Below are 141774 nucleotides of genomic sequence, written 5' to 3' on the forward strand. Positions count from 1 at the left end.
AACTTGATCCAGGGTGGGACTCCTCTCTGTCTTGCAGCTGTGATAGAGAACCATCAAGAATAAGCTCCCCCTCTCGAAATTTAGCTTTTATACTTAGGTTATATGGTAAAAATCACCATTTTACCCCCATTTAGTACTTAATATTTATCTATCAATGTAGGCTGGATCTGAATGATCCAACCGTACAGATAGAAAGAGGGGATCAAGACGAACAAATCCATAAAAAATCATCTCCATCGGACTTCAGGATCAAAAGTTATTAATACATCAATTTTAAACCAATTTAATCCATTGGATTTAAAATTGATTTATTTATTAATTTCATTTTTAAACATGCAATGACGTGTCGCTCTCTCATTGGCTGGCACATTTTGAATCCTCCTTTTTGCAGAAAAGTCCTTAAAAAGCCTGGAATTGCTTTTGGACGCCGCCCAAAAGTAATTGCGAATATGCCCCTGGCGCACTCTCTCTCCTCCGATTTCTCCTAAAAACATTAAAAATATATATTAAAAATTGCAATAAAACCCTGTAAAATTTTAAATTGGATCTTTACGCCTGCAGTGGCGACCGAGAGCTATTTTCAGGGTCTTTTTGCAACGAAAGTTTGCAAAAAAGGCCCTTGAAAGTTTGAAAATAATAAAAATACTTTTTTTCTATTATAAATATACGTTTTTTCCTTGAAATAAATACATTTCCTCTTCAAATAAATCTCAGAAAAATCCTAAAAATTTGTAAAAAATTTTAAAAAATTCTAGAAAATTCACTTATTCATTCCCATGCTGATAAATCTCAAAATAAAATATTAAATATGCCATTTTCATTCAAAAATAATTATTTTGAGCTTCAATAAATCCTTTAAAATTCATAGAATTAACAGAAAATTAGGGAAAAATCAGAAATCACTTGAAAACACTATTTTCATGTAAATATATGATAACAACCCCATTTTAAGCTCTTTAAATGCATAAAATTATGCTAATAACATGAAATAAAGACAGAAATTAGGGTGTTATCACCCTATTTATACTAAGTGGGTATTTTTCATAGAAAGCCCCAAAATTTAAGTATATCTTCCAACGTCCAAAAGACCATTTGCGTGTGACCCTCTAGGCTCATGTATCAGTCTAGTTAACGACTCCAACGACCCAATAACCTTTATTGACCTTCCAAATTAATTAACTATATCATCATATAGATTAATTAACGTCGGATCGATTTAACCCAATCGCTAGGTTGAGACTCCAACACGTGGGGTGCCAAGCTACACCTCGTGTCCTAGAAGATACAAAGGACTGTGTATCGACTCACTCATGGCACCTGTTCATCATCAGTTACCGTGTATGTATAATCCCTCATCCACTTGACGCTCCTTGGACGACTTAGGGTATGGTCAACTGTCAAACCCTAATCGGTCATCCGAGTTAGTACTGATGAATTCGGAAATCATCGGAGAACTCTTCTATGATATTTCACTGCCTTGGCCAAGGACTTCATTGCATAGTCTTCCTTGAGCTGTCACCTCTTATACCGAGGGTAGACGATCCCATCTTGACCACTCAATTGCCTTCATGTACTTCTTGATGCACCCGAACTAAGACCGTTTAGAATCCCATGATTAGAGACTCGTTGGCCATAGCCAAAGTATAACCGTCCATCCACAAGACGTCTTTGGTGTCTCAGGTCTAAGGATCACATATACAACCGTGACGTGAATCAACCTGATTGACAGTTCGGTATAATACCATTCAGGGATTCGTACGGATCAATTCAGTGAACTCTTTCCACTAAAGAGCACCCATTATCTATCCTTAGTGTCGCCACACTAATGGTTACGGGACCGGCCATACTCATCATATGAGTGAGGCTAGATAGTGCTATTCTATCCGGATACTTTGATGTCCTTCTCGCGTATCCTTCGTATAGGAATGTTTAGAACACATGCTTAAAGACTAGTGATCTCCGTATTACGATCTCATCATAATTCACTAAGTCTGATCATGTATTCATGGACTTCATTATAAGCATCACACGTGCACTATAATGAATATGTTCTATTAATGAATATGGAACGAGATGCGGAATGTGTGATTGGCTTGCCGGCCACATATATTTCCATCAGTAGCCCCTTCAGATAGTGGTAGACCTGATCACGTAATACATATTCCCTGTCGGGGGAGTTATTTGGACAGGGTCGGTATAAGTCGATTTCTTTCCATAAGGCTTCAAGGTCTTTGGCATATTCCGATGCCATCTGCTGATCTTGAAGGAGACGCATGGATCTGTCCACTAAATCAGGAATTTTGGATTCATCTTCACGTTTAAAAAAACACTTTTGTACAATACTCGATACCACTTTAACCGTGTCAAGATCCATGTAAGCTTGGTTTATTTCTGGAAGCATTGAATCTGAGATCCAAATAAACAAAACATCATCCTCACAGTGCCATTTCATGTATGATGTGGTTGTAGGATCAGATGCATTTTCTGTCAAGTGATAGAATTGGCCCTGACTGTGAAAAATATTCTGAACATAATGTGTCCATTGGTAAAGGTTATGTCCCATAAAAAGGTTGGGAGGTAGTATTTGGGGAAGATGTGAATACCATTTGTCCCCCAAATGCATAACATTGCCTGTTGGGCCAAGGTTTGCACCACTCATTTTTTTCCTCCTTGGCCATTAAAAATCCCGTTTCTCACCAATATAGGAAAGTCATGTGACTTTTTCTAGAAGCCAATAAATGAGAATCTAGTGGAAAATAAGAGAAGACGACAAAGAAGGATACAAAGGTTGCAACCAAGAGAAAGATCAAGAGCAAATCGCTCTAGGTTGAAAGCAAGGGCAAATCGCTCCAGGTTCGAGCAGGAACAAGATACAATGAGCTACAATGCAAATAAACAAAACGGCCACACCTGGACCATGGATCTGTGGAAAATCAGCTGCAGATCAAGAGCTTAATTCCTGCTCACGTGGAAAAACGTCGACCCTGAGAGATGGTGTTATTCCCGTTGATTCACGGGCTTTGATACTATGTAAGAGCGGAAGCTTTTGGTAGATAAAAATGATCTTAGTTATTCTCATTTCTTAGGGTTGTTATATACATAGACATTACCAAACATGGAAGACATTCTTGTTTAACAAGAAGATACAAAACAATGGGAAATATGGCAACAACCATATTTTCTCAACATGTGTGCCCACGTGGGTAGAACGTGCAGGCCTTCATTGAAACATTCATTAGCAAAGGAAGAAATAAGAAAGAGAAAGTGACATGGCACCACTATTTGTTGCCACATCACGATTAAATTAGAGTTAAAAAAGAATTGTCTTTTTTTCCTATAGGTACATGTGGTGTTCTTAAAGTGTGCGATCACGAAAGACGAGGCAATTGCACCAATCAGTAATAAATGATGATTTGACATCTTACCTGCTGAAAAAAAATGAGGAAGCATAAACACCATTGAAGAGGAAGGATAAAATTGATGGCTATGATTGCTCCAACTTCAATGCTTGATATCTGACGATCCACAATTCCAGTTAAGCTAAAATTTTCAGGGAGGCTTTGTCGTCGACCCCTCTTTCAATCCATACCCTCCGATCTATAAATAGAGGCGTGGATGACTAGCAAAATCATCGTTAAATTTTATTCTTACTCATGTGTATTGATTGAAAGATAATGAGTTTTTGAGTTTTTGGTGTTCTAGGTGTGAGGGAAGAAGCAACAGAGAAGAGGGAGAGCTGACATGCACTCGCAAATTGCCTTGATCCTAGAAAAACTGAAGGATCTACAGAAAGTATCACTGCCTTATGTTGTTCTTTTTCAACATCGTTGTTTGCTTAGATAAATTTCACTACAACATCTCACCTTTATCTCACTCCCATACACTCTCTAAGCACATCTTAACACCTTCACATCACCATTGTGTCATTAATCATATAAAACTTGTTATCCACCGTGCTACCCCATTCTTAGCATTATCTTCATTTCTTTCTCGCATTCACTCGATCTTCTTCAATCATAATTTTCACAATGTACTAACTATTATCATCTTAATTACATTACGAATTATCACTATATCGCCTCACATTTCCTCGCCACTCATCTCCATATTATTATGTATCTCATCTCACCACAATAATCACATTTCTAAGAATATTGAATCCTTACTGACCGTTCTGTGTGGAGAGATTTGTACTCATCACTATCTATATTTTTGTTGAATAATCTCAAAAAGTGCCAACAACAAATTAAAACCCAATTTTTTTAGTTTTTTATGTTTATATCATTTAATATTTAATATATCAAATGGCTTTTTTACCTAAATTATTTGAATGAAGTTGGAACCTTTTTAGACAACCATCAGTGAGCAGCATAATCATGTTGAATCGTTGATAGACACATGCAAGAGCATATAACTACGGACGTCATGAATGGATTGATGTGGAGACCACTTCTTAATGACCTTGGGTTCCTTAGGGTCTGCAAACACCTTTGTAAGAGATGATAAAATCCTTTGGTACTGACGCTCGTGTGCCTTCAGATCTGCAGCCCTTTGTGCACCCGCACAGGCACCGCCTCTACTTGCATGCCTTCGAGTCAAGTGTCATGCGTGTATGGCTCATGGCCCTTGGTACGTCCAATGATTAGTCATACCACATGCCTTGACATCCACCCGCAACACCCTAGTGCTCGGTGCCCAAGTTTGATGCTCCATGCATCACCATTGCCTGAGTTGACATCTCTACTACTTTGGACCACATCGGTGATGTCGAGCTTGGCACCCCAAGCCTTGGTGCATGTGCACCGCAGCACTACCTGCAGGGTTGCTCCGCACCTTACAGACGTCTCTGCACCCCATAGGCCACGTCTTGATTTCCTGGTGGGACTTGGTCCCACCCCTATGTGCAGGGAGTACCTGCGGCCTACGCGCGCAGCTTGCGCGGCCCTCGTGCACATGCCAAGTAGCCCATGCACCCGCGCATCCTTGGCAGCTTGTGCATGCACCCAAGACCTATCCTGATCCATCATGCTTGCACACCAACGAGCACAAGCACCATGTTCGTATTGGTTGTAAATATTACGGAAGGGGGTCACCACTCGTGATGCATGTGGTGTCCAAATTACGAACTCGGCCTCCTATCCTAAGTCCAAAAGTATGCAGGCATATTCTGAATAGTTAGCCTGCAGGCCTCTACGCATGAATGATGCCTACTATGGGGCCTTACACCTAAGGATATGACCAGTTAGACCTTGAAAGGTACTAAGGGGCATTGGATGGCCCAAAAGGCATTATAGTTTACTCATATCATCACTTTTTAAATCATAAATATTGTCTTCCACTTGTCTCACTGGTTCATCACTGGTTTTAAGGTCAATTTTGGAGATAGTATTACCAGCCGTCATGTTGAGAATATCAACTCTAGAGGTGGGGAATTGATATTTGATTGTGATGTTGTTAATATTTGTACTATTGCCACTCAAACATAATTATCCTTCTCTTTTTGGTGTTATAAGTGCTTGGACAGTAGACGGGCTAAGACTCTCTTAAACAAACCTTTTTAATAGCTCATGCACTTGAGTTATTAGCTAGATGGGATATATGCAATAATGGTGTAAAGTATGTAGGATTGGTGTTGTGTACTAGGTTGATGATATGTTGGATATCACACATAGGATGAAAGCTGGTTAGTGAGATCTTTACAAAACTTATCCACTAATTAATTTTCTAAATTAGAAAACTCTTTAGGATATCTAGGGATCCTGTGATTTGGGACTCGGTATTCCAAACATGATTGTCCATCCAGAAGATATCCACTTACATAAGCATTACATGAATCAAACTGTTTTAAATTTAGGTATAAACCATCTAGGATACATAAAAATAAAGTAAACGAACTATTTCTTGAGGAGAATTTTGTCTCCACACAAATGGTGAGAAGTTCAACCATTTTCACCACGCAAGCAGTAGTAGATAGTGATATTTTAGGATTTTTAGATATCGCCTTCTATATCATTAACACATTATCATTTCTTTTGTGTGTTATGCTTATTTATTCATAGATTTTATTTACTTATTTCTGACTAATGGATATCAAGTTTTTGCCCACACACATTCAAATTTCTAAGATTATGTATTTACTATTCTTTGAATATACATTATGATTCAATTTAATTTTATTTCAATCACAAAAACCCTTATCCATAAATGTGAAAGTATCAGTATGTTTCGGCTAATCCCTCTAATTGAATAGGAAACTTTGGATTGGTCACACAAGGTAAGTTATCAAAAAAATAGATCTCTTAAAAACCCATCATATCTTTTAAAGGATGACCAGGCTTTGTCATTGCCTCTGTACCCTCCCATAAAAGTAGGGATATGTAAAAAAAATCAGACATATTCTGTACTGTCTCTTTTAGAGCATCTCAAAATCTCAATACTTATGATCACTATAGATTTCACTCCTGCTTATTCTATACAAAGGAAATTATAACTGCATCATAAGAAATACATCATCCAATGGTTATAGAATAACCCTTAATTTTGTTTCGAGGAAGGTAATGAGAACCTTTTAATTACATGAACTGGGATAGTCATATCATATCACATCAAAGTTCAACTCATATTTATCACATGAATCACTTTGAATCTCATTAATTCACATTCTTCACTAATAATGGAATTAAAAAGACTCAAATGAGTTTGACATGACAGCTTGTATTGTTTTATAAGTGGCATTTTAAAGATTCAATGAATAAATATGTATTTATATGTGGCCATCAATTAAATCACACTTCTATATCATGTTAAATTTAGTTAAATAAATATTTATTTGATATTACTCTCACGTGATGTTTATAATGAAGAACTTGAATACTTGAAATAGCTTAGATAATTATGATGTGATAATAAAAGAATGATCACAAGTGATGTAATACGAAGGTGCCAGGATCGACGGCTCGTATTACAACACAATAGTTGCAATGATTTTGAGATAATCCTAATTAAGAGGATGTGTTAATAGTTGAGAAAACTCTCAGATGAGCAATAAAAGACACGACTGATTAAGGTGAACAATCTCTTAAGTTCTCGAAAGGAGAGATCGGTCACGATAGACTCTCAATGACCCTCGAGATTTCTAGAACACCTAAGTCGAGAGGGGCATTTCATGGCCCGAAATTGTTCACACTCCAAAATCAGAGAAGTAATCGTCTACCACAATAGTATCCTATCACTCAACAAAGGTGGCTATCCTATTCAATCAGCTTCCAAGTAAGAGGGAAGAGGAAATGATAGGTGACGACGGCACTGCAAAAGGCAATGATACTGAAAAAATAAGGGGTACGAGAAGATACCTTGCGGATGCACTTATAGAAAATGTGCTGAGCTCAACAGGGACAAACGTTTGGCCAAGTGCATCAAGCAACAAGGCGGTGAGCGGGGTCGCAATGCTCAGCAGGTGTGGCGCACACGAGGAGTGCAGTGTGGTACCGGTGGGCGGGAGCGCGGTCCCTCCAGCACTGATGAGCGAGGGCTGGGTCCGAATGAGGACACGCAGAGCCTCGGCATACGGGGCCGCGGGCAAGTGGGGCGCGGGCAAGCGGAGTCCCACATGAGCGAGGCGCGGGCAAGCAGAGTCCCGCACGAGCGGTCGCAGGTGCGGGCACACAATCACACACGATGAGGACGCACGCACAGATGCGGAAGCACGGGCACGTACGTGCTGATGCGGCGTGCGGAAGCGCTGATGCGAGGCCGGGGCATGAACGTGCGGGCGTGGGTGCGCGAGCACGAACGCATGGACGAATGGCGGTGAAGGACGACAGTGCCTGCAGGCGATGACGCAAGCACGGAACGTGGCAGCGGCGATCTTGATCATAACCCTCAAGATGAAGGGAGTTGATCAAATCTTGACGACTCTTGATGAACAACAGAACGATATCGGTCTTCTTGAATCAAGATTCTTCAAGAAAACTGCGATGCGGGGAGATCAATCGGCGTCAAGGCGAGCCACAAAGTGATCTCAACGTGGGAGGCGAGGATGACGAGGAACCCACGATCTCCTTGATCCAAATCTCTAACTGCTATCTACCTCTCTCTAAGAAAAGTAAAGAAAAGAAACTTTCAAACTTTCAATTGTTCAAATACTACCTACACTTGGGCATGCTATCCCCATATATAGGGAGGATAGGTGACAAGTGAACGACTCTAGAGGAAGAAACAGTCGTGAGACGAGGTCCTTTCTCTAGACAACAAGAAAATAGAAATTACATGGACAAGGCCCAAAAACGCTGGCCCGATCCATAAATTTAGTAGGACAAAATACAACAAAATAACATGCAAAATAAAGAGATCATTTATGCTGGATACTTGAACGTGGGATCGCGAGCGTCGACGCAAGCGGCTCGAAGTGGTTGGACTCGTTCTGCGTTGGTGTCGCCTCGATGGTCCCCCATCAACAAGTCTTTGAACATGTATTATAAATATTGCTATTTTAGTCATACTTGGGAGGAATGTGAAAGTACCTAGAAAGAATAACAATATATGATCTTACATTTATGATAAGTATAGTTTAGCCTATGGCCAGTTAGAGAACTTTAAAAAAATGTTTACTTTGACATTTATGAAAAGCTCCCACATAGTGTAATAATAACCATGAAAGCCTTTCTTGAGTGCCCCCCTTCTCATCATCCCCTTTGTAAGTGTTTCTCCTCTAGTCTGAAGGCGTAATTTTTTGGCATAACAGTTCAAGGGAGCAAGAGGAGATCCAGAGTTCTGAATTACGCCTTTAGACTAGACATATGAACGGTGTGAAGAGGCTTACTCAAGGAACCAAAACATAATCAATTCAATCTGTATGAAGGTGCTTTGATCTATTTTTTTATACTAAGATCGAGCTTCTAAACTATATGTATCAGATTAGAATGATCGATAAAGGTTTGACACTTGATCATAAATCCAATAAATCAGTTACAACTAGGATGCCCAATCAATGATTTACAAGTAATCATGCCCTAGGTCATTCAAGAAGTATTATACAGATAAGGGATTATACATAAACAAAAATTGATGACAGATTAGTTCCATGAAATATTTGGCTCACTCATGTATGCCTTTTAGAAAACGCAATGTATGTTGGCGTCTAAATTTTTGGTGAGTTGAACTATCAATGGGGTTAAGTGATCAATGCTTGACTAATATGTGATAGATACAGGTCAATAATTAGCTTAGCCGATAAGGATTTATTGGTATTCTGAAGTCATTAGATGTATTTTATATGCATGTTTTCATTTAAATGATCATATATCCATGTTATTGTACTTTAAAATGATTTATTACATCATTAGGATGAGGTTCTGGATTTTTTATTTTATGGTATTTTAAAATAATTTTTTAACTTTAGTTCATATGTTATCAAGGGTGTTTAACATTTTTATAATGAAATTGTGAGATTTATTATTTTTTGACAGTCCATAGAATTTTTTGACATAAATTCATTAAAATTTTGTTTTAAAGGTCATCACATATTAACGGATTTAAATATATTTAGGGGTTTATCCTATTTTCAGAATGATATATTATGGGATTTTTACATTAATTTTAAAAGGGAAAATCCTTAGAAGTACAGAATATCCTTTTTAGTTTACCTGAATACTTTTTTTAGTTCTTGACTTTTTGAATTCTTCCAAAAATTGCATACCACATTGGAAATCCATCCCACTGATCAGAGGAGAGGGAAAATTGGATGCCTCATATAGCTCAATTTTGAAACCATGAGATTATGTTATTCTATACTAGAAAATAACGCCTCATCTCACTAAAAAAATAAAATAATCCAAAAACTTATTTTATAAATTATGTTAATTAGGTTAAATATTTTCCCTAATATATTTAATTATCTTTAATTAATGTTTACTAATTTTATTTTTTTTAATTATATTTAACTCCTGAAATAAATATAAACATTACAAGAAATAGAAATTAAAACTGGAATTCACTTGTTTAATAATGGTTTCCCATTTTATCTGAGCCAAGAAAATTCAATCAATGAACTTTTCTGGTTTCATTTGAAAGCTATGATTCGAATCCTATAATCCTAATTGTGTAAATTTCATCTCAGATTGGCAATTGCGGCCTAGTTAATTATCTACACCCATTTATGGTATCCTTTCAAGGCAATTTCGAAAATATATACATATGTATATTTAAAAACCCTTTTTTATCATCCATGTAACCACATTTAACAATCTTCATACTTTATCTAGCTCTTTTGTATCTTTTTAAGTTTAAATTATTGAATTTTCTACCTAGTTGAGAATCGGGGAAATTATCCAAGGATGCGTATAAAAGACCAAAGGGTGACGTAGAGAGAGAAAGGTGAAAAGCAGGGCCGTTATCATCCTGAACTGAAAGTCTTGATGTTTGACAGGGCTCGTTGCGGAGATGAACTGAAGATGGGAAATTGATTTAGGAAAACATTTTGTGCTGCTGAGGTGATATGTAGTCCAGTAGATGCTGCTGAGTAATGGTCTTGGCATGCTGTGCTGAGCAATGTATTGTAGGCCCCAGTAGAGTGTAACGGAAAGCTGTCGCATTTAAATGATGAAAGAGAACTCCCTCAGCCTGACCTTCCACCTGAAAGGAAGGAAAGAACAAATAATTATGTGGATTGAGTTGGATGGAAATTGTTGAGTTGGCTTTGAGAGGAAGACATGATTGAAAGAAGGAACCAAAGATCAGGGAAAATTTTGACTTGATTTTGGCTCGATTATAAATTGTAAATTTTGCCCTGTTTTCGACAGCGAAAAGTGAGATGACCCAACTGAGTAGACTGAATTGGGAGAACTCATGATTTCCGAGAGGGAAAAGAGAAAGTGCAAGATGACATTGAGTTAGATAAATGTGTACTTGAAGACGCATGTTGTTTAAAACAGCGAGGATAATTTATATCCTCCAACAAAGGAAATTCGTGGAGGATAATTTATATCTCCAAATGTGGTCTCCGACTGATCATTGAAGAACATATTTAGAGAAGAAACGACCAAAAAATCTAAACAGGTTATATTTGGAATATTATCCTCCACAATTTTACCGTTTATATCTCGCAATGTGGTAACAGCCTGATCACTAAGGACATATTAGAGCACTTGCAATCCCCAAAGTTCCACAGCCGCAGCCAAAATCCGCCACGATTTTACTGATTATACCTCGAGATGTGCTCTCCGCCTGATCATTAAAGAACACATATTAGGAGAACAGACCACCAAAAAACCTGATTTTTATTTATTTGTTGACAGAATTTTTCTCGTCCAGAATGCAAACGGGCATGAGAAAATCCACAGGGTTCATGACAAAACTAATCAAATAGCCAAAAACCAGGATTTTTTCGGAATTAACAGATCAAATCTTTAAGACTTTTAACAGAAAAATTGAAGAACACATATTAGGAGAACAGACCGCCAAAAAACTTGATTTTTATTTATTTGTTGACTGAATTTTTCTCGTCCAGAATTTGCTGACAGAATTTTTCTCGTCCAGAATTTGCTGACAGAATTTTTCTCGTCCAGAATGCAAACGGGCATGAGAAAATCCATAGGGTTCATGACAAAACTAATCGAATAGCCAAAAACCAGGATTTTTTCGGAATTAACCTTATCCTTTCACGTTCTAACGGCCATGAAAACACCACTTGACAAACAGATCCAGAGATAAGATCAAAAAATCAACCGTAAATAAAGGAAACAATCAGTCGATAGTCAAAATGGAAGGAACTCATGATAAGCGAGACATTACGGTGATGATCATTCTCGAAGCTATGATTCTGGCCAATACAGACATGCTTTGATTTGATCGGCATGAAATTATTTTTCTAGGATTTGCCTCCAATCAATTTTCTAGGATCGGCATGAAATCATTTTTCTGGCCATTACCGACACCTGGTCAATACCGACATGCTAGGATTAGACTCCAATTCCGCATAAAGGGTCATTTTTCTGGAGATTTGATCGGCATGAAACGGAAAATTTTCAATCGTAACAGAAAAATTGCGAGAGAGGAAGAGATAGCAGAGAGAGGGGGGTAGAGGTCAGGCGAGAGGGAAAGGAACTTGCTTGCACGATGAATGCAGATAAATCCAAAACAGTAAGTCCCAAAAAAAAAGTAACTTCTTGCACGCTTGATTATGACTCTTCTCAGGCCAAAAATCAGCTCCACTTGATCCCGGACAGATAAAATTCTGAAAGATTTGATCGGCATGAAACGGCATGAAACAAAATGAAACGAAAAATTTTCAATCCTAACAGAAAAATTGACCAGGTGGATCGTCAAAATAGAGAAACATGAATCTTACTCTCACAAAAAAAGAAAGTAACGTTGCACTGAATACGCAGAAACCTGGATTCGACTGGCCTCCAAATCCGCAGAAAGGGTCCTTTTTCTAACGATTTAACCGGCGTGAAATGGAAATTTTTCACTCGTTGTTGTAAAATCGACAGGAGGATCGTCGAAATGGGAAAACATGAATTATACACTCAGGAAAAAAGAAAATAACGTCGCCTTGAATACCCAAAAACCATAATTTGTCTGGCATCAAATTCCGAACAAAGGGTCATCTTTCTACCGATTGAAATGCTCACAATTTAAAAAAAAATTAAATTCAAAATTATTCGAAATTTCGAACAAAATTCGAAATTTCTCGCTGTTTTCTTGCTCATTTCAGCGATCTGTGAGGATTTGAATCGTTTCTTGCTCTAAACGAACGTTCCCGCTGATTTCTAGGTCATTTCGATCTATATTCCATCGCGGAAGAGGAAATGAAGAGCGTGCATTTTGAATATTCTTACTCCTCTTTAGCTCATCTTAAGGAGCGTTGGATTCAAAATCTCTTCTCAATAATCGCAGATTTAATCGGATTTGCCAATTCAGACATTCTTGTTGGTTTCTAGCGACTGAAATATCTCCTTGACAGGATTGGTGGATCAGGAATCGACGTCCGCAGCAAATCGAGGGCGAGGAACAAAGCCTAAGATCGTTAAACTTGATCTATCTAAGATCAAGATCATCGATTTTTTACTGAAACTCGTTCTCAAATTCGGAACAAAGGGTCATCTTTCTAGCGATTTAACCGGCATAAAACAGAAACATTTAGCTCGGAACAGTGAAATCGGCCAGGCTTGACAAACAAAGAGACTGATGATAAGCGACTGATGACAAACAAAGAAACATATAGGAAGAAAGTGATGATAAGCGAGACAATACCCTTTCACATTCACGTTCATTCTCGAAGCTATGATTCTGGCCAATACCCTTTCACGTTCAATGACATGCTTTGAATTTGGCCAATACCGTTCGTGATTTGAGAACGCAGCGGGAGAACGGGGCAGGAGACCGCGGCTGGGAGCGAGAGATGTGGAGATGTAAACGCTCAATGCTTTCATATTCCACAAAGCTGATGTAGATCCTTACAGTTAAGTTGAAGCAGAAAACCGTTCAGATTACCAGAAAACCGTTCAGGCGATCAGGGACGAAGTGGTGAAGCAGTCGCCCTACGCTCGGGCGATCAGGGACGTGGAGGACGAAGAAATCCGGAGCTTCTTCTACGGCATGTTCCCATGGCAGGTGATCTTCTTCCGCAGTTTCTGCTGATCGTATCCGCGAGCTTGGTCGGGGAGGGGCTGTTCTACCGCGCCGCGATCCAGGTCAGAAATCAAATCAAAAAAAAAACCCGGAAAATTGGATTAGAATTGCGTTTAGGAAGCGATCGAAAACCCAAAGAGAACCAGAACGAAAAACATCGAGAAAACCCAAAGAGACCCAGAAAACCCAAAGCGAATGAATGAAAAACCCAAAGGGAATACCGTTCGAGATTTGAAGAAGACCGAGGAGAAGAGGCTGATGGTCTCTGTCATGCGAGAGATGGGAGGTCGATCGAGAAATGCTGTTTTTCGTTACGAGGAGAAGCTTGATCCGAGTAGAAGAGGCTGGGAGCGGGAGAAGAGGAGATTTGGAGATTTGGGGAGCGGGAGAAGCGAATGGAAAACCCAAAGCGAATTGCTGTTTTCTCTCTCTTCTCTCTCCCTCTCTTTCTCTCTTCTCTCTCCAACTCTTCTCAGCCAATCAGAGGCCAGAAGGGTACACGAATTTCCTTTATATATATAGAGATAGAGATATGTTCATTTATTTTTTTTTTTAATATAATTCTGTATTATATCAAAATATAAATTTATGCTTAACTTCCACGTGTACAAGAGAGGTAGAAACAGAGAGACAATAGAAACTAAGGCAGAGGACTGCAACGTTTTGTCATTGTCTGTCAAACTCAGCACTCGCCAAGTTTCCCTCAAACTCACCATGCTCACTCTTTAAAACCCCGCATCATCAGATTTCCCCCCCACCTCTCTATCTCTCTCTCCCTATCATCTCTTTCATCTCTATCTCTATCTCTATCTCTATCTCTGTCGCTGTCTATCTTTCTATCTGTCTATCTCACTAGAGAAGACTTGAGCAGCGGAAGATGGCGGCCAGAGAGCAGGCTTTTCCTCCGCAGAGGCAAGAGAAACAGCCCGGCAAAGAACATATACTGGAGCCCCGCCCTCAGCCCACCATGGGGGATTACACTCCATCCAACAAGCTCCGGGTAAAAACTCAAACTAACTCTTAAACCAATCCTATACTTACTTTTTTTGGAATTTTCCTTTCTTTGATCTCGGATACATGTTATTCTTTTATGTTCTTCGGAAACGGAACAAAGTCATCTTTTTTCATGAGAATATCTTCGTTTCATTAATCTTCCGTTCTTGCTCTTTTATTTTTTCTTCGGAGGCAAAAAAGGTTGTACGTTTATCGTCTTTTGTTCTCATTCTATGATAAAGTTAATTGAACAGACTAAAATACGAAAAAATATTTGTTTTAATGGCAACCAAAAGAAAGTCTTCGTTTCGCCCTTACATTCTCTTTTAAGTTCTTCTTCGGAACCAAAGAAAGTTACTTGTTCGTCAGCTTTTCTTCCTTTTTTTAGGGTTAGAATTTTTTTTCATAAAATTCTCTTTCCCAAAATGAATCATTTATCATGGAAGTATCTTCTTTTTCTTCGCGATCAACGCAAAATCGTCGTCCCATTAATCTTTCATGCATGCCCTTTTATTTTTTCCTTCTTAACCCTATCAATCTGTCCATTTCATTTCATCATGCAAAAATATCTTCTTTTTCTTGCCCATTAATCTTCCATACATGCCTCGTTTATTCTGTCTACGTAACCAAAACAAAGTTTTATGTTAAGAAAATTTTTCCCAAAAAAACCAAAAATAATTGCTCACAAAATCGTTTATCATGGAAATATCTTATTTTTCTTCGCAATCAAAACAAAATCGTCGTTCCCTTATTCTTTCGTGCACTCTATTTTATTTATTTCTTCCTAACCCTGCTAATCTGTCCATTGCTCACCCATGAAGTAAAAATAGCTTATCTTTCTTGGCAACCAAAACAAAATCCTCATTCCATTAATCTTCCATACATACCCTTTTATTCTGTCTACGTAACCAGAACAAATTAACTTCTCTTAAACAACCAAAACAAAGTTTTAGAGTAAGAAATCTTTTTCAGAAAAAAACTTAAGAACGAAAAAATACCCAAAAAATCATTTATCGTGGAAACATCTTCGTTCTCTTCGCAACCAAAGCAGAATCGTCGTCCCATTAATCTTTCGTAAATTCCCTGTTACTTATTTCTTCCTAACCCTGCTAATCTGCCCATTACTCTCCCATCAAGCAAAAATATCTTCTTTTCCGTGGCAACCAAAACATACCCTTTAATTCTATTTAACAGCCAAAACAAAGTTTCACGGTAACAAAAAATTTCCAGGAAAACTTAAAAACAAAAAATAGCCAAAATAAGTTATTCATCAGGGAGATAATCTTCGTTTCCTTCGCAACTGAATCAAAATCGTAGTCCCATTAATCTTTTCATACGTTCCCTGTTAGTCTGTCCATTTCCCACGGAATAACCAAGACGAACTAATTCATCCAGACAAACAGATTGAATGTTGTTTTGGTTGCCAAGAAAACGAATTAGTAACACATCTGATCTTTCTGGGGACGAATTATTACTTCGTCCAAACAAAGAGAAATTGAACGTAATTTTTTTTATTTTTTGGGGGCAGGGGAAGGTGGCGCTGGTGACGGGGGGGGACTCGGGGATAGGGAGAGCGGTGTGCCACGTGTTCGCACTAGAAGGGGCCACGGTGGCCTTCACGTACGTGAAGGGGGAGGAGGAGAGGGACGCGGAGGAGACGTTGGAGATGCTGCGGGGGGCGAAGACGGGGGAGGCGAAGGAGGCGATGGCCATAGCCGCGGACCTCGGCTACGAGTACGCGTGCAAGAAGGTCGTGGATGACGTGGTGACGGCATGGGGACGGATCGACGTCCTCGTCAACAACGCCGCGGAGCAGCACGTCGCCCCCGACCTGGAGCACATCGACGAGGCCCGCCTCGAGCGCGTCCTCCGCACCAACCTCTTCTCCTACTTCTTCATGTCCAAGTGCGTGTCTCTCTCTCTCTCTCTCTCTCTCTCTCTCTCTCTCTCTCTCTCTCTCTCTCTCTCTCTCTCTCTCTCTCTTACTCATTCTCTCCTTCTCTCTTATTCTCTCTCTCTATCTCTCTCTATCTCTCTCTTACTCATTCTCTCCTTCTCTCTTATTCTCTCTCTCTCTCTGTCAATCTTCCTCTCTATCTCTCTCTGCCGGTCTCTCTCCCTCCCGCCCTCTCTCTCTGTCTCTCTCTTTCTCACACACACACTCTCTGTGTCCCCTTATGTGTCTGTCTCTCTCTCTCAATCATTCTCTATGTGTCTATCTCTCTCTCTCACTCAATTCTCTCCATGTCTGTCTTTTTCTCACTCACTCATTCTCTCTGTGTCTGTCTCTCTCTCTCACTCATTCTCTCCATGTCTGTCTTTCTCTCACTCACTCATTCTCTCTGTGTCTGTCTCTCTCTCTCACTCATTCTCTCCATGTCTGTCTTTCTCTCACTCACTCATTCTCTCTGTGTCAGTCTCTTTCCTTCTCTCTATCTATCTCTCTCTCTCACTCTCTCTGTGTCTGTCTCTCTTCCTCTCTCTGTCTCTACCTCTTCCTCTCTCTGTCTCTCTCTCACTCTCTCTGTATCTGTCTCTCTTCCTCTCTCTATATGTCTCTCTCTCTCACTCACTCTCTCTGTGTCTGTCTCTCTCCCTCTCTCTCACTCACTCTCTCTCTGTCTCACTCTCTCTCTCTCTTCTCTCTCTCACACTCTGTCTCTCTGTCTGCCTCTCTCACTCACTCTGTCTCTCTGTCTCTCTCTCTCTCTCTCATTCTTCCTCTCTGTCTCTTACTCTTTCTCTCTGTCTGTCTGTCTCTCTCTCATTCTGTCTCTCTGTCTCTCTCATTTTCTCTATCTCTCTCTCTCACTCTGTCTCTCTGTCTCTCTCATTTTCTCTATCTCTCTCTCTCACTCTGTCTCTCTGTCTCTCTCTCTATCTCACTCACTCTCTCTGTGTCTCACTCTGTCTGTCTCACTCTCTCTCTCTGTCTTCTCTCTCACTCTCATTCTTTCTATCTCTCTCTCTCTTTCTCTGTCTCATTCTCCCTCTCTGTATGTTCTGTCTGTCTCACTCTTCCTCTCTCTGTATCTCTCTCTCTATCTCTCCCTTTCTGTCTCTGTCTCTCTCTCACTCTCCCTCTCTGTCTCTCTCTCACTCTCCCTCTCTGTCTCTCTCTCTCTCTTTCTCTGTCTCTCTCTCTCTCTTTCTCTGTCTCTCTCCCGCTCTCTCACTCTCACTCTCTCTAAATATCTCTCTCTATCTCTCTCTAAAGATCTCTCTCTCTATCTCTCTCTAAAGATGTCTAGTTTGAGCGCAGGCACTGTCTCCCACACATGAGGGCGGGCTCGGCGATCATCAACACGACCTCCGTGAACGCGTACAAGGGCCACCCGACGCTGCTTGACTACACGGCCAGCAAGGGGGGTGTCGTGGCCTTCACCAGGGCCCTCCACGTGCAGGTCATCGGCCGGGGCATCCGGGTCAACGCCGTGGCTCCTGGGCCGGTCTGGACCCCCCTTATCCCCGCGTCCTTCCCCGAAGACAAGGTGGCCCAGTTCGGCAAAGACGTCCCAATGGGCCGTGCGGCCCAGCCCAGTGAAATCGCCCCTTCCTTTCTCTTCCTCGCCTGCGACCGCGACTCCTCCTACGTCGCCGGCCAAGTCCTCCACCCCAACGGTATTTTTTTCCCACCATTTTTCCATTTTTCTTTTTCCTTTTCCTTTTTAATTTGAGTTTTTTTTTGTTATTGGGCCGCCAGGTGGCGTCGTTGTGAACGGCTGATAATAAGAGTTTTACTGTCGTTTCTCTGTAAATGAGCTGTTTTATAAACAATAAGAGTTTTACTGGGCTTTTTTGTTAAATTTAGTGGGCCCACTGTCCATGCCGACGGAGACGTGACCTGGGATAGAGATATTTATCAAACGGATAAATATCTCCGTCTGTCCCTACTCCTAGCTCTGTCTCTATCTCTGTCTCTATCTATCTCTATCTATTTTTCTCTGTATCTCTTTTCATCTGAGTCTCTATCTATATATCCATCTCTATCTCTATCTCTATCTCTACTTATATATTTATCTATTGCTATCTCTATTTCTACCCTTGTTAATTTCTATCTCTGTCTCTATCTCCATCTGTGTGCAATATCCATCTCTACCTTTAATTTTACCTCATTCTGTCTCTATCTCTATCAATATTTCCGTATTTACCCGTAATAGTATCTCTATCGTTATCTCTATGTCTGCATCCATCTTTATCTCTCTCTCTATATCTCTTCCTCGAAAGCCATCTCTGCATCTATTCGAGAAACCGCCCATTCGCTCCGCCCCAGGCGCGGGCGGATCGAAGCCGCGAACCGCACCGCGCAGCGCCCGCGGTCGGACCATTCCTAAGCATCTCTGACGCATCATCGGTCTGGAGATTCGGTTAGGAGAGAAGAGGTGGGGCCCACGGTCCACGTAGGCAGTAGACGTTACCGGGGGGTGGGCCCGGGTTTCGAATTGGTGGACGCGCTTCTTGCCAGAGGATAACGGAGACTAGAAAAGCTTCACTCTCGGAGGAAGCGGGAGAGTTTGTTGGTCGTCTTCAACCTCCGGACCTTCGCCGCAGCGAAGGGTTACCTTCGAATCGGATCGGCTATGGCGGTTTGTATGGACGGGAGGATGGCGACGACGTTGACGGCGGCTCGGCTCGAGACGGCGCGCTTGGGGAGCTTCTCGCGAGCGGAAATGATGGGGGAGAAGGTCAGACGCGTCGGTTTCTTAGGGCGGACCGGAGGGAGAATTCAGCGCCGGAGATCGACGCGCATGTCCATCGCCACCGAATTGCCGGAGGAGATCTCGGTTCGTTGCTCATCTTCTCCTCCATTGTCGTCTGATTCTTTTTTTTAATTTTAATTTTTTTGCTAGTACTGTTCTGTTTCTTTGTTTGAGTCGGATCTTGGATCTGTCCTCCTAGAATCTGATCTCAGATCTCTAACAGAGTGAATGTAGATTATAGTATGAAGCTCTGTTCGCCATCGTGATTGTGTAAATGGCGGTTTCTTGTGTCCTCTGTTTTTATGACTTCATCGTCGTCGCTTATTTGCTTAAACTTGATTTGAAGACGAGAGTAGAATCTTAGATTCTGGAATGCCTTTCCCATTGCTGTTTCAAACGTACTTTTTTAACTAACTGTCTTTCCCGCCATTTTCCTTGCGTCCGAACCTTGCGTGTTTACATCGAAGTAGGAATGTTTCAAATTATTTGAAAAACAGTGCAATGTGTCGAGTAAGTTTACTTGCGAATCACAGATTTCATAGTTTGTGTCGAGTATAATCTCGATCGAGACACGGATTTCACTCCTCCCAACAATGCGCGTTAGTAACGTTGGATAAAAGCGCACCATCTAGATCTCTAGAAAAAATTGAAAAAATAGAGAAAGATTTAAGTATATTTACACTGCGAATCATAGATTTCACTACTGTTCCTCTTTATAATCTCCATCGAGTCATAGATTTCACTAGTCTTCCACCGATGTGTGTTTACAACGAAATAGGATAAAAGAGCCTAATGGGGATCTTTAGAAACATTTCATAAACAGTTAAATAAGTATATTTACGCTGTGAATCACAGATTTCACTGATGTTTTCTCTATATAATTTCGATCGAGTCATATATTTCTCTAGAAACATTTGAAAAAAAGTGAAATTGGTCGAGTATAAATTCACACTGAAAATCATAAATTTGACAGACTGTGCCAATTATAATCTCAATCGACGGATCGAAATAATGGAGTTACTGTGGAAGATGTGCAGTTCAAGGATGTGGAATTTGAGAGGAGGAATCCACGATCAGTTGTGGCGGTCATTCTCGGTGGCGGCGCTGGAACCCGCCTCTCCCCTCTCACCAAGCAGAGGGCCAAGCCTGCTGTAAGTAACTTCCTCATCAATTAAACTCTGGAAATTTGGAAAAATATTGAATAACTTGATTTGTGATTTTATTTCTTATTATAATTTGGGCTCTTCTCATCTTTGTTTAGGTGCCCATTGGCGGGGCTTACAGGTTGATCGATGTGCCTATGAGTAACTGCATCAACAGTGGTCTCAACAAAGTTTACATCCTCACCCAGTTCAACTCTGCGTCACTCAATCGGCATCTTGCCAGAACTTATAACTTGGGCAACGGAGTGAACTTCGGAGACGGCTTTGTGGAGGTCAGCGCCAAAATTCTGAGCCAGTCTCTTTTATTCAAGTCCTTATTTATTTTTGTAAAACGAGTTTTTTTTTTTTTTTCTCAGTCTAGTTTCCGTTGTCTCCATAGGTTCTAGCAGCAACGCAGACCCCAGGAGACGCAGGACAGAGGTGGTTCCAAGGAACTGCGGATGCAGTTCGTCAGTTTCACTGGCTCTTCGAGGTAGTTGGGCATTAGCTTTTTCTCTCTTATATGCCCTTTAATAATCGTTTTCATAATTTAAATTTCAAGCAAGCACGGTTTATTTACGATGGTTTTAGCTTTCTATAGGATGCGAGATTGAAAGATATTGACGATATCTTGATCCTGAGCGGTGATCATCTCTACCGCATGGACTACATGGACTTTGTTCAGGTGATTCATCTCTTATCTGATATTGTTTCGTTGTGCCAATGGAAACTAAATGGCATTTTATCCTTCAGAGACATCGACAAAGCGGGGCGGATATCACCATTTCTTGCCTTCCCATGGATGATAGGTATTTGAATTTTTTTTCTTATGATGTTTGGAGGTTTGATCAAATTAGATGGTTTTATGATTTGATGGGTCCACTGAGCCGTATGAAAATCAGGCCCATGTTCACGATCGAATCGTTTCATCCATCACTATCAGGGCCGTCTGATCAATCGAATTTTCCGATCAGCATCGATTCTTTTTATCTGATCCTATCTGATCGTGTCTACTTCCCCGGAGTGCTCCATCTGATCCATGAGACCATGACTGATCACGGGAGGGGCCAACGGATCGGATCTACCCATTGGGCCTGATCACTATACAGTCGATGGGATCTATCAAATATTTTGACCAACTGCAATCAGGGCTATCTATTCAATCGAATCTTTCGATCAGTTTTTTGGGTCTAATTTTTTCTGCCTTTTCATGACAGCCGTGCTTCAGATTTCGGTTTAATGAAGATTGATAATAAAGGCAGAGTGTTATCCTTCTCCGAAAAACCCAAGGGAGATGATTTGAAGGCGATGGTTAGTCTTTTTTTTGTTTTCTTCTCATCCTTATGTCCTGTTATTCATTCGAAGGCGTGTTATCATGTCATATTTAGGAGGTGGATACAACAGTACTGGGACTTTCCAGAGATGAGGCCAAAAAGAAACCGTATATAGCATCTATGGGCATCTATGTTTTCAAGAAGGAATTACTTTTGAACCTGCTGAGGTGTGTATCCAACTCCCATATATTCATCTGCATTTTATAATGCGGGTATCATTCCACGTCCTGTGAGCATTTGCTGCTTATTTTTTGAACTCGTTATCTTTTTCCTCTTTATATCATGTTTTTTCTTGGGAAACTTTTCCCTCTCATCTTTGTCCCTTTTTTCCCTTATTGTCACTGTTGGGTTTCTTGTAATTGCCAATTGATCAGATGTTTCGCGTGTTCAGTTAAATTTTGGTCATCTGTATAAAACTCGTTCCATGAAAATTTCGTGAGATCAGAGTGATTTTATTAGAATCTGTAAACAAGAAAAGAACAATTCTTCATAGCAAATGAAAGAGATTACAGGGTTTTATAGGAAGCCCTAATGGGCTGACTAGAGAGGGCCCTTAATGGGCTAACAAGAGAGAGAAAATAAAGACATGTAATACTCAGATCAACACTCCCCCTCAAGCTGGAGTGTGGATGTTATCCACACCCAGCAAGGAACAGAGCTCCTCAAACCTAGGGGCATGAAGCCCTTTGGTGAAGATATCTGCAAGCTGTTCAGCGGACGGAACATAAGGCGTGCAAAAATCTCCTGATTCAAGCTTCTCTTTGATGAAATGGCGATCGATCTCGATGTGCTTTGTACGGTCATGCTGAACGGGGTCATGAGCAATGCTAATCGCCGATTTGTTGTCGCAGAACAGCTGGACAGGAGAGGGAACTGGACACCGTAGCTCACGAAGAAGCTGGGTAATCCAAAGTGCTTCACACAGACCATGCGCAAGGGCACGGAACTCCGCTTCAGCACTCGATCGAGAGACCACTTTCTGCTTCTTGCTCCTCCAAGTAATCAGATTGCCGCCCAAGAAGGTGCAATACCCAGATGTGGACCGACGATCAACCACAGAGCCGGCATAATCTGCATCGGTGTAGACTTCAAGACGCAGGCCGGTATGGCGACGAAACAATAATCCACGGCCAATGGTGCCCTTCAGGAAACAGAGGAGACGATGAGCAGCATGAAAATGGCTCATGCGAGGAGTCTGCATGAACTGACTCAGAACACCCACTGAATATGCAATGTCCGGGCGAGTGTGGGTGAGATAAAGCAGTTTTCCCACAAGTCTTCTATATGGGCCAGGCTCAGCAAGCTCCTCATCCGCATCGGCACCAAGTCGATGGTTCGCATCAATCGGTGTCGAAGCAGGCTTGGCGTTTTCCTTTCCAAGCTCACAGAGAAGGTCCACCGTATACTTTCTCTGACAAATAAAGATCCCGCTAGAAGAATAGGCCACCTCTATGCCAAGAAAGTACCTCAACGGGCCAAGATGGCGAATAGCAAATTCCGACGAGAGATACATAGCCAGCTCAGTAATGGTCGTCGTATCATCACCCGTAATAATGATGTCATCCACGTACACAAGAAGAATAGCGACTCCCCCTGACGTGGAATGGCGGTAGAAAAGGGTGAGATCACCATTACACTGACGGTATCCACGACGCTGCATGGCCATCGTGAAACGACCAAACCAGGCACGAGGAGATTGCTTCAAGCCATATAATGCTTTCTTCAGGCGACAAACAACAGACTGCGGAGACGATGGCACTAAGGAAGTGTAACCAGGAGGTAATGCCATGTAGATCTCCTCAGTCAACTCTCCATGCAGAAAAGCATTCTTCACATCATATTGTTGCAAAATCCAGCCCCGATCCGCAGCAAGGGCCAATAAGATCCGCACAGTATTCAGCTTGGCGACGGGAGCAAAGGTCTCCTGATAATCAATGCCATGTTTCTGAGTGAACCCTTGTGCCACAACCCGGGCTTTGTGGCGCTCAATAGAACCGTCAGAATTATGCTTCACAGCATACACCCAACGGCTACCCACGAGATGCTTCGGCCGGTAGAGGAACCAGATCCACGTTTCATTGTGAGCAAGAGCCTGAAGTTCTTCCGCCATGGCCTGACGCCAATGCGGAAATGAAAGGGCAATGTCCACCGTCTTGGGAAGGAAGTGGCATCAAGGGAGGTGAGAAGGGCATGATAAGAGGGTGAGAGGCGATGAGAGGAGATAGATTCCGCCAACGGATAGAGGAGGCAGGGAAGAGGCAGCACGGCTAATGAGGAGGTGGCAGGAGGGTGGAGGTTGAGGTAGACGGGGCAGCAGGAGGCGAAGAAGGAAGCCGAGGCTTGCGGCGAGCAAGGGTAATACCATAGCGTTTTCAGGCGGGCAGCGACGGATAGGAGCGGAGGAATCGAAGAAGGTGCAGCAGAAGGGTCGGCGCAGGAGCAGATACTGGAGGAGGCTCCACAGGAGGGACTGAGACGGCGCCCGGAGGCGGGTCGGGAGGCACAATTGCTGGAGGAGCAACAGGCGGAGACACGTCGGGCGAGGCCGGTGAAGAGGGACGAGGGACGAGGATGAGGAATTGAGTGGATCGGAGGGAGATGGGGCGATGAGGGTTCAGGAGAGGAGGAGGAATAGTAGGGAACCAATTCATCAAGCGTGGCATCTTTGGTGACGGCGAACCGGCGAGAGGGTGGATGATAGCATAAATAGCCTTTTGGGTGGAAGAATAGCCAACAAACACACACTTGATAGCACGGGGATCTAGTTTATCACGACCAAGTTGGTGGTTGGGCGCATAGCATACACATCCAAATACACGAGGAGTAAGATGAGTTCGAGAGAGAGAGTTGGAAAGGAATGCTGAAGACGGTCAATGGGAGTGGAGTAGTCAAGCACTCGAGATGGAAGGCGATTAAGAAGATGGATGGCGGTGGAGACGGCTTCCCCCAAAAATACTTGGGCACATGCATATGGAAGAGAAGGCTCGAGTCATTTCAAAGATGTGACGGAATTTTCTTTCGCAACGCCATTTTGCTGTGGTGTATAGGGACAAGAAGTTTCATGGATAATGCCTTTGTCTTGGAAGAAGGTGCTTAACGTGGTGTTAACGTAGTCTTTAGCATTGTCGGAGCGAGCGGCGAATGGATATAGAGAATTGAGTTTGGATAAGGGAGTAAAATTGAGGAATGACACGAGATATCTCCGATTTGTTCTTCAAGAAATATGCCACGTGAATCGAGTAGCGTCAATAAAGATGCATAACCACCGAGAACCGGAAGTACTATGAATAGGGGAAGGCCCTCACACATCGGTGTGAATAAGGGAGAATGGGGTCGAAGAATGAGAAGACGAGATAGGATACGTGGTACGATGATGTTTGGCAATTCGACAAGCAGTACAAACAAAACGGTCCACAGAATGGCCTTGAAAGAGTTTAGGAAAGAGACGATAAAGAGTAGCAAAAGAAGGATGGCCGAGACGTCGATGAAGAAGCCACAAACGCTCGTGGGAAGCCGAAAGGGAAACTGCCGCAGCAGCAAAAGCAAGAGAACTCGAACAAGGACGAACAAGATAGAGCCCCTCATGCTCCTCAGCAATGGAAATCATCCTCCCCGACACCTGCGTGGGCCAAGGAGCATGAGCCCACGACTGGAGGATCAAGCAAGCGGCGTAGACGCTCCATCTCTTCCGGAGTGAAGCTAGCGGGCGAGGCACTAGTCGGGAGAAGACCGTACAGCATAGGCACTTGACCCGGGGGGGGCACGGACGAGGCGGCTTCAGCAAGGTTGCTCGGTTGTGCGCGTTTCCATTGAAGCTTGTAGCACGTCTCCTTAGAGTGACCTCGCTTCTTGCAGTAATTGCAAAACAGCGAAGGATCACCCTTTGGAGAATCCTCCGTCCGAGCCGTCAGACCACGTGGCAAAGAGTCGGGTGGTGGAGTCGACGATGGGCGTGCAGACGAAGAGGAATGAGCTACAAGTGCCGAAGCCGAGTTCTGGGCCTGCTGAAAGCGGGATTCTTCAACCCGCACACTGTGGAGCGCATCCTTGAAGGTAGGACCAGTCTCCTGATGAATAAGCTGAGCCATACAACTTCATATTCGGGTTCAGTCCCATAAGAAACTGGAAAACCCGGTTGAAGAGTATATTGGCGGTCCACGAATGGGGTCGGGCGGCATGTAGTAGTCAATTTCATTCCACAACGAAATGAGCTCCGTGCTGTACTCCATGATAGACCGGTCCCTTGACGCAGGTTAGCGGCCCGATGTACCAATTCGTACAGAGTCGCAATGTTGTGCTTCTTGGAGTGGCTCTCAAGTGCTGCTTCCCAGACCGCCCGAGCCGACTCTAGAGACATGAATTCACCTTTAACACTAGGTGAAATACTGTCCAAGAGCCAACGATGAACTACCCCCTCAACGTCCAGCCAGTCATAATACTTGGGATCGGTCCGGGAAGGTCCGTCTTCTAGAAGATGGCGCATGAGACGCCCTTTTAAAGTTATCTGGACGTACTGGCGCCATTGCAGGAGATTGAATCCAGTAAACATACCATCCGGAGGCATCCGAGGCAAAGAGGATGGTCCAGAGGAGGACGACCAATTCCCGGGCTCGAGAGGCACCGCAGATGCATGTAGCGTAGATACCGGCGTCGAGTCTGGTGTAACAGTAGAGGTCTGGGCTTCAACCGGGTTCGTCATGATGAAAGCAGAGTAGACCACAGTCAGAAGGCGCCGGAACGACGAGAAGCCGGGACTGCAGGCGCCGAGACGTCGGGCGCCGGGACGGTGGGAGCCGGGACGGCGGGTGCCGGGACGTCGGGCGCCGGGACGGCGGGCGCTGGGACGGCGGGAGCCGGGACGACGGTCGCCGGGACGTCGGTCGCCAGGGCGGCGCGCGAGCCACGGCGCGAGCCGGCGCGCGAGCCGGGAGGGCGCGAGCCGGGGCGGCGCGAGCCAGGAGGGCGCGAGCCGAGGCGGCGCGGGCCGGGACGGCGGGCGCCGGAGCGGAAGACGCTGGGACGGCGGATGTCAGAACGGCGAGCGCCTGGGAGGCCCGGAGCGAGACGGCGAGAGACCGGAGCGCGAGATCAGGCGGTCGTGAGAACCGCCGAAGATCGAAGCGCAAGGTCGAGCCCAGGAAACCCAGATTAGGGTTAGGGTTAGGGCTCTGATACCATGTAAACAAGAAAAGAACAATTCTTCATAGCAAATGAAAGAGATTACAGGGTTTTATAGGAAGCCCTAATGGGCTGACTAGAGAGGGCCCTTAATGGGCTAACAAGAGAGAGAAAATAAAGACATGTAATACTCAGATCAACAGAATCAAATAATATTAAATTCAATATTTTATGAAAATATATTTTAATATTTAACGTCAAAGATTTTGCCTGCCCATTTCTCCCATGAATCTGACCTGGCAGTAACGATATTTCGTCTCAGAGTTATTTGTTTCAAAAGGGTTTTTATTTGGGTCGTCTTCAGCTTTTTCCATTTTTTTGCTGATTAGATGGCGTTTTCCTACTGCAAACGACTTCGGGTCAGAAATAATCCCCGCATCTGCAAAGGAATACTTTATTAAGGTGCGCTCAGTGTTGATTTCAGAAATTATTTGTGCTGTTCGACACATTTTTATTCTATCAAATGAAAAATATAGTCAGAACTGATGCTTTAACTAATGTAAATCGTGAAATTTTCATCTGCAAGCGTGCTGTACACACAATACCTGAATGGTGAATTGCATTCAACATGTTTTTCAATTTTAATTTTTTTAAGTGAGACTAAGTCAAAAATGTTTTTCTCTGAATCTTACTCTGCTCTTCAACCTGTGGTACATGTTTCAGGCTTACTTATTTAATGATTACTGGGAAGACATTGGAACCATCAAATCCTTCTATGAAGCAAACCTCGCTCTAACTGCTCACGTAAGATTCCTTAGACTTCACATGTTCTTCTAAGCTTTTTATGTCTATTCTTCATAATTTTATGTAAATTATAGAGTAAATTGAACCATCTTCAAATTATGGAGTAAACTGAAGGATTTTTCTGTTCATGTGTTGGTATGTACTCAATCAAATAGGTGTGAAATCAGCAGTACACTGAACCATTTTCAAAAGGGGTAATTATGATGTACCAAATAAAAAACATAGTAATTAGTCACAAAGGAGACACAAGTACCAGAGATGCAGTGATCTGATACTCTCATGGAAAAGATATTTTAAATCTATACTGCATTTGCCATGGTATAGGTCATCTACCTTTTGAATAAAACTTGTTGGATTCAAGCACTAACCAACTGTGATAAAAGCTATAGCTGATAGCAAAACCGCTACTTTTCATCTTTAAGCAGGATGTTGTTCTTCAAACCCCCCCCCACAATACCTGTCACTGGCCTATTTATGGCCCAAGTGTGCAGTGTGTTGTTGCTGGGATTTGAATCTGCAACCTGGCTCTAATATCATGTTGGAGGATTCAAGTGCTTACCAACTGTGCTAAAATTCAAACTGATAGCGAGGATGCTATGCTTCAACAAAACTAATGGGGCATTATTTTATACATCTGTCTCAGTAAAGCATTTAACTTGTGTCATGTTTTTCAGCCACCGCGCTTCAGCTTTTATGATGCTGCAAAGCCAATTTATACATCGAGGAGGAATCTCCCACCATCTAAGTTCGACAATAGTAAGGTTGGTTACTGATATTTTCTCATTACGGGGATTTTTGTCAGTACGCACCCAAAGAGTTCACATAGAGCCAAAGGACCTCCAGAAAAATATTGTTTTTTAAGAGAAAAATGGAAAATTTTCTCATTTACCCAAATTAGAAATGCCAAATTTGAGTTTCAGGCTCTTTTGAGTTTGACTTAAGAATGACCTTTAGTTACTCTTGAAGCTGATAATGAAGAATGAAGTTTTTTTCTTGTTTTTCTGTGGACGAATTCGTGAGACAGGAGATTTGTAGAATAATTCTCCAGGAATTTATTTCCTTGATATAGGATAATTATTTTAATAAATGAGTGGCTTGTTTTATTGGGGGTTGTTCTGAAGATTGTGGACTCGATCGTCTCCCACGGAAGCTTCCTGGACAACTGCTTAGTAGAGCACAGCGTCGTCGGCATCCGTTCACGTATCAACAGAAACGTTCACTTGAAGGTTCGGCATAAATCTTGATTTATTTTTTATTTTTAAAAATAAAACCTTTTATTGGGTTCTTTGTTAAGAACAGAAGATTTCCACTATTTTCACTGATACAGGATAAATACTTTTTTTATTCATAATAAATAATCTTCTGAAAAAAGTTTAGGTAAAACAATGCATATAGAATAATTTTTAGTCCGATGTGACAAAATAAGTGGAGATTAACGTGCACCTAAACGTTTGGTCTATGGTATTGATGTATCCTTTTCTAAAAAAGAAAAACTCATTCTTTGGTTTTACTCTTATGATCCAAAAATTCCATCATATCCGTCGCACAAGAACAAGTAGTGTCGAAAATCAGGGAAATAGAAGTTGGGTGAAAGAAAAGAAAAGAGACAAATGAGATGGATAAAAACCATCCATATTTATGGCGAAGAGGAGAAAATCCAAGTCCAGTACAGAACCATTAAGTCGAAAAATATGATAACCCATTAATCCCAACAAATAGTAATCTTAATAACCAGTAGATAATATTCTAAAAGGTGAAGCTCACACCATAAACACAAACTGCGTGCCAAAAGTCTATTTATGTTTGCGTTTTCTTTGGAGGGTCACCCGATTTGGGTGATTCTAATTTCTTCCAGAAAACGTGTTCTATTCTTGTCCAAGAAATGTCTATTTATGTTTGATTTTGGCTTGGGAATGTGTTCATGCTGCGAGCATGCTTATTCTAACTAAGGCTCGTGGACTGATGTCATCAATCATCTCTCCTAACCTCATATTGGGACTGGAGTGATGGTTTTCATTCCGTTCGTTATCGTTCCCTCATCAATGTCGATGATATAAATTAAATTTACATCCGTCCTCTGTCCATTCAGTCATCCATTCCGTACAAAACTGCAGACTCTGTGACTGATGACTGACCAAAATGCCATTCCATCCCGTTCACAAACGTTAATTCTAACTTAAATCTTACTCGATTCTAATTGTGGCTCAGGACGTGGTCATGATGGGGGCAGACTACTATGAGACAGAGGGTGAAGTTGCCTCCTTGATCGCTGAAGGCAAGGTTCCCATCGGAATAGGAGAAAACTCCAAGATCAGGTACAGGATTAGGGTGCTTCTCCTATTCTCTGTTCTTGAAATTTTTTCATCTGCTTGTAGAAAATTAATTCTTGTTTTTATTTTATGGCGGGCAGCAACTGCATCATCGACAAGAACGCGAGGATCGGGAGGAACGTCCACATCTCCAACTCAGAGGTTCAGCTCAGCTTCCCCTCTACTTTTCTTTATCTTCAGATTTTTTTAAAAAAAGTATCCGTTTTGTTGTGTTTTTTCTTCGTGTGTCAATTTGTGTTTTTTGCTTTATGTTTTCTTGTTATATCATTTTTCAGATTTCCAGCGGTTGTACTTTTTTTTCCTTTGTTAGATTACAAATTTGGTTTTTATTTTCTGATTAATTTTTTCTCTGGGGCAAGGAAACTATTCCATGCTTATGGGTTTGCCTTAGGCTTGGATTTTCTATTTCGTTTTGTGATTTTATTTCTTCTCTTATTCGATGATCTTCAGTCAATTTTTTGAAGAGAAATGTGCAATATTGTCGTATTATAAAGGTGTTCCTCCCAATAAAGATGACTTCATTTCACTCATAAAATTTTCAGTCTTTCGTTGACTCCAAAATGATGCACTATTCCTCAACAAATTCAATAGATATAAAATATAATTTAGAGGTTTCGAATTCTACTTCACCTTTATCTAATTTACTTAATGAAAATTTAAAATATACATATTTCTAGGTTGTTGATGCAGTTTAGTAATATTGGTTGTTTTTTTAAGAATACTAATGAAATTTGGTTTTCGGTTGGGTAAATTCCACTTCCTTCAGTTTAATTAGTAATATGTTGTTTTGTAAAGAAAAGGCAGTAATTATGAAGAATAATGAAATTTGGTTTTTTGTTGAGAAAATTCCTCTTCCTTTCAGTTTAGTTAGTAATATTGGTTGTCTTTCAAAGAAAAAAAAGAATTATGAAGACTGTTTCAATTGGTTGAAAAGATTACTCTTCCCCTCAGTTTAGGAATTTGCTTTTTTTAAGAAATTAGTTATTATGAAGAGTAATGAAATTTGGTTTTGGTTGAGCAAATTACTCTTTCCTACAGTTTAGTTTACTATTATTCGTTGTTTCGTAAGAAATGACAGTAATTATGGACTTTACTGCATTTTAGAGATATTTTTAGACTTTATATAAATCAGTTGTGTTCTTGATGCTTTTTTCTTGGGGGGATGGGAATTAATAAAAACAGGGAATTCAAGAGGCAGACAGATCATCAGAGGGTTTCCACATCCGGTCCGGCATCACCGTCGTTCTGAGGAACTCCACCATCAAAGACGGTCTGGTCATTTGAAGACGATGCGAGGTATGATCCAGTGTATGATTCAATGCCCATGTTTGTTTTAATTTTTTGTGTAGAGGAGTAAATATCCAGTAATTTTCATGTATTTTATTGGCATCTCTCATCTACAAAGAACGCCATTTAAGTTAAAATGGAAAATCGGTAGCAAAATAATTTTAATTTTGGTAGGAAGAAGTAAAGAACTACATCCGTGGAGCTTATTTGTTTTATTTTTTTACGTAGATAAATAAATAATTTAAACTACACCGGAGAATTGGAGACGACATTTTTTATTTTTTTAATAGGAAAGCATTAAAGAACATGGTTTAAAAAGCTTGGTTGTCTTCTTTCTTCTACGTAAAAACATGGTTTAAATTTTTATGTTGACGAGTACTTGACTGGCTTCTCTCTTCTACAAAGAACGCCATTTAAATTAAAACGGGTCATTGCAACAAATTAGTATGTTTATTTTTAATTAACAGATTACATTGTTAGAGGCCTTTGTTTATTTAAATTATTTACTTTCAGGAATAAATATCCGGTAATTTATTGGTATTTTAATGGCTTCTCTCTTCTACAAAAAAAAAAACGCCATTTAAGCTGAAACGGAAAATTGGCAATATTGTTAGCCCCTCCCAAGCCCGATATCGGAACGGATGCTGAACTGGATATCGGAAATGGGCTTATCCAATATCCGTCTACGATGGATATCGGTATCAGAAGAGTTAAAAAAATACATCATTCAAGCTGAAATGGTAAATTGGCGACAAAATAAACTTCTTTAAGAAAGTAATAACTAAAAAATTAACCACTAACGATGATTTGGTCATCTGAAAGCAGTGGAAGATGCGCTTGAACATATGATTCAAAACCTTTGTTTGATTTTATATTTACGTTGACGAACAAATATCCAGTAAATAAGAAGTATTTTGACGGCTTCTCTCTTCTACGACCACAAACTGACAACAAAATAACATCATTCTTTAAAAAGAAAGAATCAAAAATCCGGTCCACTGTATGATTCAATGCCCTTGTTTTTAATTATTTATGTAGAGGAAATTCTGAAGTAATTTGGTACCAAAAATGGCAACAAATAATTTCTTTTTCTTAAGGACGACATGATTCCCATGGTCGGGATTGCTTTAACTATTTATGCAGAGGAATAAATAACCGGTAATTTTAGGATAATTGTTGTGGCTAAAATAGCAATAATTATTTTCTGGGAAAAAAGAGAGAAAAATGCTAGCCTTTGAATCTGATACTGCGGCTGACTCGAGTATTGATGCCAGAAGTCTCTCCGCCGTACGGACCCGACGGCTTCCGAATGTCCCGAACTTGCCCTTTCCGTCTGACCACGGCTTTCGCGTGCTTGAGCTGTTAATTAAAAAAATATGGCATGCATAAGTATAGATAAAGAGAGAGATAGTAGATAAATGGTGTATTTTTTACTTATGCCTAAGTTAAAATTAAGACAGCAGATAGATAGAGGAAGGGTACTTTTTTTCGAAGAAAAAAAGTAATTAGATAAATAGATAAAGAGAGAGATAGTAGATAAACGGTGTGTTTTTTACTTATGCCTAAGTGAAAATTAAGACAGCAGATAGATAGAGGAAGGGTACTTTTTTTCGAAGAAAAGAGTAATTAGATAAATAGATAAAGAGAGAGAGAGAAGTAATTGGATATTGATGGAGAGACGGATTAGATAGATAGATGGAAAGAGAGATAGAAGACATGTAGAGATGGATTGAGTAAGACATTGGCACATGGAACGATAGGTAGATAGCTAGATTGACTGAGAAATAAATTGACCGACAAAAGAGTGATCGACAGGAAGATAGATAGAGATTCATTTATAGGAAGACAAATGAAAAAATTCATTTGTTCTTAGATAGAAAGATGTAAATAGATAGATAACTGCCCATAGAGATAGAGAGAGTGAGAGGGAGAGAGATGGATGGATGGATGGAATGACAGTTGGATGGATAGATAGAAAGATGGATAGATAGATAACAATGAATGCACACAAAAATATATATTTTTAGAGAGAGAGAGAGAGGGAAAGAAAGATACCTTATATTTCTTCCTTGGGATCTTGGTGAGCTTCTTCCGGTGGCGGGTAAGTCCTTTGTTCTTCTCCATCTAGAGGAACCGACGAACACAGATTAAAACCCGAAAATTATTCAAAGTGCTCTATTACTGAACCAAGGCAGCGTCATAAACCAAATATTATTCAAATAGACAAACCTGATAAGTAATATGCCGCTTGCCATCAGCTTCAGCCTCTGCGGCTCTCGGACCACTCGAATCCCTGCAAGCAAAACCCAAGAGTTGAGGAAAAAATGGGGGTTGAGAGCTGAAAAAAAATTAGAAAATAATAAATGGGGGCATGCCTCGTGTATAGCGCAGCCTTTGCCGAAAGCTTCGTCAATCTCTGCTTCTTCACCTCCTTGTAAAACTCATCCTCCGATTCCAGGTCTCGGCTGCCGGCCTCAGCATCTTTGTTGGGGCCGTCGTCATCATCCGTATCGCCGCCAGCTTCTCCGTCAATGGCAACAGCTCGAAGATCAAACTTCTTCCGCTTCTCTCCGATGCTCTCCCGCTTGGGCAGGTCATCATCACCCGATGCCAACTGGACAAAGACCAACACGAGCCATTCAATGTAGGGACAAAGACGGGACGGTTTGTTCATCCCAGGATGAAAATTTTATGAACGATCTCTTTTGAGCCATCAATTCCACACAAATTACAGAAAAGTCTGTTGGCATGGGACAAGCTTTGACAGAACGAAAAAACAAGGACCAACTGTCTAACCATCCTGTCTGGGACATTAGCACACTACAGGAATTGGTGGTCAAAATCCAACAGCACGTAAGGAATTGGTAATTGTGTTATTTTTAAAAAGCAATCGTGTTTTAATTTAGGTGGAAATATTAATCCCTAAATGAAAATTAAAATGTTGAGTACCTTTTGCTTCTTGACCTTCGCAGGAGGAACCAAACTGCACTTAGTGTTCTTCCCGCTGTCGGTTACGTCGTCTTCGAAGACGGCTAATGCCTCCGTTTGCCTGACCATTTTGTAGATACAAATGATCATCTACTGGAAAGGAAGGCATGAATGAGTTTGATCGAATGCAATACGTACCTGCTCCCGCTTCTTAGAACATCGTTCTTAGTCTTGGTAGGATTTTGGGTAACAGAATCAAAGATACCCTTTTGCTTCAGCTTTTCTTCCAACAGAGCCCTCACTTTGAGCATCTGAGATCTCACTTGATCATCCTGCCAAAAAATATAGACGAGTTTCTGGTTAACCGCTTGAAGGGAGAGATCTGAAGTAGATGCCTTTTTTGTCATCCATTACAAGGTTGGCGTAGGATGATGAATTCATCATCACCATCGTCATCCAATTTATCTTCATTGTCATCATCAATGGGTGGTGCAGAAGAATGACACAAAATAGTCATCGTCACCCCCAAATCTCAGCTTCCATGTTTGTGCACGGCAAATGACAATGACAATTCATCATCAACTGATGGATGACGATGAGGACGATGATGATTTGTCATCATTATCATCCAATCGCTGTTGTCATTATTTAAGCCAAACCCTATTTGGTGGATGTAGATGACTTCTTGTCAACCATGACAAGTAGGGTTGCCGTAGGATGACGCATACGTCATTGTTACCCATAAATTCTCCCATCATCATCATCATCATCCTCAGGTGGCTACTATGAATGATGATGAAGATCACAAAATTATCACAAACGGCTTGATGATGACGACGATGGTGAAGGCCTCTTCGTGGTTAAAGGGGCTGCGTGCAGAGGGTGTGGGGGGCCTTCAGATCTCATGTGAACTCATTGGTCATATATATCTATCACGAAGGGAGGCTCATCATTTTCAGGTGATCTTCCTCTCCTTTGAACAATGGAACTACACTGTCTACTCATCTTCATTGCTGACGCCAAACTAGGGTTGACAGAGGATCAGGAATCTGTCACCGTCATTGTCCGTCCCCAAATCATATCATCATCATTATCATCCATGTTTGAACTTAGACAAAACCTCGTCAACTGATGGATGATGACGACGAGGATGATGATGATTCCTCAATGTCATCATTGACGCCAAACCTTATTGACAAGTAACAAACCTGTTTAGGACCAGAGGAGCTCTTGACTCTTGGTAAGTCACTCTCGGTAAGCTTACGTACTCCCGTCGCCTTCAGTATTCAGAGATGAATCAGTATCCCTTATTACTCACAGGTCAATAATCATCAGTAAAAAATGATACACCTTAGCAGGGGCAGTTACAGCTTCCGTGTCTAACTCTGGGCTCAGTTTTTCTTCCTCTCTTTGTACAGCTGACACTTTCTCATTATCATGGGTTGAAATCGTTTCAACCAAGGGCAAAATTGAGGTATCCATGTTTTTGACCTGAAATTATCAAATGTTCAGAAGATGACCATACAATTGATGAGAGACTTCATAAACACCCTTCATGAAAAGGGGAATAAGAAAAGATTCAAGCATAGAACCTTATCGCACAAATTCTTCAGCTCTACTAGTTGAGCAATGACGGGGTGGTCGCGAACAGGATGCCCTTCAGCCTTGAGAAGTAGATAAAAGGTAATAGCTTGAATGTAGGCCAAGAGAAGTTTCTGTTTTGTCTCGAAATAGTTCAGCCCTTTCGTCCTCCTCACCTTGAAAATCAAAGAAAAAATAGGTAGCTTGCATGTGATGGGCTTTCTCGCAGAAAAATCTTGATTGATGGGTAATTTCTTGCATATGGCCTGGACGAGGGGCTCAGGGATCGGTATAAAATTTTTGATCATATTGATTTTGATCGATTAAAAATTTTGTTCCACAACTTTTATTCAACAAAAATATCAGAATGATAAATATATTGAGAGTGGAACATAAAGCAGGTTGCTCAGTTAGACATCAACAGAAAACCGCACATTCTCCTATAAAGGATGAGAGTCGAATGATTTTAAGGAAAAAACAATTTCTTAAGTTTCCATTTCGTCGGATTCCGACTTATTTAAATTATAGCAATAAAAATATATACCTTGTGTAAGACCGATTTCAGGCCGTGAAGTTGATCAATGGCTTCATTCAATTCTGATAGCAGACCAACCAATTCCGGAGCAGAACTGACGAGAAGAATTGTATGAAATGGTATCAAAGAGAGAATACCAGAAATTTCTGGAAAAAAGAGAATGTGATAGCAGAAAATATCAATTCAGTGGGATTCAGACAATTCGCAGGTCAACTTTTTTGATAGAAGAGTATCTTAGGTGACTGATCATAATGCTGAAAATTTTTAAGCAGCCCGGGATATAATAAACTAATGCTGAAAATTTTGAGGTTTCTTCATCTGTCTGCTATTTAAGTAGTATCGTGAAGTTTCTCAGCATTCAGGACCACTCTCTAATCTAGTTAAGACAAGTTCCTGTACAACAATGGCCGTCCGTAAATGAGAAATCCACAAAACAGGTTCCACATGATCTTTAACTGAAACGACTGAACGCTTATTTTGAGAAACAAGAAAAAAAACAAACAGCGGCAAGGCAATACTAGAAAGGCTACATTCCACAACTTGTAAAGATCGATCATAGCAAGAAAGGTGGCTTTTTCTCGAGAATTTCAAAGTTCATATCTCTGGCATACTGGACTGAAAAGGCATTAGCGACTGCAGTACCTGTCATCAGAATAAATGATATGCCATGGCAAATGTGCAACAATTTCATTAAAACTAATGTAATCTGAAATCGCTGATCACAGCAAGGCTTTTGACAGAAAAGGTTTCCATAAATGGAGTTCAAGATTGAAAAAGAAGTTATAGAAGAATAAGTGTTGGCACAAGTAGTGAGTATCTCGACACCAGGACGTTTTGCGAAAATTGATGAGACCTTTCAGGATTAAGTTTGGAAGAATATGCCAACATTGCGACTTTCGTACCAGATATATGACCAAAAATACTGTTAAGTTTTTTATGGGTGAAATTTATGATGAGATGCACCTGTAGACAATATTCATTTGTTCCTCCTTCGTCAGTGTACTAATATCTTTCTTTATCTCTTCGTGTAGCTCAAAAGCTTCAGCATATAGTGAACCGAAATTCTGTGCTTTCTTGGCATCCCCGCCAAAAGCATCCTGCAGGGATGCAAAAAATAGATGGAACTATAAGTCTGCAGAATAAAGACGGCCATGAAAGCAATTCACAACAAATAATTTTTTCCAAAAAATAAGAATTATGATTTACTAGTATGGTTGATTTAAGCTGCGAGCATTAACTTTTCAGGAAGATGGTCACGTGTGAATAGAATAAAACTTTGATTGGACAAAACACGGTATATTAGAAGCATTACCATCGAGAGGTTTTAAGGATGTGATCATAAGTCTTTCGGTATATATATGTCTGATATTTCATAGGAGAAAATCAAGTTAAATTGATTTCGGTGCGTTATTGTATCAGGTTTAATTTCCCACGGGGATTATTCTTCGCTAGGTTATCATTAAAAAAACCAAAACGGAATATTCGCACCCAAGAAGCAAGTCCTCGAAAGAGACATCTGCCTCTTTATTCAGTCATTGAAATCACGAAAGCGACGCACCTGAAATGATTTTCTCTCTTCATATTCGTCATTTTCTTCTGCTTCAACATTTTCCAGCCCAAAGTCTTCCATCGAAAGAGACTTAGCCTTCTCCTTTTGAGACATCAGAGCGATGGCTTCCTCTTCAGCGAGGTCCTCCTCATCTGATTGGATCTTCAAATTTATGAAAAAAAGGCCGAAGTTAGGGAAGCATGATAAAAATAGATCTGTGAACATAGATGACGTCGATGGAGCAGTAAAGTACCTCAAAATCAACGTTATCAGCCCCATATAAGAATTGTTTTCCCCGGGTAAATGAAGCCTTTGGCTTTCCCTCCTTATCAGAATCTTCGGAAAAATCCTCCTCAACTCCTCCATATTTTCTCTGCAGAATTCTTTGCTGTTTTACCACTGGAAAGGAGAAGAGCAGCTGGTCAAAAATCTCAGAGATTTCAAAAGGCAGATAGTTGTGATGTAATCGTAATAACTCACGTAACGTTTGTAAATTCAAAAAAATATGTGGAAAAGAAAAGAAAAAACAAGTGCATTGCCCCCTCTTCACGTAGAATTCGTCCAAATTCACCCGTGAATTGACAAAACTTGCGCCCCATCTACAAGCTTCCATGATGATAGAACTGTAAATAATGCATATTAACACAAAAACATTATGCATAAACGAATTAAACGAGTCACGAAATGGCTGTGATCGTAGTGGGGTCAACCGTAGGAAACTGGTGGTGTGCCATTTCCTATGGGTAGAATTTTCTCCCTTGAAATATAAAGCAATAATTCAATCAAAGGAATAGTAAGGCCACCGTTAATATGAAGGGCTTATAGACTTTAAGTTTCCACAATTAACGGAGTTTAAAAGCCTGACATCACTGAAAGTCAATATTTGATGAAAACAAACGCAATTTGGTCGCAGTTTCCTTTATATTTTAAACTTCTTTTGAATAAATCAAGTAAAAAACCACAATTAGGCGGTCTCACTTTTATCATGATCTCCGTCATGTTTAGCCATCATATCGTCAACACTGTCTCCACTGTCGGTCTCATCACTGTCCTCACGTAAACCCTGTATCCAAATTATGTTCGCATCAAGAAGAAAATGTCATATGAATAAAAAATATTGATGATGATTATTCATTATAAAAACTCCGCAGTGCACCACAATGTTAAATAAAGTCATAGATGGGAAAAAGGGGAAAATATTTGAATTAAAATGAAAAACGTAAACAACTAAGATCGTGGGTCGGCAATGCTATTAAAGAACAAAGGAAACTCTCTAAATATTGAAAGGCGGAATCCGTCCATAGGATCAATGAACACAATCACAAGATCAAAAGCTTGCACATCAAACGCAGTTCCAAAGGTAAGACACGCCAAATCATCTCTTCTCATAAAGTTCAATTGGACATAGGTGGATATCTTAGAAAAACGACTTCGGCAACGCCAAAAAAAAACAGGGCCGGCGTGAAATACAGGTTACATCACGCGAGGCGATGAAAATCAAAGAAAAAGGTAAAAGTTAACATACCTGGAAATCGAGGACTGGGTGTTCCTCATCTTCATCTGAAAAGAGTATTTGTAGTTTACTCATCCAACCCACGGAGATCCAAGCAAAGGAGCACGGCCGAAATATGTACAATGAGGATAAAAAAATCATTGATAGTTAAATGACTTACCAGATAAATCATTTCTGCCAAGAGGAATCACATCCCGCTGCTTATGAACTGTTAAATTAACATAAAAACAGTCAAAAAAAAGAGCATGCTGCTTAAACATAAGAAAACAGCGCCACATATAACTGAAAAAACTCAAAGAGGAAAGGATTACAAGTGTCTATTTCATCATCAATATTTTCTTCTCCGAAGCTCAATTTCTCAGTCTGCACAGGACGACGGTTGCTGAATCTGTTATTTTTCACGCCTTTCTTCTGCCTACCCCCACCTCTTCCCATTGCTACCAAATTCACTGAAACCAAAACGGTTAAAATAAGAAAAAAAGAATCAAATTTCAGCACACAGCTTAAACAACAACATGCCAAATTAACAAGAGCGCAAGAAGAAAAACCAGAACAACAGCAACATCCGACGAAAAAACTCACGTAATTGGATAGAGCAGTAACCTGTAGAAACTGAAAACTCCCTTTCTTCGAGGTCAGACAAGCATCAACGAAGCAACTGAGTGTCCGGACGATGTCTGCAATGCATCAGACGGTGCACTGAAGAAGAACGACGAATTTTCTCTCTACCTTCACACGATTAAACTCCAGTGCGATGAGAGAGCGACGAAGCCTTCTGTGCCTTTTGCCGCCGTTGCTTCCGGTAAAACCTTCGAACTCTATATATATATATGCTGGAGGAGGGCTCCCCATATTACCGGATCTTTTTAACGGTTCCGGATTCTTATATCGGGTCCACAAGACCGATTCGCAAACCGAAAATATACAGACTTGTCAAAAAAAACTAGACTAGCAGTTACCGGTTCTCCTTAACGGTTTCGGATTCATCTTGGGCTCCGTCTACACCGAAAAAATACAGACTTGTCAAAGACTAGGAGTTATCGTGATCCAAAACGATTACGGATTCTTTTATTGGGTCCACTGAAACCGATAACACTTAACCAACAAGAAATAAATATTTGTCCAAGACCAGCAGTTATAGTTCCGGACGAAAATATCGTCCTGGACGTGGACAATGGACGGGACGGAACAAAAATTTGTTCCGTCCAATGTCCGGATTCTGTGCAGGGACGAAGGACGGGATGAATTTTCGTCCAACGGTCAGAAAACCATCCCGTCCGGTCTTCCCGGGACAAATTTTCATCCCGTCCCTCATCCCGGACGAAAAAACCCATTTTATATTAATATAGATTTTTCTAATCCTTTTAGGGAATTACAGGAGAGAGAATGCGAAAGGGTCATACATACAATTATTTCTGAGCAGCGTCCGTTTGCATGCACATAAAAAAAATCAGGGACATTGATGCAAATTGTCATTGCGAGGCCATGTGGCTACATCTCAACCGTCAGATGTGAATCCAGCGGTTTTCCATCCAGATTCATCCGTCCAACGTCCGAGACCTCCAGACGGACGGTTTTTTCGTCCCGAAATTTGTCCGTATATAAGGACGGGATGACTTTTTCGTCCGGGGATGAAAAAACCGTCCCGTCCACGTCCCTGCACTATGCCAGCAGTTAAAGGTTCTCGCCAAGGTACTGGATTCTTCTTTCGTGTCCAACAAAATATAATTACTCGTCCAAAATAGTCTACTAACGCGAATGGGGCGGTTATTTCGTCCATGGATGAAAAAGTCTCCTTTGCCCCCCCCCCCCCGTAAACTCGCGCCTTACTTTCTTTTGTTGAAATAAATCAGAACCGCATCCCTTCCAGAAGCCAGTGAATGAACTTCGACAACCGAAGAGACTGGTTCCATTGTGTTTGGCTATGTATTATGTATATGGATCCGTTTGGGAGATTGGACGAATGATGGGACATAGAGTCGTCCGCTGGTCTCTGGATGTGATGATTTTTTTGTCCATGGAGTAAATAACCATCCCGTCTAGATCCTTGGACGGGACGGGATAATTTCTTCGTCCCGTGAGAGTCAAGTAGGAGCCGAGCGAGAGCTGAAAACCCAAGAGGGAAGTCAAGGGTGAACCAAGAGCATGAGAGAGAAAGCCAACGAGGAGCCGAGCCGGAGCTGAGAGCCCAAAGGGGAAGTCGAAGGTGCGCCTAGAGCACAAGACGGAAAACCAAGCGTGAGCATAGCTCGACCCAAGCATGAGCCGAACGCAATGCCAAGCGCGACCCTAGCATGAGCTGAGCGAGAGCCAATAGAGGGAAAGCCATGCAAGAGCCGAGCATTTATGAGGGTGATCTATTATTTTTCGTCCCAGAAGTCAAATGGGGCCATATTCATTCGGGATGAGAAGTGGACGAAAATATTTGGGACTGGACAAACTCCAGAGTGCACAAACCTCTAAAAGTTAGGACGTCTAAGACCAGTTACCAGTTTTCCTTAACTGTTTCGGATTCTTGTATCGGGTCCAATAAAACCGATATGAGAAACAAAACAAGAATAAACACTTGTCGAGCAGTTTCCCAATCTTCTAAACAGTTTTGGACTCTTCTTTCACTTCCACCAAAAACGATAAAACAAACCCCACAAGCAGTAAATATATGTGATAGTGAGTGGCCATCTGATATCCGTCCGATGTCCGATATCCGGTAAATGGCAAGGCGGTTTCTGATACCGGATATCAGATATTGAACTGATATCCACATTCCTATCTATAATGGATATCGGGACGGATATCGACTAGGCTACGGGTGAAGCGGATCTCTGATACCGGATAACGAATGCTGGAATCCGCAATATGGATATCGGAACCGATATCCGGTATCAAGAGAAAAGCCAATAGGGAACATGATTTTAGATGTTAAACTTAAACATTTCCCAAATACCTCATATTACAACCATATTTTTTAAACTATGAATCCTATTATCCCATATGGCGGAAACAAAAGTTTTGAATACTATTTATAATATGAGGTATTAATATATTTTTAAAATTCTCTTGTTACTTGTAGGCCGAAGGATTTCCTCTCCAACCCATTCTAACTTACAAGTTTCAAAGAATAAACGTATTTTTACAGGGATTAATTTGTTGGATATCGAAATCGGATATCCAACTACGAGATCAGCTATCGTCATCCATTCCAAGAGACAGAGGCGGATGGCGACACCGAAACATATAACAATATCGAATATCGTTACTGTAGCAACCAATATCAGATATCGTCATCTGATAATCAGAATATCGGTAAAAATAGAACGAAACAGCACTGTTCGATACCCAATTCGGCATCCGTCCCGATACCATCATCTGACGCCGTGTACGGGACGGGTGAACACTAATACACGATCTGTTCAAGACTAGGAGTTACCAGTTTTCCTTAACTATCCGGATTCTTGTATCGGGTCTGTTGAAACCGATATCGCAAACCCGACAACAATTAAATTAATTATTTGAAAAGTCTTGTCGGCTATAACTTGATTATATTTCTCCTCGGAGTTCGAGCGTTCTTCATTCTCGTTGGTTCGTCGAGCTGCGATCGATCGATCGATCTTCAAACGAAGTTTGATCTGATCGGTGGCGTCGATGACCGCGGCGTCTCCCGCCATCGCTCCAATGTTCTTCGATCTCGATGCGGACGATGATTTCGGGGATTTCGAGTTCGCTTCCTCGTCGATCCCGGCGCGAATTCCTACCGATTTCGACTATGAATGGGATGACTTTGTGGATAGTACGGGAATTGCCAAGCAAGGGCTGGAAATTGATCATGATCGACCGCTGCGATCGACCGCTGTTTCCGTAGATCCGCCGGATCTGACCCTGGTCAACGAGAGTAAAGCATGGCGGAAGCCGTCGGGTCCGCTTTCACTTTCTTTGTTTGGAGCAGATGAGGAGGAGGCTGGAGAGGGAGGATTGACCAGTGAATTTGATTCTTCTTTTGGCTCCTCCGTGTTGCCTAAGAGCAAAAGTTCGGCGTTTTCTCAAGGGGTTGATTTGAAAGATCTCATTGTTGGGCTCTATGGGCTGGAGGGCAACGCCCCTACTGTTGCTTCTGAAATTAAGGACGATATTGGCCCTAGCTCCAAGACTTTTGAAGATAAATTGCAGGAAGGCGCCGAAGAGGAAGATGATTTCGAAGAGAATTCCTGGGATTTCAAATTTGCACCCTCTGTTGCAAATGGGCTGGAGTTCTTTGATGCGCCATTGAAGGTACTACGGCCCTTGACAATGTAACTGGGTTTGTTTCTCTATTTTCCTCGTCAGCTAAATTTGGGTTCTGTTGGGTGTTGACATTTGTATTTCATTCATTTCCTGTTAGAAAGATGGCGATGTAGCTGCTATTTCAGAAGTTGGAGGTACTGCCTTTGATGACGATCCCTTTTTCCAGGTGACTTATAATATATAACCATGAGATTTGCTCCTACCTATCTCCCTTTTTTTTCTCTTTACAATTTCACTGTTACCACAGAACATCGAACAACTCAATGGATCTTACATACTTTTAAAGTCCGTGACATCCATCAATTTGTCTCGTGCGACAATTCAATTGATCTCGATGAACGATATTCAGATACTGTCCCACTCATGCGTCGGTTGTTTTATTTGGATTCCTTCCAATAGAGTTGAAACTAATCGAGCAATGATGAAACTCGCGCTGTCTGGTTGGAGGAATCATTAAACAATATACTAAAAACTTTACTTTTTCAAACTGGATCTTTCTAGGGTTTCTTAGATCCACATTTTTTTTTTTCGGTCTTTATTTTTTAAAAATATCTTTGTAATCCGGGAACGCTTCTCTGATGATAAAATCCAACGTATTCCCTATATTTTTCTATTGAGAAACTTTGTCTGTCGTGTGCTGCTTAGTTAAGGAACTTAGTCAAGCCCAGGAAGTCAGTACTTTACGCAATATATATATAGCTGACCTCAGACTAAAAATGACTGCTTCAACTGTCATGGTTTGTATTTCTAACCTCCGTTATTTTCCAGGGATATGAGCATGCAAGTGGTGGGAGTGTTTTGAATCCAGACATACCAACCATAAATGACCACTTTGGAATTTTCGCAGAGACCAAGGGTCTATCAACTTATATTGAAAACTCCAATGGTTTTATTGGGGAAGAGGTAATTTCGCAGAGTGTTTTGGTGTTAACAATCTCTTTGGGTAATCCTCATAGGCATTTTGGTCACTTAATCCATGCTACCAAACGAGGTGTACTTATATTGCCTTTTTGTATTTTAATTACATTACTCTATGTTATCTATCACTTTACGTCGCTTTTCCCTGTGACTCAAAGTGAGTGAGTGCACTATGGACATCGTTTAATAGGAGAATTAAATGAAGATTTTCTCAAAATCTTTTAGAATCTAATGCACCAATTCAAACGTTACTTAGTTTCTCAATAATTATGAAAATAATTTTGAAAATATATAAAACGTGTGATATGATCCCTGCCGGGGAATGCATTAAGAAGGAAGAGGGAGGAAGGACCTTGGCAGGATGGATGATGCTGAGGTGGATGAGAGCGACAGAGGAGCGGCGGAGTGAGCGTCATGTCCTACATCGACGGGGAAGGGACCCAACGGAGTGGATGTCGTAGAGTGGGATAGTAACTGCCAAATGGAGATACTGAATTATAACTTCATGTCCTACCTCCAATGAGGAGATGAGAAGACGATTAAGCAAAGATGACCCCTAGTGGGTTTACTAGAGGGAATAAACGGTGATAGCACGTAATATCATCTTTTCTGGAAATTATTCAATATTCTGTAGCCTATTATTTTGAAAATATACAGCAAGGAAAAAAATTCCAATCGAAAAGACCTTAGAGCAAAAATGTTTCCTTATATTGGGTTATGGAGTTTATGTTTATGTTTTCACTTGGAGAAGACATTTTCCTTGAACAGAAAAAGTCCCCGCTCACATCCATTGTAAACTTTCCTTGCCTAAAATAGCCATATCTTATAATTAGTGTGACTAATATTCCATTAGTTTATTAACGATTGGAACCTGATCGCAGATAATGAAAAGTAACTCAAATAATTAAGCAATATGTCACAATACACCCCTTTAAGCGCAAAACACGGATTTTGTCTATTCCCAACTTTGATGCATGCGTTTCCAGATCTGTATATCCATCTATTCAAAACGAAGAAACCCATAGCAGTTGTACCCACTAGGTTCTGTAGTTGTTCGTGTATTTAATTAGCAGCTTGTTTGCGTATTTGCTTCAGGATGTGCATAATTTGGCAAAGTATTCCTATTTAATGTGACGGGAGGATTCTCTGATTGTCATTTGAACCTGGCGAAATGATCCCTTTAATTGGTTCAAACTGAATGATGGAGATCATTATGTAGTTATTTTTCTCAGAGGAGATGATTAAGGACGTTTTGAGTTAATACTTCTCCGTATCATGGATTGTATCATCCATTCTGATAGGATCCCCTTTGTATTTAAGGGTCATTTTAATTATTTAAGGGTCATTTTAATTTATTTTCCCCTTAGATAGTGCAGCCCGCTTTGTTGGAGAACAGCAAATGACATTTTGAAGGGTTTGTTTACCTCTACCTATTCTCTCTATAACCGTGACTCCCTCTCTTTTGAGCCCTGTGCATAAACACTTTCAAGCATGACCTGCGACTGCACTTCCTGGCAAAATTCCTTCTTTCAATGTCCTCCATCGCAATTTTATTTCACTCTCTCATTTCTTCGACTCTTTAGATTCAAAATCTCTTTTGGCCAGAATCTCTGGAAGTTTGAATCGTGCATTTGAAGCTGTTGATTCAAAGTTTTTGAAGAAGCCGTTAATTATATTGAAGTTTTTTGATACAACCTTGTGTTTGTATCACATTTTAACGCAAGATATCTTTATCCTAGGCCTTAAGATTTATAATAATTCTGCTTATTGGCACATCGCACGAAATACATTTGATGCAGTCTACTGGTCAATCTGTACGTTTGCTTACTCAAAATATTTAGTTCTTGAGTTGGCCCTCAGCTTACTATCAGTATACCGTACACAGCTTAAATTGGTTAATTTATCACTGTTCATTTGGGTTATGACCCCCTTGAAAGATAATTTCAAGTGATATTAGATGTTTTTGAACGGACCCTCTGCACTTGATCTGGTTACCGTAAGGAGATAAACAAATTAGATTAAGAAATGGGCAAAAGAAACGATGAGCGCAATTGGCATTAGAATGAGGCATAGCCCATGTGTTGATAGCAATCGAAATTTGCTGGCTGAGGCGGCCTAAGAGGAGACAAACATGATGCCTCACCTTGACCTTGATTGTTCTGCTTGTTGCTGATAAAATTGACAGTTTTTCTCGATCATGGACCAAGAAAAAATCCAGGTAACACTGTCTATTCTGTTCAATAATTTTGTTTTCTATAGGTAAACAAATATTTCTCATTGGACTATAAGATAAAGGTAAAATATTTCCTGGTCTCCAGGTAGAAATAAAATCTTTTTAACCAAATATGTGAAAATTCTTAGCATTTATGGATATTTTTATAATTTCATTCCCTGGTTAGTTAAATTATCTCATAATTATGATTCTAAATGTGATAAAACACAGACATGCATTTGTAATTTTGATGTGCAGAATCACGGACAAACAAGTAGCTTAGAAGATCTGTTTACACCCTCCTTGGAAATTCAGACTGTTGATAATAGAGCAAAAGACCTCGAAGATGATGCATCAGTATTCATGAGTAAAGATCTGATATCTCATGTGAACGACGATGTTTCGAAAACATCTCATGCTCACGCCACGGAGACTATTGGAACTGCCACAGATGAAGATGCTCAACCCCCCGATTCTGATACCCACAAACTGACAGAGCTCGTGGATTTCTACTCCAGACTCAAAGAAAGTTCATGTGCATTGGCACTTCATCATATTGATAATCTTAAAATGAGGGTAAGTTTACTGAATTATGCTGAATATTTTTTATTGGAGATAGTTTATGATGTTCTCACTTTTCTGTGGACTGCTGATCTCAGAGAAAACATGCGCTGGTAACAGATAAAGAGCAGGCTTCATTAGCTTCGGATAGTGAAATAGATGTAAGTGCTCCCGCAGATTGTAAGGTCTCAAAAAATCAAACTCGTTTTAAGTGATGACTTTAGATATTGTAAAAATTCTTGACAATTCGCCGTCGCCACTCTATAAACAAGAATATTAATTGAGGACTTTGTCAAACTTCCGATTATAAGAATTTAGTTATGAAAGTTTTTGGAGTAGCTGTGTTATCATTGACTTTGTGCTAAAATCCTCTTTTGTCATGTAGGCCACTTTCAACAGGCTTAGATTTCCAGATCCCTCTGCAGGGCAGAAAGGGAACAGATCCCAGGATGCACTGCCTCCCAATGAGCTGCGTGAACACCTTAAGGATTCTGGTCTCCAAGTTTTCAATCAGGAATTTCTTTTGACTGAGAAAATATCATCAGTATGTCCATTTATTTTCCTCATGATCCGATTTTTTTCTGAGTCGTTCTTACAGACTCAACATCAATCAGTTAATGCCGACTTTCCCTTTGGGTATTGTTCTCGATGATGGGAAGAAAACTCAATGCCGATTCTTCCTGTCGTATGATTAACTGTCGCATTTTGAAACTCTATATTGTTTGCTGACTGATGTCCCAAGTTATTGTATTTCCTTTCATGATAGGAATGACTCCAAAAAGTTCCTGTGCCAGATACTGCTCTTGACAGAAACTTATTTTCTCTTTTACTTGGGATTGTTGTCCATCTGTAGTTAGTCCTTCGTTTCCCCTCTTACTTCATGTAATCAAGATTTAAATTCATAAAGCTCTTTCTGATGAGTACTGTGGCATTGTGTAGGAACTGAGCGATCAACCCTCATAAAATTTTGGCATAAGCATTCTTTAAATATATCCTTCATTTGTAGAGTCTACTCCATTAGTGTGATGAGGTTCTTTTCTAAGCATCAAAAACAGGTTTTGGTGACATTTTTTTGAATTTATTGGGATTTATCCTCTTAATAGTAGTTTTGATGGTCATAAGTGTTCCTAAGTCTATATTCCCAGCATCTGGTTCACGAATCTGAATGGGTGGTCTGGTGGGCAGGCAGAGAATAACTTGAGCTCAGCGATGTGGATTTTCGAGCATGCTTCCTTTGTTCTTCATATCTTCACGCAGTTCTCTATAGAGGAGCAGAGTTTCTATATAAGTTCCTGGGCTAGGATGGCTTCTGAGTGTCTGCTGGAACTTAAACATGGCACCATGATCTGGTCAAAAGCAGTCTCAGCAAATATTCAGGCAGAACTACTTCGCCACAATGAAGGTAACCCATTAAACTCTCATCATCTGAGTACATCTTTTTATGGGAACCGACCCGGCCAAGAATTTACGTGGGAACTGACTGCTGGCGCACAGAAGACCCAGATTACCCTAGGTCTGAATTTTCTTATGAAGGATTCCCAAAGGAGATCTTTCTGAATCAAGAGAATATGCTGGAGATAAAGGTAGAATGGTGGTAGGAGATGAGAGAGACAGAGAGAGATCAAGAACTACTGGATACGGTATTTTAGTCGTTTAAGCCCACATTGGCATTTCAGTCATTTAGCTATTATGTATTTCCTTTAAATAGGGATGCCCTCCCTTTAGGAAGGCAGCCAAGAAGAAGAAGAAGAAAGAAGTACTCTTGTCTCCCCTCTCCACGTCTAGGTCTGGTCGCCCTCCCTCCCTCAACAAACCCCTGCCCTCGTGATTGTCTATACTTCACCGCGTCATCAGGCGGCTCGTCCTCGGCCGATCCCTACCCCCTCTGCTCTGCCCCCTCTCCGATCCTTCCCGTTTCACCTCTCTACCCCGGGAAATTCTACCTCTCCTCGCCCTCTACCGTCCTTCTGATACGAGCCTAGATCCAGGTTCGTATCATAGTCTTGCAAGTCAACCTGCTGGATGCAGCTTTAGTCACTCACACAGACCCACATGACCCTTGTCTGCATTGTTTAACGATTAGATCCCCAAAAGGAGATCAATCTGATTTTAGTGAATTTTGTGGAGATAAAGGTAGTATGGAGGTTAGGAATGTGATAGAGTGATAGAGAGTGAGAGAGGTCAAGAAGTCAATAAGGTAGTCTCGCCACCTGACCATTCAGATACAACTTCAAGTGAGAAACAAGATTATATAGAATTCATCAATGAGTCTCCATTACACTATAGACATGATCCAAGAAACGGTTGTCATCACTTCCTGGTCTTAATGGGCCTCTATCATTTTTCAGGCCAACTCTATTTTCTTGCACTTGGAGAGGTCTATCGAGTTGTGGAAATTTTAAAGGCTGCAGTGAGGTTATACAGACCTTGGCTACTTGTAAATGCTGTTGATTGCGAAGGAATCCTACGTGATATTGACGAGTCTGCAGAGGTCTGGAAAGATTCTGGACTGGAGCAAGCTTTTGAGTTTGTACCAAGTGCAAGCGTCCACTTGAAGGATGTCTCCAAGAAACTTGTGGCATCTGTGAACTCCATTTCCAAGCTCGATGGTGAAGCTCTTCGGAGACATATTTCTGATAAAAAAGTGGATCTTTGCAGGCTGTCCTTGCTACCTTTTGATATTTTTCCAGGTTTGTTATTTAACCCCCTGTCTCTTATTTAACCATATATATCAAAAAAATTGTGACACAATTTTCTTCGTTGAAAAATAATTTAAATTTCAAGCAGATATTTTACCAATCGTCTGGGAGGACAGACAGTATTTCTCCAAGGTAGCAAACTTTTGGAAGAATCGGGTGTCCCGCAGACCCCCATCGGTTTCCATGGTTGATGGTCAGCTTTTGAAGACGGAATAGGAGGATTTCAACCATTTAAGCTGATTCAGAATGTCTCTGGAAATTTATAGCCTCTCATGTTACAATCAAAAAGATACAAAGAAAATGCCGAGGCATCCATTGCGGCAAATATAAACTCTCAGGTAAGTTTCTTTCCAATCTTCCAAAATGGCATGTCTCGTGCTCCTCCAGGAATGCTGGTGGAGCTTTCTTCTGCTTCTTGATTAAGCGGAATGCCCTGCTTTGTAATCATATTTTTCGATTTTTTTAAATTATTGTTCCATACCATCATTGATCTACAGTTGTAAACTTACTTTGTCATCATAAGTGGTCGAATTTATATTGGGGGAATACTACGAAACAGCATGAACTCTCGTTTTTGTCAGCCAGGCAGCATAAACTTTCAGACATGTTCAAAAAATAGCCGCCCGTCTCTGTCCGCCGCCGCCGCCCGTCTCCAGCCGCCGACGCCGCCGCGTGTCTCCGGCCGCCGCCGCCGCACGTCTCCGGCCGCCGCCGCCGCCGCCCGGAGAAGCCCTGGCACGGCCGCGGCGGGCCACCGTCACCATCGCCCTCATCCTCGCCACCTCCACCTGGTCCTCCCTCGTCTTATCCTCCTCCGAGGCCCATCCCTAGCCCTACACCTCCTCCGACGACGGCCATGGCAGATCCAACCCCTCCACCGACAGCCCCCTCTCCCTTCACCAGGTCGTCTTCGGCATAGCCGGCTCCACCGGGCTCTGGCACCGCCGCCGTGAGTTCCTCCGCCTCTGGTGGCGCGCCGGGGCCATGCGCGGCAACGTCTGGCTCGAGGAATCGCCCGATCGCGAGGACCTTCGATTTCCCCCAAATTCCCTCCCCTCGATCCGAGTCTCCGAGGATATCTCCCGGTTCCGCTACACGAATCCCATGGGACACCCCTCCGGGCTTCAAATTGCGAGGATCGTGGCCGTGGCGGCGCCCGGAGACAGGCGGCGTCGGCGGCCGGAGATGGGCGGCGTCGGCGGCCGGAGACGGGCGGCGGCGGCGGACAGAGATGTGGATGCCACCGTGGAGTCCACCTGGCTACCACGGTGGAAGCCACCTGGCTACCACGTCAGCAGTTGACCATCGGTGACAAAAAAAAAAAGAAGACGCCACTTGGCGTCTTCTTATTGGTGCGTGCTATTTTTTGAACATGTCTGAAAGTTTATGCTGCCTGGCTGACAAAAACGAGAGTTCATGCTGTTTCGTAGTATTCCCCCATTTATATTTGACATCGTGATCATATTTTATATAGATTCCTGAAGTCGGTACTCTTTGTTTCACCTCCTGTAGACCAGTAGTGGAAGTTCAGGAGTCTTTGATTGAAGAGAACCCCTCAAATGTTCGTTATTTAGCATCTGTTTTTATCCTGCAGTATGGATCTCTGCTCCACCGAGTCTGAGGTGTTTAAGTGCCGCAGATCTATTCGTATGATACAGAAGTTAAGAGAAAATAAGAAATGAAGGATATAAAGTTCAATGCAAATTATGATTCGTCTCTCATGATACTTCCCCACAAGATGTGCAAATTATACTGATTTCATAGAAAATTTTCCACGAACAATTGTTTTTGAAGCCCTTTTAGTGCTATGTCGCTTATTTTCTTTCATGCTCTGTCCGTCAATCTCTATCTGCTTGACATGATGATGTTAAAATGGATCATATACTGTAAAAAATGTGATCTGTCATCACATAGAAATGGAATTGTTTGCTAGAATGAAATTCAGGGGTCCATTAAAGCTCGTTATCGGCGAAGTCTCCCTGCTCCTTGAAAGAGCATAAAACTTGGCCCATTGCTAGTTTATGTGACATAGCCCTAAAAGTCACCAAAGTGGCGAGTTTATGTGGGGGTTGCCCAGTTTTTTAAAATCTTCTTCAGAACCTTTCAGCATTGACCTGTCGCCGATTCTTCACTTCACAAGAGCCAACTAAAAAAAATGAACGTAGGAGCAAGTTTACGAGCAGGGGCGACTTTATGAGTGGGGTCTGATTTATCTTTATCACTCCTAAATTGTGCCTCTTCTGGGAATCATAATGAGTTATGTTACACCAACTAATGATAAAAACTGTAGTTGTAATATGATTAGGCAAAAACTAGCTATATGATGTTTTGTCTAAGATTCCTATTGTTTAAAAATGGACCAAGTGCCAGAGATTTCAGAGAAGTGTTCCAGTACTCCCTGCTAGTGAAGTTATAATATGATTAGAAGGTAAGTTCCCTAACTGATCTTGAATATTCATGTTTCATAGGCCACTTCATTAGCACGATCTAATCAATGATTGTAATTAATAGGTGTTCAATGTGTTTGCAGGCAAGAAAACTAGTTATAATTGGTAAGTCTGATATGTATTTCTATGGTGAAGGCATGATTCTGTGGGCATGACCTACTTTGATGCCTGGAAATATAATTATCCCAGTCAATTTAAAATTCCTCATCCGAAATGCACGTAATTAAAGCTCGAACACAGCCATTTCTTAATAATTATCGTAATAACTTTAATTTCATGACCATCGGCATCTTGACCTTTAACAACCAAGCCATGATAAATACTGGGCACTTAACCTGAACTAGTTTGACATTGTATTTAGAATTGTTGATGTGGCAGATAAAGTAGCTGAAGAAGGGTGAACCTAGATGTATATGTAATTGGTGTATTGTGTTTGGAATCTAAAACGAGATATATTGGAGTTTATCACTGTTGAGTTTGGGAGACTTGAAATCGAAAGAGTTGTCAGTTTGAGTTAGTAATATTGAAATGAGATTACATTTGATTCAATTGGTATGAGATCTAATCCAGATATCAGTTGTCCTGATTTAAGATTGAAGTGAAGAAGTGATACTAGATATACTATTCGTCGAGGGATTTGAAATAACTAAACATAATTCTGTACTTTGTTTCTATCCTAATCTGTTTAGCAGAAGTTGAGGATAAAAGCTTTGGGGGTTGACCTTGGATCATCAGAAGTGAACTCCATCTGTGGAACCTTAGGAGCATAGCACGAGAAATGATTTTCACTAAGGCTAGTTTTTGGTTGTCTACTAGACTCAGAACGGGTATGAATAGTAGTCGCCGTTATTCACAGGATTAGGATTTAGTCAACTACAGACTTGAAAGAGGACAGAGGTGTAAACTCTGGGATATGATAAAATATTGGAAAAAATTCAGATACTTTATTTAACAATTATAAAACTACATGTCATCTCCTACTTTTCCCTACAAAGGAATAAATCTATTCCGTATATAATAATGATATTTTATTTATTAATTAGCTTATTCCCAGTCAATACAGACCAAACAATATAAATCCTTTGAATATAGCAAATGACACTGTCATTTGTTCCTTGGTTGTACACGTACATATTTAGCGAATAGGACTTTTAGCTATTTTTATTATCTACTATAGGTGATAAGAAAAAATGAACTAAAACTTTTAGCTTATAAATAAAAATACTTTCTATAAAAAATAAATCTTATACATGTTGAAAAGAGGCAAGAAGAGTTAGATAAATTCAAACATGATTTCTTCCTCAAGCTAATGGATCCCGACGTGCTCTTCAAAGAGTCTTACTCATCTACTCATAACTATTTATAAAGACATGAATAATATCACGTGTCACAAAGAGCAATAAGTTTTGGTTCTATGGGCTTTAATTAATTGTCCAAGAAATTTTAACGCAAGTAAAAGTCAAAACTGAACTTGATTGAGCTATAAAAATATTAGATGATCACATCACCTTGTGTAAAACTGATTCCACTAACACTTTGCTCCTTGGGAGAATATCTCGAAGCAGTTCAAGTCTCCAGCCTCTAGAAATATATATGTGATCAATGTGGCGATCGATCTCCTTTTGAACTTCTTCAATCCTCATCGAAGATCTTGTTGATCTTCTCACTAAAAGAGGAAATAATCTGAGAAGGGTAGAAGGCACAAGGAGGCAACATGGGCACCTAAAATTGGTGCCCACCCTCATTTATAATTAATTTTTAACTTAAGTATATCCACAAAAATTCATATATATTGTGTGAAACATTTGGGCCCATGTGTCAGTATAGTTAATAACTTTAATGTCCCAACATTATGTATCAATGGACCATATTAATTAATTGTATTGGCATATATTTTAATTAATCAAAATTTTATTTAACTCAATTTTCAGCTTGCGAGTGTCAACTACATCGTGTGTTCTAAAAGATGCATAATAGTAAATGAGCTATCTCATGGAAGCTTTAATACTGTTAATTACTGTACACATATAACTTAGGGTATGGTAAGCCATCTGACCCTAATCCATCATTTCAATAAGCACTGATGCATAACATAGATCATTAAGGAATGTCTTCTCTAATGTCTTGACTGCCCTATCGAGGGATTTTAATGCACCTTCATCCATGAGTCAATCTCCTATTATGTTGAGGTTGGAAATTCCTGCATTGACCACTCAGTCATCTCTATGTGTTTCTTGTCATATCCGAGTTGAAACTAATTTAAATATCCTGATTAGGGAGTGTTACCTCATAGTGAAAACATAATCATATGTGCATAATTATTTGTCAGTGACGCACATCTAAGATCACTTACACGACTGTAACATGAATCAACCTTATTGGTGTTTACATATAATACCACTAAAGTATGCATACAAATCAATTTAATGAAATATTTTCTTAAAGATCATCCACCATCTATCGTTAGTGTCTCCATGCTAATTGCCACATGATCAGCCATACTTATCATACATGTAGGATTAGATAATTTTATTATTTATGAATAGAGTATTTATATAAAATATAATTATAAGATGAATATTTAAAAACATGTTTAGAGACTAGTGATCATTTCATTCAATCATTAATTCATTTCATGTGTTCAATGACTTCGTTAGAAACATCACATCAGGATAATAATGAACAAACTTTGATTTCAATGAATTTAAACATGATATGGAAGAGTGATTGGTTTCATGGTCACATAATATCCATCAACGAGTATATTAAATTTTAAGACTCAAAAATTGGCTATGTTGAATAAAGTCTAATTTCAATAATGGGACTTCTCATACTTGTCACAGTTCGCTGAGTCATTTCATGTATTCAATGACTTCGTTATAAACATCACATCAGAACTTAAACATGATACAAAAGAGTGATTGGTTTGATGGTCGACATAAATATCCATCAATAAGTATATTACATTTTTTAAGACTTAAAAATTGGCTTTATTATATAAAGTTTAATTTCAATAATGGGACTCATCATACACCACAATAACTATATGTGGGTCAAGGTAATTGATCCTATTTCAGCCTCTGATAACTTTTCCATAGTCCCTTTGACAAATTTGTTGGTAAAAATTACTCTAAATGACATTATTGCAGTAATGAATAAGACAATTCCATTTTATTAGGGATAAATATTTAATTATGGAAAACTACTTCTCAGGTTACCTAAATTTTAAATGTTCGGAGAATCTCTCTGATTCTCTTTGGTTTCCCCCTTTCACGATGTTTGGATTAGTTTGATGAATAGTGGGTTTCATTTCTAACCCAAAATAAACATGTCTTTATAGTTTCTGAAACATGCTTTCATGATGAGGACTTGGGCATAGGATTGTCAAATCCTTTTTTATATTCGACATTGGCATCCACATAGCTTCCATTGCACAACTTTATCATGCCCTTACTCTTACAATACATGGATCTATGTATGATATTTGGTCCCTTCGTATTTTAAAATTTTGAAAAGCATAAAACATAAAAATATAATGTATTTTTTATTACATTTGATTGGATTTCAAAGACTATGCACGTGTTGGAGCATGTTGTGCTATTTATTTATCTCATTTTCCACCATAAACATTTAGTAAAATGGGACATTATCCCAATGATTGTGATTTTTCAAGAAGGTATGTTTTAGCTTATGTTGTTTAATAAACATACAATGAGTCCAACCTGATAAAAATATAGAGTCATTTCTGAATATAATGTCTCAGATTGGTACTATTTATTTCCACATTATTGCTATTCTAATACCAAAATGAATCCATTCTAGTTCGACAATCCAACACCCTTTAACTAACATCTTTGAATTTGTGATTTTATGTCCACACATATGGCACATGATAAAAATGATTTGTAGTGATCCCTATGAGATAAGGTTTTGATATTAGTAAAAATTATAATTTCAAATTCCATCTCTCGTTAACTTTAAATTATTAAATTATCAAAATATGAATATGCTGTTATGTTTTCTTCTACGAATACAATATACTCAAAACTTATATCACCAGCTAATTTTATTTCTAACCATACATGCCATTCAAGAAATTTCATTTTAGAATAATCATCGTACATTGAATTAAAACAGTAAAAATGATATTCTTCTAAAGCTTTGAAAAAATGTCAATGGTATAATTATCTGAAAGTTTGAGTTATGTCCCATTTTTTAGCTTATGTGATTCAATAAATATATGATTCAAATTTGATAAAGCCTGGAGTTTGAGCAAAAATTGTATTTTGTGCTCCATTTTCATTTTGACATTCCATTGAGTGTTATGATAAATTTTGTCTTTGTAAGTGAAAAAAATAAGACATATTGTTTGTATTGAAAAAGATATAAATTCAGAGATAAGGACACCCCTATATATAATTATCATTGAAATAAACTGAAGACTGTTTATAAGTAAATAAGAAGGGAAGACAACGAGTGAATGTGACAAAAAGAGGCCCGATAAACGAGGAAGAATGAAACAAGTGGTGGATATAATATGGCCTTGAAGTTAATCACACTTCCATGATTTATTTAAGTTCATTGAAATAAGTATTTACTTATTATTATTATCATGCGATGTTTATAATGATGTCTATGAATGCGTGTCATGACTAAGGGAATTATGATGATATCGTAATACAATGATCACTAGTCTTCAAGTGTGTATTCTAAATATTTCTATTCACTTGACACTCGAGACGAACGTCAAGCTATCCTTACATAACAGCACACTGTCTAGTGCTACTTTTATGATAAGTGGTTACTCCTGTAGCCATTAGTGTGAAGACACTAAGGACAGATGGTGGGTGATAATTAGAGAAAGACTTCACTGGAGTGATCTGTATGAATCCCTTACAGGAATCCTACCCATGCATCAATAGGATTGATTTGTGGAATGGTTGTGTAAGTGATCCATTGACCTGAGACCCCAGTGACATTGTGTATGGACTTTCATGTTTTGACTAAAATGAATGAGTCCTTACCCATGGGATTCAAACATGTTTTAGCTTAGAAGTGACAAGTAATACACAAAGGTGATTGAGTGGCCAATACAGGATCATCTACCCTTGGCATAAGATAAGATTGACTTAGGAAGAAGATGGATCAAACCCCAGGACATGGTAGTTGCGATATGAGACAAAGTGTTTTGTAATGATCCCCCGTACACATTAGTATTAACTGAATAATGCATTATGGTTTGATGACTAATCATACTCCGTCATTTGTGAGTCTATTGCAGTTGGAGGATTATACATTGATGGTGACTAATGACAGTAAATGTTAATTGAAAGCATTAGAACAACTACAATCTATCTTCTAGAATACTGGGTTTCACTTAGCATCTTGTGGGGTGAAAACTAAACCTATCAATTATGTTAAATTAATCATTGATTAATGGAGCTTTATGCTTATATGGTTAATTAACAAGGTTTTTCAGTAAATATATGGGCCTTTAAAATTATTAACTAGATTGATATATGGGCCTAGAGGGTCACACAAGCAATATTAAAGGATGTTGGATGATATAATTTATTGATAAGGAATTTTATGAAAAGTTCCAAATAATTATAAACAAAGGGGGTGCCTATTTTAGGTGCCCATGCCAGTCAGATATGCCCCCCTGCTTCTCAGTTTCATTCTCCACTCATTCCAGTATTGAGTATTGATGTTGAGAAGATCAACAAGATATGAAAAAATAGTTGGAGAAGAAGTAGAAGAGATTCGATAGTCTCTCAATCATGTGGATACATCTAAAGGCCGATCACATGAATGGCTTGAAAGAACTCTCCTCAGGATCAAGTAAAAGAAGGAAAAATTTTCCCACTTGGTACATAATTTTTATTATGCCTTAGAGATCAATTATGAATTGATTTCCATCTTTTGCTTCTTGGAAAAAGAGTTTTCCAAGCTTTCATTCATCACTCAGAACCCAAAAACAAAGACATCTATATCCTTCTAGAAGGTTTGATGAATTCAGATAGAATATACACTTTCCTTAACATGAGGAATTTTGCTTGGAGAAAAGCCCAAATCTGTAGTAAATGAGATAAGATGAACATCAAGGCCACCAAAACAAGAGACTGAGAAATATGTTTGTCATATACATGTCACATAAATATATTTGTTTGGAAATTGATTTAGCCTTCTTAGAAGGTTCATAATTAAGGCAAAAATGCATCACAAGATACGATTAAATTCACAAGGTCGGATTCTGAAATTTCCAGAATTTTGTAAGGATACATTCCGAGCTTTAAATTAAAAGTATTCTGCATGATGTCTGGAAAAAGTCAAACTTGTGTAGGGAATTAGAAATACAACATATTTTGGTTTTCAAATCTTGATTATGATGTTCCGTCTTACATGGTTAATTATTAAGGCAAAAATGCATCATAGTATAGGTTTAAAATAGCAAGGCCAAATTCTGAAATTTTCAGAATTTTGTTAGGGCAAAAATACATTCAGAGCTTTAAATTAAAATTATTCTGCATGATGCCTGTAAACAAGTTGAACTTGTGTAGGGAATTTGGAATTACAAATTATTTTAGTTATCATTACGATGTTCCATCTAAAAATATTTTCCGCTTGATTGTCTTAATTTTAGTCAACATGATGAAACATGACTGATTATTTCTACAATGATTTTTCAAAGGAAAATTTTGTGGATAAGTAATTGGTTTTAGTATGTTATCCACTGAGAATGTCACAGAATATCAAACAACGTTTGCTTTTACTTAAACGACTTCACGATAGGAAGTTTATGTTGTCTCAAATTAATTAGTTGGTTTATGGATGTTATCTCAGTGGAGCCACTGATTTCAAAGGTTTTGAAACTAAGATTTCTAAAGTACCATGTTGTTATCTCTTCTCCATTCTAAATATTTTATCTTGGGGATCTAGAGTCAAAGTAATTTTATAGCACATACAAATTATTTTGATGATCAATATTATACTATTACTGTACCTCAAAAATTTTCCATCATCTAACATCCACTTTAATTTCATCCTGGCTCCTTATAATAACAAAGAATATCCATTGTCGATATTTCATCCTAAAGTATATCAAATCTGATATGACACTCTAATTCATTTTATGATCCTTGTTATGCTATTATTGTACTTATCTTCTAAAGTTTTTGCAATTATCTAACATCCACTTTGATATCAGCCTGGGTCCTTGCCCAAAATCCACATTCATTTTATGATCATTGTTGTACTATTATTGCACTTATCTTCTTAAAGTTTTTGCAATCATCTAACATCCACTTTGATTTCAGCCTGACTCCTTCCTCAATTCACTTTCATTTGATGATATTTGTCATACTAATATTGTACTTATCTTCTAATTTTTTTGTAATCATCCAATATCTTCTTTGATTTCAGCATGGCTCCTTGCTCCTATCCACTTTCATTTGATGATATTTGTCATACTAATATTTTACTTATATTCTATTTTTTTTGCAATCATCTAATATCCTCTTTGATTTCAGCCTGACTCCTTCCTCAATTCACTTTCATTTGATGATTTTTGTCATACTAATATTGTACTTATCTTCTATTTTTTTTGCAATCATCTAATATCCTCTTTGATTTCTGCCTGACTCCTTCCTCAATTCACTTTCATTTGATGATTTTTGTCATACTAATATTGTACTTATCTTCTAAGATTTTTGCAATCATCTAACAACCTCTTTGATTTCAGCATGGCTCCTTGCTCAATCCACTTTCATATGATGATCCTTGTTATACAATTATTGTACTTAAATTCTCAATTTTTTTCCATCATCTAACATCCACTTTGATTTCTGACTTGCTCCTTGCTCAATCTCCCAAGCCAAATTACCATGTTAACTGTCTGAAATCATAATTAAGTTAATCTTTCCTCTCCAAATTTCCTTTTCAAGAGCGTGCAAATCTATATAATCATGTGAAAAATAGCAGATCTATATAATCCGCCCAACACCCAATTCTGATCTTCGCGGAAAGCGCAAACCTTCTTCATCTCGCATCCCCATTCATCGTAATCGATGGCTGGGGCAGCGCCTTGATCGTTGTAGAAGTCATCCTAGGGTTTATCTGATGGAACAATCTGCAGATGATAGTTTGCTGGCCGCGTGAATAGTTAATCTAGCGGGATGATGCGGCTAGATCAAGCTGATTATGGCATTTCATCCGCTGCCGTTGCAGGCTCGGAGGAAGAAGTCAACACCAAGCGATTTGCCGATCGATACCTCAAGCGTGAAATACTCGGAGAAGGAACGTATGGTGTTGTCTTCAAGGCCGTCGATACTAAGGTTTATCTTTACCCTGAAACGGATTTAACTTCAGTTTTTTTCCGAAATTTCGACTTATATTCGTTGTTACGGTTCCTGTTCCGCGTTCAGATTCTTTCAAGCGTTAATAATTGTCACGATGGACAAGCTGGAAGATCTTCGTCTTGCAGCATATTTTCCTTTCCACCATTGATATTTTGGTTGAAGAATTTTTGTCCTCGGAGCAATTGTAGAGGATTAATCATTTTCACTGATTCATCCGTGCGGTTGATAGCTTGTAAAATATCCTCCCCTGCAACGATCGTTAATCTTTTCTTTGAAGAGAAATTTCTTGAAACCAGTTTCAAACATTCAGGACAGGTCTACTCGGATTCTTGATGGATTAAAACCCATCCCATCTACAGAAAAATGAAGGGGGATTGGAGTTTTTGTTTGTCTTCTTTTATGTTGGGAGAATAGTTTTATGCGAATGAAAAATAAAGCATCCAAATGTCTCATAATGGATTCTTTCGCTTCTGTATTCATCTAGAAGTCTGTATCACATGGAAGCTCTCTCTTTTTTTCATCTCTCTGATTACGTGTTTGATCTAGGTCACTGAAACTCTAGCCGATTGAATAAATTGAACTTCCTCTTTCATTTACTCAACAGTCACCCAAGTACCCCTGTATATACAAGGATACTAACATGGGTCGTACAATGGCGTCCTATTATGATGCGCCGTTAGGAAAATCAAGAAGCAATATAGTATAAAACAATTCAATAGACTGAGATAGACGTCTGCAGCTAACAAGTCAGTTTTTATAGATTAAAGCTTAACCTGTTTTTCAGACAAACTTGTATAATTGGATATAAAGTTTTGAAATCAATGGATAATGTTCACATCACCTTTGTATTTCTTTAATAGTGTATTCTACGCAGGTTTCTGTAGGAAGACGTGGTTTGAAGTAGGAAGTTCTGCACTATATCTTTTTTTTTTTTGAACTATAACAAGGGATAAACACCTGATGAATCAATGAACTTCCCATTTGAACCATAGAGGCCCTATACCATCCTTTCAGTCATCTTCAATATCTCCCTGCACCTCCCGTCGCTTGGGAGGACCGTGCTGCCATAATTCCTTCTGCGTCATGTATTGCTCCATCTGTAGAAGTCATCCTTCCTCGGAACAACACCTCGTTTCTATGTAACCAGATGGCCCACAACACCGCTAGATCTCGGCCACCGTCCTTGTTTCCTCTACCTGCGCAATTCTGTGCCGAGTCCCAAAAAGTCAATTCAGATGTCACCTTCATCCTTAAAAGTGGCTGGCTGGCCCAAACCGTGCGAGCAAAGGAGCATTCAAAGAAAAGATGGTTGCAATCTTCCTCCCCATTCATACATATCACACATTGTAACGAAGTATTTAGGTATAGCCTTTTGCGAAAGACTCTTGTCATTAGTTGTTTCCTTGCTAGCAGCCATCCAAAAAATCTCGCCTTCAATGGGACTCTTTGGCGCCATATGAACCTGCATGCACTGACTAATGCCCTGTCTTCCTCTTGACCCTGTCGGATCATCATATAAGCCTTCCGAACTGAGAAGGGGCCATTTGTCCACTCCCACCTGTCCTTTTCTCCATCCTCTGGTCGTAACTGTAGCAGGGATTGCTGCATATCTATGAGCTCGGACACATGCTGGTCAGATAAGGCCCCATGTATGATCGGGTTCCACGCGCCCTCCCAGCAGTTACGCACATGGGCGTCTTGATCCTGGGCAAGAGCATACAGTCGGGGGAATATCTCACTAAAGCACTCTGTGGCGACCATGCATCTCTCCAATATTGGAATGCCGTCCCATCGCCTAACTTGGCCGAGAAAAAACCTTGTACTCTTGGAAAAACCTGCCTCAGCCCTTGCCAGAACAGGGATGCTCCATGATATGGGTCTGCCATTCTGCCCCAATTCAGTCCCCTACCATAAAGGCCACGCAATAAATTGATGACCAGATCCTCTCGTGGACTCATTATTCTCTCCACCCATTTGGTTAGAAGGGCCATGTTCATACTCTGCATGTGTAGGACCCCCAGACCGCCTCTCTTTACGGGATGATATACCTTATCCCATGCCACCATGCAAGGCCCCCCCTTTGTTCTGGCCCGGATCCTCTCCATAGGAAGCGCCTCATCATGCCTTCTATTCGCCTCCCTACTCCCGTGGGCATCTTGAATACTGAGAGATAGAAAATCGGAATGGATGATAAAACTGGCCTCAATGGCACCAAACATCCCCCTTTCGATAGCACTTTTGCTTGCCATCCCTCTAGTTGTTTTTCCATCTTCTCAATGACTGGTTGCCAATCAGCTTTCTTCATCCCCCCCTTCGTTAGTGGTAGGCCAATATATCTCATTGGAAGTCGTCCAATCGGTATTCTTAGAATCTCCGCACATTGTGCCTCCTCTTCTGGCGGGAGCCCATTATACAAAAAAGCTGATTTGCTCCTATTTATTTGAAGTCCAGAGAAATCTGCAAAAAGATCAATTAGTATGGATAAATTTCTGGCTTCCCGCACTGAACCTTGAATGAAGAAGGTAGTGTCATCAACGTATTGTAGCAGAGGAATTCCATCTGATTGCCCGGATAGTTGATAGCCTTGCAGTAGGCCCTTTGTGCACGCTTGCTCAGTGCTAACTGCGAGTGCGTCCACTGCCAAGACAAACAGTAGGGTGCCAATGGACAGCCTTGTCTCACTCTTCGTTGAGGCTGTATTCGGCCGCGTTCCGGTCGCCCGTTTACCAGCACCGTGCAGGAGTGCAATGTGATACATCTCTTCACGCATAGTATCCATTTATTGGGGAAGCCCCTCCTTTTCATGGAGGCCCATAGGAAATCCCAGTCTAAAGAGTTGTATGCTTTGGCAAAATCAACCTTCCACATGAACCCTCGTGTTCCCTTCCTCTTCTATGCGGCTAGTATTTCCCCGGCTGTTACCGCACTCTCCACCAGTAGCCTGCAAGGAATAAAGGCTGACTGAGCGGGACCGACCAGTTCACCAATCCTGGCTCTGAGCCTGTTTGCTAGCACCTTGGCTATAATCAAGTAGATCGAATTTGACAATGAAATGGGTCTAAAGTCTTCAATATTTTCCTCCCCTTGACCTTTCAGCAGGAGGAAAATATGTGATCTATTAATCTTCTCCATGTTTCCTCGTCCTTCTCTAAAATCCTCAAGTGTGGCCATCACATCTGATCTGACCAGATTCCAACACTGGCTATAAAAGAATACCGGGATGCCATCTGGCCCCGGAGCTCCCTCCCCATTCAACCCCTTAATTGCTGCCTTGACCTCCTCTTCTGAAAATGGTCGGATCAGTTCCACTTGATGTTCAAAGCTCATTCTCCTTGCCCCTTTGCCGTCCCACTTCCATCTGCTCCGTTTTCCCTTTCTGGAGAAGGATCTGAAATGGTCTGCAATGGTTTGTCCCACTGCCTGTGTGCCAGTGTATTCCCTCTCTCCCACCTTTATTTTCAATATTTGATTTACGCGTCTCCTGCCATTTGCCACCAGGTGGAGGAATCTCGTGTTTGCATCCCCTGCCTGTAGCCATAATTGTCTTGATCGTTGTCTCCAATCCATCTCCAATTTTTTGTCCTCCTCCGCCACCACAATCTGCCATCTTCTACGCTCTTCAACCTCTTCGCCCTCTGGGGTTCTATTGTTTTCCAAATCATCCAGTTGCATTACTTTGGCTAGGGCATCATTCCTCCAAAAACCAAAATGTAGCTCTGCAGTATATCTACCTTGAACAATATCCAAAATGTAGGATTTCAAACAAAAACCAAGAGAGAATACCTCAGAATTCTAAATATTCTGGAAATAAATTACCAATGGGATAGGTAAAGTTCACGGACAATAACGGAGAAACAAATATTGGAAAAGAGAATGGAGATACAGTCGAGAAGAATCAGATGATTCTTCTCCCTTCTAGTCACAAGCCTCTCCTGCACTCCAGCTCTCAGCTGCGTTGGCCAAGTTGGGTGATCAACTTCTTGAAAAGATCCTCGATGCTTCTTTCTCTCATTCCCTTTGTAACATTTCGGTCTCACATGCTACATTTCCCACGCATGTGTCTGGTTCCCGCGTTATCTTCTTAATTCACCTTCAGTGCATTCTTTCCTTAAAAGTGCATTCAACACAGGTCTCCGTATTGTTATGTTATTTGTGTTTGCGTGTAATCTTTCTTTTTGGCTCGGTGTACTTTAGACTGCAAAAATAAGAGGCAATATGGTAAGAGTTGACGCTATTGATGGAGTTCCAGTTTTTTCTGTGCAAAGATTTTTATACTTCGTATACCCTTCAATTATTCCGTGTTCTCCTTCCAGTGAAATATTTTTCAAATCTGTTCCTCATACAATGGCTTGTGCTTATAAACCTTAGGATATGTGCAGACCGGACAGATTGTTGCCATTAAGAAGATACGACTTGGAGCTCAAAAGGAAGGGATTAATTTTACTGCTCTCAGGGAAATTAAGCTGCTAAAGGAGCTCAAGGACCCAAATATTATAGAATTGATTGATGCCTTTCCTCACAAAGACAATCTACACCTTGTTTTTGAATTCATGGAAAGTGACCTAGAGGCAGTTATCCGTGATCGGAATATTGTTCTTTCCCCCGCAGATGTCAAATCTTTTCTACAAATGACTTTGAGAGGTCTTGCATTTTGCCACAGAAAATGGGTCCTACACAGGTGCGTTTATTTTAACGTTCTCAAGAGGCATGTCTCCTTGAGCCCTCATTTTTCATTTTTATTAACGTTCAATCGCCAGGGATATGAAGCCCAACAACCTCCTCATCGCCTCTGATGGCCAGCTGAAGCTTGCAGATTTTGGTCTAGCTCGCATTTTTGGAAGTCCTGATCGCAGGTTCACACACCAGGTACTTTCTTTAGATTCAACATTATTTTATTGTATCGGGTCATCTTATCTCTGGCTGGAAATTTTTATTCTTGATTGTGTTTTACGTTTTGTGCAATCTGGTTCGTGAAAAGAGCCAGCTGAAGAATGACGTTGCTATATGTTTATCGTTGATCTACTCAAATTTGTTAGGGGAGTACTTTGGCAAATCACGGGTATCTATAAACAGTCAGATTTCCTTAAATTTTTTAATAAAATGTCAGATGGCACGATACCTCTCCAGCGGTTGCTAGGACTTTCCCAAGAAAATTTGTCTCACTTATCTGACGACGGGGCTTAAATATTGCTTGTAGGACATAATGGGTCATTGATACGCTTCCATATTGAAAGGTAAAGAAATTGCTGATAAATGGTACTTACAGATTGGATCCACGCTCCTAGCCCTTGTTGTATATGAACACCCGACTTCGCCTTCGTTCTTCTCTGCAGCCACGACCCCTGAAGAGACTCACGCCGAATGCAGCCCTCTCTCCTCAAGAATAGCCAACTCCCAGAAAACCACAAAGCCTCCGTGCCCCTTCTCCTTCCCCTCACCTTTATTTATAACCTCGGCTTTCTTTATTTCCTTTCTAAACTATTATTCAAGAAACTGTTACTTATTTTGCCAGCTCAGCGCCAGCTGGCCCCTATCTTTCTGTCCTCTTCTCTTTCTTCTTATAAACATCCCTATAGGGACTGTATCAGTCATTTACTAAACGGGTCCATTGGCAGATATATCTACAGTGCAAGAAGTAATGGTTTCAAACAAAAAAAACAAAACTTAAAGAAACAAAGGAAACAAGATATGTGGCATTATCCATCAAGTCCCAAGTTTAGTATGGATGTTATGCATGGCCAACGTACTTATAAATTTCTGAAACATTGGTCCAAGAACTCGTTTCGTATTAATATCTGCAACTTGATCAGCCAAAGCAGAAAAGGCTGGTAGTCCCCGCATCTGTCTGTTCCTTAGTAAAGTTCCAATCAAACATTTATTTGTTTTATGTTATCATGTTGTGCACAACTATGGGCTAACGCAATCGCAGACCTGCGGTCGCAGTGCAATTTTAGACCCATAATTTCTTTAATCTACAGCGTGTCGTAAGTGCATTGGCCATGGATTCTATTTAGCCGCTGAACTTAGATCCTCAACTTTTTTTTGTTTATAAGCATAACCAGGCAACCTCCAATGAATGAACAATGTCCTGATCTCAACCTTCAGTCGACTATTCACACTGTGAACATCTGTTATGATTTCCAAATGAATATCTCCCTATCTGGAGAACAATTAGCCTTAACCTTCTCTTTTCTTTAATTTGACTAAGATCCTGTGTGCTTCTGCTTGCAAAGTGGCCGCCCTGGGTTCATGCATATTTTGACTAAGTGACTCACTGCATACACAACATTTGGCCGTTTGTGATTCAAGCAAATCAGCCTTCCAATTAATCTATGATAGATTCTCTTCTGACAGGCGGACTTACTTTCCTGCCCAAGATTTTACATTATAATTGAATGGATTACACATAGGTTTACTTCTCAGTCATTCTGCCTCCTGTACAGAAGGAGGATATACCCTTGGGAAACGAATATGGCTTTCCTTGTGCAAACAGCTTTTCTGCTCGAAGATGTATTGTGAGACAACCCAGTCACTGGTTGAGACACCAATTTCAATGCTAGATGAAATGGTATTTCCAAGATAATTTAATGTTCGAAGCAACAGGAGAGGATTGACGGGGATATAGAAGGGAGTGGTGGAGAGGCATCAACAGTGGAAATTGATGGGGTGGATGTCGCCTAATGCCCGAGGAGTGCTACCGCGTTTGTGATAGGATTCCCCGGCCCCTCATTGGGTCATTCTCGTCCTTTTGCTATTAAGGGCAGCCAAGCCCCTCCCCTCCATGTTTCCTTGAAATAGCACAGCCCTCCTTCCGGGAGGGCAGACTGGAAGTTGTTTCTTAAGTGACTGTGGTTTTCCCTCCCCTCTCGTCTCTTCTTATATCCACGCTCCATCTCTCTCTATGATCCCCGGCCACGTGATCGTCTCTACATCACCACGTCTTCAGGCGGCTCGTCCTCGGCCGATCCCTACCCCCTTCTTCTCGGTCTCCTCTCGGATCATTCCCGTTTCACCTCTCTACCCCGGGAAATTCTACCTCGCCTCGTCCTCTACCCTCCTTCCAATACGAGCCAAGATCCAGGTTCTTATCAGTTTGCTGGAGTGGATGCCTGCAAGATGGAAGTAATTAGATGGGGAGAGGGTAGGGAGAGCCCGGGAGAGGAGAATTTGCAATTTTCTAGAAGACTTCTGATTTTTCCTAGTATTACATCATTATTCCTATTATCTTGTCGCATAATAGGAAGTGGTAAATTGACCGTCATCTTTCTTAAGGGTATTACATCATACTGTATTCTGGCCGTGGATTTTGCATCAAATTCCTTAGATCTTCATCAATTTCTTCAGAAAAAAAGATCTGCAGCAATACAGTTGGTATCATTCAATTGGTAGTAATACCAGTAATGATGATATCATCAAAGTATAAAACCAAAATTGTTTAACATAGAAGTGCAGTATTTTACCCAGGTGACAGCTGTAGAACTCTAGAGTTAAGACAGTGGAAAAAATCACTTATGACAAGAAAGATACTGGCATATATTCCAGTTACACAGGTGGGCTACTTATGACAGATACTTGAATTGGCCTGTCAGAGAACAACACAGAGATAAAGAGGGAGCTTATAGTGGGCCTTTTTACTTATGTCCCAATATCCCTGGGGCACATTGTCCACAAGTTGATCATGTGACTGTAAAAGACAACAAAGAGAAGGGGGGTTAGAGTGAGAAGATGCGACTAAAGGAGAATGAGAGAGAGACTAGGAAAATGCTGACGGTGAGATGTACCACTCGATTAGTTCACTTCGTTGCATTTATACTACTCAAGTGTTTGAGGCTTGGGTTTCTTTGGGCTTGTAGAAGGGCCTTGACATGGTACCAGGCCAATGTTTGTCATAACAGCGGCCCGGTACCATATCATATCACCTGATGATACTTAATGCACGAGGTAGAGGTGTCTCTCTCCCAGTATCACTGGATCCAATGAACCGGGAAAGTGATAGAGAATATGAGAGGGAGAGGTAATTGAAGGAGTGAATGACAGCAATGGACAAGCGGGATGGAGCATGCCAATTTCCTGTGGAAGAGGGAGAGTCAGTCCTTGCTTGCAGGGATGGCCGTCTACGAGAGGAACCGTGAGCAAGAGAGCTAAGGATGATAAACATATCAAAAGCTTCCCCTCTCCTGCATCGGCGTAGCTTAAGTGGGCATGATTGATGGGCCAATCCAGGCCAGTCCCTCGTCTCATCGAATGGGCTGAGATTGACATTCGTATGAGCAAGTGAAGATCACATCAGAAAGAGATCTCTCTCCACCACAAGAAGACTGTTGGGAGCTGCCTCAAGCCCCCTCTCTACCACTGGAAGGATCTTCCCCACAGAGTGCTCGGGCTTCAAAAAATGTATTACTAATGGCAACAAAGAATCACATGGACTTAGAGTGATAACACTAGTATCCCTTCTTGCTTGGCGAGTAACCCACAAAAATGTTATGGATAGATCGTGTATCAATGACCAACATTTATAATTCCTTGTTATATGTTGTACCATTTATTTGTAACCCCCAGAAAATGGGATCCCTAACAAAGCAGAACAAACCATTTCTACCAAGGGTAACCTCTTTTTTGGATGAAGCTGCGGATATTGGAATCCACAGACAGGAAGTTCTTTTGTGCCCTATTCCAGTGGCTTGTTATATATGTTCTATACTATCTTAATCCTCGTGTTGGGCAGAATGGAACAGAATTTTGGTCTGGATTCCCTGATCGACCACAGCAAAATCATCTCATTCTCCCTCTCCCTCTCTGACTCATTAGCTCACTCTGCCTTCCTCTCATCCTACCTTCCCGTTTTCTCCCTCCATCCCTTTTCCTTTATCTCCGCCTCTTGCTTTCCTGCTCTCACACAGTCTCATTCCCTGCATCCTTCTATCTCTCTTTCTCTCTCTCGCTCGCTCTTAAACATCAAGTGCATGCTCTGCTGTGTATTCACTACCAGAATTGGCGTTGGAGCTCGAAAGCATGAATTAGGCCATAAGAAATCGGAATGAGCTTCCGGTTTCTAGTTGTACAAATCCAGTTAAAAGATGAATTTCATGAGGGTAAAAATTTTCCATCTCAGCCGGTAGAACTACAGGTGGGGACAAGACCGAAGGTTTGGATGTCTTTGAGAATCCAGGAATGCTAAATTTTCCTTTCTCCGGTCGAACTCAAACTTTGTTTGTGATGAATATTTTTTTGTTGCTTTTTAATTCTGTCCAGGGTTCCAGGACTGCATAGTTTCTTTCCTCTGAGCCTTATTTGTGTGCTTATGCCTTAAATCTCCTTAAAATAGGTGTTTGCGCGCTGGTACAGAGCACCTGAATTACTCTTTGGCGCGAAGCAATACTGCCCAGGCGTTGACGTCTGGGCAGCTGGGTGCATCTTTGCAGAGCTTCTTCTCCGTCGGCCCTTTCTTCAGGTGCGTTCTGACATCATGTTCTTCATTCATTTGAAGAACCTGTTTTGATGACCTGATGCGCCTATCAAGCTACATCTCCTTTTTTCACAAAACTTTATGTATAGCTGTGTAGTAGAGTTTCTGATTTTGCTGGTTTTTCCGAAATTTTTGCAACCAAAGATTAGAAATAAATAATATTTCAAATATTAAATTTCTTCACTATTTGATTAATCCGGTGTTTTTCCTCTCACATCATTAATAACTGACCCATAATTTAACTAGAGAAGGGTTTGGCATGTCCCAACGACATTGACGTTGGTCGACTATTTTTTGATGATGTCGTCCGCAATTTAGGAAAAAAATGATCGACATCATCGTCATCAACTAGGGCGGTTGACGTGGACTGGGTTGATGGGTATTTTATCTAGTATTTTACTGAGTTTATCGCATATGTTTACCAACAACATCAACAGTCTATGGCACCCAGTCATCCCGGACAGTGCACAGTCCGCTGTCGTTGCCAATCACACTAAACTTTGTCAACTTCAACATCCTCTTCAACCTCAATTGGAATTGATGTTGGCGATGATGTTGACTTCGACGAGTTCCAACCCTTAAACTGGAGAATCTAACTGTGTTATGAATGCAACTCTTGCAGGGTATGAGCGATATCGATCAGCTGGGAAAGATATTTGCAGCACTGGGAACCCCAACACCGGCCCAATGGCCGGACATGGTCCATCTCCCAGACTACGTCGAGTACCAATTTGTGCCGCCGCCGCCCCTCCGCTCCGTCTTCCCCAACACCAGCGATGACGCCCTCGACCTCCTCTCCAAGCTGCTCACCTATGATCCCAAGAACCGTATCTCAGCTCAGCAGGCCCTCGAACACAGGTCAAAGATTGATTCATAGATCAAAAAAAAGAAAGAAAGAGAGAGAAAAAATGGATAGATAGATAAATAGATAGGTAAGCAGAAATAGCTAATAGATAGATAAATTGATTTATAGATAGGCGGATAGCTTTACATAGATACATTGATATTTTGATAGGTAAGTTAATAAATAAGTAAATACATAAATATATAGATAGATAGCTAGCTAGATTTATAGGTAACTAATAAATAAACAGTTGGCCAATCAGTTAGCTAGATAGACTGACAGATAGATTTAAAGTTCAGCGACGCGGACGGGACGATTTTTCGTCCCGGGACGAAAAAATCGTCCCGTCAGAGGATACAGACGAATTTCGGGACGAAAGTTCGTCCCGGGGACCACTGGACGGGACGGTTTTCATCCCATGGGACGAAAAAAACGTCCGTCCAGAGGTCTCGGACGATGGACGGACGAATCTGAACGGAAAACCGCCAGATTCACATCCGACGGTCGAGATGTTGCCACGTGGCCTCGCTATTCCAATTTGCATCAAGGTTCTTGTGTTTTTTCGCACGTGCGAACTGATGCCGCTCAAAATTAATTGTACATATGTCCATTTGCATCTCTCTCTCCTCCATATTTCCCTTAAAATACTTAGAAAAATATATATTAATATATTAAAAATATAAAATGGGTTGTTTTCGTCCGGGACGAAAAACCATCCCGAGATTATTTGGCGGGACGGTTTTTTTGTCGGTGGACGAAAAACCATCCTGTCCTTCGTCCCGTCCCGTCCTTTGTCCATGTCCGGGACGATCCGGAACTATAGATAGATTGATTTATAGATAGATGGATAGAGAGCTGATAAATAGATACATTTATTTGATGATTGATACATGAATAGATAAATATACATATACAAGCAATGCATGACTTGGTAATTCTGATGGAACTCCATTCATAATTGCCGGTATGATATTTACGTCGGTGCAGGTACTTTATGTCGGTGCCGGCGCCGACAAAGCCGGCGCTGCTTCCGCGGCCGGCGCCCAAGGCGGAGCCACCAGGCCGGCGAGCACCCGAGCTGAACGTGTCCAAGGGACCGTTGGTGCTGTCGCCGCCGAGGAAGTCGAGACGAGTGACGGTCCTGCAGGAAGGCGACGAACGAGGCCATGCCGGAGATAGCGCCGGCGCCGCCAACATCCACATGCCCATGTCCGTTGACTTGGCCGCCGCCTTCGGGTCCAACCCCGTCCTCCGGCCAACGCTAAAGAGGTAGAAAAGTACACGTGGCAGCTCCTGATTGGGTTTTTGTTTTGACTTTTCCATCCCTATGCTTTGCAGCGTGGACCGGTCAAACCTGAAGAGGAAGCTCGATATGGACGCTGAGGCTGGCTGATGAGTAATTTTCATTTTTTTTTTAATATCCCTGGTTGGAAATTTTACGAGCGGGACCTCATCTCATTGAATTTTGTTTATTTGCCCCCGGAGAGATTATATATTGAAATGGCCTGTGTAAAGATCCGGACTTCGTTGACTTCTGCTGAGGTGGCAGTCAAAGAGGATGGGCTTACCTCGAGTCTTATAACGGCACCCGGGGTGGGCTCCATTTGCCACGTGGCAATCCTTGACACGCATCCCGAGGCGGCGATTTTCAGTTCGTAACGTCTTCTATAAAACGGCATACGCTTTCTACTTTGTTTGTGCAGGCGAGGAGGGAAGAGATCAGGGATAAACGTCAACGTGTCTCGGATCGTTTTTTCTAGTGATTGTTGTAAGATCGGTGAAGAGGGAGAGATGATCTGATCGTTGATCGGTGAATAGGTGAATCGTTGATCGGAGATTGATTTCTCTTTGCAGGAGGCTTCGTCGTCTCGGATTTCTGTGAATTTTCGCGGTTTGTTGGTTTGATTTTGGGGAGGAGGATGGATCTTGATTGGGAATCGCTGACGGAAGCTACGTCGGGGGCGGTTGGCGCGCTGGTGAGCACCACGGTGTTCTACCCGCTTGATACGTGTAAGACCAAGTACCAGGCGGAGATCCGGTCCTTGGACGAGGAAGGCCACCGGCGACCCCCGAAATACAGGTTTGTGGGGTGTTCTGCGAGGTTTATTGTATTTGGATCTCAGGATTACCGTTTTTCTCTCCATTGTGGGACGACCTCTCGTGTCGGAATTTGTTGGCGGAGCTCGTTCATCTGCAATTCGGAATCATGCTTGGTAGCGACACATTTTTGTGCCTGTTTTGGTGATGATTTTACTTGAATTCGATGAACATAGACTCGTTTTCGGTTTACGTGCAAGGACATATATGGCTTTGAGAAGCAGCTCTTCGAGCATCAGCAATCTCTGTTCACTCCTTTCTCCGTGGTTTCCTGGGTCCTATGTGAATTTTTCTAACGGATGTGCCGTAAGATCCATCCTTAAACACCAATAGTTAAACGAGAATTCCTGTAAATAAAGCTAGCTTTTCGCAGTAGAAACGGCGGGTGCTTCGATTGAGAAATTTGTAGGGGTTTCAAATATTTAAGTATATGTTAGACAACAGGCTCTCAGAGGGATTACCTTTTACATTTTTTGATGCCAGATCGTTTCAGGAAGGGTAAGTTTATAATTATGTATATAATTTTTTATACTGGAGGCAAAAATCCTGGGCTAACGATTTTTCGATTCCGGACTTTTACGATTTTTCTCGATCAATGTTTAGAAAAAGTCCAATCTCCTCTGCTTACTTTGCTCGACTACGGTGTCTATGAATAGCTTCATTCGTATTTAATTCAACGTTGCTTATTACTTTTCATAGGTCTTTCAAAAACCGATTATACTACAGATGATTCTTCATATTTTAGTATTAATCTGGAAAATCAAGGGCACAATCTAGTTTTTTTTCTTTTCTCTGTGGGCCATAGTGGATGGTATTCTACATTTCTTTACTCTTGAAAAGAGAAATCCTCAAATTCACATTATTATTCTGAGCTCAAGCCGAATTAAGATAGATCTCAAACGTTTGGAGCACCCCTAGTCCCAAACGGGTACGTAGAACACAGTCTCTTCAGATGTTGACTTTCATAATACCATAAGAATCTTTAGGATAAAAAGTCAATGAAGATAAACTATCTGAATGTTAAGAACTCAATGAATCTTCTTATGAATTTATAAATTATCATCTACTTCGATCATTTCCAGATTTGGCTGAAAAGTTTTATGATCGACATTCTTGTCGTGCAGGAACCTCTCTGATGTTCTGTGGGATGCATTTTCCTCCCGCCAGATCATGTCTTTGTACCAGGGGCTTGGTACGAAAAATCTGCAGTCATTTATATCCCAATTCGTCTACTTCTATGGCTATAGCTATTTTAAGAGGCTATATTTGGAAAGAAGCGGGGTCAAGTCCATCGGAACGAAGGCAAATTTGGTGGTTGCTGCTGCCGCTGGTGCTTGCACAGTCATTGTCACCCAGGTAGATACGAGGAAACTATTTTCCCTACCTATGGAAAGAGCAAAAATTGAATAAATAACTTCATTTGAATTAAAATATTTACCAATTTGCACTTTATTCTTAATTTGTGGTTCTGAATTATCCCATCCTTCATTCTTTAGCCACTAGACACGGCGTCTTCTAGAATGCAAACGAGTGAATTTGGAAAATCAAGGGGATTATGGGGAACTCTCTCGGAGGGCTCGTTGATGGAGGCATTCGATGGACTGGGCATTTCTCTCCTCCTCACATCCAATCCTGCAATTCAGGTGGGCACAATTACGGCTCTAACCATATTAGTTCCTTCTCTTCTTTTGGTCTCTTTCGATCTGAAATTAATATAAATAAATATATTGCATGGAGTTCTCGTTAGGATCATATTGCCGTTTGAATCTAAATAAGTATAAGGACGCGTCTACTTTGTCATAATTGCTCGTAAATAAAAAATGGCGTTTTAACCATTTTAATTAATCTCTAGTTTTCTTCCTCTGATAATGATCGAATTTCCTTTAGAAAAAAGAGTTTTTTTTTAATAATAGAAAAAAGAGTTCTTAAATGTGACTATTTGTCTTTTTGAGACATGTAAAAGAAGAGTGAAACTGTTTCATCGTCTGAATGTTGTCAACTGACTAACTGCTTTCGGCCCAAATAAATAACAGATCAAATTCATATTTTTCATTAAATTGACGAAAAACTACTGGCATTCTGTCACCTTCCTCTGACAGTTACCAAAATGATTTCATTAAATTAGAGTATTTTTTTAGATGATGCTGTTTCTTCATTTTAATGGTAGATAAACTGCTTCCTTCGGATTGTTATAGAAGCTTATACTTTTTGGAAAAACTCTTGATCGATGAGAAAAAAGTCTTCGCCACACATGGTGTTTGACCAGCTCAAATAAGCTGTTTTGTTCGTCTTATTCATTGATAGAGATGGCAAACTGCTTTCTAGAGATTTTTATAAGTTATAAAGTTCATATTATGGAAAACTCTTTAACTGATGGGAAAAAAATCTTCGCAGTACACGGTCTTTGACCAGCTCAAGCAAAGGCTTCTCCAAGAACGGTTGGGCACGAAACGAGGACCAAACGCCGATGCTTCCCCAGAGACGTTGTCTGCATTCGCTGCGTTCGCATTGGGCGCAGTCTCGAAGAGCATTGCCACTGTTCTTACTTACCCAGCCATCAGGTAGGCCCTGAAACCGGTTTATCTATCATAATGCCTATCTCAATTTCTCTCTCTTTAGAATGGGATCTCGGCGATAAGGCTCAGAGACTGATGGCAACCAGTCATCAGTCGTGCCTTCGGAATGGGAAATGGAATGAAAGTCTTCGCACCTTCCGTTCCGTTTCATCATCTGGTGCTGGTGATTCACTCTAGATTTACAACCGTCCACTGTCTGTTTGGTCTTCTATTCTATCTAGGCCCTCGGTCCGAAGTTGGACAAAACTGCTGACTTTGACAGATGATAGATCGTCATCCGTCTTGTCCAAAACTGCCATCCCGTCCGGTCCAGGGGCTTGGATGGGGTTCGGGATGGAATGGGTTCTTGGATGGAACCAGAACGGGATGAAATTCCCTCCTGTCTATCCGTCTCATGCCAGCTCTGTGATGGGAAAATGAGGCGGCGGCACTCAGCAGAAGTGGTCGTCGTCTGTTTGGTCGTCCATTCCGTCTAGCCCCTCGGGACTGAAATTGACCAAAACTGCAGACTCTGTAGGATGGCAGATTGTCATCCGTCTCGTACGAAACCATCATCCCGTCCCGTCCATGGGCTTGGACGGGGGTTTGGGGATGAAACCAAATATGGGATGAATTCCCACTTGTTCACCTGTCTCATACCAGTTTTGGAAGGGAACATAGAGGGAAATGAGCCTGGCTGCCATTAATAGCAAAATGAGGAGAGTGCCACCAACGTGGGCCCGGGGAATCCTATCATTCTGGAAGGGGAGAACGAGGCAGCAGTGCACATCAGAAGTGTGGTTGGGGGGGGGAGGGGGGGCGGAGACGAGCTCGAGCTCTGCATCAAGCCCGGTCATGCCCCTGATGCCACTGCTGCCGTCTCCGTCCTGTCCAAATGTCTGGATGGTAGACAGTCCTAAACAGAAACAGTTCCTGGACGGGGTTCCGTTTGGGACGGAGAAAATGCCTGTGGAATGGTTGACTGACTGAATGTCCCACAATTGTTTCCCGTCATCCGTCATCTGTTGTCCGTCTCGGAGCTATAGTGCAGGGACGCGGACGGGACGATTTTTTCGTCCCGGAACGAAAAAATCGTCCTGTCCGAGGATACGGACGAATTTCGGAACGAAAATTCGTCCCGGGGACCACCGGACGGGACGGTTTTCGTCCCGTGGGACGAAAAAACCATCCGTCCGGAGGTCTCGGACAATGGACGGACGAATCTGAACGGAAAACCGCCAGATTCACATCCGACAGTTGAGATGTTGCCACGTGGCCTCGCAATGACAATTTGCATCAAAGTCCATGTATTTTTACGTGCGTGCAAATGGACGCCACTCAGAAATAATTGTAGATATGTCCATTTGAGTTCTATCTCCTCAGTAATTCCCTAAAAAACTTGAAAAAAACCGTATTAATATATTAAAAATATAAAATGGGTAATTTCCATCCGGGATGAAAATTCGTCCCGGGAGGACTGGACGGGACGAAAAACCGTCTCGTCCTTCGTCCCTGAGCTAACATTGGACGTAGGACGGGACGAAATTCGTCCCGTCCCGTGTTTCGTCCACGTCCGGGACGATCCAGAACTATACTCGGAGCCTTACTCTGTGATATGGGCAGATGCAAGGTGATGATTCAGGCGGCGAATGGGAGGGAGAGCAAGTCGCCGAAGGCGCTAGCGGCGGCGTTGGGGGCCATTTGGAGGAATGAGGGAGGGGCTGGTTTCTTTAAGGGACTGCAGGCGCAGATACTGAAGACGGTGCTCAGTTCTGCGCTGCTTCTTATGATCAAGGAGAAGATCTCTCGCTCTACGTGGGTCTTTATGCTCGCCATCCGCAGGTTCTTCTTTGTTCACTCTCTCCCTAAGATCAAGCCTCCCCGCGCCACTTCCTAACTTTCTCTCTCTACCCATGTCTCTCTCATCCACTTGGGAAGTTGTAGGAAGCTTTCTATACTCTCTCTAGCCTTCTATTTCTAAAGCCATATCTCTCTCTTCTTTAAAAATAACACATATTTATCACTTCAGAACCCTCATTCTCTCTCTACCCATGTCTCTCTCATCCACTTGGGAAGTTGTAGGAAGATTAGTATTCTCTCTCTAGCCATCTTTCTCTACAGCCATATCTCTCTCTTCTTTAAAAATGACGCAAGTCTATTGGTTCCCAACCTCATTCTCTCTCTACCCATGTCTCTCTCATCCTCCATCAAAGGGGGGAAGTTGTAGGAAGATTAGTATTCTCTCTCTAGCCATCTATCTCTAGAGCCATATCTCTCTCTTCTTTAAAAATAACACATTTATCACTTCAGAACCCTCATTCTCTCTCTACCCTTGTCTCTCTCATCCTCCGTCAAGGGGGGAAGTTGTAGGAAGATTACTATTCTGTCTCTCTTTAAAAATAACACATTTATCAAAAAGCACATATTTATCACGTCAGAACCCTCATTCTCTCTTTACCCATGTCTCTCTCATCCTATTTCCACGTGGGAAGTTGTAGGAAGATTACCATTCTCTCTCTAGTCTTCAATCTTTAGAGCCATACCTCTCTCTTCTTTTGAAAAAAAAATATCTATCTCGTTTCTCTCATCTTCTTTCTACTTGGGAGGCTGTAGGAAAGATACTATTCTCTCTCCCTATTATCTATCACTATATCCATGGCACGATAAGAGATAGACATGTTTCTCTCTCTTCCTCTTTCTACGTGGGAAATTGTAGGGAGTATGCCACTCTCCCTTAAGCTATCTCTCTCTCTCACTTTCTTTTTACATGGGGGCTGTGTAGGAACTACGCTATTCTCTCTCTAGTAACCTATTTCGAGAGGCATATCTCTCTCTAGCTTTCCTCTTTCTATGTGTTAGAGGGAATATACCATATGTTTGGGTAGCATAAAGATCAGGATGACATTCTTTGGCGTCCATTCCCTCAGTTTATGAATAACCGGAATAAAAACGCCTGACAGTGGACTGTTCTTTCTCTCTTGTTCATTCATTAATGTAAATATTTTTCAGTTCTACGGAAGAACGGTTAAATTTTTGAGATCTGGATCAAGCTGGGTTCGTATAAAATAATAATTATTACGTTTGGTTCATTATTTTACTTGGTTAGAGTTAATGCATATTTAATTAGGTCAGTGTTCTAGACAATTCATACTTTATTGGCTTTAGTGATTTGCTTCGGAGCAGGGTCGTCCTGTGTTCTCTTCAGAGAGAGATTTGAATGTCGTTAATTTGGTTCAGATTTGTATACTTAATCGGATAAGTCTATACTTGAGGGTTGTCAAACTTAGATCTGGAGATCCGGAGGTGATGAAACATAGATCTAGTTCTAGATGGGTTCACCTAGAGAGAGAGATAGAGATGATGAAGCAGAGATCTAGTTCGAGATGGGTTCGTCTAGAGAGAGAGATAGAGATGATGAAGCAGAGATCTAGTTCGAGATGGGTTCGTCTAGAGAGAGAGATAGAGGAGATGGGACAGGGATCTAGATCGAGATGGGTTCGTCTAGAGAGAGAGATAGAGATGATGAAGCAGAGATCTAGTTCGAGATGGGTTCGTCTAGAGAGAGAGATAGAGGAGATGGGACAGGGATCTAGATCGAGATGGGTTCGTCTAGAGAGAGAGATAGAGATAGAGATGATGAAGCAGAGATCTAGTTCCCGATTGGTTCGTCTAGAGAGAGAGATAGAGGAGATGAGGCAGAGATCTAGATCGAACTGGGTTCATTTAGAGTGACATTTATAATGATTTGCTTTTGGCAAGTCTCTACTTCAAAGATATATGGATTCATTTAGAGAGAGAGGGGCGATGAAACATAGCTCTAGGTTGAGTTGGGTTCATCTAGAGAGAGAGAGAATAAAAGCGAAACATAGTTATAGGTCGAGCTGGGTTCATCTAGAGAGACATTTATAAATATTTCCATTTGGCAAGTCTCTACTACGGAGTCCATAAATAATGGAGAGATATGGTTCCATAGAGAGATATATATAGAGTTTGTGAAACTTAGATCTTGGTCGAGCTGGTTTCATTTAGAGAGAGAGAGAGAGAATTAGTTTTACAGATAGTGTATGAATCTTGGAGAGATCTAGGTTCATATACATTCCGTGAGAGAGATAGAGACAAGGCGAGCAGGGTTCGTCTAGAGAGAGACATTTATTTGCATTTGGCAAGTCTGTTCTTGGGACTGGGTGCATTAATCTATATTAATATAATATATACATTAGAGAGAGAAAGAGAGGGCCAACGGCGGAGAAGATGGTGGCCAGCGAGGCCGGTGCGCTGTCCATGTTGATGTGGATACAATCATACAAACGGGCTCTAGAGAGAGAAAGAGATAGAGAGAGAATGAGAGAGATAGAGAGAGAAAGAGAGAAAGAGATAGAGAGAGGGGAATCGTTTGTTAGAATGGGGCAGTCATTGATTCAATAACAAGGGGTTGGTACGAGTTCATTATCGCCCAAGCGAGAGACAGACGGACAGAGAGAGAGAGAGGCGTGGCCGCGTAGATAGAGAGAGAAACACAGAGTCACATGCCGATAAAAACAGAGGGATAGAGATAGAGAGAGAAAGACATAGAGACACCGACAGAGAGAGAGAGAGACAGAAGAGATACAAAGTTATAGAGACGGATAGACCGAGGGGTACAGAGACGCATATAGAGAAGTAGAGAGAGAAAGAGGTGGTGAGACGGATTGAGAGATAAAACGGATAGAGAGAGGGATAATGAGGGATATAGAGAAGTAGAGAGAGAAAGAGGTGGAGAGACGGATCGAGAGAAAAAACGGATGGATAGAGGCATATAGAGAGAGGGATAATGAGGGATATAGAGAAGTAGAGAGAGAAAGAGATGGGGAGAGAAGGATTGAGAGAAAAAAAAGGATAGATAGGGATATAAGAGAGGGATATAGAGAGAGGGATAAAGAGGGATATAGAGAAGTAGAGAGAGAAAGAGGTGGGGAGAGACGAATTGAGAAAAAAACAAACAGATAAGAGGGATATAAAGAGAGGGTAAAGAGGGATATAGAGAGAGGGATAAAGATTAAAGAGGGATATAAAGAAGTAGAGAGAGAAAGATGTGGAGAGACAGATTGAGAGATAAAACGGATAGAGAGAGGGATAGAGAGGGGTAGAGAGACAAAGGAGAGAAAGACGGATAGAAAGAGAGGGATGGAGAGGGGTAAAGAGAGAGAGAGAGAGACGGATAGAGAGAGAGGTACAGAGACAAAGAGAGAGAAAGATGGATTGAGAAAGAGGTACAGAGACAAAGAGAGAGAGAGAGAGACGGATAGAGAGAGAGGTACAGAGACAAAGAGAGAGAAAGACGGATAGAGAGAGAGGTACAGCGACAAAGAGAGAGAAAGACGGATAGAGAGAGGTACAGACGGATATAGAGATGATAGAGAGAGAGAGGTGGGGTGAGACTGACCGACCGATAGAGAGAGAGACAGACAGACAGACCGACGGCTAGAGAGAGAGAGAAAGAGAGTAGAGAGGAAGACGACAGACGGGGAAGACAGGGATAGGGAGAGAGATAGAGAGAGAAAGTGAGAAGCAGACAGCTAAGCTAGCATTCAGCACAAGCACGGAACCCCACCGGCGCGGTCCAGCTTACGGCCGTGCCAAACACGTGATGGGGCGGCGCCATCCTCCTTCCCACCACCCCCACATACCCACCAAGCTCCTCTCTCTCTCTCTCTCTCTCTCTCTCCCCCTCTCTCTCTCTCTCTCTCTCTCTCTCTCTCTCTCTCTCTCTCTCTCTCTCTCTCTCTCTCTTCCCTCTGCAAACTCGTTAAACTAGCATCCTCGTCTCTCCAAGCTAGATCTTCCTCTCTCTCTCTCTCTCGATCTATCTATCTATCTATATATATATATATATATCTCTCACTGCAAGCTAGATCTGTACCTCTATCTTTCTCTCTGTTCCTTTCATTCTCTCTGCAAGCTCGTCCAACCAGCATTTCTCCAAGCTAGATCTTCATCTCTCTCTCTCTCTTCTTCTCTATCTATCTATTTATCTTTCTCTCTCTCTGCAAGCTCGTAGAACCAGCATCCGCGTCTCTCCAAGATCTTCACTTCTTTCTCCCCCTTCTCTCAATATACATCGAATCCAATCTCGCATTGCCATAACCGGCATCTCTCTCTCTATCCATCTTCTCTTTAGTTCTTGCAGATTTCAAAGCCCATCTCTCTCTATCTATCTATCTATCTATCTATCTTCTCTCGAGTTCTTGCAGATTTCTAGTCCTATCCCGCATTGCCTTAACCGGCATCTCTCTCTATCTATCATCTCTTGAGTTCTTGCAGATTTCAAAGCCTATCTCTCTCTCTCTGTCCATCTATCTATCTATCTATCTATCTTTCTCTTGTGTTCTTGCAGATTTCAAAGCCTATCTATCTCTCTCTATCTCTATCTATCTATCTCTCTTCAATTGTTGGAGATTTCGACGCCCACATCGCACTGAGGCCGCCGGCCAGAGATGGGTCCGGCGGCGGAGCTCTACTCTTCGCTGGGCCTAGACCGCGCCGGGAAGCAGACCCGGTCGGCCCCGCCCGTGCTAGCCCTGGTCGCGGCCCGGCTCGAGAGGGGGCTCCGAGAGAACGAGCCGTGGTCCGGCGACGGGCCCACCCCCGGCTCGAGCCATCGCACCGTCTTCGACGGCTGCCGAGCCCCTGAGCTGGGCATCGGCGCCTACCTGGCTCGCATCGCCAAGTACGCGCGCTGCAGCCCGTCCTGCTTCGTCATCGCTGATATTTACTTGGACCGGTTCCTGGACCGGCCCAAACCCGCCCTTCTCACCTCGCTCAACGTTCATCGCCTGCTCATCGCCTGCGTCGTCGTCGCCGCCAAGTTCAACGACGACTCGTGAGCTCAAAATCCCATTTTTTTTCTTTCTCTGATTATGTTTCTTGATCGTCTGATCTGGCTTGAGTAAGCTGTCGTTTAAATTTTTTTTTTTTTAAAGAGTGTTATGATTATGGTGGCTTGAGTTTGTTAATTCTTGTTGTCGGATCGTTTAACGATGGTTAGTTGATTATCCGAGTAATATTTGTCTAATTGTGTTTCTTGATCGTCTGATCATGGGTTTTCGAACCAGGATTGAGTTCTTTATCGTTTTAAATTTTTTTGTGGTGTTTTATTGTGATGGGTTTCTGGGTGGGTTTGTGTTAATTGTTTTGCTTATTTGGAAGAGTGTTATTATTAAGATGGCTTGAGTTTGTTGATTCTTATTGTCAGATCGTTTAACGATGGTTAGTTGATTATCCGAGTAATCTTTGTCTAATTGTGTTTCTTGATCGTCTGATCATGGGTTTTCGAACGAGGCTTGAGTTAATTATCGTTTAATTTATTTATTTTTGTTTTGTTTTATTGTGATGGGTTTCTGGGTGGGTTCATGTTAATTGTTTTGTTTTTTTTGGATGAGTGTTATTATTATGATGGCTTGAGTTTATTGATTGTTATTGTCAGATTGTTTAACGATGGTTAGTTGATTATCCGAGTAATCTTTTTCTAATTATGTTTCTTGATCGTTTGATCATGGGTTTTCGAACGAGGTTTGAGTTAAATATTGTTTAAATGTTTTTTTGCGATGGGTTTCTGGATGGGTGTTTGTTAATTGTTTTTGTTTAAAGAATGTTATTATTATGATGGCTTGAGTTTATAGATTGTTATTGTCAGATCGTTTAACGACGGTTAGTTGATTATCCGAGTAATCTTCGTTTAATTAAGTTTCTTGATCGTTTGATCATGGGTTTTCGAACGAGGCATAAGTGTCGAAATAGTTCTTTCTTTAAATATGTTTTTGTGTTGTTTTATAATAGGTTTTTGGGTGGGTGTTTATTGATTGTTATTGTCAGATTTTTGAACTACGGTTAGTTGATTATCCGTGTAATCTTTCTCTAATTATATTTCTTGACCGTTTGATGATGGGTTTTTGAGCGACGCGATAGCTAATTATCAGAATAGTCTTTCTTTTAATATGTATGTGTATTGTTTTATGATGGGTTTTTGGGTGGGAGTTTATTATTGCTCGATTTTTTAAAGACGGCTTAGCTGATTATCCGAGTAATGTTTCTCTAAATAGATTTCGTGATATTTTAGTAATGGGTTTTTGGGTGTTTACCACCTTCAGGTTTTTGAACGATCTTCGAGTTAATCTTCCCGATAATCTTTCTTTAAATGCATCTTTGTATAATTTATGATGGGTTTTTGGGTGTTTATTTCTGTCAGGTTTTTTAAGGTTTTATGCCTGTCACTTATGATTGGTTTTTGGGTGTTTATTTCTGTCACGTTTTTTAAGTTTTTATTTCTGTCATTTATGATGGGTTTTTGGGTGTTTATTTCTGTCACGTTTTTTAAGGTTTTATTTCTGTCATTTATGATGGGTTTTTTTGGTGTTTATTTCTTTTCATGTTTCTTAAGGATGTTTGAGTTAATTATCCGAATAATCTTTCTTTGAATTTATATATTAATATCATTTTATGACTGGTTTTTATTGACAGGTTTTTTAACAACGCATACTATGCTAAGGTAGGGGGGGTGGGCACAGTGGAGATGAACAGGCTGGAGATGAGCCTCCTCTTCTCACTAGATTTCCGACTACACGTCAGTCTGCCGGAGTTCGACAGCCGTTGCCGCCGCCTGCAGCACGAGCGCGCCACCGCCACTATCGAGCGGCCCGTCGCCGCCGCCTGCTCCGCCGCAGAGGAGCTCTTCCAAGGCCAAGATGCCGTCGTCATCCAGAGAAGCTTCAGCTGCAGAGCCAGTTGACCGTGGGAAAGAAATTTCTAGCGTTGACTCTGACTAATTTGGGGTCAACCCATTTTCTCATCATGTATTAAAGTCTAAAAAAAGGGGGTCTTTTGAGTAAACGAAAGCCCCCAGTTTTATACAAAGTCCACGCCGAAATTCTTGTGAATTTTTCCCTTCTTCTCACAAACGCAACAAAAGTTGAAATCTCACAGTGCGAGGAAATGGATCAACTGTTGAAGAAGTGTATAGAGAGAGAATAGTCAAGAGGCCGTGAATCTTGCGTTGACTTTCACAAGTCTTGGGGGTCTAACCACTTCCTCATATTATACTAAAAGCCAAAAAAAAAGGGGTTTTTTAGTTCATTATGGATTAATTTGGGGAAAAGTTACTGTTCAAACAGAAAAATCAATGTTCTCAGAAAGAAGAAAAGCTAATGGGAATAACCCAGAAGTTGAAATTTCACAGAGCAATAGGTCAACGTGACTTCTTGAATAGACTTTCACCGGTTTGGGATTCAACCCACTTTCTCATCTTATATTCCAAGGTCATGAAAAACTGGTTCTTTTGGTCAACGGAAGCTATCTCTTTCCCCCCAAAATCATCTAATTAAGGGAAAAAATCGATGTACTCTCATACCGTCAAAGTTTATGGGATGCAAAAGAAGTAGAAGACTCAATTTTTATTTTTTTTTATCAGCATATACTGCCCATTTGCCCAATTATCGGCCCTCACGGGAAAAAAAGACTTGCATTCTTTTTTTCTAAGAAAAAAAATTATGTTCTCACACAGCCAGAGCTTATGGGCAGAAGCTGAAGTTTGACAGAGCAAAAAGAACTGGGTAGGATGCCGCGAAGACAAGGAAAGGGGAGAAGTGTTCAAGCAGAGACAAGAGAGGGGGTGTACCAGCCGTGGTGGATCTCGACGGCCTTCTTCCGCCGGGCGAGCCTCGACTTGCGGCGAGCGCCGGTGTTCCTGTGAAGGGTCCCCGATTTCACAGCCTTGTCGATCGCCGAGTACGCCTCAGCAATCAGTTTCTCCACTGGATCCAGTTCATCCGCCTGCGCCTGTGCCTTCTTCTTCAACTCATCCAGTGCTTCCAAAACCTGGGTGGGCAAGAAAATTAGATAAAGAATAATCCCATTTATTTGGGGTATGTTATTGAATCTCCTTCTGGAAAAAGAATCAGATTGATAACAGCTGCAAACATTTTCTAAGAGTGTTTTTCCATAATATTTATAAAACATGAAAAACTTTTTTTTAAAAAAAATTACAAAACATAAAAACTACAATAGACAGAAGTGGGCTTCTACTTCTCGAGTCCCAAGAAGACCTGCCTTTTATGAGAAATCCCATAATCAAAGAAAGTTATAGAGTTGGCATGAAAAATAAATGCACCAATCTACGCTCAGAAGCCGATCGAAGACCAAAAGGAACTCATGCTTGAACTTGGATAGTAATATGGTAAAATTAGCAAAAAAAATTCACAACTCTATAACTTTTTGGATAGTAATTCCTAGATAATGAAGCTTTTTCTGAATGTAAATTCACAACATAGAAAGCTATTTTCTAATCATTCATGACGACAACTTCGGGTATTGAAGAATGAAATTTCAGAGACACAAGATTGGCCAGGGCCTTCATCCAAAAAACACATTCAAGTGGCAGATAGATAAAATAAAAAATGCTCAAAATAAATCAAAAGTATATCTTGAGAACTGTAGATCTAACCTTCTTCATTCGAGTCTTCATTTCGGATTTCTTGGACTTGTTGTATATCCTCCTCTTCTCCGCCTGACGAGCTCTCTTGGCAGCCGAATCTACCTTCTTTGGGGCGGCCATGCACACAATAGACGAACCTCGGCGAGAACTTTCCTTCTCCATGGCTCTCATCGACATCCCCGCTGTCACAGAAACGAACAATCGCAAAAACACTTCAAACACTGGTTCGTAATCAATTATTTTAATTCAATTTCCATCACAAGAACACAACTCAATGACTAAATTTTTCTCTACGGCAAAACCCACAAAAATAAAGCACAGCGCGGGGCGGACCCAGAAATTGGACATTGTAATAGCAAAGAGAAAATAACACCAAACGAGCAAAACGGAAAGATTCGAGAAACGAAATAAATAAAAATCCAAATCAGTTAAAAAAAATCTCCAACGAGAGTAAAAATTCTTCAAAAGAAATCTATTTCCAATCGATAATCTCACCTTTGGGCAACGTCGCGACCGCCACATTTGCGGAGAAGGCCAACGATTTGCCGCTGCAGCTTAAAGAGAGGGACTTCAACCTCTGAGAAATCGACAAGCAAGACGAAGAAGCGGATAAGCAGTGAAGAGCCATGGCCTTCGCTCCTGCGCTTCGCCTTCCCCCACGCTACGAACTCTCCCTTCTCTCCGTATCTCGCTTTATCCAGAACAAGAACAGAAGAAGAAGATGATAACTTCCGGGCCGATTCAGCCGGCCCATTAACGTTTGGGCCGATGTAAACGGCCCATTAATGTTTGGCCCATTTAAACGGCCCACTACCTGTACCTCGTTAACGTCCGGGCAGATAAAGACGGCCCATTTAACTGGCCCATCGACTTGTAGATCAACTTCCAGGCTGATAAAGACGGCCCATTAACGTTTCGGCCCATTTAACCGGCCGATTAACGTGTAGGCTCATTTCAACGGCCCATTCACCTATATAGCTCGTTAACTTCCGGGCTGATTAAGACGGCCCATTAATGTTTGGCCCATTTAAACAGCCCATTCATCTGTAGCCCATTAATATTTAGCATCCATGTAATTCAATTCAAATGAATAACTATATTCTATAATTATAATATTATATAAAAAATATAAATAAACTAATAAATCTATACGTAGAGTTTATCTACTTTTTATATACAAAAAATGATATTATATAAAAATAGGGAATTTCAAATTATAATAAAAGGAGATTAAGTCGGCCCATTAATATTTAGTATCTAGGTAATTCAATTCAAATGTATAACAATTAAATATAATTATAATATTATATAAAAAATATAAATAAACTAATAGAATCAATATATAGAGTTTATACACTTTTATATACCAAAATTGATATTATATAAAAGTAGGGAATTTTAAATTATAATACAAGGAGATTTTAGATAAAATAAATAAGATTTTTATGAATGAATTCGTATAGGATTTTAAGTAGCACATCTATACTATTATAATAGGAATACATGTGCGCTTCTGGCCTCTGATTGGCTGACAAAATAGTGAGAGAAAAGAGAGAGCGAGAAGCCTTTGTTCTGGAGGTTACGTCGTGCACAAGAGAGAGAAGCATCGAAGGGGATCCAAGCAATGGCGATATGAGAAGAAAAATGGAGGTTATGAACTGTCATATCAAAACAAAAAAGAGCAAAAAACAGTCCCAATGCGTCGCGATCACAGAGCAAAAATAAAAAACAGAGTATGTATTTACCAATATCGGTGAGACGGAACGGAGCCTACCACGAAAGGTGGTCCGATCGACGAGCAGAGGACCGAAGAAAGATACCAACACAAAGATCAAGAACAAGAAGAACACGATCACGGAGATAACCATCACAGGCGAAAGGCCAACGATCCACCGGTGCTCTCTCTGCCGTCGCTTCTGAAAAGACATTCTGAGATAGCGACTGTTCATCTTCGCCGGCCACCAACAAAAACTCTCTCAGATCAAAGAGGAGAGATCGAGATCGAGATTTTCTTCTTCCTTTTCTTCTTCGAGCCTTTAATGGGTGGTGAGAGTGCTCAGATTTTGTTCTCAGTAATTCAATCAAATGTACATTTTTATGTGTTTATGCTGTGTATGGTTTTATCAGAAGCACAATTCCAATTTAGTTTTTGAGATTTCGTTCAGAAGCGCAATTTGAAGTTAGTTTTGACGATTCGATCGGGAACGCAATTCAAATTTCATTTTTTATGATTTCGATCGCAAGCGCATTTTAATTTCATTTTCGAGGATTCGATCAGAAGCACAATTCAAATTTCGTTTTCAACTATTCACAATTCAATTATTCGTTTTCAACTTCGGAGCAGCCTACGAAGAATTCAACCACGGTCTTCATCATTCTCAAATCAACTGCCACTTCTTTCTTCTCCCCCACCCATTTTTCCTCGCCTATCTACAGTTCAGGGTTAGCGATGAGACCGCAGCCTTCTAATTGCTCAGGGCTCCTCCTCCGGCACGCTTTCGATTTCCTTCTAGATTCAAGTTGTTTTCAAATGCGATCAGTGTAGCAATTCAGATTTTGTTTTTGATAATTCGATCAAAGGCACAGTTCTAAATTAGTTTCCAAAATTTCGATCAGACATAATTTAAATTTTGTTTTTGATAATGCTCTCAGAAGTGCAATTTTATGTTAGTTTTCAAAGATCCGATCGGACACACAATTCAAATTTCCTTTTTAAGAATTCGATCAGAAGCGCAATTCAAATTTATTTTTTGAAATTTCAATTGGACTTAATTTAAATTTCACTTTTGAAAATGCTCTCAAAAGCGCAATTTAAAGTTAGTGTTCTAAGATCCGATCGGACACACAATTCAAATTTCCCTTTTAAGAATTCGATCAGAAGCGCAATTCAAGTTTTGTTTTTGAATGCGATCTGGGAAGCAATTCAAATTTTGTTTCTGATTATTCGATCAGAGGCATAATTCTAATTTAGTCTCCGAAATTCCAATCGGACATAATTTAAAATTTGTTTTTTGAAAATGCTCTCAGAAGCGCAATTTTAAGTTAGTTTTCGAATATCTGATCAGACACACAATTCAAATTTCCTTTTTAAGAATTTGGTCAGAAGCACAATTCAAATTTGGTTTTTGAAATTGCGAGCATTGCATTGATACTTAAGAATTCCTTTGAAGAATTTCGAAATTTCCCTCTACCCCAATCGAGCATTGCGAGCGGGCTACACTAGTAAAGATAAAAAATCCTAATTCCTAATTAGGAGACATGGCCGAGTTAATCTACTCCTCTGATCCATTAACGGTCCATTAACATTCGATGTGTTAACTTCCCTGCCGATTAAGATATATCCGGCCCATTACCCATTAAATTTTGAGCCCATTAGAATAGCCCATTAATGTGTAGCTCGTTAACTTCCAGGGCGATTAAGATGACCCATTAATATACAGCCCATTAAACTATGGTCTTATTTAACAGCCCATTAATCTCTGACCAGTTAACTTATGGGCCGACTAATATATATGACCCATTGAATTTTGGGCCAATTTAAACGGCCCATTAATTTACAGGCAGACTTATATGACATCTTTGGGTTAGATCCATTAACATTCAACAAATCAAGTTCATGCACGGCTGACGCTAGGGTTCGCCCAACCGATATCCGGGAAAAAATGGGATGATGCCGGATATCGGATATCGGACGATATCCATCTCTGAGGGATAGACGGATATCGGTACCGGATACCGTAGGTAGAGGGACGCGACGGATACTGGATGCCGGATATCGGTTCTCGATATCTGGATATCGGAACCCGTATCGACAGTAAAAAATATAATTTCCATATCAATCTATGACTTACGTATATTAGCATCGAATGATTTTATTCTATTTTCAATCTCAGTAAATATATAGAGTGCAAAATTATCAATTTTTTCCATATGGGATAACAGGATTCGGGTTTGGTGTTAAACTCAGAATCCCGTTATCCCACATGGAAGAAATTAGAAATCTTTCTCTGTATATATTAAATGAATTCGACAATACATTAAATGGTTAAATTATATTTTAATCTATACTCGCTATATTTAATGGCCCTTATATTTGTTCATTATTTAACATAATATCACAATGTCCAATAAATAGAAGTGAAAAGTTCTATTTTCTTCCATATGTGATAAAGGGATTCGGAGTTTAACACCAAACCCCAATCCTGTTATCCCATATGGAAAAAAATGATAATATTTGGCTATATATATTAAACGAGATGTATAATCAATCAGAAAGCTCTCTTATTACTCTCTTGCCCACGTAAAACCATTCTAATCGCTCTATAATTATCAGTTAAAAATATTTTAAAGTATACTTTAGATGTGGATATCGAAAAACAATATCCACACCCTATATCCGCTGTCGTCATCCTCCCCCCTGAGACGGACACAGATGCCGACATCGAGACGGATATCGGCACTGTACCAACCAATATTCGATACCGATATCTGGATATCGAAAAGAACAGATACTGGAAATTGCCTTTCCGGTATCTGATACAGCATCCGTTCCGGGAAAAAAAAGACTTATAGGTGTATTTGATTTTATAGGTGTATTTGAGTACTGTATTATTTTATAGGTGTGTATAAGTTATATGTGTATTTATAGGTGTGTTTGAGTTATAGGTGTATTTTTTGTACTGGCATCCTGTACCGGTATCGGGACGGGCGAACACTAGCTGACGCTGACCGAGAATGAACGGATGACGACGACGTTAATCGGCCCGTCCCGATTTCAGAACGGGAACTGACTCGTCAACGGCCGTAAACACTATAAATAGAACGTCTTCCATGGTAGAGTAGTTCATCTTTGCAGTCTCGCTTCGATCCTTCGGCGACGGGGCCGAGTAAGCACGTCGATTTTTTGTCTTTATCTTGTTGCAAGAAGTTTGTTTTATCTTGTTGCAAGAAGTTTTTTTGCATCTTCGTTCTTCATGTTGATTTCACTTCAAATTCTGGTCAGGTGATGAGAAAAGTGGGCCGCGGTCGGGGGAATCTCTTCTGTAATGCTCAATGTTCGTGAAGAAACTAGCTTTGTAAAACACGCTTCGATGCGATTGATTAATTGAATCGGAAAATTCAATCTATGATTTGTAGTTCATCTTCTGTGCTGACGTAGTCGTTTGGTGTGAGGTGAAGAGAGGTAAGGGGGAATTCCGGTGGAATATCTTCGAACCTTCTTTGATCGGTACGTTTCAACATCTTCTGAAAAACTATCTGATTTGCGTTGTTTTCCTTTGGCTGCTGAGCTCGATTCCTGGCTATGCGTATTCTATAATTCTCAACTTGAAATTTTCTTCCTTGAATGAAATTTGGCCTTCCTGTCGCACTTTTCAAGAACATGATGTGCATATCCCTGCGAGAAATCCCCAGAATAGGGGAATTTCCTTGAAACTCTTTGTCTGCTGGAAGAAAAATTTGCAGCAGTTCATGTGAAATGCCAGATCCAAGGCTTAGTTGACGTCTGTGGGATTAGAAAATCCTCTCAAGTAATTCATTTCGGAGATTTTCTCTGAGATTATATCTTTCATCAATTTAGCAGACAATAAATGAATGGTTTTCTTGACCCATATAGACTTACCAACCAGCATTACAAGTCTTTAAATCAACTGTAATTTGGGTGCAGAGGAGTATTGATTTGTGAAGAGAATGAGCGCTGGGGGAGCCTTTGGTGGAAATAGAGGGGTGAGGCCAGTGCCCCCAGAGAAGGGAGTGTTCCCTTTAGATCACGAGCACGAGTGCGATGTGGAGAAGAAGGAATATCTCGCCTGCCTCAAGACCTCAGGTTACCAGTCTGAGAGGTGTCGCGGCTTCTCGAAGAAGTACCTCCAATGCAGGATGGAGAAGAACTTGATGGCTAAGCAAGATCTCTCTGAGCTGGGATTTTTCAAGGATGAAAGCTCTTCCTCTGACCCTTCCAAAAATCCAAAACAGGGTGATCCTGTCATCACCCAAGACTAATTGGTACCCCTCTTCCCTTCTTTTTCTTTATTTTCCTCAAAACTCTAAACAGAGTGACCTGCCATTACCCAAGACAGATTAGTAAGTTCCCCCCTTCCCCTCTTTTTTCAATCTCTCTCTCTCTCTCTTACTATTTTTTTGGATCTTCTTCATTTTGTTGGAATTATCTAATAGGAATCTTCCTTGCAGGATGGATAAGAATTTTATGGCTAGCTAATAGCTTTAAATATGAGGTGATATTCAATAACTGCTCTGGTTTTGCCAGAGTGGATACTAGTAGGAAACTTATTATCTTGAAAAACATTCGTGAAAAAAATTTATTATCTTGGAGATAAAAACGCCCTAACTTTTCTTTGATCATTACATGTTCTCTCTCTGTCGTCCCGTGCAGGGGCCCAAATTGGGCCAAAGTTTTAGCTTGAAAAGCCTTAGAAATGGGCATTGGTAAGGTCTGCTTGGGTTTGCTTCAACACTACTTTAACCCAGAACAAAATCAGGGTGAAAAGATTTGTAAGTGTGTGGTGTTTCTTCAGTAAATCTTCCTCTTTTATTTGTTGCCTTGTGCATATGTTTTTCTTTCCTTGGGAGTCTTAAACGTGTCGCGTTGTGATCTGATTAGACATGAAAAACAGTATGAATCTTAAGACCAATGCCTTGGATTCTTGATAATTGGTCTCTTAGTATTATAAATGGCATCAGCTTTAACAGATTTGGCTCTGGATATAGATTTGTCCGAAATCAAAACAAAAATGTTATTTGAAACTTTCCAGCTTGGGAGTGGATTTGACTCTCAATATTTAATGACGTGTCTTTCTTCCAGCTATCCACATTTCTTATTTAAGCTTTCTTTGGTTTCCATTTGGTGTTTGTTTGAATGCTGTAACTTTTCTTTAATCATCTAAGTTTGACTATTATTCCTTGGGTGGTTACTGCATTGTCGGGTGATTGCCTTAAATCATCTTTCATTTTTTTAACGATTATTCCTTAATTTGGCAGAATAGGACTTGAATTTGCAGAAAAGATGGTATTTGCTATTTTATCCCTTTGTGTTTCTCCTTTTTTGTGACGGAACTTATTGAAAACGAAATTAACCAATTTAATGAAGGTACCGATGAACCTGCCCGAAAGATAAAGAGATCAGAATGAAAAGGATAAATAATAATCAGAACTGATACGAAACACAGAGAGTGAAGACACAATTAAGTACCATAAATTAAACAATAAGCATAAAATATTTTAAGATTTGCCTTATGGTTGCCATGAAAAAAAGTGACTAAACAAAGGATTCTTCTTAACTGATTGCCGAATGTAAAATTAGAATTATAGGAAAAGAGAACATACGCTAAGAGCAAAATATATTGGCACAGCTGGATATAGTTTTAACTTGATGATTAAAATTCCCCATTCGTGATGAATCAGGCTGTTTTGGGGTAAAATAGTGACCTTAGAATAGGAAATCAACACATCTTAATAACAATCATTTCATACATAGTAGGATGATAAATCGGAAAACCTTATTCAAAATCTTTGGCACAGTAATGCCTTGGATTGTAGTGGGAGACTATACGGATTATTAGTATTTGACCAACTCAAAACAAATTTTCTTAAATAATTTTCAATGACTATTTATCAAATGAATTGAGCATTTAAGTAAAAATATGCCACAATAATATTCATTGCTAGTGTTCCTCAAAATGTTTTCTCAAAGTTAAAATGAATGCATGAATTGCTTTTTGATTTTCTGATGCGAGAAATATGTTATATCAAAAGGCTTTGAATTTATGGATTAAGAAAATACCAGTTTCTAGAGTTTGATAACTATTTTTTGGCTATGGAGATTAGTTGAAAAGATATTAAAAATTGGTAGGAAAATCCAAATTTATCTTATGAATGTAAGAAAATTTGAACATAAGATCCACAATTAGTCTTGAAGAACGGGATGTTTAATAATTTGTTGATGAATTTAAGAAAATTTCTAATACCACTACCTGTAAGATTTTTTTTGGCAGAAAATGAAGTTCATCCAAATTTTTATTGGAATATTTTTAGAATCTAAAAATGCAAAATGAGTCCTGAGTAAAAAAATGAAGTAAAAGAATATCAATTAGATGTTTGCTCATAATAACTAGAGTGATGTAACATAGTTTTGGGATGGAACAGTGGTATGGTGGTCAGATAAATTTTTAAAAAATAACTAGAGTTTCTAGAGATCTTCTTGGAAATGTGGGCTCAAGAGTTATTCATTTTTTCTCAAGCAAAAAAATAGAAATAAGGCTTTTTAACATGGAAACAAGGCAGGGATCTTGAGTCTGCCACCAGTGAGAGAGATGGTGATTTGTCTAACTTTATCATATTTGTATTTAGTTATGTCATTAATATGGATCTGGAGCTCGTAGTTGGAACATGCAAATAATGTAATTGGTATGTACGGTGGATGCTCGTACTTCAGGGAAGACTAACTTTTCAATTAATTGTGAATGTCTACTTTTCTAGAGAAGCCTGATATTTAAAAAAATTATTTATATAATTAGCTTCTTGAGCTTTCACTTTGGTAGGCCAGTTTATGATACGTTCCCGTGTTGGGGACGGATCAATAGTTGAATGTACTACCAAAGCTCAATGAAATAACAGAGACATTCCAAAGTAGCAGTAACACGATTAGGGGAAGAGGAACAAAGGAAAAGAGAGGGAAGAGGTAGAGTTCCCCGGGAGGGGGCAGAGGAGAGAAATGGGAATGATCACCGGGAAGTAGCCAAGGACTCCACAGGAGTGAGAGGGCATCAACCTACGAACCACAAGGGAGAAGGTCACGACTAAGAAGAGAGGAAGGGAGGATGAGATTGCCTCGAAAAGAGGCCTGATTGCCTCAAAAGAGGCCTTTAAATAGAAGTTGATACGGGTTGGGCCTGATCTTGTGTAATGGGCCTGGCTCGGGCATTCCTTCAAATTTAAACCCTCTGGTGGATCATATCAATACTCCCTCCTATCTTGACCAGCTTGTCCTCAAGCCGGAAAGAAGGAAATTGAGCACGAAGGGCGGAGGCGAGTTCCCATGATGCTTCCAAGGCCGGAAGTCCCTTCCAATGGGTGAGTACTTGGCAGCCCATCGTGGAGGGACAGAAGGCAGTAATCTTGGAGGGAACAACGTGCCATGTGCGATCTTCTGTGAGAATGGGAGGAAACAGTTGAGAAGGTTTGTTGTTGGGGGAAGCTCGCTTGAGTTGGGACACATGGAAGACATGGTGAATCTGGGTGTTCCTTAGAAGGTTGAGGTGGTAGGCGATAGGACCGAGGCACTTGGGGATGTGTTAGGGGCTGAAGTATCATGGAGAGAGCTTCTCAAAAGGCCGCTTGGCCAGTGATTGCAGGCGGTAGGGCCAAAGCTTGAGATAGACAAGATCGCCAACTTGGTATTCCACGACGCAGCGATGCTTGTCAGCTTGGGCTTTCATGGTGGCCTTGGCGTGATCCAAGTATTGACGAAGGAGGTCCAAGTGGGGTCCAGATCGCATAGGAGGTGATCTACCTCATCCAGTGGGGAAGGTGACAAACCATAGACGAGGAGGATGGGGGGTGGCCTCCCATAGATAGCTTCAAAAGGAGTCATGTTGATAGTGGAATGGTGTGAGGTGTTGTAGATGAACTTGGACCAGCGTAACCAATGACTCCAGCGGTGTGGTTGATCCCCTACAAAACATCGGTGGTAAGTTTTAAGGCTGCGGTTGACCACTTCCGTTTGCCCATTTGTCTCCAGTTGGTAGGTGGAGCTGTGGTGGAGATGGGTGCCTTGGAGGGCATGCAACTCCTGCCAGAATCCGCTCATGAAGACACTGCCGCAATCAGAAATAATGGTGGTAGGGATCCCGTGCATCTTGATGACCTCCCAAGTGAGTTTGTCGGCCACCTCCTTGGTCGAAAGGGGATGATGAAGGCCACAGAAGTGTGTTTACTTGTTGAGTCGATTCACCACCACCAAGATCGTGTCAAAGCCATTGGACTTGGCAAGATCTTCAACAAAATCCATAGAAATATATTCCCATGTACCCTACGGCATGGGAAGAGGTTGTAGAAGTCGTACACGAGCAAGATGAGATGCACTGTTCTGTTGGCAAACATGACATACATTGACAAAGTTTTTGAGGTTGTGTTTCATGCCCTGCCAAAAGGATTTCCGGAGGATGCGCTTGTAAGTCTTGAGGAATCCCTAGTGTCCACCCACCTAGATGGTGCGTAATTCACTCAGGATGAGTGGAACGAAAGCGGAGGACTTGGAGAGCACCACCCTACCACCTTAAAGCAATGTATCATTAGAGATGATGAAGTGTGGTGGTGGTGTGTGGCCTGCTTTGATGTTGTGGACAGTGGCTGAGAACTTGGGGTCCTTAGACACTTCACGATGAATTGCCACCATGTCGCCTCAATGAGACCGCGAGATGGCACCGAGAGCGCGGTCGTCGTGGGAGGGAATGCAGGAGAGAGCGTTCGCGGCCACATTTGGGTGACCAGACTTGTATTGGATGGAGAACCAGTAGCCCAAGAGCTTTGAGAGCCACTTGCTGCAATCCCCTTGGACTTCCCGTTGCTCTAAGAGGTGCTTGAGGCTCTATTGATCAGTGCAAATGACGAAGGCCTGGAAGAGCAAGTAGTGGCGGTATTTCCAAATAGCGTGGATGATGGCCGTAAGCTTCCGCTTGTAGGCTGATTGAGCGCGAGCGGTGAGGGGAAGGGTTTGACAAACGTAAGCGATGGGTCGACTGTCTTGCATTAACGTGGCGCCCAGGCATGCACCTGATGCATCTGTTTCCTACAGAAACTTAGTCAAAAAGTCAGGTAGAAGAAGAACCTGAGTAGTGGAGAGAGCTTGCTTCAGTTGCTCGAAGGCAGTTTGATTGTCGGAAGACACTCAAACATGCCTTTCTTGAGGAGATGCGTCAGGGGCCATGCAATTGACGCAAACCCGATCACAAACCACTTGTAGTACCCAGCCAGCCCGAGGAAACCTCGAAGGTCTCGTAAGGTAAGTGGCGCCAGCCACTATTGGACGGCCTGCACCTTGTCCATGTCCGTGGCAACGCCTGCAGCAAAAACCCAATGCCCCGAGTACTCGAGTTGTAGTTGGAGGGAGAAACACTTCTTCATGTTGATGTAAAGGGCATGAGTTTCTAAAAGATGCAAGACTTGGTAAAGGTGGTCCATGGCTCGTCCCGCCTGCGGCTATAGATCAAAATTTCATCAAAGAAATAAGGACAAACCTCTAGAGCAACGACTGGAAGACGAGGTTCACCAGTGTTTGGAAAGTGGCCGGTGTGTTGGAGAGCCCAAATGGCATGACCACTTATTCATAGTGCCCCAGATGCATTCTGAAGGCGGTCTTGTCGATGTCTTGGTTGTGCATTCAAATTTGGTGATACCTGGATTTGAGATCCAGCTTGGAAAAATAAGATATACCATGCAATTCCTCTAGCTACTCATCGATCACTTGAATGGGAAAGTGGCTGGGACAGTGATCTTGTTCAGAGCACAATAATCAATGCAGAATTGCCAGCTATTGTCCTTCTCAATGAACAAAAATGTTCAACTGGAATAGGAACTACGCGAAGCTCAGATAAGGCCTGTGTCGAGCTGCTCCCAAACTAGCCTCTCTAGCTCATTCTTCAAACAGTGAGAATAGGGTAAGGGCGAGAATTGATGGGTCCCATACCTGACAGGAGGGTGATTTAGTGATCCAGTGTGTGTCGTGGAGGTAGCCCCTTGGGATGGTGGAAAACTCGAGGGAAGCATTGCTCAAAGACCACATGCACGACGACGGTCGCGATAGACGATAACAAAGAGATTTAGAGTTTGCCCATCACGATGCTGACATCAGATTATGGTATTCGGATGGATGCTGAATCGGATATCAAAAAACACATTTCCAATATCCGTTTTTATCGATATCTGGCTGTCAGTTTACGATATTGTATATTGGTTGCTACAATACCGATATTCAATATTGTTATCCATCTCGATGTCCTCATCGGCCTCCGTCTCGTAGGAAGGATGACGATATCGGAAGTCAGAGTTGGATATCGGATTTTGATATCCATAGAATGGTTATAAAAATATATTTTATTCATTGTACCTCTCAACACACGATTGTTTGAAGAGGAAATTTATCGTCCATTAGGTAAGCAAAGAACTTTTTAACTACTTTATCTCCTCATTTAATATATACACCTCCAAATTTATTTTTCTTCCACATGGGATAATAGGATTCAGAGTTTAATATAAATTGAAGAAGGTACTAATATAATAATTATATATATTATTAAATATAATTAAATATATTATTAATCTGTTTAATATATACCCCTCCATAATAGAATTCGGAGTTTAACATTAAACTCCAAATCCTGTTATCCCATATGGAAGAAAACAGAAATTTTGAGGTGTATACATTAAACGAGGTATTAAAACATTAAAAAAATTTCGGAGTTGTAAACATAAATCATCTGAAATCATGATCAATATTGATTTTTTTCTCCTGACATCGGATTTTGATATCTGGATAACATATCCGGATATCGAAATCCAATACCCAATACCCGATATCTTCCTCATCCTTACCCATTTCAATATATGTCCCGATATCCATTTACACATGAAAAACTAGATCCATTCGATATCTGATATCTGCTATCAGACACCGTCTTGATATTTTGCGAAAATCGGATATGGGTTGTCCGATACCTGATATCGAATGGACATTCACTAAAGAGCTTGAGGGCGAGATGTACATGAGGTCTGATGTGCCTGGAGCTCAGTCGGTTCGGTGGCGTGCCCAGTGGGAGCGGACAAGGTGTGCTATACCCTGAAATTTTAGGAGAAAGAGGTCCTAGTGTGCTTGGGTCCAACCAAGGGTGCGCAACCAGAGATACCCAAGGATGACATCGGTGCTGGTCAGCCGTTGGCAAGAGGGTGACAACTGTTGTGTACCCTTGGAGATCTACCGCGCTATCAGCGATCTGGTTGTCCCATGTGTGACTGTGTTGTTGTTGTACTGGATCTGATAAGGCAGTGCACTACTAAAGGTGAGCCCTAGCTGGTGTGCACAATGATGGCAAATAAAATTGGCCATCGCGTCCATGTCGATGAGGACCTGCACTTTCTGTCCCCGGATGGCCCCATAAATTTGAAGGCCATGGGGCGAGGTGAGCCTTAAGGTGGCCAATGATTCCACTTGCACTGTATTGAGCTGGGAGTCTTTGGCCACTTCGACGTCTTCGAGTTCTGACCCATCGAGCTTGGCGAGTGGGACCTCAGGATCCTTGGGGTGATACATAAAAATGTGGATACGTGTGTAAGTAGGGAACTTGGGGTCATGCAAATACATAGGCCCCTTCCCTTCTACCAAGAAGTTTAGAAATTCCGTTCAACGATCCCTCGGAGTGATCGAAAGGTAAGGCAGGTAGTACGGGCCCTCTGACTTCCAGCTATGTGTTGTGCGGGTCCCGCGAAGCGAATGAAGGGAAGCTCTTCAAGCTTTCTCCGCCAGGCGTGACTTTATGAGTGGAGCGAAGAAGCGACGGAGCAAGAGTTCTGCAAGAAAAGACTTCGTAACCTCTTTTCTTCTTCATCTTCATTTCTTTGCTCTAAGCGCGTCGAACGTTTCTTTTATTCATGCGTTGTTTCGTAACTGATTAGCATCATTCGGAACGTTGGTTCTGAAATAAAACCTTAAGTTCCGAAGGCTCTTGTGGCGTGGCGCCTTTGATTTCATAACATTCTTTGACTTCGTTACTTTGCTACGTTGCGCGTCGCATTGCTTGTAAACTCGTGCCTTATGCCCCGTCGCTACTTCGCTCCTAAAGTCATGCCTTCACTTGCTTCTTATTGAAGTGAAGATGGTTTAAGTTTCTGAAAAATCAGAACCTTTCACTCACTCGCTTGAGTCGGATTCCATCTTGGAGGATCGTTCATTCTTCACTCTCTTGTTATTGCAGGGATCGGAGCAACCGATGGACGGTGCATATTATCATATAGAAACAAGCAAAGCGTTGTGATTCGTACTACCGAAGTTGCTAACTGGCAGGCTATGTTTTAAAAAAAGCGGGGTGGGGCGTAAGAAAGCGTAGCGAATCACATAGAGTTTCCCCTACCTGCCGGCGCGCAGATAGAGAGGACGGACAAAGCTCGAAGGGATGGATGTCTGAGTGGTTGAAGGAGTCGGTCTTGAAAACTGAAGTATTGATAGGAATACCGGGGGTTCAAATCCCTCTCCATCCACGAGGTCATAAGTTTTTGGAGCACTCTTCAACAGCCCCCCAACTTACCATATGGAAAAACAACTTATCTGTGTTTATTTCTTTCCGAACTACTTTGACTTCGTAACATTCTTCTCCCGCTACTGGCTTTTCTTCAAAACATTTTTTATTCTTATTATTTCTGACACGTTTCTTTTCTTTCAGAACGCGTTTATTGACTTCATTTCTTTCATAACGTGATTCATCGCTCCTCGTGCCCGCTTGCTCACTCGCGTGTTCATCTTAATCTTCACGCTCGCTCACTCACATCTGAATCCTCATATATTCACCGCTTCCACACCTTTCTTTGACTTTGTTACTTTGTACATGATTGACTTTGTAACCTCGCTTCGTCATGCATTGCACCTTTGACTTCGTAACATTCGGGAGTTCTGGAGTTTGGAGTTTCTGAGTTCTAGCAAGGGAGCGGTTCTCGAATGCACAGGAATTTCTGGAGTTTTGGTGCTTTTCTGTTTATGAGTTCAGATGCAGCCAAGCAGATCTTGAAGCCACCGACCAAGAAAAGGAGATCCCGGTTTTTATTTTCAAGAAATTCTGGAAGGTTTGGATTTCCAAGTGTGACTTCAGCTTGAGAAACTGATTTGAGACTCTCTCGAATTCAGGACGGGAGTTGCATTTCAACAAAAGCAGCAATTTCAGGTTTAGGGTTAAGGTTAAGCAGCAAGGAAAACTCGATTTGCGATATCTGATTTTTATCAAAGGGGAAGTTGGAATACAGCGAAGAGCAAATGAGAAGATTTCAAAATGCAAGTGCTTGGCTTGGTTTTAGGCTCTTGATTTTGGCTTGGAGAGGTTGCTTGAGGTGACCTGAGCGAATAACAATTTGGATGTGAGCATATACTTGAGGTGACGACGAAGTGAAATAGTAGTTTTAGAGCAGAGTGAGCCAAGAGTCCAAGTTCTGGAATGGCAAGTTCTGGATTGGGTAAGGCATTTACTCACATGCACTCGCGCACGACGCGCAATAGCAAAACCCGCCTTAAAACTGATGTTTTCAACCCCAAACGATGTTTGTAGCATCAAAGCCGAAAACTCCGGTTTTAGGCATTGTTTGTCTAAACAAATTTCAATGCTGGTGATTGGACGAGACCCCAATCCAGGAGTCGAGGAACCGTTCGCACACAAGCGTGCTCACACGCGTGCTTATACCATTACGCTCACAAGTAGAATCAACGCTTGAGCCTACCTTCGTACACCTCCATTACTCTTTAGGAGTCATCCGCCCCAAATAAACTACCCACCCTGTAGTGTCCCCTCCCCTTTAGATGAAAGAGTGGTCTTTCAGGATTGGTTATCTGAAATCAGATAACCTCCCACCTATCCTACACATTCAATCAAGGTTGTCACTACGAAGCTATAGTCAAGGTGCACGGGGTCTTACTGTCTAGCCATTGGTACTCTGCATCTTCAATTTCACCGGGTCTATGCCGGACACAGCGGGGCAGTCGTTACATCATTCGTGCAGGTCGCTACTTATGCGACAAGGAATTTCGTTACCTTATGACAGTTAGAGTTACTACCGCCGTTTACCCGGGCTTCCATTCAAAGCTTATCACACTTCTCCTTCCGACCTTCCAGCACCAGGCAGGTGTTAGACTCTATACATTGTGTTACCACTTAGCAGAGTCCTGTGTTTTTAATAAACAGCTGCTACCCCCTGGTATGTGCTGCTTTCCTAATCAAAAGATAGGCGAGCACCCTTTCTCCCAAAGTTACGGGGTCATTTTACCAAGTTCTTACGACATGGTTCTCTCAAAGCGCCCTAGTATACTATACTTGTTTATCTGTGTTAGTTTGGGGTACGGTCAGTTTATTGGGAGGATCGCCCTCCCAATTCAAAGTTTTTTCCTGGAAGTTTCAACCCGACTATGACCACAGTCACGACTATATATAAAGATCCTCGTGACTATTAAGGTCTGAATTAGTTAAGGCACAGAGCGATGACTCAAGATGAATATTAGGGAAAGGAGAGCGAGGTTATGAAGTCAAGTAACTCAGCCCAATCATCCAATTTGCTCCAACAGATAGGCATGGTTAAGCAGTCAAAGCAACTTCGTCACTTTCGTGTACCCATTGGACAACAGCCCTTTCGCGGGTTCCTTAGGGACCAATTCACTCTGCGTAAATTTACTGAATGCAGAAAGCCTTCCATTGGCAGGCAATCGTGTTTTTCACAGGATTTTTCGTTAGTCATGTCAGCATTCTCACTTCAGATATCTCCAGATGTCGTCACCAAAAACCTTCCCCGATTGACAGAACGTCCCTCTACTGACACTTGAAAATATCATTACGCTCAACACTTGGATATCCTTGCGGCAGTAATGGTCCGGGGTGCACTAGAAACAAAGGCTCTGCGCTTGACGATGAATGAATTCCTCCTCCATGAGATTCCAGTGACATAACAGATGTGGGTGATCTCATCCATCGCTGGGATCCCCGGATGCGGCACAAGGTGGTCTAGGAGGTGCTCCCTCTGGGGCTCGTTGGTCCCCTTGATCTTGCAACTTGGCGAGGGTCGACTCTGCTTCATACACACAATCAATCAGCTCGTCAGAAGTGTAGGGTCAGAGATGTTTCACCTCGCTTGGGAGAGCAGGGAGGAGGGCTGCGTGGAGAGCGGTCATTGTCGTGCCGTTGATGAGGGTTGGCAAGTATCCCACCAACTCCATGAAGGAGGCCACTAACTCATCCACCGTTTCAGTTTATTGCAAGCGGATAAGTTGACGATACGCAACGTGAGTGTTGATGATGCAGTGGTAGTTGCGCTGCTGTTTGAAATCAAGCCAATCTTGGAAGCCCCCGCGATCGTCCATGTAACAGAACCATGCCGATGCCTTCGCGTCCAAGTACGCGTTGTCTGCGAGTATTGAGCATAAGTATTGCTCAAGACACCGTACCCAGCGGTTTACGTCCCCCTATGAGTAGATGGGAGGCTCCATCGTATGGAGTGGAGGGCAACCCTTATCAAGATGGCCATTAAGGATCAAAGGATGAGCTCGCACGGGAGGTCATAGTGGAGGCTGCCAATGTCGCATCGAGCTCACCCCCATTGTCGCCCCACCAAAGCTCAACGCCTTGATCGTGCCTCAAAAGTACACATGACATTCGACGAGGCGCATCAACTAAGGGACAACCCTCTCCATGGGTGCGAGGAATCTGATGGGCATGGCCATTGTGCTGTGGACCCCCGTACCAATCAGCACGGAGGCGATAAGGTGAGTTTCCCCAAGGATCGAGCCCAGTGGGAGCATCTCCTTGATCTTCTTGGGCCGCAACGATTGTTCGAGGTCGTAGGGCCCCTTTCTCCGCATCGGCGGCCCGCTAGGGTTTGCTGGCGTAGGTAGGGCGACATGCACACGCTAGCCAAGGGGGGTTGCGGCATAGATCAGGAGCGACGCCTATGGGGCACTAGACGCTTGCGCAGCTCTTGGGCCGACGGTGGCACTGTCGAGCAGTGTCGGTGGAGTCACGTTTGCCACTGAAGAACTTGCCCTCTTGGGGTAACGACGGCGCCGGCCGAGTGGTAGGGGGGCGGCGGCAGCAATCCGTCCCCCTCACTGTCTTCGTTAGAGAGGGAGTTGAGCACAACCTAGTCCCCCGTGGTGGGAGACTGTTGGGATGGGCCACCTCAGGCTGATGCGACAGTCACCTTGCCAGAGGGGTCGATGACTGTCGGGGGCGCCGAGGCCGACGCAAATTGTAACTGGTTTGCCGATAGAGGCATCTATGTCTGCGCCGTGAAGGCCGAAAGTGATGTTCGAAGGCATCGGCGATGCCCTTCGTCACCACATTGTCACTGCCTGATTAGGACTCGTGTTCTGATTTGGGTTCCATGATGAAGGCGCATGAGGCGGGGAGGGCTTGGCTCTGATACCATATTGATACGTTCTTGTCGGGGAGGGATTGATAGTCGAATGTACTACCGAAGCTCAATAAAATATCATACACATTCCAAACTAGTGATGGATATAGAAGCATATCTGTAGGCGCCATGACAGCAAAATATATCAGCTTAAGCTCCTTGGATTGTCTCTAGAAGCTATGAACGGGCTCCAGCAAGCTTGAGGCTCCTCCTATGGGATTTGAAAGATCAGGTGTGCAACTCGAGAACAGGATGCTGGTAGCCCTAATCTGTATGCCATTTATAGGGATGAAACATAACCCCCCTTAAGCATACTGAGCCCTAATGTGTAACTGTATCCCATGGAAAAGACAACTATGCCCTTACATGAGGCTACTCAACATGGTCAACATCCAAAAGTAGCAGTAACATGAGTAAGGGAAGATGAACATAGGTAGAGAGAGGGAAGAGATGGAGAAGTTCCTGGGGTGGAGAGGAGAGAAACGGGAATTATCGCTGGAGAGCAGTTGAGGGCTCAGCCGGAGTGAGAGGGTGTCGACCTTGATAAGCCTAAAGTTGATTAATAAAATTCAGTTAATCATGTCTTTGGAATTAGACTTATGCAATAAAATTTGTACCATTTACCCTTTATCACAATTTGGAAATATAGGATACGAAAGGGAACAAACCACATAGGCACTTTCTCAAGAATATTTCATTCTATTTTTATGAATTAATTTCAATAATGAATTAATTATGCACCTAGTGAATCTTTGATATTTTTAATTTTGTTTTGTAATTACTAAAAGGTATTTACAATCTTTATATTGGTATTTATATTTTTGGTCAGAGCATTGTAGAGATGATGATTTTTTTTGTACCTGTGACAAGAAAAATCAAAATACTATGATGCAATGAAATGTGATTTATCAATATTTTTTATGGATTTAGTTGGGAATTTTTAAGCTAAGCAATTGATTTAGAAACTGGACTTCAAGATGGACAAATTTTTGGGTAAAATTTTGGATCTAGGTATTATAGATAGGGATTTGAATTTTTCAACAATCAATTTCCAAATCTAAAAAGAGAAAGTAGGCGAGATAACCTAGAGAGAGAAATTGAGAAAATTGGGGAAAATTAGTTGTAGGTGAAATTCGACTTTAATTTATGGATCTAAGGTGTAATATGAGATGAGAAAAAGTTTAGAAATGAAACTTTAAGCTCATATCTTGAATAAAAACCAAAATGCAATGCTAATCACAATTCAATTCACCTCCAAGGGCATGTACATTTTGCCCATGCCTTGGCGTTTTGAAATCATTCAAGAAGTTGTTCAAATAGTGAAGAAGAAACTTAAAATATTGATCCTTGAAGCAAGAACTATCGACTTCATAAGCACATCATGTGTCCTTCCTGGCCAAACTAGTTGGGGGACGACTTCCTCGGTGATTTTCCCCTTTCTCCCGACCTCTATTTTATAATACAACCGGCTGGATCGTAGAGGGTAAAATAAAAATCTACCCTTAAAATTTTGGTGCAATTAGACGATTACATCTCAAGATATCGCCATTTTACTATCGACTAATCTCAACCTTGAGATTGATTTATTTCTCCTCCACGCGGGTGCTAGCAAGGTGAAAATGACATGTTCTGGTTCACTAGGGCATCGTTCTTGTTTTCTCCGCCATTGGATCACGTGGTGCCATGTCACTGCACGCTAAAAACAAAGCCATTATTGCCGTTTGACGAGAGAGAGAGAGAGAGAGAGGGAGAGAAAGAGAGAGAGAGAAAGAGTACCTTTTGAATGGTTGAGAGCGTACCATGTCGTCCCCCGTCAGCACTGTCTTTTTTAATAAAAAAAAAAAATATTTTTTGAATTGAATAAGTGCGCGCGATTATCAATTTGCCGCATGCATTTATTGCACAAAAAAGAGCAGATAAGCCGCCTCAAACTGCACGCGCCACATATACATATAAATATATATAATCGAGGGCGATGATTGGGAATTATGGCATCGTGAATTGTGATGCCGTAATTATCCCATGGCGAATGATTGACCGCGCCAACCATTTGCCCGAATATGAGCGGACTAATGTGGACATTCTTTTAATTTTCTGAAATGCATTATTAAATGCCAAATAAAATCATAAAATGTATTCTTTTAACTCTAAAAAATATTTCTTGACTATTACATGGTCAGAAATTCATTAAAAATATGTAAAAATTCCAAAAAAATAGTAAATGCTTTAACAGCCTCTAGCCAAGTATTTTATGCCCTAAAACATTAATCTTTCGATGCACTCAGTTAAAGATGTCATGTAAGAATACTCAGAAAATACAAACACATCACGAAACCATAGTGCAAGCTAATTATGTCCATTTAATTATGATATCATGCAAATATGACCAAAATAACACATATCTTTATGTAAAATTCATCCATTTCAGTATGATAACTTGAAAGTTATCAGACCTACAAACCACAAGGGAGAAGGTACTTTGTTGGGGTGTCAGCAAGATAGGAGGGAGTATTGATATGATCAAGCAGTGGGTTTACGTTCGGAGTGATGGAAATATATGTGGCCGGCAAGCCAATCACACATTCCACATCTTGTTCCATGTTCATTAATAGAACATATTCATTATAGTGCACGTGTGATGCGTATAATGAAGTCCATGAATACATGATCGAACTTAGTGAATTATGATGAAATCATAATACGGAGATCACTAGTCTTTAAGCATGTGTTCTAAACATTCCTATACGAAGGATACGCGAGAAGGACATCAAAGTATCTGGATAGAATAACACTACCTAGCCTCACTCATATGATACGTATGGCCGGTCCCGTAGCCATTATTGTGGCGACACTAAGGATAGATAGTGGGTGCTCTTTAGTGAAAAAAGTTCACTAAATTGATCTGTACGATTCCCTGAATGGTATTATACCGAACTGTCAATCAGGTTGATTCACGTCATGGTTATGTAAGTGGTCCTTAGACCTGAGACGCCAAAGACATCTTGTGGACAGACGGTTGTACTTTGGCTATGGCCAATAAGTCTCTAATCATGAGATTATAAACGGTCTTAGTTCGAGTGCATCAAGAAGTACACGAAGGCGATTGAGTGGTCAAGATGGGATCGTCCACCCTCGGTATAAGAGGTGACAGCTCAAGGAAGACGATACAACGGAGTCCTTGGCCAAGGTAGTGAAATATCGAAGAAGAGTTCTCCAATGATTTCCGAATGCATCAGTACTAACTTAGATGATCAATTAGGGTTTGACAGTTGACCGTACCCTTAGTCGTCCAAGGAGTGTCAGGTGGATGCGGGATTATACATACACGGTAACTGATGACGAAAAGGTTCCATGAGTGAGTCGATATACACTCCTTTGTATCTTCTAGGACACGAGGTGTAGCTTGGCGCCCCATGTGCCGGAGTCTCGACCTATCGATTGGGTGAAATTGATCCGACATTAATTAATCTGTATGATGATATAGATAATTAATTTTAAAGGACAATAAAAGGTTATTGGGCTGCAGGAGTCATTAACTATACTGATACATGGGCCTAGAGGGTCACACGCAAATGATCGTTTGGACGTCGGAAGATTTACTTAAGTTTTGGGGATTTTTTATGAAAAATACCCACTTAGTATAAATAGGGGAAGGCCCTGAACAAAATTCACCCAGGCCAGAATTGTTCAGGGGCCTTTCCCTTTCTTCTCTACTCTCCCCACACCCCCTCTCCATTTGTGATGTGATCGGGACGACGTAACGACACTGACGGAGAAAGAATAGGGCTCGTCAACGAGGGGGAGATCCGACATGCCGAGGACAGCGTGGATACGTCTAGAGGCTGCACACTTGAGCAGCTTGACTCGTCTCACTCTGGGATTGAAGAAATCACAAATGAGATTCGTGCAAAGGTACTTCGTTTTATATTTCTGTCGATGTCATTCGATTCGCAAAAGTCTTCCGCTGCACATCATTTTGTTCTGTTCATCCAGATCTAGGCCTCTAGATCCCAACATGGAGTATGGCCCAAGCCGGGCCCATTACGCAATATCAGGCCGAACTCGTATCAACTCCTATTTAAAGGCCTCTTCTAAGGCAATCAGGGCAGAAAATCATACAAATCAGAGTAGTTGTTCCTGAATTATGAAATCTACAGAATCAACCAAAACAAATCTAAATTTCCTTCTTAATCTCTCTTATTGAACTCTTTAATCCTTTCAATTGGATCAATTAATTCAAATTAGATCTTATTTTATGATACTCCCACACTCTCCTCTTCTACCTTCCTTTCTAAATTTCTCCTCTAATTAGGGTAGTTTGATCTTTGTTGTCAATTTTGGCTTATACAATAAAATTTATAAAAACCCTTCAGATGTATATTGATAAGTATGAGTATCGTCCAAGGGAAGCTAGTAAGGAATCTAATTGATATTATTCTTGAATAATTTGAACCTGATTGGGGTTAATTTAATCTTCAACAAAGATCAAACTACCCTAATTAGAGGAGAAATTTAGAAAGGAAGGTAGAAGCGATGAGAGGAGTAGAGGAAATAAGGGGATCTAATTTGAATTAATTGATCCAATTGAAAGGATTAAAGAGTTCGATAAGAGAGATTAAGAAGGAAATTTAGATTTGTTTTGGTTGATTCTGTAGATTTCATAATTCAGGAACAACTACTCTATTGAATAATGGAATGGGGAATTCAATCTCCTAGAAAGTTAACCCTTTTTATGTTTTTTTTTATAGTTTTCTTGAAATGCACTTGAATAGCTAGGTAAATCTCTCAATTACTCCTCTTAATCCTAGTCAGGGCTTGTACATGCCACTCAAGCCAAGGGATTTAGAAGTTCAGACAGAAAATAAGAAGAACGGTGGAGCACCACAAGGTACTTGTGAAGACTCCACAAAGATGGGCCCAAAACAAAGTAAAATCCCTACCCAAGCTTGCATTAATCCTAGTATTTTGATTTATGTTGATAATATGTGTAGCATAGCTGGTGAGCATACCCATGATGTGCATGCCATGTTAGAGAACAAGGAAGAAAGAAAGTTAAATGCCGTGTCTAAGCTTAGAAGTGGGAGAGAACTACCCAATCCATTTGCAGCTTTAGAAAAACAAAAGGTGGCTGAGGAAAATATAGATGAACAAGGAAACGACGAGGAGATAGTAGGAGATGCAAATCATGAAAAGGAATGTGATCCCAAAGCCTGTTGTCCACCTATTCCTTTCCCTAGTGCTCTACATTCCAAGAAAGAAAAATCGAAGGAGAGCCCACTTCTTGAGTATTTAAAAGATGCCACCGTTGAAATTCCTGCTTTAGATCCAATACAATACATCCCTGATTACTCCAAATTTGTAAAAAATCTCTGCACACCTCCTAGGAAGCAAAAGAGGATTCAACTTTCAGAGAATATTAGCTCAATCTTTTTGAATGAATTGTCTCAAAAGCACAAAAATCCAGGAGCACCAGTAATAAATGTGAAATTAGGGGTGAAATATTTAGCAAAGCCTTACTGGATTCAGGAGCAAGCATGAATATTATGCCTAAGGCTTTATTTGAAACTTTTTAATTTGGAGAATTGCAACTAGTGAATTTATAATTGCAGTTAGCGAACGAATCAATTAGAAAACCATGTGGTCAGATAGTAGATGTCGTTATGAAAGTTGAAAAATGCTCATTTCCAGTGGACTTTATAGGAGTGGATGTAAAAATTTTCAGGGAAAATTAGTCATGCACCCATTATTTTGGGATGCCCATTTTTAGCTACCGCAAGAGTAAACACCAATTGGAATGAAGGGAAGATTAAATTGAGAGTGGGAAAAGAGGACATTGAACTACCGATTTCTCAATTGATGAAATGTCCTGATAGTAGTCAAGAAGATACTTATACTTGCTCCTTAGATGATGAAGAGGATGAAGGCAATTATATGGAGAACATCACTTACGATGTGTTGGCGGTGAATGGGAGTGATTATGAAGAGGAGGAGGAGGATGGAAAAGAAATGAAGTGTGATAGCTTCCATAATCACATATTTATGCCTACCGAGGAATTAGAGTTGAAATCCCTTCCTTCTAATCTTAAATATGCCATCTTAGGTCCAGGAAAAATGTATCCAGTCATTATCTTGTCTACACTTACCATGGAGCAAGAAGCTAATCTCTTAGATATATTATTAAAACATAAAAGTTCCATTGGATGGACCATAGAAGATATCAAGGGAATTAGCCTTGATATTTGCCAGCATAGAATTTTTATCGAAGAAGGTTCAAAGCCATCAGTACAACATCAACGACGCCTAAACCCTTATTTGTATGATGTTGTTTCCAAAGAAATTACCAAGTGGTTCAAAGCTGGGTTTATTTACCCTATTTCAGATAGTAAGTGGGTGAGTCTGATTCATGTAGTACCCAAAAAGATGGGAATTACTGTCCAAAAAAACCAATACAGAGAAGAGATCCAAACTAGGATAGCTTCAAGTTGGAGGGTGTGCATAGATTATAGGAAGCTAAATTTAGCAACCAAAAAAGACCACTATCCCTTGCCTTTTATTGATCAAATCCTTGAAAAGTTAGCAAGCCAAAGTTTTTATCGTTTCTTAGATGGTTACTCTGGGTACAATCAAATTGAAATTCTTGAAAGTGATCAAGATAAGACTACATTCACATGTCCTCTAGGAAGATTTGCTTTTAGGAAAATGTCATTTGGACTTTGTAATGCACCAGCCACTTTTCAAAGGTGCATGAGTGCTTTGTTCTTTGATCTTATTGGTACATGCCTAGAGGTTTTCATGGATGATTTACTGGTCAATTACCAAATGGTTGGGATTATGATGATCGGAATTTTTTTTTAAAGACATCAAGTATTATTACTCGGATGAGCCTGAATTATTCAGATTGGGAGTTGATCAAATTTTTAGACGGTGTATACCGGAAGAGGAACAATGGAGAGTTTTGGAGTCTTGTCACTCATCCTTGTGTGGGGGACATTACTCCTCCAAGATCACAGCGCATAAGGTGTTACAATGTGGATTTTATTGGCTGCATCTTCATCAGGATGCATATGAATTTTGTAAGAGATGCATTCATTGCCAAGCTCTAGTGAATATGGGTCGTAACGATAAAATGCCTCTCCAACCTATTATTGAAGTTGAATTGTCTGATCTTTGGGGGATTGATTTTATGGGACCTTTCCCCCCATCCTTTATATATGAATATATTTTGGTAGGTGTGGATTATGTCTCTAAGTGGGTAGAAGCAATACCAACATAAAAAGGGTTAACTTTCTAGGAGATCGAGAGATTAGTAATTCTTGAGAGATTAGTAATTGATCCAATCCAACTCTTTGATCCTTTCAATTGGATCAATTAATTCAATTAGAGAGATTAAGAAGAAAATTTAGATTTTTTTTGATTGATTCTGTAGATTTGATAATTCAGGAACAACTACTCTATTGAATAATGGAATGGGGAATTCAATCTCCTAGAAAGTTAACCCTTTTTATGTTTTTTTTATAGTTTTCTTGAAATGCACTTGAATAGCCAGGTAAATCTCTTAATTATTCCTCTCAATCCTATTCATAGCTTGTACATGCCACTCAAGCCAAGTGATTTAGAAGTTCAGACATAAACTATAAGAACGATCAAGAGATTCAACTAACAACATCCAAAATACACCAAAAAATTCAAATACAATGAAGGAAAAAGTACCAAACAAGCTGATCCAAGCTGGTGCTCCTCTCTGTCTTGTAACTGTGATAGAGAACTATCAAGAATGACCCCCTCCTCTCAAAATTTGGCTTTAACACTTAGGTTACATGGTGAAAATTACCATTTTACCCCTCATTAGTAATTAATTTTTGTCCATCTATGTAGATTTGAATGATCCAACCTACATATGGAAAGAGGGGATCAAAACGAGCAGTTCTCATTTAAATAATCATCACAATCGGACTTCAGGATCAAAAGTTATTAATAAATGAATTTAAACCATTGGATTTAAATGCATTTATTTAATTATTTTATTTTAGAACACGCAATGATGCGTCGATTTGTCATTGGCTGACGACGTTTGAACTTCTAATGGCAGGTGAGTCTACAACCACCACGTACCCCCCTGCCAAAAATAAAATCAAAGAGAAACTATTAAGATATTTCAACGTCGTACAAATAGAATTGCACTTAGTAATTCGATTCTCACAGCGCGGACGAATCCGCAAAAGCCACGACACTGCCTGTGCATGCGTGTCGTAAGCGTCGTGCGGGTGGTGACCTTACCTCCCGATGCTGATCCTCATCAAGCGCCGTCGGATTCTCATCCGACGGCTACGATGAGGCCACGTCGATTGCCCGAAAACCTCTCTAGTGCTTTTGTAATAAAGTCCTTAAAAACTAGAATTGCCGCCTGACGCCGCCCACAAGTAATTGTGTATATGCCCATTGCACATTCTTTCTCCTCTTATTTCATTTGAAAACCATTAAAAAAATACTAAGTAATTGCAATAAAACCCTGTAACTATTTAAATAATAGGTTTATGCCTGCATACACGACCGAGAGCTGTTTTTGAGGGCATAATTGCAACTGAAATTTACGAAAAGCCCCTCAAAGTTTAAAAATAACTTTAATACTCATTTTAGCCTTATAAATATATCCTTTTCTTAATAAAAAATGCATTTCTTCCTCAAATAAATCTCATAAAAATCCAATAACATCCTAAAAAAATCCTAGAAAAATCAGTAATTCATCCCCATACTAATAAATCTCGAAACTAAATATTAAACCTGCCATTTTGATTTAAAAATAATTATTTCAAGCTCAAATAAATCCCTTAAAATTCATTAAATTAACAGAAATTTAGGGAAAAATCAGGAATCACTTGAAAACATTATTTTCATGTAAATATATGATAAGAAACCTTTTTAATCTCGTTAATTATATAAAATTGTGAAAAATTGCTTGAAATAAAGACCGACTTTAGGGTGTTATCACGGTACAAATGCACTGATACCGGTAATGAACAGAAATGTCATCGACTCTGGCGCATTGCCAAATAAGCTTTCTACGTAATTAAGGATCATCCTTTCATATTATAATGATCTGTGAATTTAGGGAGTCGATACGATCCAATTCTGTGCATTTTAGGTATTCAAACAGATAATATTTTGTTCATGATAGGGTTTTATGAAAACTGAGAAGATCAATATTTTGTTCATGATTTTGGACTTTTGATGATTTAGATAGATAGAGGATTGATTTCTCGATCAAATGAAAAACATTTGAAGTCAAAATGAGTTAAATGAGAAAGTTATGATGATTTTAGTGAATAGAGGGTTTTCTGCAATTTTCCATAAAAAGGGGTAAAAATATTTAGTCCATGTCAGCATCCAGGTATGCCATGCGGACTTACAGGTGTGAAGATGGTGTGCACACGTGTGCACTTGTGGCACACACGAGTGAGAAGGTGAGAGAGTGAGTAGGGTGCTTTAAGCACATTTTCAAATAGTAAGATAGATTCCATCATATAATCAGGCCAAAGTCTTAGTTTTTTCCATATGGGATTAAAGTCACCCCGCATATTTCTTTAAATGAAAGTTACTATTCTGACATTTTTGAATTAGACATTTACGCCAGCAACGCCCGATCGAGAGTTGTTTTGAGGGTAGATTTGTAACAAAAAATTAATAGAAATCCCTCTGATTTTATAAATGGTTTGAAACTCCGATTCCTTATGATTTTATCCTTTTTACATCTAAAAAATAATTAAGTCTCTCTCTATTAGCGCTTGACATGCAATCCAATCACAATCGAACGACGACAGTAATACGTGCCCCTCACGTTTTATTAAACATGAAATTCAAAATCGGATAATCGTGGACCATCCAATTGTGATCGTCGCGATCAGACGATCAATGATAGAGCTGACATTGACTTTGAACAAGAGGGACACTGTTGCGCCCAATTGGGGCGCAACACCTGTCATTACTGATGGAACAAGTCAACAAAAAAATGATCAAACTGCCCTAAATGCCCCATTTTTAGTCCTTAATATCTTTTTATGTACAGATCAGATTGAGCTGAATTTTAGTAGTAGATTTCTCATTACGTTATCTCTCAAATGATATCATGAATACTATTTCAAAATTAATTAATAAAAAATTAAATGCATAAACTACCCTTCAAACCCTGAAAATCCCTAAATATTCTATTTTCTATCTCTCTCTTCGCGTTTTATGCCCCCTTCTCAGCATCAAGCTACCAGAAGGAGTAGGAGAAGTGCAAGGCCCATTAACACCATCGGTTGATGTTTGGAAGTGATTTTGGAAGTAAGATTAAAGCAAGGAAGCGACTGGACCAAGTCTAGCATCCCCCGGCCTAGGACTGGCATGTGACAACGGGATTTTTGAGAGAATTTGGGTTATTCTAAACTTGTATTCACTTCCATTTCATACTCTAGTTGTTATTTGATTCTTAATTTAGTTTGGTTTCATCATTGCATCACTAAAACACATAAAAACCATCTCGCATTATTTCTCTCTTTAGTTTCTTGTTCCTATCATCAAACTCTCTCCAAAAACTGTAAAAATACCTTTTAGTATACCTAATTACATATTAAACCAATCTTTATATTCTGTGTCATCTTATCAACTTTCATAATTATCCATCTCTCACCTAAAATCACATTCTTATAATCATAGATATTACTCTCTTATCCCAATTGAAATAACCAAATATCACTACCTAGGCTCCCTGAGCTTCGACCTTTACTTCAGCAGTATACTAAGTGAGGTAATTAAAATTTTATTACAACGATCTAATTAAAATACATAAAATTCAAGTTCATCACTCTCACTCCGGCTGAGCCCTTGACTACTCTCCGGTGAACATTCCCATTTCTACCCTCTCCACCCGGGGAACTCCTCTACCTCTTCCCTCTCTCCTCTTCTTGTCCATTCTCGTAGGTAGGTCCATTTATAATTGACTGCTTCTTGATCAATGAAATGCTATTTTTTTTGACAAGTTCCATATTTTGAAGTTCCATCCCTGATTGCCGCCTTCCTTTTTATTGGAATTATTTTAAAAAATGAAAATTTTGGAAATAAATTTACATAATCATGCAATAAATTTCATAAAAATGTATTACCTTATTTCTCAGTCATTATCTTAAAGTAGAAAAAACAACTCTGCTTCATTTTTAGGTTTTTATCATATTTTCTGATTTCAACATCTTCCTTCATATGGAAAAAACTATTCGAAAATGGAACATATTTGATTTTTGAGAGTAGGATAATAATCAACATAATTGGAGTTAAAAGTTAGAATGGGATTTCGTATGAATACAGTTGTTCAATGTGATCATCTCATCATTTATACATGGTGATAAAAAAACATATACGCAGGCTTTTTTCCATGTGCATAAACTTCCCATCCCCTGGTAGTTGATCTTATAACATTTCAATTAAGGGGCATCATTAATCCAAGAGTTGTTGATAGACCAAAATAAAAGATAGTGTTTGCAGCAGGTAAAATTTCATAAAGAAACAATGATCAAAATGCAAACTAGCCATGTCGAATATCTCTGTCAGATATGTTATAGAAGGGCAGTCCCCTTCTTGAAATGAAACATTTAAAAAGTTGAAGCGTTTAGAGAAGTAAGATGACACATGATACAAAATAATTAGAAGATCATAAGTACTTGATAGTTAAAATAATTTAATAGCATGGGTCATGATGATAAATTTTCACTTGAAGAATGAAACATCCATCATAATTTATATTCCACTTAAATTATATATTATCAAAGAAAAGGTTAATCTTCATTTTATTTGATCAAATTAGATTATGACTGGTATCAGCTGAGTTTTAATCACATGAGAATATAAATGACCATTAGTGGTGGAACCCTTTTGATTTTAAATATGAATTTTTAACATAAACTTGAAAGTGATAAAAAAATTTATTGAGCCTCATTTATAATTTATTTCTTTTACCCAGTTCCGTTAAAATGTACCCCTATTCTCAGTCTCCGATTTTACATTGAGTTCATAGAGATGTATTCAATCATAATAATAGTGACAAGTAATCAAAATGTATCTATTAAAAAATTGAAACATTTTAATTACCAAAATATATTTGTTTTTTAAAAAAATATGTTTGTACTAGTGGCATTATAAATTCTTGGCCTAATATTATATAAACAGTTATATACCTAACAAGATAAGAGAGTATGTTTATGACATAATCTGATGAAACCCTTTGATTGATTCTTTTGGGTTGCACTGGAACCATACAGTAGTTTTACGAAAGGGCAACATGTCAGGAACCCTCTGGCAAGCCATTATGGAAACTCTTCCCAGAATAAGTGAATTTATGACAGCTATTTAAACTTGATTTTAACCAAAATGTCAAGGGAAATACGACGCTTTATAGATATATCCACATACTAGGACAAAAATGTATTAATTCTTAATATCATAAATACGAAAACTTATGATCATTTTACCATAAAATTCAAATTTTACTTCTTTGACACAAATAAAAAGTAGAGCTTTAACCTTGTATTTTTTTTCTTTGAGTTGTGTTAGTCACATGATGGGTGGTTTTGAATCACAATAGCTCCAATTTTTGCACAATCTGGTACAGATTTGCTCAATCTAGTTTAAAAATAAACTTTTGATAAATAGATGTCACACAAACTAATCCTGTCTTGGCCTAGTCTCAAGTCTATATTAAAGGGGTATCCCTCCTACCACTTGTGCTCCTTATTCAACCACCCAGACAAAAAAATCAAGGAAATTTGAAATTTTAAACATTTCCATTTTCTCAATTATATGTTCCACGTCTGGACGAAGTTCAGATAGACATGAAAATATTACTGATGGGCCTCCCTACCATATGAGCTTACATAAATTTAGGGAAGGGATTGAGAATCTATGAATATATCCTCACATCATTTTAAATGATTATAAATATCTCAAACTAAAAACACCCGTAACAAATGGAGATGGGAAAGTTTTAAAATTGATATACCCTAATCAGATTTTGGTGAGTGTGAGGAGTATCTTTAAAGAACTCCATTAATTATGTTTACTCATTGAGGTCTATGTATGTTTCAAATATTTGAGCAAAATTTCTAGGAAAATCGTTCATTGTTTTGAAAAAATTATGAACTATAAAAGACATGATAAAATATATTGAGAAAAGATCAAATTTTCAAGTTATATCTTGCTATTTAGGACATTTGATATGTTTGGGCTCTTACACAGAAGGGAATGCTGTAAAATTAATTTAGGAATCTGTATGCATATAGTTTAATCAAACTTTGATAGCCAACCATAAGGATTCAGGTGTTTCTGATAAAGAGATGACCCAATCAAACTTTAATAGCTCAACTGATAAATAGATTGACCCAATTAAGCTAACAAATATAGAAAGCCTCCTTCCCCAATATCCAATTTAATACTTGAAAATTGTCTTTTTAAAATGAATCTAAAAAATTTTGGCAAGATAAAACACCATAAACCATAATCTTTTTTTAATAAGGAAACATAAGTAAATTTTAAGAAGACATTATTTCACAATTTTGGCTTGAAATTCAACTTCAGCGGTGCCAAATTGAGGCGCATAATGCATATATCCAAAAATTGCATGGACGATCCAATTCAAGGAATAATGCATGGGTATTGAACGAGTTCTACGTTACATAGATAACATCAGACTTGAAATGATTCTAGCGAGAATAAATGCCCGAAAGGATTCTCTTAAAATGCAAACCGTGCAGGGTAGTCAATACGAGTAATTCTATCCAATTCTATTTAAATATTTTCTCAAAACTCTCCTCCCAAAATATTTTCTACGCAGGCTTCTGTCGTACATTTCCTATTCTTCTGACTCCCTGAAAATCTCTCTCTCTCTCTCCACTGTAAGTGTTCTCACCTCATTTCCTAGAGTTTACTAGTACTGTCAAAGAACTGATTCACAAACATTTTCACTGGAAGCGTTCTCCCTCTCACTCTCCATTGAGACCACACTGCTGTAAGTGTTATCCACCTCACTTTAGTGGAATTTACTAGGATTTCTTTAAAAAGCTATAAGACCTTATCACCTCCAAAGTAGAGCCGGAAAATAACAGATATATTAACGCTTTCAAAGGAATGGACAAAGACAAGGGTAGAGATTTACTCCCATTGTTTCCAGGGTTCCTTTCATCAATTGACCTACTCGGCAGGGACGAACTTGAGAGAGATGCTGTTCACGCAGTGACGCTCGTCAGTAGGAGTGGGAAAGCCCTCACCTTTGAAGACATGGCCCAAGTGCCCACCGCATGCAGAACACGTTATCTCCACCCTCCTGCCATCTGCATCCGGCTGCCCAAAATGAAAGAACATAAAACTGTCAGACAGCAGGGTAGAATCGTTGTTCCCTACTTAAGTTAGATGTTTTACAAAATTGTACAAGAGCTTCTTAGCCTATAAAGTAATGAAACCTTCTAATCAAGTGAGCAATTTAAGGTTTTAGTTCGAGTAATTATAGAGTTTCTCTCCTCTATTCATCCGATGATCAACAAAAATCCATCTCATTTTGGGCAACAAAATAAAATCAAGAAAATAAAACATTGATTTTTTTTGGGTGGGAAAAAGGGGAAGCACCGTGCGTGTGATGGCCCCAGGAAGTCCCTCGAAGAAAGCCGGCCAGCCACAGCCAGAGTTGAATTTGGTGGTGGACTTGTAAAGCGGGGTGCCGCAGCCAGCGCAGTTGTACACCCCTTCTTCATAAAACTTGTTGTATTCTCCTGTGCCCGGGTACCTATTTCAGCCATCACAAAATGAAAATTCAGAAAAAATAGAATATGTTTTAAATTATGTGGCAAGTAATTTCCAAAGATGGGGAACGTTGTTCTTGAGGCACTTGGATCACAAAGAGTGGAGAACCGTTACGGGCAGAGATGATGGTTTGCATAGATCAAGAAGATTATGATGGATAGGATCAAAGAGAGAGAAGAAAATGGGAACATGAAGGGGATTGAAGCTCGAGATTATCACAGGGCCTTCACCAGTTGTAGAGTTTGGACCTATTATTTGATTTATGGATTCAAATGGGTTCAGTTGGGCAAGGACGAGAACCCATTATCAAACATTTTTCATTTCAATCGACAGGAAACCTGGCCGAGGGAAGTTATTTTGGATGTAAAATCCCGTTTCGGCATGAAAACCAAGCAGAATCATCCAATTAAACATTACAACTCAAGTAGAATCAGTTTAATCGAGTAGATGTCTATTTCATTTGATGCAACCGGAATCAAATCACTACTCTCGAATTGGGCTGTATCATCGAAATAAAATAAATTATATACAATTTCAATCATATGGAGTAGGAAGAGAGAGAGTTTTTGTAGTACAGAGACAACACTCAATGCCTTTCAGGAGGAGGATATCCATTTTCAAAGAGCTGCTCAGGCCAAAGAATGGCCTACCAAAAACCTATTTTGAATTATTTTTCATTTCAATCGACCAAAATTTTTTTGCAGGAACTTCAATTTTTATCCTTAATCCCATTTCGTCATGACAAGCAAGCGGAATCGTCCAATTCAACATCTCAAATCAAGAGGGATCAGTATGACCAAGAAGACATTTTGTTTATTTTCATGTAGTGCATGCGGAATTAGACCTCTACTCTAAAAAATTTGGCAAGGAATTACTCTAAATTGGTTGATAAATTCTCCAATCTGGGTAATGAATTCTCGAATATGGCTAAACAATAAGCGAATTCGACTAAATAATTATCGAACAAGGCGAAGAACTAAGTTACATAAAAATTCAATCAAATGGAGTAGAAAGCGAAAGCATTTTCGAAGTCCAACGACCATACTCGGTGCCTTTCTGGCGGAGGATGTAGAATTGCTCAGGGCTAAGGACGGCCCTCCACTCTTCTTCCGATTTCTGAACAGAGTTTCCAGAAGAGACCATGGCAGCGACCCCTCTCCTTCCCTTCCCGCCCCCAATCCTTCCACCGAACCCCGAATTCCTCGCTCCAGTTGCAGAAACACCCCCCTGATCGTAATTCTGAGGAGAATTCGACAAAACCAGGAACGATCGAGCCTGAGCTACTCCAAGAACTTGCCTTGAAGCTTGAATTCGGCCCGCTGCCGACGCGAGAGCGGTCGTCTTCGCGGACAGGAGGCTCGCGTTTCCAATGCTTCCTGTCCTCATGATCTGCATTCTCTCTCGCTACCTTCTCCTTCCTTTCATCTTCTCTCTCTCTCTCTCCAGTATTTATAGACGAGTTTCACTGACAATGGATGGATCCGAACCGATAAGGTATCCGCTAAGCCCCTTTCCCTGTTCTTAGCAAAGACCTAAACTTTACCTAAAGTTAGTTCTGGTATGGAGTCTGTCTCGTCCAGTCTTCGTCTGGTCCTCGTCGAGTCTGATTGGCTAGTCAATGTAGACGTCAACGTAGACAAGTAACAAAAAATTCCTCTTCTGAAAAGAAACAACTGATGATTTTGAATAACACGAGGAAGAGTATGAATAATAATCAATAGAGGATAATGAAATTCATTTCTAAATTTCTACAGATGAAGAGGAAACTATCTACACTATTAGTGATACTAGTAATAATAATAAAGTGGAGGGGGGGCCTTAGATACCTTACAACAATCGGGTTCTCGTAGGGACCTAATCAAAGGATCCATGCGTACTTAAAGAAGTAAAATGCTTGCTTGAGAAATCTTCAGGCAAATGTGCATTTGCCACTTTTTCTTTATCAAATTGACAAATTATTCTTTTTTTCTTTTGGTATCTCCAAAATAGTCAAACTTTGGGTTTAGTATTATGTGGGTAGAGACTCGGAATTTGAAATTTCTGACTCTTAAGAGGAAGAGACAAAATAAAGAGAGAAAATAATGAAATTAAACATGAAGCGAGTGTTGGGTTCTACAAAACTTGACATGGATTAAGAAATCAAAATGCTACGCCCCGGAAGACTTAAACGGAATTGAACAACATCATTAGAAACATTGAACCAAGTACCTATGCACGGATCCCATCCGTGATTCATTTGATCCTCGAATGAGTCGCGTGGAGCTGCTCATGTGTGCACCCTCTAGAAGTATCCACGCGGTCCTCGGCTCGTCAGATCTCCTCTTGCTCGTTGACGAGCCCTGTTCATGCTCTGTTGTCGTCGTTACGTTGTCCCTTCGCATCACGAGTGGAGAGGATGTGTGGGGGGGAGGGACAAGAAGGGGAAGTCCCCTGAACAATTCTGGCCTTGGTGAATTTCGTTCAAAGCCTTCCCCTATTTATACTAAATGGGTATTTTTCATAAATACCCCCAAAACATAAGTATATCATTCGACTTAGAAGGACCATTTGAGTGTGACCCTCTAGGCCCCATGTATCAGTTTAGTTAACAAATTCAACAGCCCAATAACCTTTATTGGCCTTCCAAATTAATTAACTATATCATCACATATATTAATCAACGTCAGATCAATTTAACCCAATCAATAGGTTGAGTCTCCAACACTTGAGGTGCCAAGCTACACCTCATACTCTAAAAGATACAAAGGAGTGTGTATCGACTCACTCACAAAAATTGGTCATCATCGGTTACTATGTATGTACAGTCCCTCATCCACTTCACACTCCTAAGATGACTTAGGGCATGGTCAACTGTCAAACTCAAATCGATCATCCAAGTTAGTACTGATGTGTTTGGAAATCATAAGAGAACTCTCCTCCCAATATTTCATTGCCTTGGCCAAGGACTTCATTATCGTCTTCCTTGAGTTCTTCTATCCGGACACTTCGATGTCTTTCTCGCGTAGCCTTCAAATATGAATATTTAGAACACATCCTTAAGGACTGGTGATCTCTGTATTATGATTTCATCATAATACACTAAGTACGATCATGTATTGACAGATTTCATTATAACCATCCCGCGTGCACTATAATGAATATGTTCTATTAATGAACATGGAACGAGACGTGGAATGTGTGATTTGTTTGCCAGCCATATATATTTTCATCAGCTAGAGGGGGAAGGAGGAGTTATGTTTCGTAAGTAGACATGGTTGTTCTATTCTGTTCGTTTAGAACGAACAGAAATTTCGCACAAACGAACCGCACAGGGGTGTGTTCTGTGTGTTGTTCTTTTGATGTGCGAAAATTCGAACAAATGTTCAAACAATTCGAACGGACGAACAAAATTCGCACATTCGAACAAATTCGCACAACCGAACAAAATTCTCACAACGGAACAAATGCGAACAAACAAACAAATTCGAACAAATGTACAAATTCGAACCAAACGAACAAATTCGAACAAGCGAACACAATTCGCACAAAAAGAACATAACTGTTTGGTAATTGCATAAAATGCTATAAATTGCAGAAAAATGTTATGCATAAAGTATAATTTACTGCGAATAATCTAATTTAGTATGTAGTTATCTTAATTTACGAATCGCAAGTCATGAAACACCATAATCAGCATAATATTTTCAGTATAAATATAACAGTCATTAAATCTAGTGATAACAGTCATTAAATGCGAAGTTCTGTTCGTTTCCAGATTTGTTCTGTTCGAAAATCCGAACAGAACGAACAAATCGCTCAAGTTCGCACCAAACGAACAGAACCACCACCCCTGCTGCAGGGCCGGCCTTAATGGGCTTTTGGGCCGCCATTTCTGGCGTGCCGAACACGTTCCAGAACCTCAGCGTCTCGTCCCCCGCCGCTGACGCCAACGTGTAGCCATCCGGGCTCTTCACGCACAAAGAATTAAAATAAAATCAGAATAAAAAAACAGGTCGAAAGATGATCATATATAAGAAAAATGAAATCAAAAGGTATTGAGATGAAATAAAAAAAAAGAACATAAAAAAAGTAAAAAAACAGTTGAAAAAGAAAAGAGAAGAAAAAAACATACAGTCCAGAGGAAAAAATCAAAAGAAAAAACAAAAACAACGAGATCTGAAGGCGAAGGATCATGCTACTGTTTTTTAAGGGCGACAAAGTGGAGAAGATCAGTTGACAGAGAAAAACACGAATCGAAAAACGATCAAAAGAAAACAGAAAACAGAGAAAATATCAAAAGAAGATAGAAAACAGATGAAAAACAAAAAAAGAAGAGATCAGAAGGATCATTCAAGCAAGAGGGAAAAAAAAGGGCAAAAAAGACAGAAGAGGAAAGAAAAAACAGATCAAAAGAAGGCAGACGCAGAAAAAACAATTCAGAAGAGGAGAAAAAGACGGAGCAAGAAGAGATGTGAACAAAATAGCCAACAGAAACATATCAGAAGAAAAAACAAGATGAGAAGAGGGAAAAAACAGATCAGAAGAAAAATAAAGACCAAGTGCTGAAGGAAAACGAGAAAACCGAGATTCGAAAGGATCAAGCAGACTGTATTCCGTAGAAAAAGCAGTCCGTAGAAAAATATCAAAAAAAGACAAAAACAGAAAATATACAAAAAAACCGATAGAGGAGAAAAGAACAGATAGAAAGAGGATTAAGATGAGAAAAACACTGAAAAACAGCTTAAAAACGGAGCGAAAACATGGAAAAATCAAGATCAGAATAACGAATAAACAGAGAAAAAAAATTATCCGAAGTGGAGAAGATCAGATGACAGAGAAAAAACAGATGGATAGAGGATCAAGATGAGAAAAAAACGTCGAAAGAAGACATGACACAGGATCCGAAGATTGACAGAGAAAAACAGATCGACAGAGGATCAAGATGAAAAAATAAGGTCGAAAATCAAAAAAACAGATCGGAAGTGGAGAAAAAACTGATCGAAATAGGATCGAAAGAAAATATCAAAGGAAGAGAAACAAACAGCTCAAAAAATAAAAAAAATCAAGATGAGAATCAAAATCGGAGAGAGAGGGAATCAAAATCAGCACCTGCGCGAGGAAGAGGACGCGGGCCGGTGAGCTCGGCCATCTTCACCCTGGAAGGATACTTCCAGAGAGTGAGCTGGTTATGCGTGAATCCGTGCGAGCTCAGCAGCTCCCTCTCGTGCTTGCTCCACTGCGGCGCGCACACCTGCGACCCCGTGTCCAAGCAAATGCATCGATTCAAAAATCTAAAACGAGACATACAAGATAGATTTTTCCCGCAATCAAAAGGGCGAGGATACCTTAAAATGTCGGGAAGCTCCGTGATTGAGAGAGCAGAGAGCTGAGAGAGGCGAGACTAGAGAGTAGAGAGAACGAGAGAGAGACTCGAGAGAGCTTTCTACAGGCCGTCGTCGAGACTCGAGAGAGCTTGAGAGAACGAGAAAATGAGGTGGAGTGGGGGAGGCAAAGCGGGAAGCATTCCTTCTAAAGTTCTAAGTTTGTTAATTGTATAAAATACTTTACAAATAAATTCGCACAAGTCGAACAAAGCGAACTGCACACGGGTGTGTGCGAAGTTCTGTTCGTTTCCAGATTTGTTCTGTTCGGAAATCCGAACAGAACGAACAATTCGCTCAAGTTCGCACCAAACGAACAGAACTACCTTGTCTATTCGTAAGATATAAGATTTCTAGGTTTCATTATGTAAGATTTGTTTAATATTTTAATGACTGAAGCCAGTCTGACCTTTGAAATGGAGGATGGGTGGTCTCAGCTTGGTCCAGCCCAACCATACTTCAGTTCATAATGGCAACCCTAATCGTAGATTAATGTTCATCATTGCCCACGACTGTAAGAACCGTCATTGTCCTCTTTGTTAAATTACCCCTAGTAGTAGAGTAATGTTCATGTTCATCGTTGTCGAAATGATATCGACATTGTATCTTTGTTAAATTTTTAAAAATGGCCAAATGACAGATTCAGTGACAAAATCATCATCATCATCATCATAATAGGAAAATTTTGATATTATGAACCAAAATAAATTTTATTTGTATTTATAATTATAATATTTAATGATACACTCAACTAAAAAATTAAATTTATGAGTCAAACTTTATTACATAACAATATTACAAACTAGCTGGTGGCATTTTCTCTCAAGTTCAGTGCACATTTTTGAGGACAAGTCTAATGACTTTCAATTGACAAAATAGTTTTCTTCATTTAAGGGTTGATCCAACTTATCCGATCTCGATTTATTAGACCAGAGGCCTGATTTTAACAGTCCTCATAATTAGATATCCTCTTCAAACGGATCACATCTCTCTTGCAGCTAAATTTGTGGGGATCAGATTCACAGTTTAGCAACGCGCCAGCCTTGGTCATGTACAAAAGCTCAAGTAGCCTTCTCCAACATAGCATAATTCTTTGAGTATATCAGAATTATAAGTAGTGGGATTCTACCCTTGAGAGAGAATATTGTGCAGTATATTGCCACAACGGGTTATATAGTCGACTACACCTTGCTACATCTCAAATATGGCTGGAACGCAACATATCTCGTACCACTCGGTTCTCTCCTGACCTGAAGCCAAAGTGTGGACTCCATCACTGTCCACCTGCAACACTTGCGTGTCCATGCGCCACACACCTACAAGTCCTCGGCCCAGGGTTCAACCTTAGGCATCTCTAGACAGGTCACCATCCCATCGGGCAAGGATGCACCACACCTCGTCTTACTAGGCCACATTTGTCATCCTTGCCTCTGGAGTGTAAACTCTGCCACTCCTCTCTCGCAGCTCATGCGCACCCCGAGGTTGATTACGTTGTAGTGCACCACATGCATGCGTGTCTTCAACAAAGGGTGTGATCTCACCAATGACACTCTGTAACTGACACCCTTTGTGCAACATCTGAAGGTAGTGTACCAAGCAGCAATCTCCCTACCCCACGTCAACGCCCACTTGGTCAGCCAATGCTTCACATAAGGATCAGTATAACCTCTGACTAAGTCGTCGCCTAGGACCAGGAGAGGCATTACCATCCAGCTATCGCGTATAGCATTGTTGCATGCCCATTGTCATTTGTGGATTGTCCGCCAATACTGACATGAACTGGGCACATGCGCAGACCATGGCACGTGCGTTGGAATGCTGGTCGCTCCCCCAAACAAGAGTGGGCGTAGCATTGAAACTCTTGCGGACTGGTAGCAAGAAGCCTCGTATGTGTTCGACATTGTCGGGAGTGTGCATGGACGGCACGGCGCCATGCGCATCACTGTTAAGGTGCCCCCGGCCATAGATGGCCTGGCCTCCTGTGCGGATGCCACATTACTGATATAGTGTTGCGGGAAAAGAGATTGGGGCCCCCACAACATTGATGGGGCATAACAAATATAGTTCCGGATCATCCGGGATGTGGTTGATGGATGGGTCGGGACGAATATCATCCCATCCCCCGTCCAAAATTTTGCACATTTGTCCAAACCGTTCCGTCCAAGAATTCGTCCCCGGACGAAATAGTTCGTCCACGTCCCGTCCGTGCCAAATTTGTCTCGTTCGTAAAAAATGCGTCCCGTCCCTCCTCCCAGACAAAAAAAAGTAACGCCTTTGTAATGCCCTAAAATCATTTTCTTTCTCTCTCTCACCCTCTCTCCCTGCGTCGTTTAATGCCCTAAAATTGTTTAAAATCATCTTCGTCGGGCTAAAATTGTTTAATGCCATAACATCGTTTTCTCCCTAAAATCATCTTCATCGGACTGCGCTCACTCTCCTCTCTCCATTTTGTTCTCTCACTCTCCTCTCTCCCTCTCATTCTCTCCCTCTCTCACACACTCTCTCTCACACTCTCCGTGTCTTCCTCCCCCATTGATCCTGTGGATTCCAAGTTCTTCAATCTCGGCTATTTAGGAGTTTCGATCTCATCAAGTTGGCGTCTTCTCTAAGGGTTCATCTGGAGCGGATTATTCTAGTAAGTTCTTTGTTTTCTCAATAGAATGAACTCCAAAAATATGTATAAAGATCTTCTCATCAAGTTGCTCATTTGGGGACAATACCCAGATTTTTTCTCTTCTTAATCTATGTTCATCTTGAATCAAAGATAAACCACTGGGTTGCTGTTACGCTTTTGGTAGTACCTAATTAATGTCCCCGTTTTGCATCCTTCTTGATGAATAGATAAAAAGGAAGTATGATAACTACAAATGGTAACTCGTGCTTAGAAAATATGATCCGAATTTTCAAGAAAGAAACTATTTCACGAAGCTCTTTCTCTATTGTGATGTAATTTATCCACAAGTCATTTGGTTTTTGCTTGTGTTTTGATGTAACTTATAAGAAAGCAACTAAGGATTTTTATCTAAAAACTTCAAAATCCTCTTCAACCCTTAAAAGCATTATTCTCATCATTGGAGTTCATCTTCTGATTGGAGACAAAAGTAATGGTGGGAGACCTACCAAGTGGTTTGCCTAGGTAACCAGGAGCAGCAACAGATCTTTTGTGCCTTGACAAGCCTAAGGAGGCACGAGAGGAGCTCTTTAAAGACCATGGTTTGTGGACAAAGGAAGCAAATGATGCTTGCTAGAATAACTGGCAGCAATTCATGCCCCCATCTTCAGCAATTTAGGGCAATGTGGTTCTCTGTATGAACTATTCAGATAGGTATTTAAGCTTTATCTCTTCTTGAGTGAATTGAATTTGGTTTGAAACCTGTCTGAATTTTCAATCCAAAATTATATAAATTGCCTCTTTGAAGCATTTTATCAACAACCATGCACCCCATCAGGAATTCTGCCAAGTTCTACTTATTTTCCGTTCAAGTTTATATAATAAAATGCCATGAATACCTACTAAAACATACAAATTTAATTCCAGACACATTATCTTATCGAATCTACCTACCTTTATTTTCTATTAACACATACATTTAAGTATTAATTCCCCCTTTTTATTCACTTTTATCACCCATTATCCTCTCTATATTTCAGTTTGCTACCAATTTCTTGGAAATGAAAATAAAATTTCATTAATTCTCTCCAAATCTACATGCTCATTAAATAACTACATCAAGCACGTTTAAATCATATCTATCCGTCAATTTAAGTAAATAATAGAGAAAAAATATCCTCTACTAAGTGTATTATCTCAATTAATCTGTCTCTCTCTCTTCATCTCTACCTTATTTCTATTACATCTTAATACAAAATCAAAAGACTTTTCCTACTACAAGTCGTGACCTGTATCCTCCTCACAGTATTATAACCATTTATTTTCATCACACTTCTCTATTCCATTTCCTCTCACTCCTAAATAATATATACAATACTTCATTCCCCAAAATAATATTCCTGATTGTTAGATCATCACGGCCCAGTTAGGGCTAATTTTACTAACTTATGGGCCTGAGGCCATGTACGTGTAATAGACTAATCCTAGGAATCTAATGGAAAAACTAACCTAAAATGGATTTAAATAAAGGCCCAATAGTGAGGGGCCCATTTAGGGAATATATTAGGTCCATTAAGGACCTAATATATGCTGGGCCTGATTAATATCAGGCCCAGCCTCCGACAGCTATAAATATAGCTGTTGGAAGTCCTTTTTATTTGAAAAAGGAATCTTTTCTGCAGCTTTTTCCAACGGTCAGTTTTTGACCGTTGGACAAAAGCATTAACCTCTCTCTCTCTATGTGAAAAATTTGTATGAAAGGGGCATCTATTCAGTAATAAAGTTAGTTCATTTTTGCCCCAATTTTTCTGTCTCTTCTCCACATTCTCAGAAATTCTCTCTGCATTCCACTATCTCATCTTTTTCTTTCAATTCATTACACTGATATTATCATTTCTCTACTCCATTTCATTCTATTCCATAGTATTAATATTCTCCCCTATATCATAAATATATAGCCTAATTATGCTTAAAATTACTGTCATTTATATCCTCACATTTTTTATTATCAATGTCTTCCTCATTCCATATTCATATACCGTATTATCTCTTCTTTTAGTTATCCTTCGTTGTGGAAAGATTATGCATCTCATTTGGGCTTGTTACTTAATAGCCTGTTATGAATTTCTTCCCATTGTACTTTTGTTATAACTCTAGTGTTTGCCTTCTTTCAAACCACATGCATTGGGTCATCCAAGCACTATCTGAAATGGGGTAGATGATTGCAGCATGTAGCCATTTCTTAATCTCTTCTTCTACAACTTCTCATACTCAAAGATTTATTCTCCTTTGGGTTTCTATTTTTTTATATATATTCCTTAAGGTAGATTTTATGCATGCATGTTGCCAGATCTAAGCCTATCAATTCAGAAAGCGAGTATGCAATTGCATCTCAGTATTTTTTAAGTGATAAAGGTAGTCCATGATTTTGCATAATGGTGCCTTTGTGCAATTTTTGGGGAAGCCAATCATTTTCTGAAATTAGAGAAAATTGGATTGTGATACTTAGTGTATCAGTATTGATTTCCATCCCTCTACCTATGAACGACTATCAATTGTGGTCACTAAATGGGTTTGAGAATGCAAAAAGGAAGAAATGAGTTATTTTCATCCCTCTACCTAGCAATCACGTTTATACGTTCTAATGAATATACGTTGGTTACCTGTGAAGTTGAGTTTTATGGATGGTTTGATCTGCTTGATTTAGTATTTTCTCACGTGGGTATTTTAAATACAAACATCATTACTTTATTTCTTTGAGAACATTATTTTTATGAACTTGGAGGTTGAAGTACAATTATTTAAATATCCAGCTTGATTTTTTGTATTTTTTGATGCGCTTCTAGTACTTCTGCTAGAATAATAGAGTCCCCATCGGCTACCACTGTGAAATCGACCACTAGGGCTACGCCATTTGTGCCTGTTGAGTACCTGAGAACAGAGGCCGATGACAACGGCTCATCTCGAAGCAGAAGACACAATCGGTCTAAAATTTAGATCGATTTGTTGAAGTTGGCCCCTAAGAGTACTAGTTTACACTTTGTCAAGACCCATAGGGTCATCATCATGAGGAATAAAGATAAGAGCACAAATGTCTTTTGGAGACATCTACAGAAAGCCCATCGAAAATTTCACGATGACATCAGGGGAGGCTCGACGAAGCAGAGAACTCTTCTCCTCTATGAATTACTCTCAAACAAGTTGTACTTACGCGGCCTCACCATGGATCAGACGAAGGAGGAGTTTGTTAGGTTCATCTGCGACAACGATCTTCCTTAGCGACATGTGAAGAAGAAGTCGTTCCGAAGACTATGGTTCTATGGGACACAAGTGGCCGGGAAGGTCCCTCGTCCTCATGCGGTCAAAGCGACAGTACAAAATGTACATAGAAGTGGAAAGGTTTGCTGACGTCCACAATGTCTCTCTTACCATGGATGCTTGGACATCCCAAAATAACATCACCCTTTTAGGTGTCACTGCCCAATTGATTGACACTGACTGGAAGCTCTGTGAGCTGCTTCTTTCTCTCGGACAGATCAAGGGATCCCATAACGGCACCAACTTGGCAAGGATCATCATGGAAGTTGCATATGAATATGGCATTAAGTCAAAGATTTGTGCCATCACTACGGACAATGCATATAACAACGGAACAATGCTGGCCGCCATTGTGGATTCATTGAAGACCATAAACCCTCAATTCACTATGGAACAATATGTACCATGCGTTGCCCACGTCCTCAACCTCATAGTCCAGGCTAGACTCAAGACCATTCATAATCCAAAGGCACCAAGGAGTATTATGCTGTGCGTACGAGATTCTCGCCGAGACACAATGCTAGACACGGATGCACCATTCGAATCACGGGTCGACAAAAGTACAACGGCAAAGCTTGCACCTTTGGGATTAGATGTTTCACGCGTGAGAGCCATCGTTAATGCCATTCAAGGTTCCACACACTGAATGGAGAAATATGCCGATCTCTACAAAATGTTTGAGCTCCCAAATTCGAATAAGATAAAGGTGACTGCCCAACACGCTAGAACTCTAGTTTCATTATGTTGGAGTGTGCTCTTTCCAAGAGAGAGGTACTTGACAATATGGCTATAAGGTTTCTTACGACGTTGACCACAGACTACGACCTTTGTCAAGAGGACTGGGAGATGATTGATGGAATATGTGAGCATCATTGGCCCACTGTGTCAAGGTTCTGACTTTGTCTGTTTGACGAAGAAATTGTAAATCACAGAGGTAACATCAATGGTCGTTGAGCTTATGACTCACCTTAAGCATGCTTTGTATAATGTAAGGGCAGCATTGGATTTTGAGTGGAGGGATGCATTGGGGTCCACATGTAGTGCTATGCACACTAAGATGATGCAATATGGAATGATAATTTGGGGCAATCAAACATTTGCTATTGCGACAACATTTGATCCATTTTCAGAAGTAGAGGTTGTGGATCCATTATGTCACCAAGATGTGCTTTCCTACCTTGGCAGACTTTTGGACTATACATCAGATTCAAAAACTATTGAATGTGACTCAGAGTAGGGAGAACTGTAAGAAGGTTGACATCCACCATAGTATGTTACCTCTAGATGGCAGTATAAGCATCCGAGCAATCATCAGCGACCACGCTCCATGCCCAAACAAGAGCTGGATAAGTATCTCTACATCCCATTCAACGAGGAGGAGGATACTCCGTTGAGCTGGTGGAAGGAGGTCAGCATGCAGGACTTTCCAATCTTGACCCAAAAATGTACTCTAGTTTCTTGGCGTAAGCCCGACCAGCGCACCGGTGGAGCAACTTTTCTCAGTATGCCGAGGCATCACCGCATATGGAAGATCACACCTAGATGCAGAGAGCGTTAATATGTTGATGATGTTACGAGCATGGTTTCGTCGTGTAGACCAATACTCCTTAGACTCCGATGATGACTATGATGACACTAACATATTATGTGCTGGTATGTTATGTTCCATCGCTTTCTATCTTGTGCGCAATCATGCTTATTTGTCTTAATTCTCTATATTTCATGTAACAGAATAATGATGGGAACAACATGAAGGCAGTCTATGGAATTCTGTTGCTGCTTTGTTCTATCTTTTGTTGTAAGTCGTGATAGTTTACTATGTTTCTCATTCTATGCTTTGCTAAAAACAGCACGGTGGTGGCAATAGAATAAAGAACTTTAAATTTAACTTTTATTTCAGTAGCTTTATCTTTATCTTTCTATTTACAGTAAGTTGTAAAATCTTTTACTATCGTTGTTCAGATAGCCCTATCTCTATTTACTTCATTGTCCTGCAGCAAAACATGTTGCTAATGAGTTTTTTCCCAAAGAAACACATTTAGAATGTTACACTACTTTCTTACATCCATAATTCCAAGGGGAATCTGCCGATTGATGACACTGAGTTTTCAGTTATGATATTTCAGTCATTGATTTACCCTGATGTTGGATCCCCTCTTAAAGTATGTTGAATATCTTTGACAACTGTGGAAATTTTATCACCATTCAGTTAGACAAGAAGATATATATTTTCGACATGAAGACAACAAACAAGGATTCCGAGGCCAGGTTCACATCAACCCTTGAAAATGGGTTCCCCCTTAATTGAACTCTTTCGGATATTTTTCATATAAATCTTAATAAAATCATATTTTGCTATTATTTTGTAGTTTTGTTAATGTTTTATCTGCCTAATCGATTTATACACCCATTTCCTTGGAAATTTTTTTACCAATTTAATTTTCTGCAGATATGATTTTCTTCGGGTGTCGATATGGACTGCCTAAAACTGTGAGAGATGACAAGGCCATTTCAACACCGCCATAATACACCATTGTGTAGATGATGTTGTGCGAGCTGGATGGACGGCGGAGTGAACTCTACTCTACATTTTGTCTTAGATTTTGAATGAACGATCCTATGTCTCGTCCTTCTTTGACATGGTGGATGAACAATTGATTTAGCCCCACAAAAACAATCATCGCGTACATTCACTTTCATTTTTAAGTCCTATGGAAATTTTGAAAGGGTCTGTGAAAGAAATGTCTACAATTTCCCATTACTAAATATTTAACCATTTCAATTTTAGATAGAGAGAAATATATATATATAGATATATATAGAGAGAGAGAAAAATAGATGCATAGAGAGAACAATATAGAGACGGTCACAAACAATAATAGAGAACAAAAAATAGACGGAGAGTGAGATAGAGAGGAACTCAGATTTCCTTGGGATGAAGCGATTTGAAAATTGGGAGGTTTAACTCAGATTTTCTGTTAAATTATGAATTTCATGTAACTTATTTAAGCTCGAATTTCATGTAATGGCTTCTTCAAAAATTAATTTTATTGTTGATTAATCTGGGGATTAAATAATGAAATTTCTACATTTCTCTGGAAATTTATTGCTTTTTTAGGGATTTAATCGAAGAGTAAATGAAATTTAAAATTCTGATTTTACCCTAATTATTTGTTAAAATATTCATTTCACGCAATTTATTTAAGTTTGGAATGACTATAATAATGATAATGGCATGTCTAAAAATAAATTATTTTCTTAATTAATGAGGGGATTAAATCGTGAATTTTCTACATTTTTCTGGAAATCTATTGAATTTTTTGGCAATTTAATCGAGGAAGAATGAATTTTAAATTTCTAATTTTACCCTAATTTTATACAATTTTACGCAATCTGTTATCATATTCATTTTACGCAATTTATTTGAACTTTGAATTACTATAGTAAAATGATAATGGCATGTCAAAAAATAATTATTACTGTTAATTAATGTGGGGATCAAACAATGAAATTTGAACATCTTTCTGGAGCTTTATTGAATTTTTGGGAATTCAATTGATGAAGAATTGAATATTTAAATTGCAAAAGGATGCAATAATAAGAAAAATAAGAGTTAACTGTAAGTATAAAAGTCAGAGGGACTGTTTTTCATATTTCGTTGCAAATATGCCCTTCAAACAACTCTCAGTCGCGTGTTGCAGGCGTAAGTATCCAATAAAAAGAGTTCCAAGGTCTGATTGAATTAATATGAATTTTTCTAAGTTTTTTAGCGAAATACGGAGGAGAGAGAAGGCGAAGGGAAATATGTACAATTACTTTTGAGCGATGTCAGTTTGGCTAAAAAAATTGCAGGGACTTTGATGCAAAATGTCAATGAATTGATATAGCGATGCCACGTGGCAATATGTCAACAGTCAGGAGCAAATCCGACGGGTTTCATCCACCTCTGGACGTGATGGTTTTTTCGTCCGACGGGACGCAAAACGTCCCGTCCATTCGTCCCGGGACGAACAAACCGTCCCGTCCGCGTCTCTGCACTGTAAGATTGACAAATCAGTTCATCTGGGCCGTCCAACTGATCGGATTCTCTTATCGAGTCCGGATCTGATCCAATTAGATCCGATCGAATCCCTAGCCCAAACGATAATTCAAACCGTTAAATTTGTTCAAGGAGGCGGGGTACCAAAACGGGAGAAATTCCTCGGAACAGCGAAGAACTACGCGTCTATGATTCGAGGTTGGTTCTTCGGCCGAATTCGACGGCCTTCAATCGTTCTCTGCTCTTGATGATGAATCCGGGTAGCGGATTTGGTTCAAATGTCGGTCCGCTCACCAAATTCCGGCGCGATACACCAGTCCTTTTCGGGAATTTGTCTCCAAACCCTGTCACAGGTTCGATCACGAAGCCTGTCCCAGTTGAGCCGCCCGCTACGCGCTCTATTCCCCTACAATCGGCTGTGGAACCCGTCAGGTGCGTTTTCCTGACTTCCGCTTTCCATCAACCTCAATTTGATTCATTGTTTCTGTAAATATTTCCTCTTTCGCTGTATTTTTGGTGTGTTTTGACTGACCACAAGGCCTTAAATGTTGGTTTTTTGATTATGGGTTTAATAATTAGCGATTGAAAATGTGCTTTTTAAGTAAAAGCGACATCATTGGTGTGGGTATCAGGATGATCTTTATACAAATAGAGTCTCGATTCATTCACCAAACGTTCCCTTTCATGCATTTTCCGATTACATCCTTGGGAAAATGGTGTTTTGACTAAATGTAAGGCCTTAAGTTGCTGGTTTTTGCTTCTGGATTCAATATTAGCGGCAGTAGTGCGCTTTTTATGTAACGACTGCGCGAAAGAAAGTGTCTTCTGTTTACATCCGTGTGAAAATGACTTATGAATTTTTATTTATTTCTTCAGGAATGATTCATCAAGAGTTCATAGTCACCAGGAGCCTCATAACCGGATTTCCACGAAGAAGATCCCGTTTGAAGCTTCCCAGGCAGCCGCAGATAATGAAGGAAAATCTCCTACGGAAATTTCTTCCAAATTTCATGGTCCCAAGCGAAGCAGATCCCCTTCGCAGGGAAATGTTGATACAGCCTTAAGTATGTCGCTCTCCAATGAGCAAGACTTAGAGAGGTAATTGCTATTGAAATGACCTATTAATAATAGTCTTTTACATTTGGCTAACTCTAGTTTCAACTGAAGGGAAACGAAAGCGAAAGCAAAAAGGCTGGCGCGATTTCATGCTGAACTCAGCCAACCTAGAGATGAATCATCGCAAATTTCAAAGAATTTTACAGGAAGTAGAACTAGTCTTGTCCCAGCTGGGGCAGTGAAAACACCAACTAACATTGGGAAGAAAGCAGATACATTGACTGACAGATCATTGGACGGTGAAGGCATGGAGGTCTTTGCGCCGATCCGTGGTGTATGCCCTGATATGTGTCCAGGTGTGCCTCCTCAAAATTTTAAGTGGGACTTCCTCTAAAGATCATGCTTTTTTTCACAAACTGATGTCTCGGAAACGTCTAATTTCGTAGAAAATTTAGGTGTAAGCATCAACATCATCTCACATCTAGTTATTTATTGAGTTAACTTCTCTGCGTAGAATCTGAAAGAGGAGAGCGTGAAAGAAAAGGAGATCTTGACCAGTACGAGCGCTTGGATGGAGATAGACACCAGACAAGTGTATCTCTTGCTGTGAAGAAGGTATATCTCTGGAATCCTCTCATGGCTGTTAGCGTTTTCTGTGTCTGAGAAATTTTTCCATATTTGACTACTAAGATCTACCGGTAGTTTCCTCATGCCTCCATGAAGAATGTTTGAAGTGATTTTTCTTATTTTTACAGTATACTCGTACAGCAGAACGTGATGCAAAGCTGATAAGGCCCATGCCAGTTTTGCGAAAGACTGTTGATTATCTTCTTAATTTACTGAAACACCCATACAATGATCAGCTTCTTGGGCTCTATAATTTTCTCTGGGATAGAATGAGAGCAGTCCGCATGGACCTAAGGATGCAACACATTTTTAACAGTGATTCGATAGAAATGCTTGAGCAAATGGTATCTTCTTCCGCTTGTCATCATTATTCCTGAACTTCTTTGTGTTGCGGAGGTTACTAACTGATTTTTATTATTCATTGTTACAGATTAGACTTCACATAATTGCTATGCATGAGCTCGCTGAGTACCCTAAAGGAGAGGGCTTCTCTGAAGGTTTTGATGCGCATCTGAACATCGAGCAGATGAACAAGACATCTGTGGAGTTATTTCAGATGTATGATGATCATAGAAGACGAGGTTGCATCATCTCATCTGAGAAAGAGTTTCGGGGCTACTATGCTCTTCTAAAATTGGACAAACATCCAGGCTACAGGGTAAATCAACCGCATTAAAGATCACTAATCTTTTGCTTTTTTATAGACGTTGTTTACATCTCTTGAATCATTACCCAGGTTGAGCCTTCTGAGCTATCGCTTAACCTTGCTAAGATGTCGCCAGATGTACGGCACTCTCCAGAGATTGTTTTTGCTCGTGATGTGGCTAGGTAAGACTTCTTTCCTTTACCATTCTCTTTTGTGCAGTCTTGCTGTTTGGTTATCCACTAGGTGTTGGGATTTTTGTGTGAATATTGTGTGTCTAACTGTTTGAGTGATGTAAATAGAAGAGGTCTTTGGCACTACAATTATTTTTCTGACCGATTTCCTTGTAATTTCTTTGGGAAAATTGACAAGCTCCTGGAATCCGTACAAGTTTTATTCCATAACTCATCAACTCTTGTGAGATTTATGCCTGCTATTTTGATTTGAAAATTCCAGATCAATATGTATATAAAGAATCAAGTGAGATAGTTTAGTATCTCGAAAGATTTTGCCAAGTATTTATGAGTTCAATCTTATAGGCCAAGTCATTATTTGTTTCAGAGCCTGCAGGACGGGAAATTTCATTGCCTTCTTTCGGCTTGCCAGAAAAGCAACTTATCTTCAAGCATGTCTCATGCATGCTCACTTTTCCAAGGTATTTTTGGATTGAGTCTGTCATAGTACAACCGCGTGGTTTGGGTGTTATTTTCCCGACTGCTATGCGTTAAAGTATTTTCACGATTTCAATATTTGACTACTAAGATCTACCAGTAGTTTCCTCATGCCTCCATACTGAAATATTTGAACGTCTAGATTAAGAATTCTGCTGATCTCCCTAGCCTTTACCTTTCTGATAATAACCTGCAAGTTCTTATTAGGGAGAGGACAGGAAAGGAGGAAGATGCCAGAATGATCATCAAATATGGGGGAGGATATGCCGGGGTGAACTTGGAAATAGGAGAAGGAGGCATTGGTGGAATGGACGTTGCTCAGGGAAGGGTCACTTGCAGGCTTGACATTATATGGAGGAGACAAAGAGAACCAACTTCAACATACTTCTTGTCTGCCCACCCAAGTAGAGGGCTACACCCATTTAAAGGAGAAAAAAACCCTAAAACATTAATGACGAAAATGCTCCGAGAAGGCAGGCTAAACCACAAAACTAAATCTAGAAACGACAGGGATGGTATCGCTGTCCCTGTGAATTTTTGGGGGGATCCTCGATTAGTAATTTTTCCTGATATCCATAGCTGTTTCTGAGATTACGAGAAATGGTTAACTTATCGATAGTGTCAATACCTGATGAAATCAGCCCTTAGGATTTTTTTAATGTTTTGTTGTTTCTTTGGGGTTTGAGTTCTTTTTCTTTAAACTTCATTTTTTCTATCTGTAATTCAGCATTTAATTCTATAATGCAGTTGCATTTTATGCATGTTGCAGTCATTTGTATTTTTCACTCATGTATGTTTCTGAATTTTGTGCTGCTCCCAGTTAAGAACGCAGGCCTTTGCCTCACTTCATAGCGGTATCCAAATCAATCAAGGAATTCCTATTGAGCACGTCGAGAAATGGCTCGCTATTGAGGTACTGCTCCCGACGAATATTACTTCCAGCTTAACATGCTCAATAGAATTGACTGGTTTTTAGGGATTAGTGGTTGGAACCATCGATGATATATATATTAGTTTATAAATGTTTCTGTGCGATACTTCTTTTCTTATGGAATTAACGGCATATATAGTGATACAAATTTAATTCAACAGCTTTGAAGCTAGAGGATATTCAATATCTTGTTGTAAGCTTTGCTCTTTAGACCCGATTCTACGATTTCCTAAAGCCTGGCTTATCTAAGGGACTTGAATTTCATTTTTTAGACCTAAACTGAGCACCGCATGTTATTGCTGCTACGTAGAAGGACGAATGTTTAAAAATACTTTTAAGTATTTATATGTCGTCCATTGACTGGTTCCTTTGCTCAGGGAGAAGATGTGGACAGCTTGCTTGAATACTATGGATTCTCAGTCAAGAGATTTGAGGAGCCGTACATGGTGAAAGGAGGACCTTTCCTGAACGGTGATGTTGACTATCCTACAAAAAGCTCACAATTGGTTAAGATGAAGAGGTCAAAGACCATTGTGGAAGATGTTCGCCGAAGTCAGGCTGTTATTCTCCCGCATAAGCTTCCATCTAATGTGCTTAACGAAATCAAGAGGCAAGAAATTAAAGTTCATATTCCGGAAGTAGTGATTGACATGGCCAGCGACAAAAAGCCAGACAATGTACTCGCTGATCTTGGCTCCAGTGAGATAATGGAACCTCCAATGTCACCTGCAGAACAGAATCTGCCGTCTACCAGTTCTGAGAGAGCCACTGAAAGTGAAATGGATGATGACGATGATATTCAGATGGAGAAATATGATGAGGCAATATCTGTTGTATCATTCACGTCGTTTAAGTCGCCTTTGTCCAATGATGATGGCCCACCACTACTTCAGCCATCTCCGGACAGCGCTTTAGATGAAGCTCCTTCTCCTCATATGATCGGGATATCTGTACAAGCCGAGGTGCAAGCAAGGTCAGAGTCATGTCTGAAAACCAACAATTTGAATGTACATGCAGCGGAATCATTGAAGCATGAAGCGAGTGTGGCAAGGCTTAGGAAGATCTTAAGGTTAATTTTCATCAGGATCTCATTGTTTAATGGATTAACTATGGACTTCTTTTCAATGTATGATGATGATGTGACCTTTTGACATCTCTTCTTTCTTGCCAGGAGATGGAAACAAACTGCATCAAGGAAGCGGGAAAGGAGAGTCCAAAGACTGTCATTAGCACATACTGCCCTGAACTCTCTGTCTCTAGGACCTCCACTCCGGCAAACTGCGCTTATGGCCAAAGTATTCTTGAAAGCCCTTCAACCCTACTTTTATGAATCATTGCATTTATTATAATTCTGATTTCTTATGTGAGCAGGAGGGTCATCGATTAAATGGGAATTTGGACATTGACAAAGTTGCCAAAAAGAGATATCTCAATTATGAAAGATCATGGGCTCAGCTTAATGTCTCAGAGGCTATTGCACCAGCTCTAAGCACAAGAAATCCCCATGCTAAGTGTCTGGTATGGAAATTGGCAATCTGTCTGCAAAGAGGTTACAGTGAAGAAGACGAAGATGAGCTCTTGTTCTCCTCCTGGCTTCTCTGGAAGCTCATGGGCTCTCCCGGAAGAGAAGAGGATGAGGAGCTTGTTTTCTTTTCTCCTGTGTTATCGATTTGGAGGAAGATCGAAAACTCATCCAAGATTGACTCTACTTCAAGTTACTGCTGCTACTCTGTTGTTAGGGAATTCAGTTTTCAAAGCAACAGTCAACTGAATGTGGACGACGATCCCTCTGCCGTGGCTGGTCTGTCTGCCATGATATTTCTTGCGTCAGAGGACATTCCATGGGGTACTCAGAGAGATCGCCTTCATAAAATTCTGGATTCCATTCCTGCTGGATCTTCTCTACCTCTGATCATCCTGATGAGCTATTCTAGCACTTACCCAAAGTGTGATCAATCAGCAGTCATCGAGGGCTTGGGGCTTGGGTCCCAAAGGAGAAAGGCTACTATAAGCAGCCTCCGTGTTATCCATTTTGATGAGAATCACAAAAGGGGCTGCTTCTTCAGTGACGACAACCTTCTCCGCGACTGTCTTCAATGGCTGGCAGAGAATTCCCCGCGTCAACCATCCCTTCACAGGATCAGGCCCCGAGATTTGGTCATGAGTTCTTTGAGTTCTCACCTCACAGCCCTAGAGAACTCTTCTATCAGCCCTAATGATTGTGTCACCTTGTTCAACAAGACATTGGATGATGCTGCTGAGGAGATCCGAGCAGCCGCAGCCGCAAACAGTAATGGCTGGCCAGCCCCAGAGATGGCCTCCGTACCGTATCAAGATGCCCAATTCACTATCAACTGGTTGCCGAGTGCCGACTGGAGTAGCTGGCGGAAAATCGAACCAATTTTGTCTGCTATAAAGAGATGCAAGCTCCAGAACTTCCCTAATGATTGGCTACAGATAAGCCGACAGGGATGTGAGGTCTTGGGTGACCTTGCAAAGCAGAAGGCGGCCCTCGAATTCTGCCTTTTGGGCTATCTCCTACGTAGCGTTGGGCTCGCCAGCGAGAGCCTGGCTTCTTTGGAGGCCAGAGTCATGGTGCAGAAGGGGGCATCCCTTGAACGCCGGGGCCTCCGGCATTTCATTGTTCCAGATTGGATTACAATTTTCAGGAGAATTTATAACTGGCGGCTCATGGGTTTGTCCACTCTGGGGAATTCCTCAGTTGCCTTTGTCCTAATGGAGAACAGAGTCCCCTCAGTCCAACAACTGGTTCAGCTTGTGCAATCACGACCTCGTCGGGTGCTTCTAGAGGATTTGAACTTTGAGACGGATGACGGAGATGAGCCTGAATCAACTGTCTCAACGGCCCAGGGAGCTGCGGATAGTATTTTTCATGGTTCTGCTATTGGGAGGGGTGCAGACACTTGTCGGGAGAGTGAGGCTGTTGTATTTCGCACGGGGCGTAATCTGAAGGGAACTGTTGGAATTTTTGATGAGGAATCCAAGGAGAGGGCTGCGGATCGGTTGAAGATGTTGCTTGAAAAGTGTGGCAAGTTGCAGGACTCCATTGGTCGAAAGCTTGCGGTTTATTTCTAGTTTTGTAGGCCCATGGTTTATGCCTGGATGTCATCCCACACATGTATAAAGAAGATGATGTAATGGTAGAAAAAGGTAGAACAACCCAGATT

The 141774-nt window shown here is 40.5% G+C and overlaps 11 protein-coding genes and 2 long non-coding RNA genes across 18 annotated transcripts in view; 8 read left to right on the forward strand and 5 right to left on the reverse strand.

The window, feature by feature from the left end:
• Positions 1–10373: 10373 nt before the first annotated feature.
• On the reverse strand, positions 10374–14077 carry LOC144711168 (uncharacterized). 3 transcript variants are annotated; one of them, XR_013583489.1, is made up of 5 exons: positions 13854–14077; positions 13462–13670; positions 13255–13389; positions 11090–11223; positions 10374–10632 (listed from the first exon to the last, which is right to left on the reverse strand). It is a non-coding gene; the product is annotated as an uncharacterized LOC144711168 (long non-coding RNA). The 3 variants fall into 3 exon arrangements; XR_013583487.1 differs by having other exon boundaries at positions 13495–13675; positions 13854–14073; XR_013583485.1 differs by having other exon boundaries at positions 13495–13670; positions 13854–14070.
• A 294-nt stretch (positions 14078–14371) lies between these two features.
• Positions 14372–18431, forward strand: LOC144711158 (NADPH-dependent aldehyde reductase 1, chloroplastic-like). Its single transcript, XM_078585083.1, has 4 exons — positions 14372–14632; positions 16154–16530; positions 17888–18246; positions 18329–18431. Exons 1-4 carry the CDS (start codon positions 14510–14512, stop codon positions 18349–18351), a joined length of 882 nt encoding a protein of 293 aa, XP_078441209.1. The 5' UTR covers positions 14372–14509; the 3' UTR covers positions 18352–18431.
• Positions 18432–19122: 691 nt separating this feature from the next.
• On the forward strand, positions 19123–31442 carry APL1 (ADP glucose pyrophosphorylase large subunit 1). Its single transcript, XM_078585125.1, has 15 exons — positions 19123–19409; positions 20363–20476; positions 20587–20760; positions 20868–20960; positions 21069–21152; positions 21221–21276; positions 21685–21778; positions 21856–21968; positions 27309–27381; positions 27643–27723; positions 28398–28484; positions 28845–28949; positions 29932–30038; positions 30134–30194; positions 31236–31442. The coding sequence occupies exons 1-15, from the start codon at positions 19206–19208 to the stop codon at positions 31335–31337; spliced, it is 1548 nt and encodes a 515-aa protein (XP_078441251.1). The 5' UTR covers positions 19123–19205; the 3' UTR covers positions 31338–31442.
• A 1046-nt stretch (positions 31443–32488) lies between these two features.
• EMB2777 (Sas10/U3 ribonucleoprotein (Utp) family protein) lies at positions 32489–40255 on the reverse strand. Of its 2 annotated transcripts, none has more exons than XM_078585105.1 (18): positions 40050–40255; positions 39758–39895; positions 39607–39654; positions 39459–39493; positions 38912–38996; positions 38187–38332; positions 37943–38095; positions 37348–37481; positions 36394–36478; positions 35861–36025; positions 35619–35759; positions 35477–35545; positions 34467–34600; positions 34290–34389; positions 33716–33954; positions 33570–33633; positions 33396–33464; positions 32489–32699 (listed from the first exon to the last, which is right to left on the reverse strand). In XM_078585105.1, exons 2-18 carry the CDS (start codon positions 39879–39881, stop codon positions 32568–32570), a joined length of 1923 nt encoding a protein of 640 aa, XP_078441231.1. In that variant the 5' UTR covers positions 39882–39895; positions 40050–40255; the 3' UTR covers positions 32489–32567. The 2 variants fall into 2 exon arrangements, with proteins under 2 accessions (XP_078441231.1, XP_078441240.1); XM_078585114.1 differs by having other exon boundaries at positions 40029–40255.
• Positions 40256–42999: 2744 nt separating this feature from the next.
• Positions 43000–52201, forward strand: LOC144711201 (uncharacterized). Of its 2 annotated transcripts, XR_013583495.1 has the most exons (10): positions 43000–43712; positions 43822–43890; positions 44493–44627; positions 47113–47430; positions 47514–47576; positions 47801–47959; positions 48601–48817; positions 49764–50105; positions 50203–50452; positions 51709–52201. XR_013583495.1 is itself a non-coding variant. In XM_078585136.1 (9 exons), exons 1-9 carry the CDS (start codon positions 43089–43091, stop codon positions 50328–50330), a joined length of 2055 nt encoding a protein of 684 aa, XP_078441262.1. In that variant the 5' UTR covers positions 43000–43088; the 3' UTR covers positions 50331–50680. The 2 variants fall into 2 exon arrangements, 1 of the variants encoding a protein (XP_078441262.1); XM_078585136.1 differs by lacking the exon at positions 51709–52201 and having other exon boundaries at positions 50203–50680.
• Positions 52202–60558: 8357 nt separating this feature from the next.
• On the forward strand, positions 60559–72742 carry LOC144711215 (cyclin-dependent kinase D-1-like). The gene is made up of 7 exons (XM_078585149.1): positions 60559–60894; positions 65298–65596; positions 65676–65784; positions 70244–70369; positions 71007–71242; positions 72216–72497; positions 72567–72742. Exons 1-7 carry the CDS (start codon positions 60736–60738, stop codon positions 72619–72621), a joined length of 1266 nt encoding a protein of 421 aa, XP_078441275.1. The 5' UTR covers positions 60559–60735; the 3' UTR covers positions 72622–72742.
• A 131-nt stretch (positions 72743–72873) lies between these two features.
• LOC144711224 (peroxisomal adenine nucleotide carrier 1-like) lies at positions 72874–78972 on the forward strand. Its single transcript, XM_078585158.1, has 6 exons — positions 72874–72996; positions 73083–73308; positions 74450–74681; positions 74822–74968; positions 75720–75886; positions 77504–78972. Exons 2-6 carry the CDS (start codon positions 73148–73150, stop codon positions 77775–77777), a joined length of 981 nt encoding a protein of 326 aa, XP_078441284.1. The 5' UTR covers positions 72874–72996; positions 73083–73147; the 3' UTR covers positions 77778–78972.
• Positions 78973–81639: 2667 nt separating this feature from the next.
• Positions 81640–84792, forward strand: LOC144711234 (cyclin-P3-1-like). Its single transcript, XM_078585169.1, has 2 exons — positions 81640–82739; positions 84377–84792. Exons 1-2 carry the CDS (start codon positions 82354–82356, stop codon positions 84642–84644), a joined length of 654 nt encoding a protein of 217 aa, XP_078441295.1. The 5' UTR covers positions 81640–82353; the 3' UTR covers positions 84645–84792.
• A 567-nt stretch (positions 84793–85359) lies between these two features.
• PRPS20 (chloroplast 30S ribosomal protein S20) lies at positions 85360–87042 on the reverse strand. Its single transcript, XM_078585182.1, has 3 exons — positions 86841–87042; positions 86355–86527; positions 85360–85729 (listed from the first exon to the last, which is right to left on the reverse strand). The coding sequence occupies exons 1-3, from the start codon at positions 86971–86973 to the stop codon at positions 85502–85504; spliced, it is 534 nt and encodes a 177-aa protein (XP_078441308.1). The 5' UTR covers positions 86974–87042; the 3' UTR covers positions 85360–85501.
• A 4130-nt stretch (positions 87043–91172) lies between these two features.
• On the forward strand, positions 91173–92897 carry LOC144711248 (uncharacterized). 2 transcript variants are annotated; one of them, XM_078585195.1, is made up of 4 exons: positions 91173–91231; positions 91348–91399; positions 91482–91572; positions 92011–92897. In XM_078585195.1, exon 4 carries the CDS (start codon positions 92034–92036, stop codon positions 92343–92345), a length of 312 nt encoding a protein of 103 aa, XP_078441321.1. In that variant the 5' UTR covers positions 91173–91231; positions 91348–91399; positions 91482–91572; positions 92011–92033; the 3' UTR covers positions 92346–92897. The 2 variants fall into 2 exon arrangements, with proteins under 2 accessions (XP_078441321.1, XP_078441330.1); XM_078585204.1 differs by having other exon boundaries at positions 91199–91231; positions 91524–91572.
• A 25723-nt stretch (positions 92898–118620) lies between these two features.
• On the reverse strand, positions 118621–120764 carry LOC144711263 (peptide methionine sulfoxide reductase B5-like). Its single transcript, XM_078585215.1, has 3 exons — positions 120376–120764; positions 119157–119313; positions 118621–118874 (listed from the first exon to the last, which is right to left on the reverse strand). The coding sequence occupies exons 1-3, from the start codon at positions 120723–120725 to the stop codon at positions 118725–118727; spliced, it is 657 nt and encodes a 218-aa protein (XP_078441341.1). The 5' UTR covers positions 120726–120764; the 3' UTR covers positions 118621–118724.
• A 2224-nt stretch (positions 120765–122988) lies between these two features.
• On the reverse strand, positions 122989–124859 carry LOC144716762 (uncharacterized). The gene is made up of 3 exons (XR_013584986.1): positions 124655–124859; positions 124419–124560; positions 122989–123277 (listed from the first exon to the last, which is right to left on the reverse strand). It is a non-coding gene; the product is annotated as an uncharacterized LOC144716762 (long non-coding RNA).
• Positions 124860–134800: 9941 nt separating this feature from the next.
• Positions 134801–141774, forward strand: part of SAC3B (SAC3/GANP/Nin1/mts3/eIF-3 p25 family) — a 7060-nt gene continuing 86 nt past the window's right edge. Inside the window, exons 1-12 of the mRNA XM_078585224.1 lie at positions 134801–135090; positions 135535–135756; positions 135826–136070; positions 136229–136329; positions 136470–136685; positions 136772–136999; positions 137078–137169; positions 137546–137639; positions 138476–138568; positions 138964–139655; positions 139758–139881; positions 139958–141774. The exon at positions 139958–141774 is cut by the window's right edge and continues 86 nt beyond it. Coding sequence (XP_078441350.1) covers positions 134906–135090; positions 135535–135756; positions 135826–136070; positions 136229–136329; positions 136470–136685; positions 136772–136999; positions 137078–137169; positions 137546–137639; positions 138476–138568; positions 138964–139655; positions 139758–139881; positions 139958–141682 — 4017 coding nt within the window. The 5' untranslated portion in view covers positions 134801–134905 and the 3' untranslated portion in view covers positions 141683–141774. The remainder of the gene's footprint in view (positions 135091–135534; positions 135757–135825; positions 136071–136228; positions 136330–136469; positions 136686–136771; positions 137000–137077; positions 137170–137545; positions 137640–138475; positions 138569–138963; positions 139656–139757; positions 139882–139957) is intronic.

This window comes from Wolffia australiana, chromosome 1 (genome assembly GCF_029677425.1).
Source record: "Wolffia australiana isolate 7733 chromosome 1, ASM2967742v1".
Taxonomy (NCBI): Eukaryota; Viridiplantae; Streptophyta; class Magnoliopsida; order Alismatales; family Araceae; genus Wolffia; species Wolffia australiana.

Bases quoted from the DNA above. Each gene is read 5' to 3' on its own strand.
- LOC144711158 (XM_078585083.1), top strand. From the start codon at position 14,510: ATGGCGGCCAGAGAGCAGGCTTTTCCTCCGCAGAGGCAAGAGAAACAG. The intron at 14,633-16,153 runs GTAAAAACTCAA...TTTTGGGGGCAG, and splicing joins CTCCATCCAACAAGCTCCGG to GGGAAGGTGGCGCTGGTGAC. The intron at 18,247-18,328 runs GTATTTTTTTCC...TTGGGCCGCCAG, and splicing joins CCAAGTCCTCCACCCCAACG to GTGGCGTCGTTGTGAACGGC.
- APL1 (XM_078585125.1), top strand. From the start codon at position 19,206: ATGGCGGTTTGTATGGACGGGAGGATGGCGACGACGTTGACGGCGGCT. The intron at 19,410-20,362 runs GTTCGTTGCTCA...GAAGATGTGCAG, and splicing joins AATTGCCGGAGGAGATCTCG to TTCAAGGATGTGGAATTTGA. The intron at 20,761-20,867 runs GTCAGCGCCAAA...TTGTCTCCATAG, and splicing joins TCGGAGACGGCTTTGTGGAG to GTTCTAGCAGCAACGCAGAC.
- EMB2777 (XM_078585105.1), bottom strand. From the start codon at position 39,881: ATGGGAAGAGGTGGGGGTAGGCAGAAGAAAGGCGTGAAAAATAACAGA. The intron at 36,479-37,347 runs GTGCATCTCATC...TCTTCTCGTCAG, and splicing joins CAAATGAATATTGTCTACAG to TTCTGCTCCGGAATTGGTTG. The intron at 35,760-35,860 runs GTTCTATGCTTG...TGATAATTTCAG, and splicing joins TGAAGAATTTGTGCGATAAG to GTCAAAAACATGGATACCTC.
- LOC144711201 (XM_078585136.1), top strand. From the start codon at position 43,089: ATGACCGCGGCGTCTCCCGCCATCGCTCCAATGTTCTTCGATCTCGAT. The intron at 44,628-47,112 runs GTAATTTCGCAG...TTTGATGTGCAG, and splicing joins ATGGTTTTATTGGGGAAGAG to AATCACGGACAAACAAGTAG. The intron at 48,818-49,763 runs GTAACCCATTAA...ATCATTTTTCAG, and splicing joins ACTACTTCGCCACAATGAAG to GCCAACTCTATTTTCTTGCA.
- LOC144711215 (XM_078585149.1), top strand. From the start codon at position 60,736: ATGATGCGGCTAGATCAAGCTGATTATGGCATTTCATCCGCTGCCGTT. The intron at 65,597-65,675 runs GTGCGTTTATTT...TTCAATCGCCAG, and splicing joins AGAAAATGGGTCCTACACAG to GGATATGAAGCCCAACAACC. The intron at 65,785-70,243 runs GTACTTTCTTTA...TCCTTAAAATAG, and splicing joins ATCGCAGGTTCACACACCAG to GTGTTTGCGCGCTGGTACAG.
- LOC144711224 (XM_078585158.1), top strand. From the start codon at position 73,148: ATGGATCTTGATTGGGAATCGCTGACGGAAGCTACGTCGGGGGCGGTT. The intron at 74,682-74,821 runs GTAGATACGAGG...TTCATTCTTTAG, and splicing joins GCACAGTCATTGTCACCCAG to CCACTAGACACGGCGTCTTC. The intron at 74,969-75,719 runs GTGGGCACAATT...AAATCTTCGCAG, and splicing joins CATCCAATCCTGCAATTCAG to TACACGGTCTTTGACCAGCT.
- LOC144711234 (XM_078585169.1), top strand. From the start codon at position 82,354: ATGGGTCCGGCGGCGGAGCTCTACTCTTCGCTGGGCCTAGACCGCGCC. The intron at 82,740-84,376 runs GTGAGCTCAAAA...TTTTATTGACAG, and splicing joins GCCAAGTTCAACGACGACTC to GTTTTTTAACAACGCATACT.
- PRPS20 (XM_078585182.1), bottom strand. From the start codon at position 86,973: ATGGCTCTTCACTGCTTATCCGCTTCTTCGTCTTGCTTGTCGATTTCT. The intron at 86,528-86,840 runs GTGAGATTATCG...TTTCTGTGACAG, and splicing joins GGTCGCGACGTTGCCCAAAG to CGGGGATGTCGATGAGAGCC. The intron at 85,730-86,354 runs GTTAGATCTACA...TTGCCCACCCAG, and splicing joins TGAAGACTCGAATGAAGAAG to GTTTTGGAAGCACTGGATGA.
- LOC144711248 (XM_078585195.1), top strand. From the start codon at position 92,034: ATGAGCGCTGGGGGAGCCTTTGGTGGAAATAGAGGGGTGAGGCCAGTG.
- LOC144711263 (XM_078585215.1), bottom strand. From the start codon at position 120,725: ATGCAGATCATGAGGACAGGAAGCATTGGAAACGCGAGCCTCCTGTCC. The intron at 119,314-120,375 runs GTATGGTCGTTG...TGGCTGAAATAG, and splicing joins CTCCGCCAGAAAGGCACCGA to GTACCCGGGCACAGGAGAAT. The intron at 118,875-119,156 runs GTGCTTCCCCTT...CATTTTGGGCAG, and splicing joins CTGGGGCCATCACACGCACG to CCGGATGCAGATGGCAGGAG.